Source organism: Macaca mulatta, chromosome 15 (assembly GCF_049350105.2).
Source record: "Macaca mulatta isolate MMU2019108-1 chromosome 15, T2T-MMU8v2.0, whole genome shotgun sequence".
Lineage (NCBI taxonomy): Eukaryota > Metazoa > Chordata > Mammalia > Primates > Cercopithecidae > Macaca > Macaca mulatta.
Window position 1 is genome coordinate 8,771,427 of NC_133420.1, and position 136,710 is coordinate 8,908,136.

At 55.1% G+C, this 136,710-nt stretch overlaps 2 protein-coding genes and 1 long non-coding RNA gene across 25 annotated transcripts; 2 read left to right on the forward strand and 1 right to left on the reverse strand.

Annotated features, from left to right (window-relative positions):
• The first annotated feature begins 3,550 nt into the window (after positions 1-3,550).
• SARDH (sarcosine dehydrogenase) lies at positions 3,551-80,842 on the forward strand. Of its 17 annotated transcripts, none has more exons than XR_013405323.1 (24): positions 5,250-5,581; positions 6,348-6,398; positions 9,468-9,828; positions 11,059-11,237; positions 12,175-12,354; positions 13,157-13,280; positions 13,479-13,579; positions 24,705-24,809; positions 26,343-26,472; positions 30,563-30,649; positions 30,980-31,070; positions 35,216-35,357; positions 38,466-38,549; positions 40,409-40,522; positions 46,971-47,109; positions 48,985-49,098; positions 52,805-52,952; positions 58,615-58,708; positions 72,248-72,410; positions 73,167-73,335; positions 74,103-74,543; positions 75,990-76,344; positions 77,533-77,668; positions 80,390-80,842. XR_013405323.1 is itself a non-coding variant. In XM_028834632.2 (23 exons), the coding sequence occupies exons 3-22, from the start codon at positions 9,498-9,500 to the stop codon at positions 78,265-78,267; spliced, it is 2,670 nt and encodes an 889-aa protein (XP_028690465.2). In that variant the 5' UTR covers positions 5,250-5,581; positions 6,348-6,398; positions 9,468-9,497; the 3' UTR covers positions 78,268-78,315; positions 80,390-80,842. The 17 variants fall into 17 exon arrangements, 14 of the variants coding, with proteins under 14 accessions (XP_077823353.1, XP_028690465.2, XP_077823355.1 ...); XR_013405321.1 differs by lacking the exons at positions 74,103-74,543; positions 75,990-76,344 and adding exons at positions 78,229-78,315; positions 79,679-79,866; XR_013405322.1 differs by lacking the exons at positions 74,103-74,543; positions 75,990-76,344; positions 80,390-80,842 and adding exons at positions 78,229-78,315; positions 79,679-79,866; positions 80,099-80,212.
• A 4,763-nt stretch (positions 80,843-85,605) lies between these two features.
• Positions 85,606-111,473, reverse strand: DBH (dopamine beta-hydroxylase). 7 transcript variants are annotated; one of them, XM_077964969.1, is made up of 13 exons: positions 111,394-111,439; positions 110,098-110,492; positions 106,520-106,666; positions 104,053-104,310; positions 103,007-103,183; positions 102,359-102,461; positions 98,648-98,814; positions 94,015-94,158; positions 93,342-93,380; positions 92,665-92,724; positions 88,158-88,285; positions 87,591-87,750; positions 85,606-86,624 (listed from the first exon to the last, which is right to left on the reverse strand). In XM_077964969.1, the coding sequence occupies exons 2-13, from the start codon at positions 110,443-110,445 to the stop codon at positions 86,493-86,495; spliced, it is 1,863 nt and encodes a 620-aa protein (XP_077821095.1). In that variant the 5' UTR covers positions 110,446-110,492; positions 111,394-111,439; the 3' UTR covers positions 85,606-86,492.
• On the forward strand, positions 87,588-90,226 carry LOC114672699 (uncharacterized). Its single transcript, XR_003723096.2, has 2 exons — positions 87,588-87,726; positions 88,271-90,226. It is a non-coding gene; the product is annotated as an uncharacterized LOC114672699 (long non-coding RNA).
• Positions 111,474-136,710: the final 25,237 nt, after the last annotated feature.

The following is a 136,710-nucleotide window of genomic DNA, read 5'->3' on the forward strand; positions in this document are numbered from 1 at the left end:
ACCCACAGAAGATAAAACGGAATCAAAGATATCACTACAAAAAAAAAAACTCACTAAGACAGTGAGAGAGGAAGAAAGGAATGAGACTACAAAACAATCAGAAAACAATTAACAAAATGGCAGTAGTAAGTCCCTACCTATTAATAATTACTTTAAATGGATTAAATTATCTACTCAGAAGCCACTAAGCAGCTGAATGGATTAAAAAAACAAAACAAAATCCGACTATATGCTGCTTACAAGATACTCGGTTTAGCTTTAAGGACATAGATAAACTGAAAAGTATCATTCTATCCAAATGGGAAGCAAAAGAGAACATAAGTGGCTACACTTATATCAGACAAAATAGATTTTAAATCAAAACTGTCCCAAGAGACAAAGACAGTTGTCATATAATGATAAATGGATCAATTCATCAAGAGGATATAACAATTCAAAAAATATACATACTAGGCCAGGCGTGGTGGCTCACGCCTATAATCCCAGCACTTTGGTAGGTCGAGGCAGATGGATCATGAGGTCAGGAGCTTGAGACCAGACTGGCCAATGTGGTGAAACTCTGTCTCTACTAAAAAAATACAAAAATTAGCTGGGTGTGGTGTCATGCACCTGTAGTCCCCGCTACTCAGGAGGCTGAGACAGAAGAATCACTTGAACCAGAGAAGCAGAGGTGGCAGTGAGCCGAGATCGTGCCACGACACTCCAGCTTGGGTGACAGAGCAAGACTCTGTCTCAAAAAAAAAAAAAAAATATATATATATATATACACACACACACACACATATAAACATATATACATATATATACACACGCATATATACATATATATATATACCCAACATGGGAGCACCTAACTATGTAAAGCAAATATTAACATAACTGAAGGGAAAATAGATTACGATAATCGTAGAGGACTTCAACACTTTAAACAGTAGACAGATTATCCAGCTGGAAAATCAATAAGAAAACAGGAGACTTGAGCAACATTACAGACCAAATGGCCCTAACAGATAGATTCAGAACATTCCATCCAATGGCAGCAGGACACACATTCTTATAAAGTGCACATGGAACATTCTCCAGGAAAGATCCTATGTTAGTTCACAAAATAAGTCTTTTTTTTTTTTTTTTTTTTTGAGATGGAGTCTCGCTCTGCCGCCCAGGCTGGAGTGCAGTGGCCGGATCTCAGCTCACTGTGCTCTGCCTCCCGGGTTTATGCCATTCTCCTGCCTCAGCCTCCCGAGTAGCCGGGACTACAGGTGCCCGCCACCTCGCCCGGCTAGTTGTTTTTGTATTTTTCAGTAGAGACTGGGTTTCACCGTGTTAGCCAGGATGGGCTCGATCTTCTGACCTCGTGATCCACCTGTCTCAGCCTCCCAAAGTGCTGGGATTACAGGCTTTAGCCACCGCGCCCGGCCCAAAACAAGTCTTAACACATTTAAGAAGACTGAAATCATATCAAGTATCGTTTCCAACCACAATGGTATAAAACTAGAAATCAATAACAGGAGGAAAAGTGGAAATTTTACACATATGTAGAAATTTAACAACACACTCCTGAACAACTAATGAGTGGAATATGAAATCAAAAGGGAAATAAAATAATACCTTGAGGCAAATGGAAACACAACAACCAAACCTCATAGCATGCAGCAAAAGTGATTCTAGATGGGAAGTTTAGAGGAATAAATGCCTACATTAAGAATGATCTGAAATAAAAAACCTAACTTCACACCTCAAGGAACTATAAAATGAGGAACAAATGAAGCCCAAAGTTAGCAGAAGGAAAGAAAGAAAGATCAGAGCAGAAATAAATGAAATACAGACTTAAGAAACAAGAGACAGGATCAACAAAGCTAAGAGTTGAGTTTTTTTTGAAAAGGTTAACAAGGCTGGGCGCGGTGGCTCAAGCCTGTAATCCCAGCACTTTGGGAGGCCGAGGCGGGCGGATCACGAGGTCAGGAGATCGAGACCATCCTGGCTAACACAGTGAAACCCCGTCTCTACTAAAAATACAAAAAACTAGCCAGGCGCGGTGGCGGGCGCCTGTAGTCCCAGCTACTCGGGAGGCTGAGGCAGGAGAATGGCGTAAACCCGGGAGGCGGAGCTTGCAGTGAGCTGAGATCCGGCCACTGCACTCCAGCCTGGGTGACAGAGCAAGACTCCGTCTCAAAAAAAAAAAAAAAAAAAAAAAGTTAACAAAACCCACAAACCTTAGGCTAGACTAAAAAAAAAAAAAAAGACTCAGATAAATAATAAAATTATAAGTGAAAGAGGAAAGATTACAACTGATACCAAAGAAATATACGAGATTATAATAGACAACTATGCCAACAAATTGGATAACCTAGAAATGAATAAATTGCTGGAAGCAGACAGCCAACCAAGACTGATTCACAAAAAAACTAGAAAATTGGACAGGGCACGGTGACTCACGCCTGTAATCCTAGCACTTTGGGAGGCCGAGGCGGGTGGATCACCAGAAGTCAGGAGACCAGCCTGGCCAACATGGCAAAACCCCGTCTCTACTAAAAATACAAAAATTGGCCAGGCGTGGTGGTGCAACCTGTAATCCCAGCTACTCAGGAGGCTGAGGAAGGAGAATCACTTGAACTTGGGAGGTGGAGATTACAGTGAGCTGAGATCCAGCCTGCATGATGGGAGCAAGACTCCACCTCAAAAACAAAACAAAACAAAACAAAAAAACCACACACAAAAAACAAAACAAACAAACAAAAACTAGAAAATCTGAACAGACCAATAATGAGTAAGGAGATTGAATCGGTAATCAAACGCCTCCCAAAAAATAATAGCCCAAGATATCTGATTTCTTTGCTGGTGAATTCCGCCAAGCATTTAAGAAAGAATTAATGCTGATTCTTCTCAAACTCTTCCAAAAAATTCAAGAGGAAGGAACACTTCCAATTTCATTTCATGAAGTCAGAATTACCCTGATACCAAAGCCAGACAAGGACGTTACAAGAAAAGAAAATTATGGGCCAATATCCTTGATGAACAGAGATGCAAAAATCCCCACCAAAATATTAGCAAACCAAATTCAACAGCACATTAAAAAGATCATGCACCATGATCAAGTGGATTTTATCCCTGGTGGAGGTGACTTCTTTGAGGTGGTAGCCCCTCTGTTGGTGTGGTCTAGAGCCAGACTGGGGGAAATTTACTCAGGGAAATTTACAAGGCTTCTGTGAAACTGACATGGCAGGGCTTCTAACCTCTGGTTCCAAGATGGGAAAACTAAGTCTCAGCAAAGTGAGAGGTGATGAGACCAGCCCGAGATCATACAGGACCTTGTCTTGGCCTCCTTGTCCCAACTCTGGCCCCTCCAGAGCTGTGACTACTAGTCCCCCAGAGGGGGAGACAGCTTTTCCACCTCTCCCAGACCTGAGCTGGGTGCTAACAGGCCCTGCTGGATGAAAATCCTATGATGCTAACAGACAGCTAACAGGTCAGGGCCGGCCCCCTGCCACCACCCCTTGTCCAAAGTGCAGGGTCACTGTGCTGCCCTCTTGGCTTGTAAGAGTTTTGCAACAGCTGCCGCTTGTCTTTGAGTGCAGGGACAGGAGAGGTGTGGGGTACCTGGCCACTGCCCTGGGGCTGTGGTGTTTGCTGTGTCTCTCTCCCATGCACCTGCACCTCCAGGGCTCCTGGGAGAACTTGGGCCATGCTCCTTCCTTGCCCTCTTGAGCTCGTTTGTCACCCTGTTGGGTGAGCACAGCCCTAGCTCAGGCCGCTGGGCAAGCCACACCATCTGAAGAGGAGGTCCTCTGCCCCAGGACCCCCACACCACCCCAGGCAAGCCTCAAACTGGTGGGGCCGGCTTTCCACTAGGCAGCCAGGGGCCTAAGCCAGTGGGCCCTTTGCCTTTGAGGCATGGACTGAGAATGGTGTCAGCACGTGGTCAGGCCCAGAGCCCAGGCCCCCTCCTCTAAGAGGTCCTCCTGGGATTCCCCTGCTGGAAGGAAGCCAGCCTCGTGGTGTCGTGCCTCTCCCTGGATCTGTCTGCTTCATGGACCCTGAGCCCCTCGAGGGCAGGGGCTGGATCTATCGGTTAGATGTCACTATCGGTTTCCCAGCAGTGCTTTGCATACATTAGGCATTCAGTAAATGTAGAGGATAGACAAGCTGGCAGCAAGACAGTCGGGCATCCTCGGTGCGAATAAGAACACAACGATTTGATTGGTATTAATTACAGCGGTTTAGTATATGATCACTTCCGGTATTGGCAGCTGGCATCACTACAGTGTTAACAGACTGCCATTGAAATACCCATCTTTGATCCAGTGCGAAGAGGAGATCTTACTTTACATCAGCACCTGTTCTGATTCTTTGGGCATCCAGAGGTGTATTCTTTTTTTTTTGAGACAGAGTCTCGCTCTGCCGCCCAGGCTGCAGTGCAGTGGCCGGATCTCAGCTCACTGCAAGCTCCGCCTCCTGGGTTCTCGCCATTCTCCTGCCTCAGCCTCCCGAGTAGCTGGGACTACAGGCACCCGCCAACTCGCCCGGCTAGTTTTTTGTATTTTTTAGTAGAGACGGGGTTTCACCCTGTTAACCAGAATGGTCTCGATCTCCTGACCTCGTGATCCGCCCGTCTCGGCCTCCCAAAGTGCTGGGATTACAGGCTTGAGCCACCGTGCCTGACCCAAAGGTGTATTCCTTCTGGATTTCTTTCTGGATTTCCTCCGCACCCCTCTTCTGGGTGTCCACTTCTGCCTGGGAATGGGTGACTTGCCCCAGCCCAGAGTCAGGCTGCAGCATCCAGTCTGCCTCCCCCACCAGCTTGCTGTGTGGCCCCCTCCCTGAGCACTGCTGTCCCCAACAGTCACTGGAGGCTGGAATCCCTGCCCTGGGGCCTACGTACTGTGCAGTAAAAGAGCCAGTGGCTCCTGGGCCTCTCCCCAAACACGGGAGGGATCTGGGAGCTCAGGAGAGCACGACACAGACAGAACCGGAGCCCCTGTCCCTGGGAAGCTGACCCAGGCCTTCTCACCCGCCTCTGAAGGCAGCGAGTGCCCTGTCCCTGGGGGTGAGCAAACTGGGACATGTGCTGAGATGACCTCACCAAAGGAGCCTCCCTGCAATGGACAGGCCCCTGGCCCAAGCTGCTGCCGACCCCGCTTTTCCTGCCCACCCTGCCTGTGCATAGCTCCTTTTGGGCGTGGGGAGCTCAGGCAGGCTCCAGCAGGCAGGGGTGCCTGGGTTCACTGCAGCAACCCTGAGGCCTCTGTTTCAGAGATGAGGAAATGAGGGTTGGAGCGGGAGGTTGACTGCCAGGTCGCCTACGGGTAATGGGGCATGGGGTTTACAGCCCTGCTCTGCCACCCTCAGAGGGAGCTGCCCACTGGGCTGGCCTCGAAGCCCCCACTGAGCTGGCCAAGAAGCCGCGGCGGTGGGCGGTACGCTCCGCCCAGATCCTGGGCGGCGACACGGGGCTGGCAGCGAGGCCAGGGGGCGGGGAAGGCCTGGGGTTCCGGCCAGGCCACTGCTTGGGAAGCAAGAAGGTGAAGGCACCTCCGCTGGGCCAAGCACTCTTAGGGCCGAGGGGCGCTGCAGCTGACGAGAGGTACTTGGAGGTACACCCCCAGGGAGGGACAAGGCTGGGGCCTCCCCTATGTGGGCGGGGCTGGGCCTGGCCGGAGCTGGCTGCGATCTCCCTCTGCCTGTGGCTGCAGGGACCATCCAGTTGGGTGAGCAGGACCAGGATTCACCATATGGGCAGCTGCCTCCCCGCCCCCCACCGCTCCACCCCACAACAATCTGCCTTCCCGCCCCAGGCGAAGGTGCCAGGCGCTCTCCTCGCTTGACCCCCGCCACCCCCTGAGCCTGGGAGGAGGAGGGCGTTCCTGGGTCCCCTGCTTTGCAGTGAGGTTAAGTTGTTGCTCAAGGCCCCGGTCCTGTGACAAAACCTCCACCGTCTGTCTGATCCCAAGCCCAGGGCTGTCCTCAGCCCTCACTCCTGGGAAGCTGACTCAGGGGCGGGAGAGAGTTGGAGGGGGCAGGAGAGCGGGTTAATATGGAGGCAGCTATTTCTAGGGAGGTGGCAGGCAGGAGGGGCTCCGGGCTGTCTCCACTGGGGCCGCTGCCAGCCCCCAGCCCCCAGTCTGGCAGTCCCGAGAGCCCTGACTGTCCAGACAGGTGGTGAAGGGGCACGTGGCGGCCTCTGGCGCCAGCAGCCGTTGTGTTGGGCACAGTTGGAAGGAGGAGAGAGACTTTTGCCCAGAGCTGACCAGGTGTGCTGTGCGTGCAGCACCGTGGTGGGGGGTGGGGCAGGGGTGTTCAGCCTTGGAGAACCTTCCTCGGTGCCACTCAAGCTGGCTTTCCCCTCGTAGGGCACCACTTCTGGGGGCTCCTGGAAGACTGTGGACCTTCAAGCACTGAAGGTACGTACAGACACGTGCAGGGGGCATGCCTCCTTGTCTGGGGCCACCTCTGCAGGCAGGAGGCAGACAGGCTGACACACTGAGGGCTGAGAGGCTGAGGACAAGCTCCAACCCCTCCACACTCCCCTCGCCACTCCGAGCAGACTCCCTGCTCCCTCCCTGGGGACAGGGCGCTGGGGCAGGGGATGGGAGGGCCGCCCTGACCTGCCTGAGAGCTGGGATCCCCCTCACATCCCCCACTGTACCTAGGACAGGGTTCTGCACCTCGTCAGGCTTGGGCAGTGCCCAGAGTTCAGGTGGGACAGGGTGTGGCAGTGGGTCCTGAGTCCCCCTGGGATGGTCAGAAGAGGGGGCAGGAGAGAGTCCCTGGCACGGCCACATGGAGGCCCTGTGACCCTGGTCACCTCAGGGAGCCTCTCCATGTGTCAGACTCCCCCGCTGTGAAGTATGTGTCTATAGGTGTTCAACGAGAGTGAACGAACGTGCATAGCATATGGTCCACTCTTGAAAAACGAGGCTGACTTTCTCAGCTAATTACATCAATCGTTCATACTGATGTAGGTGGCACAGCACTCCACACCTCGGATCACAGCCACATCCCTTTCACTTTTCCTGTAGATCCCAGAAAAGGGCAGTGGAGGTCCACGTTGCGCAGGACACCACCCCACCCCTCCATTGATGGCTGTTGTGAGACCTCGGTTCTTAACTTCTTAGTTTAAAGAATTTAGGCCGGGCACAGTGGCTCATGCCTGGAATCCCAGCACTTTGGCAGGCCGAGGCACGCGGATCACCTGAGGTCAGGAGTTTGAGACCAGCCTAGCCAACATGGTGAAACCCTGTCTCTACTAAAGATACAAAAATTAGCCAGGCCTGGTGGCATGCACCTGTAATCCCAGCTACTCAGGAGGCTGAGACGAGAGAATCGCTTGAACCCAGGAGGCAGAGGTTGTGGTGAGCCGAGATCGTGCCACTGCACTCCAGCCTGGATGACAGAGTGAGACCCTTTCTCAAAAAAACAAACAAACAAACAAACAAAAAGAATTTAAACATGAGACACACAGCAAAAGAGCTGCAGCATAGAGCGATTTATTGCAAAGGAAAAAGAACATTTTGAAAGTTAGGTGCGGAAAAGACAGTGCAGCACCCTGGGAGAGAGAGGATTTGGGGGGACTGCTCCTAAGGGTGAGGCAGCGTTGACCATTGCTGGAGAAACCCCCTTTCAGGGAGTCTTCCACAATTATTCATAAGCGGGCGGAAAGAGAGGTTACTAGGAAACATGTGATGGCGGGTCCTCTGGGTGCACATGAGGTAGCTGTACATGCTTGTTCAAACGTCACATGTCTCATTAGCATCTTTTTTTTTTTTTTGAGACGGAGTTTCACTGTTGTTGCCCAGGCTGGAGTGCAATGGCGCAGTCTTGGCTCACTGCAGCCTCCACCTCCCAGGTTTAAGCAATTCTCCTATCTCAGCCTCCTGAGTAGCTGGGATTACAGGCATGCACCACCACACCTGGCTAATGTATTTTTAGTAGAGACGGGGGTTTCTCCATGTTGGTCAGGCTGGTCTGGAACTCCTGACCTCAGGTGATCCGCCTGCCTTGGCCTCTCAAAGTGCTGGGATTACAGGCATGAGCCCCCCAGCCCGGCCTCATTAGCATCTTAAAATCTCCACCCAGGGGTGTGTTTTTTACTATTAGAATGAGCAAAGGGGTCAGTTTGAGGACAGGTGAAATCAATGTGGGCATGCCCTCTCCAAGGGAAAAGCCCTACTGCAGACAGCTTTGCTTGAACGAGCTCAGTTGCAACGCAAACGTGGAGGCTGATTGTATTGATTGCACAGTCACCACGGTTGCTGCGTCCCCCGGACATGACGACTCCTTTGACTGCCTGTCCTGCGTCACCCGCACCCAAGGAGACATCCGTTTTCATCAGCGCCTTCTCTCCTGAGAAGGAGGGCTCCCTCTTGCATTCTCATTGTTACTGGATTTTTCTGGCTGGGGAGATCTGGGAGGGCTTCCTGAAGGAGGAGGAGGGATTTGGGGTAGGTCAGCTGGGATGGAGCAGAGGGGAGGAAGGCCTGTTAACCTAGCTTCTGAGCCCCTACTCTGCAATCCCAGTGGCCCCAAGGGAGCAGAGCCCAGACACCACATCCTTCATCAGCTTCTGCCTTAGGTCCCACCGAGCTTTGGGGCTGAAGAGGGGGCAACACCTCTTGTCTGGGTTTGGGAGGGGCCTGCCCAGGAGGAGGCACTGGCTTCAGGCTTGGGGGTTGGGTGCCCCATCTCAAGGCTGTCTGCTGATACCCTGTGGCCACTGCTGTAGCGTCCACAGTGACTCTGCCTCCTGGCTCTCTGTCTGGGAGTGCAATTGACTCCATCCCTCAACACAGCCCCTGCCTTGCCTTGCTGTGCCACCACCACCGCCTTCTCTGGGCACTCCCCCAGGTCCCATCCCCACACCACAGGACCTGGGGTCTGCCTCAGCACAGACCTGTGGGCTCCCAGGGCTGCATGGTCCCTCAGAAGCATCTTGAGCTCTGAAAGGGCTCTCGAGGCTGGCGGGATGGCCCCCTCCCAGCCCTGGCCTCTCACTGTCTGCGACCTGGGGGTGAGCGTGCCTGAGACCAGAGCTCCTCCTTTCCAGCTATCGGTCCTCTGTCCTCAGTCCCCTCTCCGTCCTCCCTGCCTGGCCTCACGGGGCAGCCCGCTTTCTTCAGATCTCACTTTGGACCTCTGCCAGCCACATCAACCACTCTTCTCTGCCTCCCCTTATGGCCCCGACCCCCACTCCTACCCAGAGCTTGGCGCTCCCTGTCTTTTCTGTGGGCTGGCAGAGACCTATCCTCACCATGGTTGCCCCGGGCACTGACAGAGCCTGCTGCATACCAGGTCCTTAAAAATACACACAGAATGAATGAATGAATAAATGAATGAATGCATGCATGACACGGGGAAGCGGCAGGAGGAAAGTCCTGGGAGGTAATACCGTAGGGCCCTTATTCCCCTGGGTACTCAGCACAGCCCCCACCATGTCCCCTCTGCACCCCACCCAGCTCTGATTCTCTCCCCAGCTCCCTGCTGTGCTGAGGCCCGGAGCCCCCATGGCCTCACTGAGCCGAGCCCTACGTGTGGCTGCTGCCTGCCCTCGCCAGAGCCCTACCCGGGGCCTGGGGCCATGCAACCTGTCCAGCGCATCTGGCCCCACAGCCGAGAAGAGTGTGCCGTATCAGCGGACCCTGAAGGAGGGACAAGGCACCTCGGTGGTGGCCCAAGGCCCGAGCCGACCCCTGCCCAGCACAGCCAACGTGGTGGTCATTGGTGGAGGCAGCTTGGGCTGCCAGACTCTGTACCACCTGGCCAAGCTGGGCATGAGTGGGGCGGTGCTGCTGGAGCGGGAGCGGCTGACCTCCGGGACCACCTGGCACACGGCAGGTAGGGACCAGGGGCCAGGTAGGGCCAGGGAGGGATAGGACATAGCGAGGGGCCACAGTCCCTTGCTAGCTGAGACAGTTCAGGGTTCACAACCACCAGCCTAGGGAAGAGACCCTGGCGAAGGGTGCTTGGCCAATTTGCAGATGGGTGGAGCTGGGGGTACTGCTTGCCCTCCAAGTCTCTCAAGAGCTGTGGTGGGAGGAGGAAGTAGATGCTGCTTGTGTGGCCTGGAGAGTGAAGCTGGGACCAAGGCCGGAAACTCCAGGCAGCTGGTCCAGAGAGCAGAAGCCCCTTTCCCGGACAGAGCCACCAGGATTGAGGGCATCCCAGGGAGTGGAGGAGGACAGACGGAGACCTTTAGGGGTGAAGCAGACCTGTGTCCTCCATGAGCACCAGAGGCTTCTACAGTTCTCATTCTCCTAACTAACCAGTGGGCATGTATTAAGCACCTATGGTGTGCATGTCCCAGGACAGCCAACCTTCTGCCTTCACCCTTTCAACCATGGGTGTCCTGGTAAACAGGATCTCCTGACTTGCAGTGTTGGCCAATTTCTGTGGTATAAACACTCCCTTGGCCAATAGCAAACCACCAGTATGAGGTCACTGACTGTGGAGTTGGGAAGAGGTTTATCCCCGGGCTCCTGAGAGCTGATGCGAGCCGGCTCCCACATGCCACGACTCCAACCCTTGCTCTTGCCTTCTCACCGGCCCCTAGCTGGGCTGTCATAGCCCTTCCCTGACACTTCATCAGTCACACCCCTGGCCTGCCACCTCTCAGACTCTGCTGCTGGAGGGCAGCCTTTGTTGGGAAGAGTGCAGATTTAGGCTTCATTCAGTAGTGGGTTGGTGTCCTGGTGCCCCCACTCACCTGCTCTGTGACCTTGGCCACAGAACTGTTGGTGCCACTTGAACTTGATCGATAAGAGAATCATGCCCTCCTCATAGGACGACAGGCTTAGCACGGGGCTTGGCACACAGTAGGTGCTCCAAAAATGGGGGCCTTTGCTATGTCACTCTCTGAGCTGCCCAAGGGCGAGACCTCCCTCACATTCATCTTGGTCCCGTTATTTCCTGCTCAACAACCTCTCCAGGCCCCCCAGGGCCTGCAGAGAAAGACCCTGCAGAGAAAGACACCCATGGTTGAATATCAGGGTATCTCCAGATATTCGTAGGGGGGAAGGAGGTGCAGTCCCCTCCCTGGGGAGTAATGGCACCCACCCTCCTGGGCAGGCTTGCTGTGGCAGCTGCGGCCCAGTGACGTGGAGGTGGAGCTTCTGGCCCACACTCGGCGTGTGGTGAGCCGGGAGCTGGAGGAGGAGACGGGACTACACACGGGCTGGATCCAGAACGGGGGCCTCTTCATCGCGTCCAACCGGCAGCGCCTGGACGAGTACAAGAGGCTCATGTCGGTGTGTGCTCCCCTGCGGGGGGCAAAGAGGGGGACTTGGGTGGGGCGGTGCACTCCCTGGGGGGTCATATTGGTGAGTGCACGCCCTGTTGGGGGTAGGGTGGGCTCCCTGTGAGGATGGAGGTACGGGGGGCTCATGTCCGTGTGCGCATCCCGTGAGGGGCTGGGGGTGGGGGGCTTGTGTGGATGAGTCTGCCTCCTGCGGGGTCGGGGGTGGGGCTTATGTCGGTGGGCACCGTTCTGCCACGAGAGAGAGGACATGCCACAGGGAAGGAGCCCCGGCAGATGACAGATCTGGGTTCCAGCCCTAGCGCTGCCCCTTGCTGGCTGTGCCACCTGGAGAAAGTGACTTTGCCAGGCTTCATTCAGAATTCCCAGACAGGGAATCTGATTGGCTCAGCTCTTCCCTCCCAGTGGTCCACGCCTGAGGACACTGATTGGCTGTTCTTGGGGCAATCAATGTGGGGGCGTGGTCTATCTGACACTCTGAAACTGAGGACCTTCGTCTTTCTTGGCAGCTGGTCTGACTGGGAAACTTCTCAGGCCTAAAGTATTAGACTTGTGGGGTTATTTATTTTATATAATAGACACTTTGTGCCGGGCACTGGTCTAAGTTCTTGGTCAGTGACATACACTATTCTCACCCCCACTTCACTTGGGTGAGCCTGAAGCGACTTTGCCCCAGGTTGGTCACACAGCTGGTGAGGGTCGGGTTGGCACAGGGGGCCTGGCCCTGGAGCCTGCTTCAATGGAGTATCCCCTGCTCCTTAACTCTTATGCTGAAGCAGATTCAAGGGACAGGCTCCGAAGCCGTGGGGACCGGCTAAGGCTTCTGGGAGAAAGTGAGGCTGGGGTTTGCGGTGGATGCCCAGCTGGGGAGGGAGTGGCCCAGCGGTCTGCTTCCCACAGACTCAGTTAATCTCCCTGGGTCCTCCCAGCTGGGCAAGGCGTATGGTGTGGAATCCCATGTGCTGAGCCCGGCAGAGACCAAGACTCTGTACCCGCTGATGAACGTGGACGACCTCTACGGAACCCTGTATGTGCCCCACGACGGTACTATGGACCCAGCTGGCACCTGTAGCACCCTCGCCAGGGCAGCCTCTGCCCGAGGAGCACAGGTACTGACGGCCCCCCGGCTCTGGGTCCCCTGCTCCCAGCCCACTCCTCCTGCCTTAGAACCCTGAGAGCAGAAGGCAAGAGAACAGCAGCCATTCTCTGACTGCTGTGTGACTTGGGGCCAGTGAGGACCTCTCTGAGCCTTCTGGTCCACCCCTGCTAAGGGGAGGCTATGCCTTCGGTCTGTTCACAGACATCAGGTCATGCCGTGGGTGCACCCATTCCTCTGCTGCACAAGCAAATTGTCTCAAAAGCCCTTCTTGTAATTTGTATCTACATTTATCTCAACTCTGCACATCTTTGTAGAACAATTTTAAGAAGACACATAAGCAAAAAAGAAGTCAAAATCACCCAGCAGTAACTAGTATTGACATTTTAGTATGTTTTACTCCAAATATTTTTCTATGAAAATATATATGTATGCAAAATAGAACCAAACTGCTGTTGTTTTATGACTTTTTTTTTAACCAAACAGTAGACTGCAAACATCCTTCCATTAATCAAATATCTTGCTTTAAAAAAAAAAAGTCAGTTACTTTTTCACATTATGAAAAGAGGGTTCCCCCAAACAAGTCAAGTGAAAGAACTTGATCAACTTTCAAGTTCTCCAAGTCGAGGCATGGGTGGGTCTAGTTTTCTGGTGCTGTGGTCATCCCGTTTCCCTGATAGTATCACAGGGGACCTGCTGCTAGCAGAAACAGTGTCCCCAGCTCCCCTCTGGGAGGAGAGGTTGGTTGAAGGGGGGTTGGTAAACTCCCCCAGGGAGTCCCATGGAGTTTTAGAAGCAGTTCCTCTCAATCCCAGGTCATTGAGAACTGCCCAGTGACCGGCATTCGTGTGTGGACAGATGATTTTGGGGTGCGGCGGGTTGCAGGTGTGGAGACTCCACACGGTTCCATCCAGACGCCCTGCGTGGTCAACTGTGCAGGTGGGAATAGCATTTCTCCTGACTCCTGTGTGGCCATGCTGGCTGCTCCCTAAACCTGCTCCCACCTCTGTAGGGCTTCTTTCTGGGGTGGGGAGCCCCTGCTAGGGCAGACAGGTCTGCAGAGGCAGCCTGTGCACACCTGAGAGGCAGCTCCCACCAGGTGTCAGCAGAGCTGAGCTGTCTGTGCTCTGCCCGCAGGAGTGTGGGCAAGTGCTGTGGGCCGGATGGCTGGAGTCAAGGTCCCGCTGGTGGCCATGCACCATGCCTATGTCGTCACCAAGCGCATCGAGGGGATTCAGGTAGGTGGACAGCCCCGGGTTCTGTGTCAGTCTGTGGGGGGCACAGCGACCTGGCTCTGAATCCCAGCTTGAACCCAGGTGGTGCGACCCTAGTGGGTTCCCTCACTGCCCCAAGCCTCAGTCACCTCATTTGTGAAATGGGGATTGTAACACGGAGTGTTTCCAGGTGGTGTGAAGATTAAACTAGGGAGCACAGGGGTATCCCTGATGGGGCTGACCCCCTTGTTCCTCAGGGCCTGGCCTCTCCTTGATGCCCAGAACGCAGCCCAGCCTGTCCTGCATGGTGGAGGAGGCCTAGCTTTTTGTCATGTTCTGTGCCCAGGAGTTTCAGGGAAGCCCCAAATGTTTGCACGCTCCCAGTGTGCCTGGGGTGCCTGTCTCAGAGGGTGCTGGTTCCTGGCATGAAGAACCTCTCTGAGAGCCTTCTGCTAAGGGAGGTTGGGGGCCTGGGTGCACCTGCTGGCACCTGGGTGCCTCCTGCCCTCTCTTCTCTCTTCTCTCCTGTCCTCAACCCCTCCCTCCCATGGTGGTGGCTGGGAGCTTCCTGCCACTTTGTTACTGACTGCCCTCTTTCCATCCATTCATCATGTGACCCTCCCTTACTCATTCCTCTCTCTGTCCAGCCCTCCGTCTCTCCATCTGTCTCTCCATCCATCTACTCCTGTATCTATCCACGCCTTCTCCTATTTATTCCCTCATCCCTCTACCCATCTCCCTTCCCTTCGTCCATTCCTCCCTCCACCCATTCCCTCCCTCTATTCATCTTGCCATCTCTCCATCCATTCTTCCCTCCTCCATCTCTCCATCCATCTATTCATCTATTTATCCACATGTTCACCTGTCCATCCCTTCTTTCATATATCCTTCCATCCACCCACCCACTCAACCTTCTACACATCAATCCCTCCCTCCCTCCCTCCCTCTAGCCACACATCTCTCCCTCTGCCCTTCCTCCAGCATCTACCTACATATTAATCCAACCGTTCACATTCCATCAAACCCTCCCTGCATCAGACATTGATGGGGTGAGCTCGGTGTTTCAGACCCGATTTTAGAAGCTGTGGCCATAACACAGACAGAGATCTAATTCTTGCTGGGTAGAGTTGGGAGGTACAGACAAGTATACGTGCAATTCCAGAACATGCTGATAAGGGTTCTGATGGGGACGCAGGGGCTATAGGAATTCCCAGCCCTAGTGGACGAGGGGAGGCTCCCTGGAGGAGGCGGCTGCATCTAGGTGAGGCTCTTGAGGGTGGCGTGGTGGACAAGAAGCGTGCACAGAGCATGCATGGCAGTCGGGACCTGCAGGCTGTTCAGATAGCCAGGGCCAGAGGCTGTGGGGCAGAGTCAATGTGAGAACAGACTGCCCTTGTTTAGGGTCAGGGCCAGTGAGAGGGAAGCCTGGGCCCCTGAGCTGGGAGCTTCGTCCCTAGGGGCTACCCATCACCACCCTTTGCCAGCCTGGTTTCCCTGTGGTCACCGGGGAGGTGCCAGGCTTGGTTGCTTCGTAGACCAGGGCGATGAAGAGGGTGGGGAAATGGAGCCGGTCCCAGTGGGCTCCTGCCTCTGACTGCAGTGCACTGGCAAGCCACGCCCCACTGGACTCAGGACCCCTTATTCATAGAATGAGTCTAACTCCAGCAAACGCTCACTGCGGGTGGCTGGTGCCACGTGCCGGGTTAGGGACTAAGAGTAGTCACACGGTGGGTGTCAGAGCTGAGTGCTGAGACCTCTTCCCCGGCTCCGGGTCCCTGGGGAGAGCCTCTTCCCCTAGGTGGCCACCAGGGGTCGTGCTCAGGCTGCAGTGGGCTCCTGGAGGGCGTGCAGAGCTGTGTCCTGGGACTTCAGGGAGGGTGGCCACAGAGTGTCCACCAAGCCCAGGACTGTGGCTCCATCCTCCATCCCTAATTCCTCCCAAGGCCTGCCTTTGAGATGCCTTTCCAGGGAAGAAGCAAGGCAGAGTTGGCCTAGGTCCCTGCAGCTGCCTCCTCTTGTCTATGTCAAGATTCAAGCAAAGCTAGGGGGTGTTACTTACAAAGCCAGTCCAGATCCCAGCATGCCTCTGGTACAAGAGCACAGGAAAAGGGCCACCAGCCCCGGCAGCTCCGAGACCTGGTAGGAGAAAAATGGAGATATGGGGCTTCGCACAGAGCCCCTCATGTTCCTCTGACACCTGGCCATGTGCAGGTGCCCAGAAGTTGGCCCTTCCAGAGGCTGCCGCTGGGCAGTTGGTGTGAATCTGAAGAAGGAGCCAGGCCGCCGGCCCTGACCTGCCCACCTGCTGTGGCCTGACCCACCTGCAGGGGGCCTTGTCTTGGGTGCATGCCACCTGTGCAGCCCATTTCCATCTGCTCAGGAAGCTCCCTAGGTGTGGCAGCCTTGTGCAGCCGGACACTGTCCACCCTGATCAGACACAGCCACACACATTGGGGCCTGGGGGCTCCGGCTGGCAGGTGAGGGCTCAGGTCTCACGGGTGGTTCATCTTTCTTCTTGGGTGGCCAGAGGGTTGTGTGGCCCCAAGGATCTCCCTTTTCTGAGGATCTGTCCCAGGCCTGGGTCCTAGAGAGCTCTGCCCACAGCTTCCTTTGTGGCCAGGGCTCATCTCTTCCCTCTCTGAGCTGTCGCTGAAGCAGGTGGCCCGGGTGCTCTTAGGTGGTCTCACATTTGCGCTCCGGCATCCTTTTGCAGCAGCAAGGAGTGGCTTCTCCATCGGGGGCAGAGTCGTGGGTAAGAGCCCGGGTGCTGGGTTTAAACGCTGACTCCTCCATCACCCAGGCTGGGAAAGTCTGTCACCACTCTGAACCTTGGTTCCCTTTTCCGCAAAATGGGTAATAACCATCCCTACTGCCTCAGGCTCTGTTGCGGGAAGGACAGAGTGATGCAGCTGGGCATGGTGCCTGGCATACAGCAGGTGCTGGTGAGGACGTAGCTGTATGATGACAAGGACAAGGACAGAGGGGTGTGGAGTTGTTGCCAGCTGGAGCTTCGGAGAAAGATCTCAGAGGGCAGGAGCAATAAGGCAGGGCTCGGATGGAAGAAAGAGGTGGATGGAAGGCATGGGCTGAGGTCAGGAGGCAGGGAGTCAGTGGCACCAGGGCCAGACTGGAGACAGTCAGAGCAGGAGGCTGCTGTCTGGAGAGAAAGGCCAGGGCTCCACTGGACGCTGGTGCTGAACTGGGAACTCCGCTGGGTGCTCAGAGGTAGCAGGGTCTGTGCAAGGGGCAGGAAAGTCCAGACACGGATCCTGCTGGGACAAGCGTCAGGGGCTTCCCCGGCCACCAGGTGTCCCCACTGTCCTGCTCTATGGAGCTCTGGGGCCGGCTTTGTTTTCAAAGTAGTAGTGCTGGTAGAGGTTAGGATATGATTATTATTATTATCATTGGTTGAGACAGGATCTCACTCTGTTTCCCAGGCTGGAGTACAGTGGCACGAGCATAGCTCACTGCAGCCTCAACCTCCTGGGCTCAAGCGATCCTCCCACCTCCGCCTCCCGAGTAGCTGGGACTACAGGCACGTGCCACCACTCCTGGCTACTTTTTGTATTTTTTATAGAGATGAGATTTTGCTATGTTGCCCAGGCTGGTCTCAAACTGCTCAAGTGGTCCTCCTGCCTCAGCCTCCTAAAGTCCTGGGATTACAGGTGTGAGCCACTTCGCCTGGCTATTATTATTTTTAAACAGTGCTCAGTTACTGGGAACTTCTATGTGCTGCCTGACAACGATCCCTTGATGCAGATACTTTCATTCCAATGAACAGGACTCCTGGGATCCCGGCGGAGAGGGAGGGAGCATCTGCCAGGATGTCCCTTCTGGTCTCTGCACATCCCCTTTTCTGCTCTCAGAGGCGGGTCAGGGGTCACGTGTCCTGTGCTCATCTCCAGTTCAGGGGCAGGTGACAGAGGCATTGAGAGAAGGCTGTTCCTTGCGTGCAGAGGAGCCGCAGTGGAGGTGGACGTTATGCCTGCTTGCTTTCTAAATCGTCTTGTTTTGTTTGGTTTGTTTATTGGTTAAATCAGCAGTTCCTGTCTGCCATATTATGATTTTGTAAACATTGGTTTTCTGTTTGTTTGTTTTGTTTTGTTTTGAGACAAAGTTTCACTTTGTTGCCCAGGCTGGAGTACAGTGGCACAGTCTCAGCTCACTGCAACCTCTGCCTCCTGGGTTCAAGCAATTCTCGTGCCTCAGCCTCCCATGTAGCTGAGATTGCAGGCGTCCATCACCACACCCAGCGGAATTTTTTTTTTTTTTTTTTTTTGTATTTTAGTAGAGACGGGGTTTCACCATGTTGCCAAGGCTGGTCTCGAACTCTTGAGCTCAGGCAATCCGCCCATCTTGGCCTTCCAAAGTGCTAGGATTACAGGCGTGGGCCACCGTGCCTAGCTGATTACGTAAACATTGTTAATGCCTGATCAAGTAGTGTCCAACTTTTTGTGTTTCTTGGAGTCATTAATAGTTTTTGTCCCAGCTGCTTTGTCCCAGTTTCCTCTGTAACTGTTGTGTATGTGTGTGTGTGTGTGTATGTAAAACATTATCCTCATGCCCCAAAACCTATACCTGTTATCAGTCACTCCCCATTTCCCACACTATCCCCAGGCTTAGGCAATCCCAAATCTGATTTCTGCCTCGATGGAGTTTCCTATTCTGGACATTTAGTAGAAATGGAATCACACAATGTCTGGTTTCTTTTGCGTCATATGTTTTCATGGTTTGTCCATGTAGTACATGTATCAGTATTTCATACTTTTTTGCAGCTGAATAATACTCCATTGTATGGATAGAATGTACTTTATTTATTCATTCACCCACTGGTGGACATTTGGTGTTTCTCATTTCTGGTTATTTTGAATAGTGCTGCTGTGAACATCCATATGCATGTTTTTGTGGGGACCTATGTTGTTATTTCTCTTGAGTTTATACAAGTTGAGCACCCCAAATCTGAAACTCCAAAATGCTCCAAAATCCAACACTTTTTGAACTCTTAACATGATGCTCAAAGGAAATGCTCACTGGAGTATTTTGGATTTTGATTTTTGGTTTGGGGATGCTCAACAGGTAATGCAAATATCCAATAATGCAAACATCCAAAATCCCCAAAAATAAAAAATGTGGAATACTGCTGTTCCCAAGCATTTCAGATAAGGAACACCCAATATATACATTGGAGTGGAATTACTGAATCATATGGTAACTCTATTTCACATTTCAATGAACTATCAGACTACTTTCCAAAGAAGCTGCACCATTTTACATTCCCACCAGTGAGGTATATGGAGGGGTTCCAGTTCCCCTTCATCCTCACCAACTGTTGTTATTTTTTGTCTTTTTTAATGCCGGCTATCCTAGAAGGTGTGAGGTGGTGTCTCACTGTGGGTTTGATTTGCATTTCCCTAATGACTAATGATGTGCAGCCTCTTTTCGTGTACTTATTGATTTATTTGTATATCTTCTTTGGAGAAAGATTTACTCAGACACTACGCCCATTTAAGAATAGGTTTGCTTGGCTGGGTGCAGTGGCTCACGCTTGTAATCCCAGCACTTTGGGAGGCTGAGGTAGGAGGATCATGAGGTCAGGAGATCAAGACCATCCTGGCTAACACAGTGAAACCCCATCTCTATGAAAAATACAAAAAATTAGCCAGGCGTGGTGGCAGCACCTGTAGTCCCAGATTCTCGGGAGGCTGAGGCAGGAGAATGGTGTGAATCCGGGAGGCGGAGCTTGCAGTTAGCCAAGGTAGCGCCACTGCACTCCAGCCTGGGCGACAGAGTGAGACTCTGACTCAAAAAAAATCTTTTTATTGAGTTGTAGGATTTCCTTAAATATTCTAGATACAGGTCCTTTATTATGTATGTGATTTATGAACATTTTCTTCTATTCAGTGGTTGAAACTTCTATTCAGTGGTTGTCTTTTCACTTTCTTTTTTTCTCTCAGAATCCAGAAGTCATACATAACCTTTTCACTTTTATTTATGGTATGGTTTGTAGCACAAGTTTTAAATTTTAATAATGTCCAATTCATCTCTTTTTTTTCCCCTTTTGTCATTTGTGCTCTTGGTGTCATATTTAAGAAGACATTTCCCAACCCAAGACTATAAAGATTTACTTCTAATATTTTCTTCTAAGGCTTTTATAGTTTTAGCTTTTATACTTATGTCTGTAATCCATCTTGAGTTAAATTTTGTGCATGGTGTGAGGTAGGGGTCCAACTGCATTCTTTTGCATGTGGCTATCCAGTTGGCCCAGCACCATTTTTTGAGAAGTCTGCTTTCCCCCAAGGAATTGTCTTAGCACCCTTATTGAAAATCATTAACTCTGAAGAAGAAGGTTTATTTCTTGACTCTCAATTCTAATTCATTGATCTGTAGGTCTATCCTTATTTAGTACCTCACTGTCTTGATTACGTAACTTTGCAGTAAGTTTGGAATCAAGAAGTGTGAATCCTCCAACTTTGTTTTTCCTTTCCAAAATTGTTTTGAGCATTCTTGGTCCTTTGCATCTCTGTATGAACTTTAGGGTCAGCTATTTAATTTCTTCAAAGAAACTAGCTGAGATTCTGACAGGCATTGTGTTGGAGCCATAGATCAATTTGGGGTGTGTTGTCACCTTAACAAAAATAAGTCTTTCATTTCATGAACATGAAATGTCTTTCTATTTATTTAGATCTTCTTTAATTTCTTTTGAAAGTATTTTCTAGTTTTTAGAAAGACTTTTGTCAAATTTGTTCCTAAGCGTATTTATTATTTTTGATGATATTGTAAGTGAAATTATTTCTTATATTCCTTTTCAGATTATTCAATGCTAGTGTATAGAAATACATTAGTTTTTTGACTGAGCCCAGTGGCTCACACCTATAATCCCAGCACTTTGGGAAGCTGAGGTGGGCAGATGCTTGAGGTCAGGGTTCGAGACCAGCCTGGCCAACATGGTGAAACCCTGTCTCTATTAAAAATACTAAAATTAGTCAGGCGTGGTGGCACGTGCCTGTAATCCCAGCTACTCGGTAGGCTGAGGTGGGAGAATCACCTGAACCCAGGAGGTGGAGGTTGCAGTGAGTTGAGATGGCACCACTGCACTCCAGCTCAGGTGATAGAGTGAGACTCTGTCAGAAAGAAAGAGAGAAAGAGAGAGAGAGAGAGAGAGAGAGAGAGAGAGAGAGAGAGAGAGAGGAGAGCTAGTAGTTTTTTAGTGGGTTCCTTAGGATTTTATATATACAAGACCTTGTTATCTGCAAATAGGAATATTTTTACTTCTTCTTTTTCAATCTGGGTGCCTTTTATTACTTTTGCTGCCTAATTGCTGCCCTGGCTAAAACCTCCAATGTAATGTTGGGTAGAAGGAGTAAGAATGGATATCCTTCTCTTATTCCTGATCTTGGGGGGAAATCAGTCATTCTTTTTCCTTCAAGTATGACATTCGCTGTGGGTTTTTGTGGATACTCTTCAGCACTTTGAGGAAGTTCCCTTCTTCCAAGTTTGTTAAGTGTTTGTTGAGGTTTTTTTTTTTTTTTTTTTTTTTTTAAATCATTAAAGATGTTGGATTCTGCCAAATGCTTCTTATGCATCTACTGGAATGATTATGTGGTTTTTGTCCTGTACTCTGTTGATATAGTGTATTTTATTGTTTGGTTTTCATACATTAAACCAACCTTGCATTCCTAGGATAAATTCCAGTTGGCCATGGTGTTTTGTTTTGTTTTGTCGTGTGTCTTTGAGACAGAGTGAGACTCTATTGCCCAGGCTGGAGTGCAGTGGTATGATATTGGCTTACTGCAACCTTTGCTTCCTGGATTCAAGCAAATTCTCCTGCCTCACCCTCCTGTGTAGCTGGGATTACAGGCATGTGCCACTACACCCAGCTGGTTGTTGTAGTTTTAGTAGAGATGGGGTTTCACCATGTTGCCAAGGCTGGTCTTGAACTCCTGACCTCAAGTGACCCTCCCGCCTCAGCCTCCCAAAGTGCTGGAATTACAGGCATGAGCCACCATGTTCAGTCTGGCCATGGTGTATCATCCCTTTTGTATGTTGCTGGATTCAGTTTGCTATTGTTTTGTTGAGGGTATTTGCATGTGTGTCCATAACTGTCACTATTTTTCCCCAATTGTGTCAAGGGATCTGTCAAACACCTATTGATATTATTTTCTGACTATGCATACACATCAGATAAACCACCTAATGCCTCTAAGTCCCATTTCCCTCCCCTGGAGGACTTCCTGCTGCCTTCAGATCTTCCGCTCCCTTTCAGACTGGCCACTGTGTGGTCTATGCTGTCACTCCAGGGCCTTCTTTACTTCTCCCTGCCTGGAGCCATAGCTTTTATTCTTTCTGGGTTTATTTTCCTCCTTTTGTCACAGTGTGTTCTCTAGCCATTTACTGCAAAGGAGTATGTGAGAAGTACATGTTTTGTGTTCATAAATGTCTGAAAAAGCCTTTATTCTTTTCTTACACTTGATTGATGGCTTGACAGGATCTAGAATTCTGTGTTGAAAAACATCCATCAGACGTTTGAAGAATCTGCTCCATGTCTTCCAGCCTCCAGCAATGCGGTCCCCTGTTGATGGCCCTCTTGGCCACCCAGTGTTGTGTCCTGGCCACCCAGTTTCCCATGGCGTGGCCTTGATGCAGGCCTCTGTCCAGACCCAGGGCTTGGTGGGCACTCTTGGGCCCTTCCATATGAATGCGTGATTTTCAATCTGAGGACTCTTCTTGGATTGTTGCTTTGACATTTTCCTCGACTGCATTTTTCTCTGTCTTTTCTTTCTGGAACCCCTGTAAAATGGAGATTGGACTTTCAAGATGGACCTTCTGATTTTCTTATTTTTTTCCACTCCTGATTTCTGTTTTGTAGTCTTTTTCTTTTTTCTTTTTTTTTTTTTTTTTTTGAGACGGAGTCTCGCTCTGTCGCCCGGGCTGGAGTGCAGTGGCCGGATCTCAGCTCACTGCAAGCTCCGCCTCCCGGGTTCACGCCATTCTCCTGCCTCAGCCTCCAGAGTAGCTGGGACTACAGGCGCCCGCCACCTCGCCCGGCTAGTTTTTGTATTTTTTAGTAGAGACGGGGTTTCACCGTGTTAGCCAGGATGGTCTCGATCTCCTGACCTCGTGATCCGCCCATCTTGGCCTCCCAAAGTGCTGGGATTACAGGCTTGAGCCACCGCGCCCGGCCTGTTTTGTAGTCTTTTTCTTTTAGCCTAATCGCTGGATGATGGTCCCAGCCATATCTGGCTCTTCTGTTGAATTGTAAATTTTGACTATCATATCTCATTTAAAGACCTCTTTCTTCATCTTAGATTCCTTTTTCATAGCACTGTCTTTCACTCTGATATGGTTTGGCTGTCTCCCTACCCAAATCTCACCTTGAATCATAATAATCCCCATGTGTCAAGGGTGGGTCCAGGTGGAGAAAATTGAATCATATGGTGGTTTCCCCCATACTGTTCTCGTGGTAGTGAGTAAGTCTCAGGAGATCTGATGGTTTCATAAAGAGAGTTCCCCTGCACATGCTGTCTCTCTTTCCTGCTGCCATGTAAGACGTGACTTTGCTCCTCATTTGCCTTCCACCGTGATTGTGAGGCCTCCCCAGTCATGTGGAACTGTGAGTCCATTAAACCTCTTTCCTGTATAAATTACCCAGTCTTGGGTATGTCTTTATTAGCAGTGTGAGAACACACTAATACACCATCTTCTTGTATTCCTGATGTTCTTGTTGTGGTTTATGGTTATTTATTTATTTATGAGACAGAGTTTCACTCTCGTTGCCCAGGCTGGAGTGCAATGGCGCAATCTTGGCTCACTGCAACCCTTGCCTCCCAGGTTCAAGAGATTCTTATGTCTTAGCTTCCTGAGTAGGTGGGATTACAGCCATGTGCCACCAAACCTGGCTAATTTTTTGTATTTTTAGTAGAGACGGGGTTTCACCATGTTGGCCAGCCTGGTTTTGAACTCCTGACCTCAGGTGATCCGCCTGTCTTGGCCTCCCAAAGTGCTGGGATTACAGGCGTGAGCCACTGCACCCGGCCTGTGGTTTTATTTAATTTAATGTAATTTAATTAATTAATTTATTTATTTATTTTGAGATAGAGTCTCGCTCTGTCTCCCAGACTAGAGTGCAGTGGCGTGATCTCAGCTCACTGCAAGCTCCACCTCCCGGGTTCACATCATTCTCCTGCCTCAGCTTCCCGAATAGCTGGGGCTACAGGTGCCCGCCACCTCGCCCGGCTAATTTTTTGTACTTTTCATAGAGACGAGGTTTCACCGTGTTAGCCAGGATGGTCTCGATCTCCTGACCTCGTGATCTGCCTGCCTCAGTCTCCCAAAGTGCTGGGATTACAAGTGTGAACCACCGTGTCTGACCCTGTGGTTTTATTTTTATGAGAGAGTGAGCAGCAGTCTGATTGGAGGCTTGGAGGGGAGGACTGGAGAGCCTCTCAGGAAGGTTGGGCGGCAAGCCCTTCTCTTTTAGGGGGACCCTGGTGTCAGCATCTCAAGTCTTCACTGGGCCTCTCAGTGTCTCACAGAAGAGTCTCTAATCTGCTATGGGGGGTGGGGGGATGGCAGTCCACTCTCCCCACGTCTGGAGCCTCTCAGGACCCACATCTCCAGGGGAAGATCCTTCCGTACATGAGCAAGCACATTACCCCCTGCAGAAGAACCTGGGGTAGCTCTGAAGATTCAAGAGGAGGCAGGAGGGGCACACTGGCTTGTCTTGCTCAGTCTCCCTCTCCTCCAGCCCCAGCTAAGGCTCACCACTCCTCCATCTACTCTGCATCCTCCAGGGTTGGTTGCAATCTCCCATCCATCCTCTGCTGTTGCCTCTGCCTATTCTCTCATCTTTGTGGGTTATACGTTTTGCTTCCCTCCCTCCCTCTCTCTCTTCCTCCATCCATTCCTCCTTCCTTCTTCCCCTTTTGCTGTTATTTTGTGGGATTTGGAGAAGGACAGGCTTGAATGGCAGTGACCCGTTCACTGTGTGTAACTCAAGACCCCGTGTCCACCCTGTCCTCAGGGTCCTACAACGAGGAGGACTATCTTGGGCTGGTGACCCTGGGTGGAGGTGCCGGCCCACCATGGGGCATGGGAACCAAGTCCCCACCCAGTTCTGGCTGATGCCAAAGCCTCTCTCTCTGCCTTCCAGAACATGCCCAACGTCCGTGATCACGATGCCTCCGTCTACCTCCGCCTCCAAGGGGATGCCTTGTCTGTGGGTGGCTATGAGGCCAACCCCATCTTTTGGGAGGAGGTAAGATGCCAGGGCCCTGGGTTAATGGGAGGGAGTCAGGGCTGCATCTCCGCATTGAGAGGGCTTCTTTCAGGAAGACCAGCCTCCTGAAGCTCCTCAGAGGAACACCCGAGAAGTGGCAGGTCCCCGGCCCCACCAAGCTCAAAGCCATCTTGCTCTTACCCTGAGGGTCCTGGCAGGCAGTCAAATCCAGAACTGGGGCAGCTGGAGGGCTTTGCCTCAAAACACCAACAGTGAAGGGCTGCACAGTGTGCAGTGATGACCTCAGAAGGGCATGAGAGCACACAAGTCCCATGTCCTTCAGCAAATGACACTGCCCTCCCAGCCAGCTGCTGCAACAACATCTCCCCTGGCCTGGGCTGTTCCCTGGGCAGCTTCTGGGGTTAGGGCAGCCCTGCAGCCCCGTTCTATGTGTGTATGCATTTAGTCCACACATGGAATTACTGAGTGGCTACTTTGGGCTAAAATCTGCTTTAATTTCTGGAGAAAGAGGGAAACGAAGATGGAAGTCCCTGACTTTGGATGCCTGTATTTTGGTGGGGAGACATACAATAAACAAACAAACGGCTGGGCAAGATGACTCACACCTGTAATCCCAGCACTACGGGAGGCTGAGGCAGGTGGATCACCTGAGGTCAGGAGTCTGAGGCCAGCCTGGCCAATATGGTGGAATCCCGTCTCTACTAAAAATACAAAAATTAGCCAGGAGTAGTGGCGGGCACCTGTAATCCCAGCTACTTGGGAGGCCTGAGTTCAAGAGTCACTTGAACCCAGGTGATGGAGGTTGCAGTGAGCCGAGATCGCACCACTACACTGCAGCCTGGGCGACAGAGTGAGACTCTGTTACAAACAAACAAACAAATAAGGAATGAAATTCTGGAAGGCGATCATGCACTGAATAAAATTAGCAGGTTAAGGATCAGCCAAGAGAGACTAGAGCAGAAGGATATCCTCTAGATGGGTGGTCAGGGCAGGGTTTTTTAGGGAGGGGACATCCAAGCAGAGCCCTGTACCGAGACCACAAACCAGCGTACCAGGTCTGGGCAAAGAACTGCGCCACTGAGGGGTGAAGGCCTCGAGCTCAAACAAGCTTGCTCTTCCCAAAGAGCCGCGGGAAGTCAGGGTGGCGGGCCCAGTGGTAGAGGTAGGCAGGCTGGTACCCGCAGGACTTTGGGGCCATCATGAGCCGCAGGGGGCCAGAAGAGGCTTGTGAGTAGGGAAGGGGCATGGTGGGATCTACGGGAGTGGACTGAGGGAGGGTGGGGAATAGGGTGACCAGCCAGAGGCCACAGCAACCATCAAGGGCTGAGTGGGTGGAGGCCTGGGCCGGGGTGGGGAGGGGGAGCAGACAGGCCTTGCTGATGGGTTGGTGGGTAGGGGAGACAAACTGCCGGGACGTGTGGGTGACCACCAGCCCTCTAACGCATCTGATTCAGCAGAGGCTGGCCTGGCAGCCATCACAAGGCAGGTTTTGCGTGGGGACGCATGGCCTTCTTGGGGATAAAGGAGACTCCCCCTGCGCTGCCTTGGCAGGTGTCAGACAAGTTTGCCTTTGGCCTCTTTGACCTGGACTGGGAGGTGTTCACCCAGCACATTGAAGGTGCCATCAACCGGGTCCCTGTGCTGGAGAAGACAGGAATCAAGTCCACGGTCTGTGGCCCTGGTGAGTGAGAGCCTCGGAGCTGGGGTGGGCGTCCGTGGGTCTTTTCGTCTGACGACTATTGGTAGTGATGCCCCTTGAGGCCAGCCTGTGTCCCACAGGGGACCCAGGGCTGTCCCCAGGCCCTCTGGCTGCATGACTCTAGCAGCCCTGGGTGCTAAGTGTGGCCTTTATTCCTCAATACGGGCGAGAGGCCTGGGCTTCGCGAGGGCCACCATCTGCCCCAAGCACGAGGCCAGGGCCTCCTCCTGCCTCAAGTGTGACTCGTCCTGGCTTCCCCACCTGGGCTTCTTCATCCCTAGACTCGACTTTTCCCTGGAATTCTGTGTTTTCATCTGTAAAATGGGAATAGCGGGCCGCATCCCAGCACCCTGTGAGGCTGAGTGAGGAATGGAAGGGCTGAGACCTTCCCTGATGCAAGGCTTATACAGCTGTGAGTCCCAGTTCTGCCTCCAGCCCCAGCCCCCACCGCTCCCAGAGAGCACTGCCCTGGCCAGGACCCCATGCTGCTGGCCTCCCCACTGTTCTTGGCGGCTTGCACCCGGAGGCCAGCTCAGCGGGGGAAGGCTCTTGTGCCAAGATTCCCCTAACTCTGGCCCTCCTCGCTGGCCCCAGGAGAACTGAGCTGGAGGAGGCGGGAGCAAAAAGGTGGGCTCAGCTCCCAGATGCCCCACGTGGGTCATCCGAAGCGCAGCGCAGCCCTGCCCCACCCTGCTGGCCTGGGGAGCCCGGAAGGCTCTGCCCCAGGGGGCGGGTGTGGGGCTGAGGCTGCTGGCCTGGGCCCTGGCAAAGGTGCCCTCTCTGGGAGGCAGCAGGGGCTGGAGCTGGCCTTGGCACCCTGGTATTTATAGCCACAGGACTTTGAGCCAGATGTCCCCAAGCTGAGTGTGGGGCAGCCCGGGAGCTACCAGTGACCCCAGAGCACCGGCGTTCCTTCATGAGGGCATTCATTCTACATTAAGTGGCACCTTGTTTGTGCCCGAGGCAGGCCCACTCAGGCCAGCGCCCTCCTTCTGGCAGGGGAGACCCAATGCAAGTCACTGACCACAGCCCGTGGGTGGGTGCTCTCACAGGAGGCATGGAGTGGCTGGGCGGCCACAGCCTGAGGACACAGACAGGCGGCCAGGAGCGGGGGGCAGCCCAGCCCGGCCCTGGAGGGCGAGATGGCGCTGGGCCTGCCGCGGATACTTGATCTGGGCAGGGGAGCACCAGGTGGGCACAGAGATTCGCCCACATCGGGGTTCCAGCAGAATCACACGAGTGTTCCCCACTGCTTCCTGGTAGGGGGAGCTCTGGCCCCACTTCAGGGCCAGGAGAGGTTCAGAGAAACACAGTGTTGTCCCCAGGGAAACTTAGTGTCAGAAGCCCGGTGAGTCCCTCTGTGCCTTGAGTGAAGGGCACTGGAGTGGGTGCCCTCCGGAGTAGGTGCATCTGTGAGATGGTGACGGAGCACCGACTTGGCAGGGTGGCCTACGGACAAGAAGCCACAGGGCGGTGCAGGGCGTGGGTCAGGGCCAGCAGCTGTAGAGAGCATTTGAGTAGAGTGGGGCGGCACGAAGCGGGGGGCCCAGGGACTTCCACGGGCCATGCAGGGAGCAGACGACGACCTTAAAGACAGGGAAGAGTCCCAACACAGAAGGGCTGTGGCCCCCCGGAGCGTCCAGCCCCCTCTGTCCTGGCACGCTCAGCATCGGCTCAGCCGCCGGCAGGGGCTACTTTCGTGGATTAGGCTCCACGCGAAGTGCAGCCCCAGGGAGAAGCAGATGGAGCCCCCAGGGGCCGGGGCAGCGTGCAGGGTGGGAGCACACGACCGTGACTCACTGCCCCCACCCCTGCAACCCCCCCAGCTTGCGTGGGTCTGGCAGCGAGAAACACAGGCCCGGAAGAAGCCCAGAAGCACAGATAACCCCAGGCGTCTCTCTGTCTATCTCTCTCTTTCTCTTCCTCTGTCTCGTTTTAATTAGCCTGGGGAGCCGGTACTCCCCACGAGGCCCTATTCTGGGGAAGATGTGCAGGCGAGAACATCTTGGATCTGGTCTGTCGGCTGGATGGGAGACTGGTGGGGAATCAGCATTTCTCCTTGCCAGGCATGGCCAATGGCCTTTGGCCTCCAGAAAAGAGCAGGGAAGTCCCAGGCCCCCGTGACTTAGGGAGCGCCCCAGAGGGCAGGCAGAGCTCTCATTCCAGGATGGTGGAGCTCACCAAGGTCAGGGGGGGAGCCGCAGGCCTGGCCCCTGGCCATGCTGCCTGGAGGTCCCATGCGTCCTCGGGTTGCTCAACCCGCCTGAGTCATTTGTGAAACATCCAAGAGACCCTTGTTCCCTACAGCTGCCCCTTTGCTAGCTCTTGTTAGCGCTCCCCGCAGATGCCCTGTGAGGTTGTTCAGAGCTTCTTTCCTGCCCGCCCTGGGCCTGGAAATAGTTCCAGCCCTCCCAAAGTGCTCCCTGGGCCATCCCCAAACCCAGCCCAGGTTACCTCCCCCACCCCCATTTTTAAAAGGTCTTGCCGTGTTACCCAGGCTGGATTGTGGCTCCCTGCAGCCTCGACATCCTGGGCTCAAGCCATCCATCCTCCCTTCTCTACCTCCCGAGTAGCTGGAATTACAGGCTCACTCCACCACATCTGGATGATTTTTTGATTTTTTTGTAGAGATCCTGTCTCACTATGTTGCTCAGGCTGGTCCTGAACTGGGCTCCAGACATCCACCTGCCTTGGCCTCCCAAAGTACTGGGATTACGGGCATGAGCCACTGCACCCAGCCTCAGCTCACTCTTTCTGCCTCTCTGGAATCTTCCTTGTCTCTCACCCAGATGGCTGCTCCGGCCTCTGCCCTCTGCCCTGATAACCCAGGCCCTCCACCTAGGGCCCTGCCCCTCTCGCCTGCCTCCTCCACCCTCCCCTGCAGTGGCTCTGCCACCTTCTGCCCCTTCAAGGAGCTCTGCCTCTCCTGGCCAGGCTCTCAGCCCAGGCTCCCCGTGGCTCTCTGCCCCCTCAGCTCCTAGCGTGGGGGCCCTGATCGCCCTCCAGGGAGCGGGACGGCGCTTGCTTCTGGTCTGCATGCAGAGGATGGCCCCCCAGACTTGGTGCCCTGGGGCCCCTCAGGCCAGGGCCGGCTGCTTCCTCATCTAGAATCTAACACGGGGTGGTGCTAGGGCGCCAACAGCAGCAGCCGGCACGTCCGTGACGCGTGGCCCTCAGCTCCTCGTATTTTCTTTACCAGAACGTCTGTTTTTTGCTTATGTAAGTATTCGCTCCCTCCCTCCGTCAGCTCCTCGAGGGCTGGGACATGTGCTGCTCAGCACTGCCTCCCAGGGCCAGGCCCAGGACATGAATGTCTGTAGGCTGGCGAGCACACAGCCCTCTGAAGGAGCTTCTGCTATCCCAGTTTTATAGACGAGGACACTAAGCCTTGCTCAGAGAGACAAAGTGACTCGTCCAACGCCACACAGCTAGGAAGGAGTGAAGCAGGGTTTGAATCCAGGACTGTGGCCACAGAGAGCCAGGGTTCCTGTCCCACCGTGTCCTGGCCTCTGTCTGAGGCTCAGCGGTGACCGCCGGAGCAGGACATTGGTCTCCTCCCCCGCAGAACTTTGGATCCTTTGTTGGCTCAACAGACATTTATCAAGCACCTGCACTTGCTGGGCTCTGACCCTGTGCTAGGCGGGGGCATGTGCAGTGAGAAAACTGGTCCCTGCCCTCTCAAGGTCCAGTGGGCAGGAGTGACCAGTCTCTGGCAGGGACACAGCAGGACGATGGTGCAGTGGGGGAGCCGCGGCGTGGTCTCCAGGGTCAGAGAAGGGCTCCTTGTCGGCAGGACAAAGGTCACAAGACAGACCGGGACCCCACCAGGCAGAACCCAGCCAGGTGGCCGTCAGCTGCTTCCGGCAGCACACATGGAGGGGCTCAGAGAACAAGGGCAGGATCCAGCGGGGAGGCCCCCATGAGGAAGTGCCACTGAACAGGGCCTAGAGGAGGGAGAGGGTTTGGGTGGAGGGGCACCTTCAGACCCCTGCCTGATCACTCCTCTCTGGGAAGACCCCACCCCAAGAGTGCGTGCACTGCAAGGGACTCTGGGCCTCTCTCTCCCTTTCAGAATCCTTCACGCCCGACCACAAGCCCCTGATGGGGGAGGCACCTGAGCTGCGAGGGTTCTTCCTGGGCTGCGGCTTCAACAGCGCCGGTGAGTCTGGGCAGCAGTCCTCCTGGCCCCCAAGAGGGTGGTCCTGCCATTCCCAGAGCTCTGGGGGAGGTGGGCACAGGAGCCCTGTGGCCGCCGACAGTGGTGGGGACAAGAGAGGCTGGGGAGTCCAGCCGCTCCTGCTCCCCAGAGAGTGCACCTTTGCCAGGGTCCAGTCCGGCAGCAGTCCAGTCGAGAGGCGTGCAGCACCCCAGGTTTGGGGAGAGCGGGGCTTAGAGTGTCTGTGCTGTCCGTGGAGATGGGGGCATGGGATTGGACATGGGTGGGGGACCCTGGGGGGCAGACCGCAGCCCTGCACTTCTCTCCTGCCAGGAATGATGCTGGGTGGTGGCTGTGGACAGGAGCTGGCCCACTGGATCATCCATGGGCGCCCGGAGAAGGACATGCATGGCTATGACATCAGGTAAGTGTCCACTGGGACCTAAGGGCAGGGCCCGCCACTCAGGAGAGGTGGGGTGGGGTAAACAGTGAGGGCTACTTAGAAAGGGGCCTTCCCTGAAATCCAGGTGGCTTCCTGGAAGAGGCAGCAGTGAGGGAGGAAGGCCACCAGCAGAAGGTGGGCAGTGCTGAGGGGGTGGCCGGGGGGCAGGTCCACGCCCCTTTACAGCTTCCAAGATCTCTTGTCCCAGGGTCCTGCCTGAGCCCCTGGACAGCTCTGGAGTCATCAATGGGATGGCATCATCCCCTCACAGATGGGGAGACCGAGGCCTGGGGGCAGGAGGGAGCAGGGCTGAGCTGGGAAAATTGTGCCGACTGTGTGTACCGCGGCTTGCACCCAGGCAGCCCTGGCTGTCCCGTTCAATCGTACACTGACAAAGCGGCCAGGAATGAGACCCAGTGCAAGCCACTTCCTCGTCTATAACGCAGGGTGGTGGGGAGGGGCTGCAGAGGTTTTGGGAGCAGGGAGGACATTTGTGCTGGTGAGGCGCCCGGCATGGGGTCCGCACATGGGAACTCTAAGTCATCCCCAGCTGAGGCATGGACCGGGGTGCTGACAGCCAGAGCCGGTGATGGCAGCCTATCCTGGTGGCCTTCTGCCAGTCACGGCCATCTCTTGCAGAGCACAGGACAGTGGTGCAGGCGCTCCCCAGCAAGGAGAGAGGTTCTTCCTGTGTCTAATCCCCGTGGCGGTGGCCTCTCCGACCCACACAGCAGGGCCTGTGGCCCGGGCCGCACCCCATGCATTGAGGGGTGGTGAAGCAGGGCCGCATGGAGGGAGGCCGGCCTCCAGGTCTCTCCAGCCCGCTCTGCTCCCGGCTGCTGCCGGTGGACGGCCTCCCTGGGGAGGCAGTAGGTGGGGTGGGCTCTGGAGGAAGAAGGCCTGGCTCAGCTCAGTGTGCCCCTCACCTCTGCTGACCTAGTCCTTTCTGGCCTGATGAGGACATTACACCCACTGTCAGGGGGAGTGTCTGACCCCACGGAGACAGACAGTTACACTGAGGTCCCCCAGTTGCCACCCCTCCATGGCGCCTGACACAGTGAAGCCTCCTCTGGCTGACTCAGAGCCCATCTGGACCTGTGCCCCTGTACTCTCCCAAGAGAGGAATGTTCTGGAAATGATAAAGCTGTAAAGGACTTCAAGGAAGGGCCAGTTCAGGTCCCCCCTGCTACAAACAGCAAAATGGAAGTGACTTGCCTGAAGTCACCCGACTTTTGAACCAGAGCCAGGTAGGGACCCAGCTCCCTCCCCAGGCGGGACAGTCCTCTTGCCCTGGCCTCCCTTGGGGACTCCAGCTCTGGAACCCGACCAGCCAGGGTTCTACCCAGTGGCACGGTGTGGCCTCTCTGTGCCTCTGTGTCCTTGGCTGCAAAATGGATCTGCCCAGCTCCTGACCCGGGGCCTAGTCCTACACTCAGCAGGCAGGATGTTTGCTCATGGGCTGGCAGAGGCCCTGAGGCGGCCCCTGGCAAGTTGGGAACAGGCCTGGGCCTCCCTGTATCAGCTATCTTCCTTCCGTCCCTGGGACTTTGGCGGGAGTGTGCCATGGGCCTCTCTGGGGCTGGGAGCCAAGGGGACAGATGGGGAAGCCCCTGAGAGCTGGAGTACAGCAGCGGGAGGAGCACCCACCCTGTTGGTCCCAGACCCCTGCTAAGCAGCCTGGCTGGTGGCACCCAGGACACATAGGCTAATGCTGTCCTCAGCTCAGCCGTCACTGATGTGGGGCTTCCAAACCCCTTCAGTGTGCCAGGGTGGACGGCTGCCACCAGCAGGACCAGCCGCCGGCCCCCAGGGGCTGTAGCACTCATGTGATGCTCTGCTACCTCGGGCCTGTGCCCGGGGACAGACATAAGACACAGACCCTGCAGGAGACAGACACAGCAAGGAGAGGAAGGAGGTGCCTGAGAGAGTCGCTGAAAGACCCAGAAAAGAAAGTGAACAGAGCACGCCGGCACCAGAACGGAGCTTTCCCCTGCCCAGAGACTCCTGATTGCTCCCCTCAGGCCAGAGCCAGAACACGCCTGGGTCGTCCTTCATCTTACACACGGGAGACACGCACAGCGAGGGGGTGTCCCGGGAGACCAGGCAGCCAGAGCCCTCCCTGGGTCCAGGGCCTGTCTGGGCTCCAGGCTACGCATGAGGGTCCCAGGGCTGGCTGGGCACCACGCAGCTTCCAGGCCGTGGCAGCTGCCCTGCGCTTGAATTCCCTTTGAGATCAGATAAGAGGCAGTCACCCCAGCCCCACATCTGTCAGCTGCATGGCCCTTGGTCAGTCCCTCCTCTTCTCTGAGCCTCAGTTTTGCCATCTGGAAAATGGGAACAATGTACCACCCTCTTGGAGTGCACTTGAGGCTCATGCGTGTGGACGCTTGGCCCAGTACCCAACAGAGGCAGAGCCAGAATGTAGGCTGGGCTATGTTTTCAGGGAAATTCCTTGGGGACCGGGTGAGCCAGGGAACAGTAGCTCTTTATTTAAGTGAAGAGGGTGGCCCGGGCCCACCTGGTCCCTCTGCCCACTTACTCACAGGCAGAACTGGCAGCTGGGCCCCTGTACGTCACTCGCTGCTCCTGCCGCCTGATGTGCACCTCACTGCTGCCCCCAGGAATCCTCCCAGACCCTCACCGGCTCCATTACTCCCTCCTTCAGCTCCTGGTCAGCGTAGCCCAGCACAGGTGTGGGCTGGCTTTGCCGAGGCCTTGCCGTGTGACCGTGAACACCTGTGAGACCCTTCCGAGCCTCAGTTTCCCTCTCACGTGAAAGAGTTAACCTTGGGTCCCGTGCAGAAGGCAGTTCTGCGGACAGAGAGGGATTTTCTCCCACGGCAGCACTCAGCTCTGGGCCTGCGCTGGTGCTGGGGGTCATGAGCAACAGCAGCTGTTAATGATAATATCATTAATAATAATCCTCACGTCTGCACCTCTACTCTCCACCCATCCAGATCAGAAAATCCTGCTTGCCAGAATTACGTGCAGACTAAGAATCAGCTCTGACAGGTGCCACTGAGGACAGAAACGCCTCTGATGTGGCGCCTGAGGCAGGTCTTGAGTGATGAGTGAGGTTCCAGCAGGTGGAGCATGAGGGGGAGGCGGGGCCCTGGGAAAGCTGGGGCCTGAGAGGGAGGTTTGTGCACGGGAGGCGGCTGCAGGGCCGTGATGTAGCTGGGCCCAGGTCTCACTCCAGCCAGCAGCTCCACAGGAGCGGTGGCTGGTCTGAGGAGACCAGGGAACAAGCCGTGGGACACTGGCTGCTCTGCCCACTCAGGGGCAGCAGAGGCCTAGGCCACAGGTGCGGCCACAGAGCTCCATAGCTCCATGAGAAATAGCGTGGGGCCTGCCGGGCTGGCGCTGGACACCACCAGGGGCTGCAGTGGCTGCACACGGTCCCCAGCCTCGAAGGAACAAACCCAAAACTATGGCAGCCGCATCGTCTCTGGTCCCAGGGGCTGGATTCTGCAGCTGCTCCCCAGACACAGCTGGGATTCGCCCCAGAGACTCTGCACCTCTTGGGTCCCTGGTCCGACCCACAGACAAGGCCCAGCTTTGGAATCACAGACTTGGGTGGGCCTGATGGGACAGGCGGCCACCCTTGCCCCCACTCCCCTGCTGGCGGGTGGAAAGGGGGGGGTCCCTTGCCGAGGAGGGGGACACTGATGTTCTGATGCATTACCAGGCTAAACTTTAAAGACCCTTTATATGGACCCTCCCCAGAGCATTCTGGGGATCTAAGCCCACCCCTCCCAGGGGCTGCTCCCTCCGCAGTCATGGGGTGGGGCGCCACGGCTCCCCAGCACTGGAACCTAGGCAGCAGACAGCAATGCGTGGAGAGCGAGGCCAGAGCCCCATGCCCCCGTGGGGGATGAGAGCCTCAGCTGGATCCTCTGTCCGCAGTGCCCACTCACTGAGGGCCACCGGGGTGGGGTGACTCTGGGGGAGAAAGCCAGGCTCACCCAGGTGCGGGGCGAATGGAGAGTCGGGGGCCCGCTCAATGCTGAGCCACAAAGGGGACTCTGGTGGAGGGGTCCAGGGTCCAGGCTTGCCCTGGGTCCTAGGCCAGCCCTTCCCTGACGGGCCGTCCCCAAAGCAGTGACCCGTGCCCCTGTCTGCGGCAGACGCTTCCATCACTCGCTCACGGACCACCCCCGCTGGATCCGAGAGCGAAGCCATGAGTCCTACGCCAAGAACTACTCCGTTGTCTTCCCCCACGATGAGCCGCTGGCCGGGCGCAACATGAGGAGAAACCCGCTGCACGAGGTGACGCTCTACAGCTCCTGCTGGGGGCCGGCAGCTAGGGTCTGGGACGTCCTCAGGGCAGCAGGATGGCAGAAAATGCAAGGCATACCCCAACCGCAGGTCAGGCGTGGTGACAAGGTGTCTGTCATTCCCCAGGTAGTAACCCGGCACCCCCATGTGCTGGGCGCAGTGCTCAGGGCCGGGGACGTTAGGGAATAAAGTGGAAATGGCTCCCTCCCATCCAGGGGGCTTCCGTTCTAGTGGAGAAGCAGGAACACGCACCCAGGAACCGCCCCCCGCCAACTGCTGGCAGCAACGCCAACAGGGCAGGGGTCCTGGGGGGCGGAGTCTTGTGGGTGTATGCAGTCATATGTGGGGGGAGCAGCCAGAACACGGCATACGTGGGAGAGGGGCTTCTGCTTGTAGAGTCTGCTGCTACCCTGGTGAGCTCCAACTCACCCATTCAGTGAAACCCACTGTCAGGTGCCCCTTTCTCAGGTCTGCCCCTGTGCCCTCCCCTGGTCCCCAAAGACCCAGGAGCTCCTTCCCTGCGTTCCCAGGCCCTGTCTCCATTCCTTCCCCCTCCCCGGCCATCTTGTGCTGGATGCTTTGCTTGCTGGGGTACAGGGGCTATGTCCTGAGCACTGGGGTGATTGGGGGATGATTACTGAACAGATGGATAGGCAGGGAGGCAAGAGGGCAGGCTCAGGAAGCAGGTGGCAGTTTAAACTGGAGAAGGGACCTCCCTCACCTGAGACTCCAGTGTCTGGCCCCATGAGAGATCCCAGTATTAGCTGCACCTCCTGGGGAGAGCCCAGAGTGGTCAGAGGGCTGGCTCCCAGGCTGCCCTGGCCCTTTGGTCTGGCTTGGTGGACCAGCTACGATCTGAGGCCACACACGGCCCTGGGGTCTCCCTAGCATGCCCCCGGGCCTATGATCAGTAATCACCCCCTTGCCCGTCCTGACAGTTCAGAAGCCGCCCTGGGTGAATGCAGGGTTTGCTCCCCTTGCAGTCAGCTCAGACGAATTCCTCAGAACTGAGCAGCTCTACCAAAGAAACTTGGCAAGGGCTGAAGCACGCCCCTGCCCCCCAGGGAAATCTTCGTTCACCCACGCCTCGACTTCCCTTCTTAGTTAGCAGCCTTCTTGCGACACTTGACAGCCGCTTGTTTTCTTTCTTTCTTTTATAAAGAGGGGAGCCTGCCCTCTCTTAATGGGCTCTTGAGATGAACACTTTCCATCCTTGGAAAGGTGGCCCATGGGATGTCCCCATTGTTCACTGAGGGGTGGGTGGATCTTGTGCCCTCAATTGCTGCCCCCTCGGAATCCCAGGTGGGCGGGGAGGACATGTCCATGTCACTGATGAATGCTGTGGCCTTGGGCGTGCCTCCTCCTCCTCAGGACCTCGGGGATGGAGGGGAGGGCAGGTGCCATTGGGACAGGCCCTCAGCTGCCCATCTGGAACCAGATGCGGCCCCCGAGGCCCTCTCAGCCCTGGGCTTGGGTCCTCATTCCAGTCAGAGGGGGTGGCCCCTGGGTAGGGGCCCTTCCAAACCCGAGAGTGCGTATTCTTTTTTTTCCCAAACCAAATTTATTTTTAAAGAAATCTCCCACTCTGTTTCTCTAGTGTGTTCATTGCATTCGTTGTTGTGATTAAGTAGGCAGATCTTGAAATGAGCCATTTTAACTGCTCTGAAGTGTATAATTCGGTGGTATTAAGTGCATTTGCAGTGCTGTGCAACCATTCCCACTATCCAGTTCCAGAACATGCTCATCACCCCACAGGGAAACACCATCCCCCGTAAACAGCTCTTCCTCATCTCCCTCTCGCCAGCCCTGGCAACCACTAAGCTGCTTTCGGTCTCTATGGATTTGCCTGTTCAGGTCACTTTGTATGCAGGGACTCATCCAATACATGACCTTTTGTGTCCGGCTTCATTTCTTGAGCATGTTTTCAAGGTTCATCCATGTCATAAAACGTGTCCAAATGTTGTTGCTTTTTATGGCTGAATAATATTCCACGGTGTAGGCAGACCTGCTTTCTCGCTCATCAGCTGAGGGCCACGTGGGTTCTCTCCCCTGTTTGGTGGTTGATAGAGCTCAGTGAACATGCGTGAACAGAATTTGTTTGCAACCCTCCTCTCAGTTCTCTTGTGCGTACTTGGGAGTGGAATTGCTGGGTCGTATGGTGCATCTTTCCGCGCGGGCAGCTACAGCAAAAGGCCACAGGTGGGGAGGCTTCAACAGGCCTTTTTTTTTTCACATTTCTGGAGACTCGGAGGTCCAAGATCAAGGTGTCGGCCGATGGCTTCCTGGAGAGGGCTCTCCTGGCTCGTAGTCGGCCACCTTCTCACTGTCCTCATGCAGCGGGGAGAGGGCCCTGGCGTCACTTCCTCCTCCTATAAGGGCTCCAGCTGTATGGGCTTAGGACCCACCCTGATGATTTCACTTAACCTAAAGATCCCATCTCCAAATACAGTCACGTCGATGATTTCACTTAACCTAAAGATCCCATCTCCAAATACAGTCACGTCGGTGTTAGGGCTTTGACATACGAATTTATGTGGGGATGGGATTCCGTCCTTAGCAGATGGTAATTCTGCTAAGAGGAGGGTTCTCAGGGCAAGGGCAGATCAGGGCAGGTGGTAATTCTACAGATGAGGGTTATCGGGGCCAGGGCAGATGGGGCAGGTGCTATTCTATAGATGGGGGTTCTCAGGACGAGGGCAGATAGGGGAAGGTGATAATTCTACAGATGGAGGTTCTCAGGATGAGGGCAGATGGGGCAGGTGGTAAGTCTATAGATGAGATTCCTGGGGCAAGGGCCGATCAGGGCAGATAATTCTATAGATGGGGTTTTGGGGGCAAGGGCAGATTGGGGCAGGTGGTAATTCTGTAGATAGCGTTCTCAGGGCAAGGGCAGACGAGGCAGGTGGTCATTCTATGCATAGGGGTTCTCAGGGTGAAGTAGTGAGGGTAGCTGCAAACACTGGGCTGGGGACCTGGTTCTAAGAGTCAGGGCCTCCTTGCTCTCCGCACCTTGGGTGTAAAGTCGTGGATGTGGCACTCTGCCCTGTGCAGGGGTATCCGGCCCTTTGTGACAGGTGCCTGTTCCCCATTCCCGCTCAGGAACTCCTTGGACAAGGCTGCGTGTTCCAGGAGCGGCATGGCTGGGAGCGACCGGGATGGTTTCATCCCCAAGGCCCAGCTCCGGTGAGTAGCGCCTGCTGGGCTGTGCTGCCAGGAGGCCCTGCCCTGTCAACCCCCTTGCCCCTCTGCGTACCCCGCCTCCCCAGGTGGCTCCACTGTCGTGATCAGTTATTCTGCACACGGGAAGCCGAGCCCCACCGACCTGCCCCCAAGGCTCGGTGCATTCTTTGTGCCATTCACGCAGACCCCACTCCTCGTCCGCCACCGCCAGGCCTTCCGTGGCCTAAGTGGTAAGGGCTGTGGGCAGAGCAGAAGGGGTGTCGCGCGGTGGGGAGACAGCAATAAGACTCAGGTTGCAGGAGGAATGGAGCGTCTTCTAATTCTGTGCATCTATTTTTGGCCGCTCCGACGGTTGGTTTATGTCTGTACGAGGGCAGGCAGTGGGAGGATTCATGCACCCAGAGTGCTCCATTTCCCAGTGGAGGTTTCACAGTGGCCTGGACTCTGGGCATCCTCTGGGGCCTCCCACGGACCTGGGTCCTGAGAGAGAGAGAGGAACAAAGGCAGTCCTGGGACCCAGGCACTCGGGAGCAGGCGATGCGAGGCCTTAAGGCCAGCTGAGGGGTAGCATTTGGTCCAGATTTACAGAAATCAAAATCCCCTTCCCAGGGTTGCATCTCACCAGTCCCCTCTGGTGCACCCACCTTCCATCCCCATGGCAACCCACAGCCCAGGACAGGTTCCAGAGCTCCAGGGCATCTGGAGGGGAGACGGGAACCAGAGCTGGCTAATGGGGCCTCGGCTCTGGGGTCAGAGTCTCGCCGGTCATCGTCTCTTCTCCTGCTGGCCCCTGGGGACATGCAGTCCTCATGAACCCTGTGGGGAGGAGGGGTCTGGGCAGACCCTTTCTTAAAGCGCAGCCCATTGTGTTCCAGTCAGATCTGGCCCTGGAAGCCCCTCTGCCCTCTCCTTGGGCAAGAAGAGGAGAGAGTCAGGAACACACCCCAGGTCCCAAGATGGGCAGATTTTGCACCCCCACCCGGGAGCCAGCCTGGGTGCCCAGGACACCTTGGCAGGGCTGCAGTGGGTGGGATGTCCCTGCTGGGGAGGGAGGGGACTCCACGCGGAGATGCCAGCAAACCCTTACTCCTTTACAACCTCACACTGGCTCCCACCTGTGTATGAAGAGCAGGTGAGGCTTGGGCGGGCCGGCAGGGCTGACGGCCCTGGGAGGCAAGAATTGCCCGCACCTGCATTCACAGCTGTGCCGTGCCAGTAGTTAGGAGGGCACGTGGGGGGTTTTCTGCAGGAGCAGAGGCCAGGGAGGGGCATGGGGCTGTGGGGTGTCTGAGAGAGAGGCAGATCCCAGGGAGGCCAAGGCCATGGCAGAGAAGCTGGACTCTGGAGCCCACGCACCTGCCTGGCTTCATGCCACTGCCCCGTCTGGGTCTTGTCTGTGCCCTTGGGCGAGATGTAACTTCTCTGCGCCTCAGTTTCCTCATCTGTAGAAAGGGGCACCCCTGGTGGGAGCATAAGGCACTTCCCACAGGGCCTGGCCCAGGGCAGGAGCTGGGCCTGGGATTGCGGTGGCTCCAGGGAGCAGCCCTGGCTGAGGTCCTGAGTAACCGCTTCTCCCTGTCATTCCCCACTTTGGGTGCATCCAGCTTCTCCTCCAGCCTCCTGGGCCCTGGCTGGGCTCTCAGACCCACCAGGGAACACTGCTGCCTCCTTTGTGCTACTGTTTTGCTTGGACCTCATGGGAGCCCCCTGCCCGTGTCCACAACACACTGGCACTTACTGCAGGGCTCTCCGAGGGCAGGGCCAGGCCTGTCTCCATCACAGCCCCAGAGGGACCCCGCTCTGGGAAGGGAAGCCAGGAAGGACCAGAGAGGGAGGCCGAGGACCAAGTGTTTTCTTCCCAGGTCCTCGAGTACGACTACTACGGGGCTTACGGAAGCCGCCCGCATGAGGGCTACGCCTACCGCAGGCTGCTGGCGGACGAGTACACCTTTAACTTCCCGCCCCACCACGACACGGTGCGTAGCTGGGGATCCACCGCGGGGGTCCGTCTCTCTCCCTGTCCCTCAGATGAGCCTCCCATTGCGCAGGCCCTAGTCTGGCCCTGCGGGGGCTCCCCTCCCCCAGGAGTCTCTTCAGGCTTGGCATTCATGCTGTTTTCGGCTGACTCCATTTTGAGGAGGAATCATGCGTTTTCTTCTCCCCGCTCCTCCCTCTGTACCGAGATTTTGCCAGCAGCCAGGCCTGAGCGGAAGTGGTGCTGCTGGGGATGGGGTGAGGTGGGGGCTGAGACTATGGGCTGGGGCCCGGCGGGGCTGCACCGCTCTGAGCCTCCCCCTCCCGCTCTCCAGAGCTGCTCTGAGGCTGGCATGAGAAGTGGTGGGGGAAGGGGTTTCTCCTTACTGGAAGCCAGCACAGAGCAGAGCCAGGACAAGGTGACCGGAGGCTCCTGGGCATCAGGCCCCGTATGGGCCCCTGCAAGAGACAAGCAGAGGGAACCAGAGCCGGGAGGGCTGTGGCCTGGAGTCTGCTTGCTGTTCCTCTTGCTCCAAAGTGGGCAGGCGAGGCTGGTCACACGGGGCAGCTGGCAGCCTGTCGCCCCTGCCTGGGGACCTGGCTCCCACGTGCAGGGGGTGGAGGTGAGGAGTCTGGGGGTCTTCTCCCCTGCAGCAGCCTGCACCACACAAGGGCGTTCTCCCTGGCAGCTGTCCCAGAAGGAGTGAGGCCAGCGTCTGCCCTGGCCTGCCCAGCCGTGTGGTCAAGTGCTCACAGGTGGAGCACAGCTCTTGTCCCTGTGCCACCCCAGGGAGACGCGTGACATCTCATCGCAAATCTGACATAGGAGCAGAGCCCAGGCCTGAGCCCAGAGTCTCAGAGCCCAGGGACAGCTTAGGAGGCATCCATGAGGGGGTTCCTTCCTGGGGTCTCTGGGACAGTCACAAGCCTGGCTTCGATAGGGTCTGACCCTGGGGTTGCCTTGAAGGGCCCAGCTTGGGTTCATGCTTTGCTGTCAGTGCCTTGACATTCTTCATGGTCTTTGAACAAGGGTCCCACTGGGTCCCGCACTGGGTTCTGTAGCCAGTCCCGAAGGGAAGAAACCGTTCATTTCCACCATCTCCCCCAAAGCTTGCTCTAGTGGCAGAACATCTGTTCAAGGCGTCGGAAGAGGGGGCTCCTACAGGAAGGAGGAGGCGTGTGTGTCATGAAACGCCCGAGCAGCAGGGCCGGCTCAGTGCCCGAGTCCCTCGTCGCTGCCTCCCGGCGAGTGCTCAGGGCTCCGTCTGGCACCTCCGCACCCACAGCTTCTAAAACCTGTGGGACTCTGGCCCTCGAGGATGTGGGAGCTCGGGGGAGATGCCAACTTGGCTTTGTGGCTTCATCCAGCCTCCGCAAACATGCCTGAAGCCGTCCTAAAGCACAAAATGCGTGCTTGTTCTTGGCGCTGGCAGCTTCCCCGGCCCGCTAGAGGAGCCCAGTGCGGGAGACTGCTGAGGGTTTTGGTCTGCAGCCCCGGTGGCATCAGCAAAGGCACAGCAGAAACCAACAAAGGGGAACCCTGTCCTGAAGGACAGTGATGCCTGCCGGGGCTGGAGAAGCCATGGAGAGCTCAGGAGGCAGACGGTCCCTGTGGTGTGCTGGTAACAGCTTAACAACCAGCTCTCTGGGGCAGAGGGGAGGAAGCTGGCTCTGCAGCACTGGCCAATTTCCCTGATGTAAATACTTTCTCCATGGCTGATTTCAATCCAGTCCGCCAATGAGGCGTCACTGAATGCAGAGCTGGGCAGGGTTCTGTGTGACCAGCTCTCAGGGTCAGTGCACCCCTGCACAGCCTGGTTGGACCGTAGCTCTGCCACTGCCCGGCTGTGCCACCATCCCTGGCCTCCCTGAGTGCATGAGGGGTAATATGAGTTCCCTCGTGGAAACTCATAGGGAGTTTGGGAGGAGATGAAACAGCTGCCCGACACACGGCAACTGTTCAGGAAGCTGTGGTTGTTGCTGTCATGGTTATTTTTTCCCCATAATAACAATGAGGTGGGCACATCTGCTCAGCAGTGGCGAGCATGTTGAGCCCTGAAGGGGAAGACCAAGTAGAAAATACAGTGAAGAATAGAAGACTCTGAAAATCTCACCCAGGCATTTGTAAATCTGGGGAAGGAAATAGGGAGTGATGGTGTGTGTGTGTGTGTGTGTATTTTTTAAAAAACAGCTTTATCGAGATCTAATTCACATACTATATAATTTATTCATTTAAAGGGTACAACTCAATGTTTTTTAGTGAGTTCACAGGGTTGTGCAACCATCACCACGATCTAGTTTTAGAACTTTTTAATCTCCCAGCAAAAAAAGATACCCCATACCCCACCCTATCCCTAACCCAGGGCAACCCTACTCTACTTTCTGTCTCTGTAGATATATCTAGTTTGTATATTTCACACAAGTAGAATCATAAACTATGTGTCCTTTTGTGATCAACTTCTTCCGCTTAGTGTGATAGTCTCAAGGTACATCCATGTTGTGTGTGTCAGCATTTCATTCCTCTTTTTTTTTTTTGAGATGGAGTCTTGCTCTGTTGCCCAGGCTGGAGTGCGGTGGTGTGCTCTCGGCTCACTGCAACCTCCACCTCCCAGGTTCAAGCAATTCTCCTGCCTCAGCCTCCCAAGTAGCTGGGATTACAGTCACCTGCCACCACGCCCAACTAATTTTTGTATTTTTAGGAGAGATGAGGTTTTGCTGTTTTGGCGAGGCTGGTCTCGAACTCCTGAGCTCAGGTGATCCACCTGCCTTGGCCTCCCAAAGTGCTGGGATTACAGGCATGAGCCACCAGGCCCGGCCACTTCATTCCTTTTTATTCCAATAATATTCCATTGTATGGACCCATCATATTTTACTTATCCATTGATCCATTGGTGGACATCGGAGTTGTTTTCACTTTTGAATTCCTATGAGCAGTGCTACTGTGAACATCCATGTACCAGGTGTTGTATGCATGTATGTTATCATTTCTCATGGGTGTGTAACTAGGCCTGGGTCAAGTGGTATCCCTGTTTAACATTTTGAGGGAACGCCAACTGTTCTCCAAAGTAGCTGTACCACATTACATTCCCCACCACAGTGCAAGAGGATTCCAGTGTCTCCACATCCTCGCCAACACTCATTATTATCTGACTTTTTGATTCTAGCCATCCTGGTGGGTGTGAAATGGCATTTCATTATGGTTTCGATTTGCATTTCTGGAACAACTAATGATGTTGAGCACATTTTCATGGGCCTGTTGTCCACTTGCATATATTCTATGGAGAAATGTCTGTTCAGATCCTTTGTCCCTTTTAAAATTGGGTTATTTGTCTTGCTCCTCCTCCTCCTCCTCCCCCCACCTCCTTCTTTCTCCTTCTTCTCCTTCTCCTTCTTCTTCTCCTCCTCCTCCTCCTCTTCCTCCTCCTCCTCCTCCTCCTCCTCTTATTTGAGACGGAGTTTCACTCTTGTTGCCCAGGCTGGAGTGCAATGACGTGATCTCGGCTCACTGCAACCTCCGCCTCCCAGGTTCAAGCAATGCTGCTGCCTCAGCCTCCTGAGTAGCTGGGATCACAGGCGTGTACCACCATGCCCAGCTAATTTTGTATTTTTAATAGAGATGGGGTTTCTCCATGTTGGCCAGGCTGGTCTTGAACTCCTGACCTCAGGTGATCTGCCTGCCTCGGCCTCCCAAAGTGCTGGGATTACAGGTGTGAGCCACCGCACCCGACTGTCTTTTTATTGTTGGGTTGCAAATGTTTTTATGTAGTTTAGATACAAGTCCCTTATCAGATCTGTAATGTGCACACACTCTCCGCATCCTGTGGTTGTCCTATCTCTTCCTTGCTGGCATTGTTTCCAGCTTTTAAAATGTTGGTGCTGTCCAGTTCATCTCTATATTTTTCTTTTGTCGCTTGTGGTTCTGGTAACATGTCTAAGAACCTAACTGAAGGTAAAAAACATTTATGTTTTCTTCTAAGACTTTTACAGTCTTTGCTTTTACACTTAGGTCTAGGGTCCATGAAAATTAATTTTTGTGCATGGTGTGAGGTCGGGTCCAGCCACATTCTTTTGCATGTGGCTACCCAGTTGGCCCAGCACTAGCTGTTGAAAAGATTGCTCTCCCTTTGGAATTGTCTTGGCACCCCTAGTTGGCACCCCTAGTTGAAAATCAATTGACTGTAAAGATGAGGGCTTATTGCTGGACTCTCAGTCCTATTCCACTGATCTGTAGGTCTATTCTTATTTAGTACCTCACTGTCTTGATTACGTAGCTTTGTATTTTAATAGCAAGTTTGGAATCAAGAAGTGTGAATTCTGCAACTTTATTTTTCCTTTTCAATATTGTTTTGAGTATTCTTGGCCCCTTTGAATCTCCATGTGAATTTTAGGATTGGCTAGTCAATTTCTGCAAATAAACCAGCTGAGAATTTTGATAGGAACTGTGTTAGGTCTGTAGATCTGTTTGGGGTTTATTGTCATTTCAACAATAGTAAGTCTTTTGTTTCATGAACATGGGATGTCTTTCCACTTATTTAGGTCTTCTTTCATTTATTTAAAAAAATTTAGGTTTTAGGATATAAGTTTTGGACTTTTAAATTAAATTTATTCCTAAGCATTTTATTATCTTGATGATACTATAAATAGAATTTTTTAAAACTTCCTTTTGAGATTGTTCATTGCTAATATAGAAATACAATAGTTTTTTGTATGTTTTTATATATTGACCTTCTATCCTGCAACCTTGTTAAACTATTTTATTAGTTCTAGCAGTTTTTTTTTTTTTTTTTTTTTTTTTTTTTGTGGATTCCTTAGGATTTCCTACATACAAGATACTGTAATTGGCAGATAGGGATGTTTTTATTTCTTCTTTTCTGATCTGGATGCCTCTTATTTTTCTTTTCCTGCCTAATTGCCCTGGCTAGAGCTTCCAGTACAATGTTGAATAGAGTGGTAAGAATGGACCCCCATCTTGTTCCTGATCTTTCATCATGAAGTATCATGTTTGCTATGTGATTTTTGTAGGTGTCTTTCATCAGGTGAGGGAAGCTCCCTTATATTCCTAGTTTGTTGTGCGTTTTTATCATGAACAGGTAAATTTTGTCAAATACTTTTCTGTATCTATTGGAGGATCAGATGGTTTTGTCCTTTGTTCTCTTAATATGTTGCATTACATCAATTGATTTTTGAATGTTAAACCAACCTCACGTTCCTGGGACCAATCCCATTGATTGTGGTGTGTAATCTCTTCCTATGTTGTTGGATTTGATTTGCTAGTATTTTATTGAGGATTTTTTTTGCGTGTGTCTATATTTGTAAGAAATATTGGTCTGTAGCTTTCTTATAATATCTTTTTCTGCTTTTGGCATCAGGGTAATGCTGGCCTCCTAGAGTGAATTGGCAAGTATTTCCTATTCATATTCTTTGGAAGAGTTTGGGAAAAATGGGTATTAGTTCTTCTTTGACTGTTTGGTAAAATTCATCAGGGAAGCCATCTGGACCTGGGATTATGGACAATTTTTCAATGACAAATTCCATCTCTTTTTTGTTTTGGTTCTATTAAGATTTGTCATGTCTTCATTCTGTTTCAGTAATTTGTGTGTTTCTAGGAATTTGTCCATTTCGTGTCTAGTCTGTTGGCATTCGGTTGTTCATAGAGTTCCCTCAGAATCCCTTTTATTTCTCTAGGGTAGGCATGATATCCTCTCTTTCATTCCTGATTTTAGCACTTTGAGTCCTCTCATTTTCTCTGTCACTCTAGCTAGAAGTTTGTCAATTTTGTTGACCTTTTCAAACATCAGCTTTTTGTTTTGCTGTTTTTTTCTATTTTTCTATTCTTATTTATTTCTGTTCTAACATTTCATTCCTTCTGCTTGCTTTGGGTTTAATTATACTCTTTTTCTGGTGCCTCAAAGTGGAAGATCAGGCTATTGATTTGAGGTCGTCTTTTGTAATACAATCACACACAAGCAGAAATTTCTCCCTGAGCATTGCTTTAGCTGCATCTCATAAGTGGTTTTGTGTTGTGCTTTCATTTTCATTTAATTCAGTAACTTCTAATTCCCTTTGTGAATCTTTGATCCATTGGTTCTTTAGCAGTGTGTTGTATAATTTCCACTTATTTGTGAATTTTCCAATTTTTCTTCAGCTACTGATTTCTAATTTAATTACATCTTGGTCAGAGGACATCCTTTATATGATTTCAACCTTTTTGAATTTATTGAGCCTTGTTTTGTGGCTTAGCATATAATCTATCCTGGGGAGCATGTCCTGTGCTTGAGAAGCGTGTGTCACAGTGTGCACCTGAGCTGAGAAGGGCTTGGTTGGGCTGGAAGAGAGGGAGGGGAGGCTCAGTACAGGTGTGTTGGAAAGAGCCCCCGTTCTCCACGTTCTTGAGGAAGAAGCACACCCCAAAGGCCCCCGCGGCATTCCCACCTCCCTGGAACTTTTCAGATCAAGAAGGAGTGTCTGGCCTGCAGAGGGGCCGCCGCTGTATTTGACATGTCCTACTTTGGGAAGTTCTACCTGGTGGGACTGGATGCAAGGAAGGCTGCCGACTGGCTGTTCTCCGCAGATGTCAGCCGACCTCCAGGTATGGAGTCTGGGGTTGGAACACATGTTCCTGTCACTCCATGGGCATAGCTTCAGGCACTGAGATGAACTGGCAAGCCACCACGTCCCCTCGGGCACCCTGAGCACACTGCTCCTTGCTCTCACCTGGCCTTGGGCCCCCTTGTCCAGCCCCGTTTGCCCCATCCCAGACCCCAGGCCCTCATTACTTTCGTCCACCTCTCCCTCCCACCCTCCTTCTCCTCCCCACCTCTGGCTTCCTCTCTACTCTGTTCCAGACAGGATGCGTGGCAGTTGGCCCTCAGCCACCTCTCTCCTGGGACTGGGGGGCCCAGTCCCCGCCATGCTCTCACAGGTGGGATTGCCAGAATTAAATAGAAACATAGGATGCTCAGCTACATTGGAATTTTGGATACATAATGACTCATTTTTAATATAAGTATGTCCCAAGCCATATTTGGGACATACTTGGGATCTTCATCTGCCTTTTCGTCACCCACCCACCCAAAAGCTCACGCATCCCCGTCTTCATGAGTGTCCTGGGCTGCCAGAACAGAGGATCACAAACCTGGTGGCTTAAAACAACTGCAATTTATTGTCACGGTTGTGGAAACTGGAGGTCAAAATGAGGGTGTCTGTACCTGACACTCTGCAGAGGACCCTTCCTTGCTCTTCCAGCTGCTGGTGGTGGCAGGGAATCTTGGCCTTCCTTGGCGTGCAGCTGCGTCACTGCAGTCTCTGCCTGTGTCACAAGGCCTTCTCCAGGTGTTCTCTTTTGTGTGTGTGTGTGTGTGTGTGTTTTTTTTCCGAGATGGAGTCTCGCTCTGTTGCTCAGGCTGGAGTGCAATGGCATGATCTCGGCTCACTGCAACCTCCACCTCCTGGGTCCAAGTGATTCTCATGCCTCAGCCTCCTGAGTAGCTGGGATTACAGGCGCCCACCACCACGCCCAGCTAATTTTTTGTATTTTTAGTAGAGACAGGGTTTCGCCACGTTGGCCAGGCTGGTCTGAAACTCCTGACCTCAGGTGATCCTCCTGCTTCGGCCTCCCAAAGTGCTGGGATTACAGGCGTGAGTCACCGCTCCCGGCCGTGTTCTCCTTTTATAAGGACAGCAGTCAGATTACATGAGGGCCCACACTAATTACCTCACTTTAACCTGATCACATATCCAAAGACCCCATTTCCAAGTAAGATCACATTCCCAGTCCTGGGGTGAGGACTTTCACGTATCTTTTAGGGGGGACACAATTCAACCCCTAACATCATCTCGCCAGCCAACCAACAAACTCACTCCCCAGACTCCTGAGCACCTGCTGCTCACCTCCCATTAATCCAGCCACCCACTCAGTCTTCCATCCACCCATCCGCCAGCCCACACATCCCTGTTTCGCCATACATCTGTTCCCCCTTCTACTCACCCACTCCCTTCCTCCCATCCATCTGCCCACCTTCCCATCTGTCCATCCATCCTCCATCCACAAAGTAATTTATGCCACAGACATTTATGGAGTCTTCTCCGGTTCCAGGCACGGTGCTAGGAGCCCCAGAATGAATGGGGGACATGAATCCTGTCCCTAGAAACTTCTCAGCATGGTGGTGGATGGGTGGGAGGGGCCAGTGCCAAGGCATTTCAAGAAGAAAGAAGTTTCCTTCCCACAAGGGTGGCGGTGATGGGACGACCTGCCCAAGGCCAGTCGTCTCTGGGTCATTCAGCTGAAAATGGCATCCCTGGGCTGAGGGGCTCTCCAGGTCACCTCCCAGTAGGGCATCCTGTCTGGGAGTTATCTAGCCTCTGCGACAAGGAGCTGCCGCTGTGAGCGGCCCTGGGGAAACTGAGGCAGCACAGACCTGGCTGGGGCCTCAGCACAGACCCGGCTTCCTTCTCCCTCTCGCAGGCTCCACCGTGTACACTTGCATGCTCAACCACCGTGGGGGCACCGAGAGTGACCTGACTGTCAGCCGCCTGGCACCCAGCCACCAGGCCTCCCCACTGGCCCCCGCCTTTGAAGGTATGGGACGCCTCTGTGTGTGTGGCGCTGTGACTGCGGCCTGCTCTGTGGACTGGTGGCTGTGGACAGGGCGGGATGGATGGGATGAGCTGCTGACGGCAGCTCTGTCGTTAGCTGTTGTGCCCACTGTGGTCAGGGCTGGGAGATTAGAGGTCTCGTTTCAGGCTAAATGCGGGCTTTGTTCAGGCGGCACTGCTGGAGCTCCCAGTACTCAATGATTGCATCTCTGAACCTGTCCACACTGCTGCGTTTCGGAGTGGCTGCAGCGTGGGCGTGCTCAGCCTGGTTGCCCGGAACAGAGCGTGCCAATGCTGGGCCGTGCCTCCCACTCCAAGCAGTCGGCTCCTTTCTGCCACTGACATCCTTGCTGGGTTGACTTCTCAGGCCTGTGTGACCCCCTAGTCTGAGGCTTGGATAGGCCCTTAGAAGATGTCCGGTTCGGGGCCCACGCCAATGCCTGATTGCCCTCTGCAGTCCCTCTATGTCTGCTTGCATGCCCTCCGTGACGGGTAGCTCAGTACCCTCATGGTTACCCAGAGCCAGGACCTGCCTCCTGTCCCTTCGGCTCCCTGATCCTGCCCTGGGTTCACACAGGAGCCATCTGATCTCTCGTCCTGTAACCCATCCCCACCAGGGATGAAGAAGCAGAGAGGGAAACATTCTCTTTCTCCAAGAAGGGGCATTGTTGCCTCTGGGACGGGATTTGCACAGGGGAAGGTGCTGACTGTGCAGCTCTCTGTGCTGTCCCCGGGGCAGGGGCGCAGTCAGTGGGGAGGGCTCAGCCTGTTCAGAAGAGCTGGCATCTCCTGGTTCTTGACCTGACTCCGTGCTGCTGGCAAATGTAGTTGTTTCCTCACTGGGACTCGGTCAGTGTCGAGCCCCAGCTTGGGCACTGGGGGAGAGAGGCAAGGGGAGAAAGGGGTTCATTCATGATCAGCTCATAACCCGCTCCTTCAGCAGCATTCCCTGAGCACCGACTGTGGGTCAGACTCGGTTTGAGGCAGGGAGAACCCAGCAATGAACCAAGCACAGAAGGTTATGGCCCATGTGGAGTTTCTATCTCTGGTGGGAGGAAACAGGATTTAAAAAAAAAAGAATAAGTGGAAGGTGTAGGATGTAAGATGGGTCAAGAGGAGAAATGATAGACCAGAGCGGGTGGGATACTGGGGGCCAGGGTGGGAAGACTGCGTTCCTCACTGCCCAGGGGGTCTTTGAGGCTGGGGACTGGCGGGGACTCCTGGGCCTCTGGGGTTCTGCCAAAAGCAGGGAGTAGTGAGGTGAGCCCTGCAGTCCCGAGGCTAGTGGCAGAGATGAGGCTGCGAGTGTGAGCGAGGGGTCCTGTGGGGTGCGCAGAGCTCGCCCACCCCTTCCGTCTTGCCGTCGGTGACATGGAGGCTGAGAGAGCCATGTGCTGACCCAGAGCACCTGTGCTTCATGGATCCGTGAGCTCAGTCCTTCCCTCATTCCCTCAACAGTCCTTGCGGAGCCTGTACTGTGCAGCAGCACCAGGGCAGCCAGAGCTGGGAGGAGTTGAAGGAGGCTGGTGCGGCTTCAGGGACTCCATAGTGGGCTGTGTGTGCGGATGGGGACAGGAAGGGCTCCGTAACACCTGGAGGGGGATATGCAAGGGGATGGGAAAGAGTGAGGTGTTAGGGAAGGTCGTGTGAAGCCGCTGAGCTGGGATGAGCAAGGCTTCCTGGAGGAGATGGCCAGCCTGAGCTTGGAAGGGTGGGTAGGAGCTGCTGGCTACAAGGGTGTGTTGGTGAGAACCAGTGTGACCTGCCCATCGCTGGTCCTCTCTGGGTCATTCAGCCAAAATGGCATCTCTGAGCTGAGAGGAGTGATGCCCGTAAGGAGCTGGGCATCAGCCCCCAGGAGAGGGGCGGCCCAGGCACAGCCCATAACCACAGACTTAGCGAGTCTAGCTGAGGAGACAGTAGAGGGGCCAAAATGAGGTCACAGGTCACCAAAATCCTGGCCAGGCCCTGCCACTGCCTGGCTCAGTGAACTGCCTCCCTCAGCCTCAGTTTCCCCCATCTGTGAAATGGAGTGAGGAAGACGCGCCTCCCGGAACTGCGATGGAGAATTGTGTCAGAGCCTGGGGGGTGCTGGGGGGGCTGGGGACCAGCCTCCCTGAGCCTCAGTTTCCCTGACTGGGGAATGAGGACCTTGCTCGTCCCCCCTCATCAGGGGAAGCTGTCAGGAAAGTGCTTTGAACGCTGAGCCATCTCCCGGTGGTGCACAATTAGCTTTCCAGAGGTTTCTGGTGGATTCCTAGAGCTGAGGGCTGGGGATCACTGGTGCTGGTTGTCGGGAAGGTTTGCACTTGGTGGGTGTGGAGTTAGCACAGTGAGTCACATCCCCCAGGGCTCTGCGGGGCCTGGGGACACCACTCAACAGGAGAAAACCACTGTGTGGGCTTTGCTTTACTTTCAGGCTTCAAAACTGCACTGTTTGAGTTATGAATATGCATGGGCATTAAATATGCACGTATTGAATACACGTGCTACCTACCCATGCTACATCAGATCACCATGAAGCCGAGAGAATGTGATGATTTACATGTGATCAAGGTGGCGTACAAAGCAGCTGTCAATCTTAAAAGTAATTTTAAATGATCTTTATTGATCTTTTTGTAAGATTACAAAAGCATACATGCTCCTGGGAATCATTCCAACAATACTGAAAAGCACAAAATCAGGTGCACAGCCCACAGCTCCCCCAACACCCAGGGCCAATGGCGCAAGTCCCCCGGCCACCCTGCTTTCTCGCTGTTCTCTGCCGTGTCAGCTTTGCAGGCCAGGCCTGGACCTGGGCTGACTGACCACTGGCCTCAGGACTGGCGTTTTGTTTTCAGGGAAGTTGATCAGGGATGGTCAGGGCCATAGGAGGCCAGGCCCATCAACTGCCATCTCCCTGGGCGCCAATTGGCCTCAGTAGCTCCCATGCCCTCCTGGGAGAGGCTTGGGATAGCTGCAGACTGGTGGGGCCACCCAGGAGCCAGGGACCTGAGAGTGGCTGTGTGTGTGTGTGTGTGTGTGTGTGTGTGTGTGTGTGTATGTTGAGGGAGGTGAGGTGGGGTGTCTGTCTGGCATAGGGCTGAGGATGCTGTCCAGAAACAGCCCCAGCCCAGAGGTCAGGGAACCCCTTGAGGACTGGCTTGCCTTTGCCTTCATTCTCTGTTGTGCTCATGGTATCAAGAGGAGGAAAGGAGGGAGCAGCCTGGCTGGGGCCTGCCCGGGGCCCTGAGAGGTCTCTCATCCAAGGGGTGCTCCCAATAGCTCTGTGGGGCCAGATGTTGTGGGTCTACCCCTTTTACAGATGAGAAAATGGGGGCTCAGAGAGGTGAGAAGTAAGGCCGGAGAGCCACAGAACTGCATCTGGGCCAGGCTGGCCTAGGCCTGTGTGTTCCCAAGACACCGTCCTCCCAGGGTGGGGGCATCCCTTTGAGGTGTCTGCAGAGGGCTGGGTGGTAGGGGTTGAGAAGCAGGTCCTTCTCCTAACCCTCATGGCTCAGAGGATACTCTGTGCAGGGCGTGGCCCTGGGGGACCAAGGGAGGGACAGATACGGTCCCTGGGCACTGTGAAGGCATAGGCCCCTGAGAGTGCATCTGTTTTCTCAGCCGGGAGACCCTTGGGCCACCCTCTCTGTCCCCACCTCCCAGGCCCTGAAATCCTGCTCTAAGTCCAGGTGCCTCTCTTCCAGGGGACGGTTACTACCTGGCCGTGGGCGGGGCCGTGGCCCAGCACAACTGGTCCCACATCACCACCGTGCTGCAGGACCAGAAGTTCCAGTGCCAGCTCATCGACAGCTCCGAGGACCTGGGCATGGTCAGCATCCAGGGCCCAGCCAGGTGAGACAGGACCGGGAGCCCGCCCCTGGGCACACCTGCTCCCTGGACCCAGGTCCTCCAACAGGCCCTTGGGCAGAACCGCTTCTCCAGAATGGGCCATTCTGAATAGTGAAGCGCTCTGGTAAACCAGAGATGCCATTCTGAATAGATATCTTGAAAGTACTGGAATGCAGATAAGCCCGTAACATGAGTCAGACTGAGACAACATGAGACAACTTTGTAGTTGTTCAGTCACTGAGGACCCCAGGATCCCAGAGGGGAGGACAGTCTCTGCATCACCCGTGCAGTCTAGGAATTATCGTCCACCATCCCAGAGTGGGCAGAACCAGGCCGGGGTTCGCCCTGCTACCTGGTAATTTCTGTATGCCACCTGGATCACATGGGCAGAGTAATATCCTACACCGAGGGGTCTCTGGCTCCTCCAGAAACACATGCCATGACAAGGTCTCTGCATGGCTTATCCATGCATGCATTCCTTCTATAAACACCTGCCAGGCTGTGTTCCCCACCCATGAGAAACCAAGACCCGGGAAGACCCTCGGCTGCTGGCTCATGCACACAGCCACAGAAGAGTCCTAGGCAAAAGGACGGCTGAGCAGGTGTGCACCTTGGACAAACCCCTCTGACTGTGCTTCAGAGGCTGGGAGAAGGGACTGGGGGTGGGGGACAGAGGGAAAAGGCAGTCATGTTAGCAGCCACTCGTGGAGCAACCTGTGACTTGCCAAGCCTGAGCCGACATCTCCCATCCCCATAGTAGCCCTTTGAGGTGGTCATAATTGTTCTTATTTTTACTGATCCAGAAACTGAGAAACAGAGAGGTAGAGACATTTGCCCAAGGTCACACAGCTGGTCAGTGCCAGGGCTGATGGGGAAGCGTCCCCCTTTGTGCTCAGAAGCCTGCACACGCTCATTGCCAACCTTTTTCAAGAGTTACAAACCCTCTGTGAGGAAACAGCCTAGTCTAGGCCTTCCATTGGTGACCCCCCCGGGATAAGGGGCCAGGACACTCATCTCAGTGTGCCTCCTGCCACCACATCTGCCTTGGGGCTGGACAGGGTGGCTCTGCTGGACTGGGCAGGAGGAAGAGGCACGAGATGAGGGCACTGCTTCTGGGTACATGGAGGGTGTCAAAGGGGTGATCTATCTCTGGAAAATGATGGGGGCAGCTTCGGGGAGAGGACGGGAAAGGAGAGAGGGAGGGGTGGGGAGGGGTGGGGGGAGATGCGTCTCCAGCCTGCAGGTCGCCGAGGTGAGCACTTTGACGTAGCGGCGCTGTGTCCGGGTGATATCCTGTCAGCCTGGGATTCTGCCGAGACCTCTGGCTGGAGTGCCCAGACCCTGCCACAGGGTCCGTTTTCCCTGGCACCTCTCCCTGAGTCCTGGGCCGTCGCTCCCCTCTCGGGCTGCGAGGGACTGAGTTGTTGCTGTCTGTCCAAGTGTTCGCACTGCGGTGCTCAGAGGCACGCGGCAGACACGTGCTTGCTGAATGAAGGGATAGAATTGGAGAGGGTCGAGTGCTTTAACATTAACTGGCTTCTGCCAAGGGTTTGACTTGAGGCTGCTCATAGAAAGCAACATGCGTTAAGGAGACGCTGGGCAGAACCCTGCAGGAAAGGAGTGACCCAGCCTTGGTGTTCTCGGGGCACTGCTCCTGGCAGTGGCAACAGCAGGTGCAAAGTCCCCGTGGCAGGCAAGTACGTTTGTCTGAGGCACACATGGAGGCTGGGATGGAGCAGGCCAAGAGCCGTGCTCAGAGGGCAGCAGGGTGAGATCCTGGAGGCCCAGTGGCTGCTCCTCTGAGGGAGGGGTGCTGAGCAGAGGAGGAACATGGTTGGGCTTGGGCTTTGGTGGGGGGTCTCTGCTGTTGGGCCAGTGGGCAGGGGACCAGCAGGCCTGTGAGGAGCCCCAGGCCAGGCGAGGAGGCAGGGATGTCCAGGAGGGAGTGATGAGCTGAGTTCGTACGGCTCACGGGCGAGGGTTTGGCATTGTGGTTGTTCCCATGGACTGGGCGAAGCTCGTAGCACCCGACGGTGGATGGGGTGTGCTGAGAGGGTCAGGGGGAGGGGACGCGTGCATGATGAGGAGTGGAGGGTGCCGGCCACAGCGACAGGGAAAGAGACTGGGATGCGGTGGAATCATGCAGGCCCCAGCCTGGCCCACAGGCAGCTGCAATGCTCTGTGCTTTCAATTTCTCACCTGAGTGACCCCAACCTCTGCATCTCTGGGGTGGAGGGAGGGGTGTCAAGGCCTGGTCCTCGGAATCCTCCGGCTTCATTGCCACGCCAACCTTGGACAGGAAGTGGGGATATTTTTAGTGTCGGGGAGGCAGGTGGGCCGTGGAGGGAGGAGGTGGCAGATGGACAGATCAAGGTGCGGCCGGGGGCGGCCAGTGCGCCCAGCCTCATTATCAGCTACTCCAGCCGGCGGCGGGGGAGGCAGCCAGGGCGGGAAGAGGAGCTCGCTGCCTCCTGGTAATTTCTTAACTTTCTTCTCCAAAATGTCCTCTATCTTTCAAAAATAACCCAAAGTTTCTTAGATGAATAATAATACTGGTGCTGCTGATGAAGGCTGCACTTTCAGACTTGTTATTCAGGACGTGCTCAGCACACCTGCTGGACCCCGGAGCAGGCTGTGTGAGCGGCTGCCCCATGGAACTTTCTGGAAATGTTCCATAACTGAGCAGTCCAACACGCAGCCACTAAGCCCTGTGTGGCTACTGAGCCTTTGAAATGTGGCTAGTGGGACTGCATTTTTTTTTTTTGAAACGGAGTCTCGCTCTGTCACCCGGACTGGAGTCCAGTGGCGCAATCTTGGCTCACTGCAAGCTCCGCCTCCTGGGTTCGTGTCATTCTCCTGCCTCAGCCTCCCGAGTAGCTGGGACTACAGGCGCCCGCCACCGCACCTGGCTAATTTTTTGTATTTTTAGTAGAGACGGGGTTTCACTGTGGTCTTGATCTCCTGACCTCGTGATCCACCCGCCTCGGCCTCCCAAAGTGCTGGGATTACAGGTGTGAGTCACCGTGCCCGGCCGGGACTGCATTTTTAATACTAGTGAATGTAAACTCAAATAGCCTCATGTACTGGTGGAGGCTGGGCATGGTGGCTCATGCCTGCAACCCCAGTACTTCGGGAGGCCGAGGTGGTAAGACCACTGGAGTCCTGGAGTTTGAGACCAGCCTGAACAACATAGCAAGATCCTGTCTCTAAAAAAACAAAAACTTTTTTTTTTCAATTAGCTGGGCATGGTGGTGCACACCTGTAGTCGCAGCTACTTGGGAGCCCAAGGCTGGAGGATTACTTGAGCCCAAGGAGGTCAAGGCTGCAGCAAGCTGTGATTGTGCCTCTGCATGCCAGCCTAGGTGACAGTGTGACCTTGTCTCAAGCCGAAATGAAACAAACCAAAACTAATATTCTTGCATGACTGGGAGAGACAGTGTCGTGCAGCCCAGAACTGGCCATCACTGTGGTCATGGTTAACACCACGGGCTTTGTGTATGCTTTCTTGCTGGTTCCTCACAATGGCCCACGGCATCACAGATGAGGGACTGGGGCTTGGTAGGGTTGAGGGGTAAGTACAGGGCCTGTGACTAGAACCGGGGCCTCTGACTGGGAAGCTCATGGACCCCTGGAGTTGGGCTTCCTCTGAGGTTGCTGAGCCCACGCCTGGGTCAGAGCCCTTCAAAGCCTTGGACCAGGTGGCAGCTCCAGGCTCCTGCTCCAGGGTCCCTGCCGTGTGGCTGCCACTCAGGGCTGCAGAGAGCATGTGCTTGTCAGATCTGAGGCGCTGGTATCACTCTCCAGGACTTGGCACCACGTGGGTGCTGGGTGGTTACATAAGGGTCTTGGCCAACTGCACCACCGCCGAGCACCTCAGGCTGACGTGGGTGGCGGCTCCCAGCACTGTGACGATTGGGATTAGGGTCAGCAGCGCTTCTGGGCAGCTCACCCTGCAGGCTCAACACCTGCTGGGACCCCAGAGGGACAGAAGCGGGAGCATCTCCTGGCAATGGAGGCCTCACCCTGCTGTGCCAAGCCAGGGTGTTCAGTCAGTCCTATTTACTGAGAGCCTTCTTTGTGCCAGACACATTGGGATGGGGGGATTCTGTTGGCACAGAGCTCCTGGGGGTGGGTACAACCAATGTGAGAGACACCCTGGCAGGAGACTGTGGGACCTTGGACAACGAGTACCTGACCAAGACCTAGGGAGTCAGGGAGGGCTTCCTGGAGGAGGTGACAGCTGAGCCAAGAGCTGAAGGATGACAAAGGGTTAAGTGGGGACAGAGGAAGGGGTGAGAATGTTGAGGGGCACAAGAGGGCTAGACCTGGAGGTGGGCACGGTGCCCAGGAGGTGAGGGCTTCCTTGGAGACCATGGGTTTTGGCCCCAGTGAGGTCTCCGGTACTTGGGCAAGTGTGAGAGTAGATGTGGTGCAGGGCACCGTGGAGTGGGGAAGGTGGGGAGCGAACCCCCGCCCTCACAGAGCTTATAAACTAGGGGTGGACCCAGCAAGTCTGTGCAAACTGTCGAGTATGGACTGATTGTCCAGCGCTCAGGAACATTCCCGGGCCCTCGCCGCACTGTGGGCGCTCGGGTGCGGCCCTGCCCTTGCTAGGTGACAGTCCCCTAGGAGGTTGAAATGGCCCTTAGCACCTGCTGGGTGCTAAGCCCAGCTCTCTACCTCCTCCAAGTCTGCAGCCTCAGCGTCTCACACCCATGTCAGGCAGAGGACTTTGGGGCCGAGGTGCCCGGTTGGAGGGTTAGGTCAGGGAACAGAGCAGGGTGGTGTCTGGAAAGAGCACTTTCTGCAGGGGGCTGGGAGGAAGCCGGAATCTGCTCCAATCCGCTCTCCCTTGGGCAAGTTACTCTGCTCTTTTTTTTTTTTTTTGAGGTGGAGTCTCGCTCTGTCGCCCAGGCTGGAGTGCAGTGACCGGATCTTGGCTCACTGCAAGCTCTGCCTCCCGGGTTTACGCCATTCTCCTGCCTCAGCCTCCCGAGTAGCTGGGACCACAGGCACCCGCCACCTCACCCGGCTAGTTTTTTTGTATTTTTTAGTAGAGACGGAGTTTCACCGTGTTAGCCAGGATGGTCTCGATCTCCTGACCTTGTGATCCGCCCGTCTCGGCCCCCCAAAGTGCTGGGATTACAGGCGTGAGCCACCGCACCCGGCCTTACTCTACTCTTCTGTGCAGCACTAAGGCCGCCATAGCCAGCTCCTCTCTTGGGCGGTGGCTACCGAAGCAGCAGCTGAGGCCCCTCCGGCCTCTGACGAGTTGGAAACCTAGAGGGGCCTGGGGATGTGGACTGTGGACCTGGCCCAGATGCTCTGTTCCTCCTGGCCTGTGGGCTTCAGGGGCATTCCGTGGTTAGATAACCATTCTGGCCTCAGTTCCCCATCTAAGAATCACGAGTCCCATCAGAGCTGTCTCCAAGTCTGCGTCCCCAGGGGTCCTGCTAGCCCCAGCGTTACTCCGCTGGAAGGTGGCCGTCTTGTGTATATTTGGAACATACATCTGTCTTGGTGTATTTTTATTAATCCATGTTTATTGTCGTCTGTCTCATGAGGACAGAGACTTGTCCCACTCATGGCAGGTCCCCGGGGCCTTTCCTGCCCAGGCCCCACCTGTGAGCACTTGCTGACCGAGCGACTTTGCTTTTGCCTGCAGCCGGGCCATTCTGCAGGAGGTGCTGGATGCAGACCTGAGCAACGAGGCCTTCCCATTCTCCACCCACAAGCTGCTAAGAGCCGCCGGGCACCTGGTAGGTTCCAGCTGGCCACGTCCTCTGGGTCGTGGGTGGCAGCATGGTGTGAGGGGCATCCTGGGGGATCGGGGGGCTGGGGACTCTTGGGCAGGTTCCTTTACCTCCCTGGCCTCAGTCCCCAACTGTGAAGGGGGGCAGTGGGACCAGGCGGCCCTCCCACAGGCTGTTGGCAGCTTGGAGAGGTCATGGGGATCAAAGTCACAGCGTCTTCCATCCATCCCCAGTGCCTGGTTCGTGCCAGGGACTCAGTCCCAGGGAAGGTGACCTCAGCCTCACCGCCCGCATCACCACCTATTGTATCCCCTCCTGAAAGGCGCAGGGCAGCCCTTCTGAGGCCGAGTGACCCCCTGGAAACGGGAGGACCGAGCTCTGCTGAGCAGTAGCCAGCTCCAGAGGTCTCCACGTGGCAGCCTCCCAGCTGCCATTGTTGGCATGGGAGGAGGGGCTGCTGGGGTGGGAGCACAGCCAGTCCCCAAAGAGCACCCCACACATCGCCTGCCAGCTCTCAAAAGTCTCTATCCTGAGGGCCAGGGCCCACCCATTCTGAGATGGCGGTGGTGGTGTCCGGTGCCAGGACTCCATGCGACCCGGCCCCAGGCAGGAGGCTCCCTCAGAGACCAGGATCGGGGCCCAGGTTCTAGTTCTGGGCCAGCACGCCCCTCTTCTGGGCTTTGTTTCCTTGTTGGAAAACAGGCATCTTGGCATCTGCTTTGACTTCTCGAGGCTGAGGTGAGGATGGTAAACATAGCAGCCCCTGTTTGCCGAGGGCTTCCTGTGTGCCAGACACTGTTCCGCGAGCATCACAGCACACTTCCCCATGGAATCCCCGCCGCAGCGCGGAAGGCTCTGTTACAGGGTCTCCCAACCTCAGCACGACTGACATGGTGGTATAGACCCTCTCTGCTCTGGGAGCCCTCCTGTGTGACACAGGTGTGTGGCAGCCTCCCAGGCTGCCGCCCGCTAGGTCCCAGTGGCGCCCACTGTTGTGACAGCCACAAGTGTGTTCAGACATGGGCAAAGGTCTGCTGGGGGCAGGATCACCCGTTGAGAACCTTGGTGCGTGACCACCCAGCTTGTTTGCAGGGGTGTAAGCCATGCAGTGGCAGCGGGGACCGGGCCTCCAGAGCCCTCCAGCACTCCTGCTGCAGGAGATGTTGCCCTGTGTGACGCATGTTACCCAGATGGAGCTCAGAGAGGCTGCTCAGGGCCACCCGACTAAAGAAACCCAGAACCCCCAGATATGTGTCAGTGACCCGGATGTGGCCTTCAGGAGGGGGTGGGCGGGTGCACGGCCGCATTTGGAGGCAGCTCCCTGTCTCTCCTTCCTGTATGTTCGTCTGGGGTTTGGGTGGGGAAAATGCTAAGGAAGGTTGGGGAGGAGCGAGGTCCTGGGAGACAGAGCTGGGTTCCGTTAGCAGATAAACAACGTGGCGATGACTGTCAGGGAGGAGGCAGCCAGAGACCAGGGAGATCCCGGCGGCTCTGCTCTCACCTCCCCTCTCCAGAGGCTGCACAGGGGCAGGAAGCAGGGCTGGCTGTGTCTAGCTTGCTTCCTGCCTCTGGTGCAAAGCTGCCTGCTGGGACCAGAGAGGGTGGGCGCTCAGAGAGAGCAGCACAGCTGGATCCAGGCCACATGGCCTTCAGACGGCCCGACTCCAGCTCCAGCAGGCCGGCCACGGGGTCCACACAGCATCCAGCTTTGTCTGCAGCTGGGCTCTGGTTTGCAGAAGGGGAGGGGAGCCGTGGGTTCTCCCACCTTGCTGAGGCTTGGCATAGGTGCTACCTCTGTATGGTTTGGCTACAGGAGGGGGAGACAACCAGGTGGGAACACATCCCCTCCCATGTGAGGCCCAGCAGCCTCGCCCCCACCCGCGCGGCCGTTCCAGCAAGCTGCTGGGACTTGTTCTCAGACAGGCGGCTCCAGCTGCCTCCCCTCCCCTGGGGCTGGTCCTTTCCTGGCCCTGGCGGCCTCCCCAAGCCTGGACCGCGGCTGCCTGGGTCCGCCTCCACCTGTGTGGCCCAGGAGCCAGGCCAGGCCAGGTGCTCGCTGAGCTGACACAAAGGCTCTGCTTCCAGGATGACGTCCCCCAGAGGAACAGGCCAGGCCAAACACAGCGTTGGGGGTGTAGGGGGTGCAGGGATGGTCACAAGGGCCGCTTCTCCCCACAGTCTCCTGCTCATTGGTGTAAAATAACTGGTGTTATACAAACACGTCAGGGCTGCATAAGATACTGCTCATTGCTCAGTTTCCAACCGTCACTGCACATAGGATTCAGCACAGGGGCTGAGTGCAGAGCTCACTTCTAGCAAGCCCACTTTGGGCACGATCCTTGCCGCCTCAGAGCGAGGATGCTGGGTCTGTGGGCAGGTCTGGTGAGCTGCTGCACGAAGCTCATCTGGCTGGGACATGGTGGTCAGCAGCATCTCAGAGGACTGGTGGGGACATCCATAGCCTGCCAGCGAGTTAGCAAAAAACCCCTCTAATCCCATCCCCAGAGAAATCAGGGTTGACAGTTGAGTGCGTTGCCTGCTATCTTCTTCCCGTCATCTGTGACTGTCTGTGGATTTTAAAACGTAATCAGGGCATCCCCTGCAGTCTGTACACACTGCTTTATTCTCCCAGATGTCGTGACTGTTTTCCTGTTCCTTTGAACGTTCCCTGAGAACCGCTTGGAACCCTCAGCTGCGTCTCCAGTGCCCTGGGCATGGATTTCACACTGGGCCCACCTCTTTGCTTTGGAAGTGGCCCCGGGAGGAACTTCCCTTGAACACCATCCTCCCAATAGACCCTGACTATTGGTCTGAGAGAGGGTAGAGCTGGACCCACCGGGTTGGAGGTGTCTGCGGTTCATGGTCCCGGCCTTCTGAGTCACTCTGTGGGGTGTTGTTCTCTGTCCGTCAGTATTCTGCGCGACTCGCTTGCCCAGTGCTACCCTAGGTCTCAGGTGGATTGGGAGAGAAGCACAATGCTTTCTAGGCCGGGGTCCCTGCCTGTGGGATGGGTGGGAGGGGAAACACAGGGGAGGCGGGACATGAGCATCAGCTGGCGTGCGCGATCCTGGGGACACGGGAAACAGGCGGTGGGGAGGTGCTGCACGCGTAAGGAGGCTCAGCTGCCGGGAAACACGCCGTGCGCCGGCCATGGCGGTTATCCGTGGCGTACCTCCCAGCACCGTCAGCTCACGTTGGACCACCTGGGACCCTCAGTCAAGCATTAGTGTTTTACTAAACAAGGATCCGTTCCCAGTGCTGTGCTTCTCACCCTCTCTCTCACCAGTGCTTGAGGGGCTCTGGAGTGAACTCCGTACATGCTGTCTAGGAGCCCGCTGGGTGCTGGACTGGGGTTCCAGGATGGAAGATGTGGCTCCTGCCCTCGATGGACTCAGACCCCGAGTGAGGTTGGGGCCCAGGAAGGGACCTGCAGCCACATTCCAGCCTGTACTGGAGACAGGTCCTGGGCAGGGCGAGTGGTGACCACAGGCCAAGGGGTTCTCATGGAACCGAGAGTCCCACAAAGATGACCACAGAGAACTGAGTGTTGGCAGGAAACAGACAGGGTGGGGCAAGGCCCCGAGTGTCGAGCGTCTTGGCCTCTCGGCCGAGAACAAAGTGTGGCCCGTGTTGGGGAGCTCTGCCCTGGGACTGACCCCAGGGCCTGTGGACGAGCTGGCTGGGAGCCCATATCAGCTGCCCCTGCTCCACCCGCTCCCCACCAGCATTCTCCCCGTCTCTGTGGGCCCCATCCCGACACCTCCTGGCCCCCGTGGCAGGACCAGGGCAGCAGATGCCCCGGTGCTGAGGGCAGGCTTCCATCCCCCCACAGCCCCAGCCAGGAGCTCGTCCCTGCCGACAGCCAGTGCCCCAGGGCCACACTCCTTAGGAAGACGGATGACCTTAGTGCACACAGATTTACTGTCTCCTGGGCTGAGTGGCTGGTTCTGCGGGGTCACTCCCATGCTCATGTTCTTAGAGTCCACGGGGTCCGTCGGGGACAGGCTAGGGGTGAGCTGGGGCTGACCATCTTCACCTAGAGACCCTGATGCCCAGCACTGAGCACAGCCCCACTGGCTTCTCATCCATCTCCCTCGTCCTCCCAGCAGCTCTCTGGAGTGGCCACTATGGGCCTGGCGGCCAGGTTTGCTTGTGTCTGGAGTGACCAGTGTGGGCCTGGCGGCCAGGTCTGCGTGTGCCTGGAGTGGCCAGTGTGGGCCTGGTGGCCAGGTCTGCATGTGTCTGGAGTGACCAGTGTGGGCCTGGTGGCCAGGTCTGCGTGTGTCTGGAGTGACCAGTGTGGGCCTGGTGGCCAGGTCTGCGTGTGTCTGGAGTGACCAGTGTGGGCCTGGTGGCCAGGTCTGCGTGTGCCTGGAGTGGCCAGCGTGGGCCTGGTGGCCAGGTCTGTGTGTGTCTGGAGGACGACTGCAGCCCTCAGGGGCTTGAAGTTGCTGGGTGGCCAGTAGGTCCAGCTCCCATGAGATAGGGCCAGGGACTCGAGGAGTAGGCACCGCCAAGGGTGTGGAGGACGGAGTGGCCAGGGATCCTGCCCTCAGTGACTTCTGCCTTCTCTTGAGGGCCCCGGGGAGGTGTGGGCCAGGAGAGCAGAGGTTTTGGGCCCTTACTGTCAATGTTACAGTTTTTGCTGACCTGGGAGGCTGTCCCTCAAAGTGGCCAGGGCCACGCACTCCCAGGTGGCCCCAGCCTGGGACACAGTGCCCTCCCCATTTCCTGGCCAGCAAGACAGATGGGGATACAGCCACTGGCCATGGCCAACTCCCCCTGTAGGGCGGCCTCACAGGTAGGTGTGAGATGGGAGTTGAGTCAGCCACAGATGCTGGGGGTGGTTTGGAACCAAAGCGTCCGTGTTACCCAAGGCTCCGTGGAGGTCAGGCCAGAAACCTGGCTTTCCATCCTGCCCCATCCGTCTGCGGGACGCCTCTCTGGGCCTCAGTGTCCCCACCTGTAGCACAAAGTCTAGCACAATGTCTGAAATTCTTTCCGGGCCATTCCATAAGTCTGTCCAGACACTCTGGATTCTCTGAATCCAGGGAGAATTTCATATTCTCCTAAATAATATCTTGTGCTGGCTTAAAAATGTGTTGATGACATATCCCTCAACGTGAAGAAACGCTGGGCCGGAGCGTGGACCTGAGCCAAGTATTTATAGGCGATCAGTTGAGTTCCAGCCAACCAGATGCAGGAGAGGAATGTGTGTGCCTGCACCGTCAGCGGAACCTCTGGGTTGAAGGCAGATGCAAGGGCCGATGAGGACAAGGGCCAGGGCTGCAGACCCAGGACCCGGGTACGAGAGTGGGCGCCTGCCGCTGCCCAAAGACCCTCCTCACCACCAGACGAATTGGGCGCAATTCCTAGCCGAGCACTGCTGCTTTCTGCACTGATTCTTCTCTGAGAGGCTGGGATCTGACCCAGGCCGCCACGATCCCTGGACTGCTAGAGGAAGAAGCAGGGTGGGGAGAGTTATTGTCCGCTCAGCAGCCAGCAGACCAGCTGTCCTTGCTCCCCAAATATCTGCCTCGAGGCCAGCAAGATTCCCCGTGGGTCGGTGCTCTCCCGGCGTGCCTCCCGGAGCTCCGCTCGGCCAGACACGGTGTTCCCAGAGCCCCTGCCGAGGACAGGCCCCGCTGCGAAGCAGCATGCTGGGCTGGGAGCACTCCGTGGGGCACGGCGATAAAGTGATTTTCTCTGAAAATTAATTTCAGCTCGAAAGGAAATTGAATCTCCTGACAGCGAGAAGTCCTAGTTGTGGCGCTATTAGGATTTGATTAGTTCAGGATGGAGCAGTCCTGCACCCACACACATTAGATAACCATGACATGCCAGTCAGAGACCAACTGGGTTCCGGTCACTGCCTAAACACGCGCTTTACAGAACCTGTGCAGATTTGCTGAGGCCTGAGACAGATGCCCAATGTCATGGGCAGGTTCCCTGATGCAGCGCAGAGAGACTGGTGGCCGCAGGCTGGGGCGCCATGTTCCCTGTCACGGGTTAAGCTGCTGCCATGACAATGTGAAGTGTCTGGGCCCCAAGGGGAGGTTGGAGCAAGGGTGTTTGTGGAGTGGGTGGTGGGAAGCTTCGACCTGCCCCGGGTTTGCTGCTTCTGTCTGGGGCAAGTGACCTCATGCAGAATTGGGTGCAGAGGGCCCTGAGCTGGGGGCCTCGGAGGCTTCAGGGGCAATCAGTTCCAGGTTCTCATCTTGCCCTTGTAAGGAAAGAAAAATTGTGATCCCTCCCCTCAGCCATCATCAGGGGCATGGGAGACAGGCCTGTAACAAAAGACAGGTTCACAAGAGAAAAGCACACCAGATCTATTTAATCAAAGCTTTATGTGACATGGGAGCCATCAGAAAGGGGGACCCAGAGGCCCAGGGAAGACGGTTCCAGTGCTCAGGGTCGGTGAAGAACGGGCAGCCATGTGGACAGGTGTCGGATGGCAGGGGATGCCTGTGGGGATGGACTGCGGGGAGGCCGGCGAGGTCGGCCATGCCGATCCCCCTTGGTGTCTCCGTGCAGGTGCTCCTCACTCCCAGGCATGGGGCAGGATCCCTGGAGCTAGGGCCTTATGACCCACAGTCAGACAAAGTGGGCGGAGAACATCTTTAGGGCCAGTTGCTCCCCAGAAAGGTGGGGAAGGCTTGTGTTGTATTTCTAGGTCTCATGGCTGGCTTTGGGGGAGAGGGCCTCTACTGTCCATGACCCACCTGGGGAAAGAGGAATTCTGGCTTTTGTGACTTGCTGCGGGGGAGAAAGAGGGCGGGAGACAGGAGGGGAGGAGGAGGTCGGAGAGAGACTTGGGCTGCACCAGAGGCCTTCTGGTCTCCTGTAGTCCCGAGTCCTCATGCCGGGTGCCCTGCTTGGGGGATCACGGTCTGAATCCTAGAATGCTTGCAGCAGATGAGCCTCGAGCCTGCTGGCCACTGTGGTGGGGGCTGGCGAGAATGGGTACCAGTGCTGTGTGGCCCAGGGCAGGAGGCCTCCTGCACCTGCCCACTGACCGACACTTGCCACCCAAGTGGCCTGAATGGAATGGGACAGGCAGGGCGAGTTCCTCTCACCCTTGGGGACCAATGACATCCCACAGAACTCCCTACAGGGCCTGGAAGTGTCTGACCTCCAGAACCTTCCAAAAAGAGAGGGTCTTCAGGACAATTTGGAGGGGGAGAGCCATGGTCATAGTAATGATGTTTGCGTAAGTATGGGGGACTCGATGGGCCTCAGCCCCGCCCCACGTGGTCTCTTTCCACAGAGAGATCGTCTCTCATCACAACCTGCAGTCCAGGAGTCTGAGCCCTAGCGAACGACACCAGTGGCAGGTGGCTCTGCAGGTTTCAGGAATCATTCCCCTCCTGTCCAGGCTGACTGGCTGGGAACAGTGCCTGGCCACTGGGAAGACTGGCACCAGGCAGCCCTGTGGGTCCTGAGCCCTCACCCCCAGCCAGGGCCAAGCAGGAAAGGGACTCAGCTCCCAGCAGGGTCCATGCTGTCACAACGGACCCCTGCCCCAACCCTTTATTTGCAGAGCTAAATCTGCTCATAACAGACATGTCACTCCAGGTGACTGATTAGTTCCATGGGTGGAGAGGTCCCCTGTAGCCCCACCCTTCATGGGTTTGATTCCAAAGCACCTATTTCTAAACAGGAGGCAGAGTTCATCTCACCTTGGTCTTCCTCCCTCCCAGCTCAACCCCCACCTGGCCAGGTATCTGTTCTGGTCTGACCCTCAAACTGCACCCAGTTTGAGGTCAGGGGCCCAGGCTTGAAGGTGCATCCCCTACAGATTCTTTCAACAAGAATCGTGCATCATAAACTCTGTCTGGATCTGAGAACATTGTCAGTTCACCTCACTCCTCTCACCCCTGGAGGATGTGGGTTTCCAGGCTCAAAGTCCTGGAGGATGTGGGTTTCCAGGCTGACAGTTATGTTCGAAGCTCTGTGCTTCAAAGATACTGTTCTACAGTAGATTAGCATCTACTGGAGCCATGCCAAGGGATGGTTTCAAGGTTTCAGGCCTCCCTCTCTATCTTATTTATTTGAGATGGAGTCTCACTCTGTTGCCCAGGCTGGAGTACAGTGGGGTGACCTTGGCTCACTACAGCCTCCGCCTCTCAGGTTCAACCAATTCTCGTGCCTCAGCCTCCCAAGTAGCTGGGACTACAGGTGCCCGTCACCACACCCAACCAATTTTTGTATTTTTAGTAGAGATGGGATTTTGCCGTGTTGGCTAGGCTGGTCTCAAACTCCTGCCCTCAAGTGATCCGCCCAACTAGGCCTCCCAAAGTACTGGGATTGCAGGCGTGAGCCACCGCGCCCAGCCTCTCTCTGCCTCTTTCTCTCTCTCTTTCTCTTTCATTTCTCCTTCCTCCTCCCCACCTACCCGCTCTGCGCCCTGCCCACTCTGATGCCTGCGCATGCCCCAGTGTTTTCCATGCAGGGATTCGCTGGTGGTTTTCCCGTTTGGTACGTACTGTGCTTTCTGTAGTCTGACAGCTCATGACCAACCGTCTTCACTTCTGGAACATTCTCTACCGTTATCTTTTTAAGTACCGCCTTTCCCCCCGCTCCCCACCCGCCTGGTCTCTCTGGTATCTCCTTGACCTTCTGTTGGACACAGGATGCAGCTTCCTGTCTGGCCTGGGGCCATTCCCTCACATTCCCCAAATTCCCATCTCTGTCTGCACCTCCTGGCTCCTCTGTTCCTGTGGCCCAGGATGTCGAGAAAGTGCCGGTCACTTAGTTCCTAGCCTCAGTTTCCCATGAAGAAAAGCTGGTTTGTTGGCTGGTTTGTTAGTTTAAGTGTACAGTTTTGTAGTGTTAAGTATGTTCATATTGTTGGGAAACAAACCTCCAGAATGTCTTCATTTTATGAAACTGAAGCTCTGTCCCCATTGAGGCAACTCCCTTTCCCCCCCCCAGCCCCTGTGCCCTCCATTCTGCTCTCACTGTCTATGAATTTGGTGACTCCAGGGACCTCATATGAGTGGAATCAGACAGGATTTGTCCTTCTGTGACTGGCTCCCTTCACTTAGCATGATGTGTTTATAATGTGTTCATCCGCGTTGTGTTATGCGTCCAAATTTCCTTCCTTTTTAAGGCTGAATAATATTCCTTTGTGTGGATAGAACACATTTTGTCTGTTCATCATCTGTTTCTGGTGTTTTTGTTTTTGTTCTTTGAGACAGGGTCTTACTCTGTCACCCAGGCTGGAGTGTAGCGGCATGATCTCAGCTCACTGCCTCAACCTCCTGGGCTCAAGTGATCCTCCCCTTTCAGCCTCCCAAGTAGCTGGGACTACAGGCACACGCCATCACACCCAGCTAACTCTAAAATTTTTTGTAGAGACAGGGCTTCCCTGTGTTGCCCAGGCTTGTCTCAGACTCCTGGGCTCAAGCAGTCCTCCTGCCTTGGCCTCCCCAAGTAGCAGGATTACAGGTGTGAGCCACCATGCCCCGCTTGTTCATCCTCTGTTGATGGACACTTGGGTTGCATCTCCCTCTTGGCTATTGTGAATAACCCTGTGAACATGAGTGTGCAAATACCTCTTCGAATCCCTCCTTTCAATTCCTTTGGGTGTATACCCAGAAGTGGGGTTGCTGTATCACATGGAAGTTGTATTTTTAATGTTTTAAAGAACTGCCACCCTGTTTTCCACAGTGCTTGCACCATTTTCCATTTCCACCAACAGTGTACAAGGGCTCCAGTTTCTCCACATCCTCACCAACACTTGTTACTTCCGTTTTCTTGTTTTTGTAATTGTCATCCTCATGGGCACAAAGTGATAACTCATTGTGCGTGCCTCTGATGGGGAGTGATGTGGAGCATCTCTTCCTGGGCCTGTTGGCCATTTGCATTTGTATTTGGGAATTGTTGATTCAAGTCCTTTGCCCACTTTTTTTTTTTTAGACGGAGTCTCGCTCTGTTGCCCCAGCTGGAGTGCAGTGGCACAATCTTGGCTCACTGCAGCCTCCACCTCTTGGATTCAAGTGATTCTCCCGCCTCGGCCTCCCGATTAGCCGAGACTACAGGCACACAGCACCACGCTCAACTAATTTTTTTAAAAAAATATTTTTAATGGAAACAAGGTTTCACTATGTTGGCCAGGATGGTCTCGAACTCCTGACCTCAGATGGTCCTCCCACCTTGGTCTCCCAAAGTGCTGGGATTACAGGCATGAGCCACCACACCTGGCCCCTTTGCCCATTTTTAATGGTGGTATTTGACTTTTTATTAAGTCATAGGAGTTCTTTATTCTGTCTGGGTAGAAGGCCCTTATCCTATGTAAGACTTGCAAATGTTCTCTCCCATCCCGTGGGTTGCCTTTTCACTTTTTATTAGTGTCCTCCAATGCACAAAAGTGCTTATGATGAATGTCCTTCCATCTGACTTTTGCTTTTGTGACCTGTGCTTTCAGTGTCCTGTCCAGGAAACCCTTGCCATTTCCAACTCCCCATGCTTTCTTCCAGAGGCTGTACAGCTACAGATCTTACCCTTATGTCTTTGTTCCATGTCTAGTTAATTTTTGGACGTGATGTAAGGTAAGCGACCAGCTTCACGCTTCTGCACGTGGCTGTCAGATCCTCCCAGCACCACTTGTTGGAGACTTTTTCCCTGTGAGTGGCTTCAAGCACCCTTGTTGAAATCGTGTGAACACATACGTGACGGTTCATTTGACTTCGCTTTCTGCAACTTTGTTGACTTCGTTTAATATTTTCAGCAGGTTTTTTTGCGTGGAATTTTCGGGATGTGGAAAGGGTTTAAACAAAACCTGACATAAGGCCCTTCCTGCTGATCTTCCACAACTCTGTGACTCCATCCACGGCCAGGAGTTCCATCTTGCAATTCGGGGCTTTCATAGCCCACCTGAGCCAAAGTGGCCAAGGGCCGCGTGCCAGGACCACGTGCTTGGTGCACACGTGCCATCCTTGGTTGATGGGTCAGAGGAGGGCACTGAGGCCGAGTGGGCTGACCCCCATGGGCGCTGGGAGATGCTGTTCCCACCCAAGCCCAGCTGACTGGGAGCCCATGTTCCGGATGTCCTCACTTGGCCTGTCCCTTTCCTTGTGGGTCACCACTTGGAAGAACTGGGGACCGATCCCACTCTACTGCTTTGGTGGAGAAAATGCAAGATGCCTCAAAAACCAGTGATTCTGTGATGTTAGAGAGGCCCCTGGATTTCCCCAGACTCCCTCACTTTGTCGGGAAGCAGGTGTGGCCCCCGTTTTCCTCCGTCGTTCAGGGACCGTTTCTTGGGCCAGGCCGTGCATGGGATATGATAGAGACCCGGACCCAGCCGACTCCATCCTCGCTGAGCTGCTGGAGCCAGGAAGGATGGGACCACTCCCTCCCTTCCACCCATGAACTCTCACTGAGCTGGGTGACAGGTCTTTGTCTGAACAGGGATCCACAGTTGGAGGGCCGTGGATAGGTGCACTTTAAAAATTATATTTCCTGTTTCAAAATGTGATTGGCTTTGAGCCCTGAGATCCTCCATAGGCTGTCTAAAATTAGAACCCCGTTGACAAGGCAATCTTTGTCAGGGGCCTACGGCTTGCACCAGGGAAGCAGGGAAATGTCAACAGTACATTTTCTGTGTCAATTTTGAGTTTTGTAGGAGGCCTGGGCAAATGGCAACCTAGAACAATTTGCGCTATTTCCAAAGCTTTTAGAATCCAGCCCCTCGGAGGCCAAGTGATTAAAGTGTCAGGTTTATAAGGAGCTGCCCCTGTGGTTGGGAGAGCGGCCTCTGCCCTCCCTCCCACAGATGTATCCCAGCGGGAGCTGTACGGGGAGGGCCCTTCCGCTCAGAACAGCGGTGGAATCAGCTCCTCCACTGTCTGGGATCCTGCAGTCAGCCTAGCTCTCCCCATTCCTTTTGTGAGCTCTGTGGTCCCAGGGCTGAGCACTCAGGCTTTCCCATGGGAGTCAGTGGGTTCAAGGGTTTGCTTGAAGGTGAGGACGCAGACTCTAGTTACTGGGTGTGGACGTGCCACGCACCTGAATCAAGTGTGTGAGGAAAATCACGTCTCCTGTGCAAGGAGCCCCCCACGCTGCCTGTGGCCTCCACGGAGCCAAGTGCTAGCCTGATGTGCAGATGTGCAGGACACACCCTCCCAAAGACACCAGCTGTCCTCGGCAGAGCTGGGTGTGCCTAGGCCTGGCTCAGTGCCTCTGGGAGCCTCTGTGTCTGCCTCAGCCTATGGACATGATTGACAGTGTTCCCACCGTTGCATGGGCCACGGAGGGACGAGATGAAGCTTAGCTCACGAGCACGTAATCGGCACTGTCACTTCTGCAGGGCTTGGGGTCACCATGTCTTTCACAGTCAGGTATCCACAGCCCCACAGGCCTTTCTCTCCTGCCTCCCGCCATATCCGCTGCCCAGCACTGGGCCTTTGCACCCTCACCTGGAAGGCCTGTCTGCAATGGCAGTCTCCTGCTCTGCCTGCCAGCCTGGTCTGGCGTCCCAGGCAGCGGCCTTGCTTTCCGACCTCTTCCCCACCCAGAACGTGGCTGTGCTCACGGCCGAGCTGAGTCCTGAAGGGCAGAGGCTATGGCTGTCTTCAGAGCCCTGTGCCGGGCCGGGGCTGACCAGAATGGTGGGTGATGGGCTCCTCGGACAACGGGCTTGGCACCTGGCTGTCCCCTTCCCCGATGCTTCTGTCCCCACCGAGCGCAGCCAGGGTGGTGTCCCTTGAGCTGGGCTGCTGCCTTCCCCCTGTTCCTCGCAGATGTGTCTCAGAGCTTCTGAAACAGATGAAGCTGGGCTCCCAACCCCGTCTTACAGACAGGGAAGGGTGAGAAGCTTGTCCCAGGTCACTGCTGTGGACTGAATGGTGACCCCCAAAACATATGTCTACATCCTAACTCGCCAGAACCTGCCTTATAACTCGTCTTATTTGGAAATAGGATCTTTGCAGGTGTAATTAAGGTCAGGATCTCCAGATGACATTATGTAGGGCTAGGGAAGGTCCTCACTCCAGTGACAAGTGTCCTTGGAAGACACACAGAGGGGAGGCTGTAGGGCTGAGGCAGAGATCACAGTGACGCAGCCACAAGCTGAGGGGCACCTAGAGGCGCTCAGAAGGACGCTCCTTGGAGAGTGGAAGGGTCGTCTCCACGTCTCCAGAGCCTACAGAGGGAGCGTGGCTCACCCACATGGTGAATTTGGATTTTGAGCCTCCAGAACTGAGAGGGAGTTTCCTGCTATTGATTTAAGCCACCAGTTGTGGTCATTTGTTATGACAGACAGGAAACCAACCCAGTCCTGGAGAAAATCTGAGGTCTACAGACAGCAAACCTGCCATCTCCCCTTCCCAAAGGGGACCCCCTACTTCTCCTCAAAGATTTCCGGAGCAGCTGGAGGGAGCAGCTCTTCAAGACCCCATTTCTTGGTGGCAGTCTGGCTGGGACCCAGGGCCAGCTGGTAGTCATGGTGACGGTAGGAGCTGTCCACCAGGAAGTGGTAGCCTGGCCCTGGACCTCAGCCATCTTACATGGCCACATCTAAGCCATGACCTTGTGCCCCAGGTCCGGGCCATGCGGCTGTCCTTCGTGGGGGAGCTGGGCTGGGAGCTGCACATTCCAAAGGCGTCCTGCGTACCTGTGTACCGGGCTGTGATGGCCGCGGGTGCCAAGCACGGCCTCGTCAACGCAGGGTACCGCGCCATTGACTCCCTGAGTATTGAGAAAGGTGAGTGCAGGGTCTGGTCGGCACAGGGCATGGGGCAGAGAGGGAGAGGGGCTGGCTGGGGGTGACGCTTGAGACACCTGGAGGCCGAGAAGCTATTTACCTTCCCTGTGTTGTCACCCGGCTTCCTTCTTTCCACACCATGATTTCCTCCCCCACACCCCAGCGCCTGACATCCTCCATTTCCCCAAACCCTCTTGCTGCCCAGGGTCTTCGTGCAGGGCCCCAGGGGCAGTGTTGGGATCTGTGACACCTGCGCACACCTGGACGCAGAGAGCTGAGGTGCTGCCCGGCACCTGGGGGGCAGGCCCAGGCTGGGTTGGAATGGAGGGCCTTGGTTTCTCTGAGAACTGTGAAGAATAGAGCAGGGGAGCAGGTGCTGTGGCCTCTGGAAGAAGCCCAGACCCTTGTCCACAGCAAGGATGGATGCTCAGAGCGGGCTTTGGGCAATTCCCCAGGGTGTTGGGCACCCAGCTTGGGCATTGGGAAGCTCCCCCCTCACGAGCCCCTCCCTGACACCCCCACCTGAGGGTGCAGAGGGCTGCAGTGCTGATGGGCAGTCTTCTCGGGGAGTGGGGGGGTCACCCCAGGGAATCTTCTGGAGTTGGGGATGCCCTTGCCTCCTGCCCAGGTGACTAAGCAGCTCTGAGAGTGTGGGTAGGGGCTGGAGGGGGTAGGTTTAGGCAGCATCCTCATGCATCTCCTGAAGGGCTTATCCCCCTTAGGGTGGCACCAACCCGGTGGTTTCCTTTCCCACAGGCTACCGGCACTGGCATGCAGACCTGCGGCCGGACGACAGCCCCCTGGAGGCAGGCCTGGCCTTCACCTGCAAGCTCAAGTCACCGGTGCCCTTCCTGGGGAGGGAGGCCCTGGAGCAGCAGCGGGCCGCAGGCCTCCGCCGGCGCCTGGTGTGCTTCACCGTGGAGGAGTGAGTATCCCGCTGTCCCACACCCACCCAGAAGCAACTGCCTACAGCCAGGGCAGGCAGGCGCTTCTCAGTCCCCCAGTCAAAGCCCCTGGTACCAACACTTCCCATGTGCCAGCCATGCTCTTCCGGAACACACCCAGCAGTCCACTGCAGATAAGGAAATCAAGGCCAGAGAGGGGCCATCTGGCCAGGTCACATGCTGTTAAAGGCAGAAAGGCAGAGAGAATTTGCTCTTTCTTTTTTTTTGAGACGGAGTCTCACTCTATTGCTCAGGCTGGAGTGCAGTGGCGCGATCTCGGCTCACCGCAACCTCCGCTTCCCAGGTTCGAGTGATTCTCCTGTCTCAGCCTCCCGAGTAGCTGGAATTACAGGCGCCTGCCACCATACCCAGCTAATTTTTGTATTTTTAGTAGAGATGGGGTTTTACCATGTTGGCCAGGCTGGTCTTGAACTCTCCTGACCTCGTGATCCGCCTGCCTCAGCCTCCTAAAGTGCTGGGATTACAGGTGTGAGGATCCCAGAGTGCTGGGATTCAAACCAGGCCAGTGTAAGGTTGCACACCTGGGGCCCCTCCCAGGCCAGCAGGGCCTGTGGGGAGATAGGGAAGGCTCTGCGCTCTTCGAATGCAGGTCTCAAAAGAGAAAGGTGCAGCCAAGCCCAGGCCACCCCTCTGTGGCGGGTCTAGGCTGAGGGCCTTGGGAGGGTGAACCCAGGGAGCCTGGCCTCCCAGTCACTGCGCCATGACCTCCCATCCTGTTCTGGTTCAGTTTCCCCACAGCCCTGTGATGGGGGTAGAGGGACTGTGCTGGGGCCGCCATCCTCATTTACAAATGGAGACCACATGGTGCCAAGGAGCAGGGGACTCACGCCCAGTCACACAGCAGAGGTGGAAGGAGAGACTCTGCCTGGGGTCGACCTGACCTCCTGCTCTCCCCACTGAGAGTGGCTTTGAGCATGCTGCTGGAGCCCGGTGCTCCCTGAGCTACTGGGAGAGTTTGGATTCCAGGGACCCGAGTCCCCCTTGGGTTGCAGGGAAGTCTGAGAAGATGAGGCCCTGCGCAGAGGCCTCCCGTGGTGCCTGTGGGGGTCCGAAGCACAGGTCTCCCGGCACGTGGGCAGCTTTGGGCTCTGTGGACGTGGAGCTGACAGCCAGCTGCAAACACTGCCACTTCTCCCAGGTTTCTGGAGCCTTCAAAAGGAGTGTCAGAGTGAGGAGGGGAGGGAGAGGGAGGTTGAGGGAGAGGGAGGGTGAGGGACAGGGAGGGTGATGGAAAGGGAGGGTTAGGGTGAGGGACAGGGAGGGTGATGGAAAGGGAGGGTTAGGGTGAGGGACAGGGAGGGTGAGGGACAGGGAGGGTGGGGGAGAGGGAGGGTGAGGGTGAGGGAGGATGAGAGTGAGGGAGAGTGAGGAGAGAGGTAGAGTGAGGGGAGAGGTAGGGTGAGGGAGAGGGAGGATGTGAGAGAGGGAGGGTGAGGGAGAGGGAGGATGTGAGAGAGGGAGGGTGAGGGAGAGGGAGGATGTGAGAGAGGGAGGGTGAGGGAGAGGGAGGATGTGAGAGAGGGAGGGTGAGGGAGAGGGAGGGTGAGGGAGAGGGAGGGTGAGGGAGAGGGAGGGTGAGGGAGAGGGAGGGTGAGGGAGAGGGAGAGGGAGGGTGAGGGAGAGGGAGGGTGAGGGAGAGGGAGAATGTGAGAGAGGGAGGGTGAGGGAGAGGGAGGATGTGAGAGAGGGAGGATGTGAGAGAGGGAGGGTGAGGGAGAGGGAGGATGAGGGAAGAGGGAGGGTGAGGGGAGAGGGAGGGTAAGGGAGAGGGAGGGTGAGGGGAGAGGGAGGATGAGGGGAGAGGGAGGATGAGGGGAGAGGGAGGGTGAGGGAGAGGGAGGGTGAGGGGAGAGGGAGGATGAGGGGAGAGGGAGGGTGAGGGAGAGGGAGAGGGAGGGTGAGGGAGAGGGAGGGTGAGGGAGAGGGAGGGTGAGGGGAGAGGGAGGGTGAGGGGAGAGGGAGGGTGAGGGAGAGGGAGGGTGAGGGGAGAGGGAGGGTGAGGGGAGAGGGAGGGTGAGGGGAGAGGGAGGGTGAGGGGAGAGGGAAGGTGAGGGGAGAGGGAGAGGGAGGGTGAGGGAGAGGGAGGGTGAGGGAGAGGGAGAATGTGAGAGAGGGAGGGTGAGGGGAGAGGGAGGGTGAGGGGAGAGGGAGGGTGAGGGAGAGGGAGGGTGAGGGAGAGGGAGGGTGAGGGGAGAGGGAGAGGGAGGGTGAGGGAGAGGGAGGGTGAGGGAGAGGGAGGGTGAGGGAGAGGGAGGGTGAGGGGAGAGGGAGGGTGAGGGGAGAGGGAGGGTGAGGGGAGAGGGAGAGGGAGGGTGAGGGAGAGGGAGGGTGAGGGAGAGGGAGGGTGAGGGAGAGGGAGGGTGAGGGGAGAGGGAGGGTGAGGGGAGAGGGAGGGTGAGGGGAGAGGGAGGGTGAGGGGAGAGGGAGGGTGAGCGGGGCCGTGCTGTCTTCGTCCTGTGGCTTCTCCCTGGGTGCCTGTCAGGCTCTGCCTTTCACGTGACAGCCTGTCTAGCTCCCGGGATCAGCTCAGCTCCCGGAGAGGGGGCCCCTTGCAGACAGGTCAGCGTCCATGGGTCCGTTCTGCCTGCCTGACCCCGACCCTCTGACCCTCCAGGAAGCACCTGCAGCCTGATGTCTGGGTTAGGAGGGCCTTGGACAGCCCCTGTGACCCAGTGCGCTCCGCTCAGGGGTTTTCTGTCAGGCTGCATAATAGCTGCTCTGCGCCGCGGCTCTGGACTGTTGCGGTTCCAGGACAGACGCAGAGAGGACGCTGGCAGTGGAGTCACAGAGAACGGCCCTGCCACTCTACTCTGGGACTCCGGGCATTTGGAGCCTCAGTGTCCTCAGGTGGAGAATGAAAACTAGGGCGAGGCCGGGCGCAGTGGCTCACGCCTGTAATCCCAGCACTTTGGGAGGCCGAGGCGGGCAGATCACGAGGTCGGGAGATCGAGACCATCCTGGCTAACACGGTAAAACCCTGTCTCTACTAAAAAATACAAAAAGTTAGCCGGGCGAGGTGGTGGGCGCCTGTAGTCCCAGCTACTCCGGAGGCTGAGGCAGGAGAATGGCGTGAACCTGGGAGGCGGAGCTTGCAGTGAGCCGAGATCGCGCCACTGCACTCCAGCCCGGGCAACTGAGCGAGACTCTGTCTCAAAAAAAAAAAAAAAAAAAAGAAAAAAAAAGAAAAAAAGAAAACTAGGGTGAAACCAAAGATGTTTACAAAACCTCCTTGCAGCCTCATCCTAATCTGATTGACAGGTGGGACCCAAACAGTGACTCCAGGGTGAGGATACAGGAGGCCCCCTCAGCCTCACCCCGGCCCTTCCATTCAGGGGCCCCTTTGCACAGCTGCAGCCGTGATAACCCATCACACATGGAGAAGTCTGCAGACTGGCAACAAAGTATTACCAGTTAGCCCTGGGTGCTGGCCTTTCTTTGATTTTATCTTACTTTTATCCTTTGTCTTCCTGCTTTTAATTTTTAAAGCTTTCATGGTGAGCATTCATGTATTACACGTAGCAAAGTCCTTTGAATAAAGTATGTATTGTACTGTGAAAAAAAATGAACCTGGCTGGGTGCAGTGGCTCACACCTGTAATCCCAGCACTTTGGGAGGCTGAGGCGAGCAGATCACTTGAGGTCAGGAGTTCTAGACCAGCCTGGCCAACATGGTGAAACCTGTCTCTACTAAAAATACAAAAATTAGCCAGGCATGGTGGTGGGTGCCTGTAATCCCAGCTACTCCAGAGGCTGAGGCAGAATTGTTTGAACCTGGGAGGTGGAGGTTGCCGAGTCTAGATTGTACCACTACAACAACAACAACAACAAAACAAAACAGAGTTGAAGAGCAGTGGAAGGAAATCGGAGGCAGGGGCTCTCCCAAATATACGGGCCTCGCTTCTGGAAACAGCAAAGTCTACTCCTGGTTTCGTTGTTTTCCACTCATCCCTTTTACTCACTCGAAGCCTGAGCCGTGGTGTCCAGGCCAGGTGCTGGGCTGGCTCTGGGGACCAGTGAGGTCATTGTAGGCCAGCCCTATCTGTGTGGAGCCATGGTTGGGTGGGCACCATGCAGCCCCCCATTCTCCTCCAGGCCACTGTGGATGTGTCCCCACCCTGTGGTTTCTGGGGCCCCAGCTTTCTCTACTGCTTCTTCCAGCAAAGTACCCATGTTTGGCCTGGAGGCCATCTGGAGGAACGGCCAAGTGGTGGGCCACGTCCGGAGGGCCGACTTTGGGTTCGCCATCGACAAGACCATCGCCTACGGTTACATCCATGACCCCAGTGGTGGGCCGGTGAGTCGCCTTCTCTGGCCCTGCTGAGGCAAATGCCGATTCCTCCCCAGCTCCAAACCAGCACCCTGCACTGCACCCTGAGTGTGCCGGGCACAGGGAGGAGGACGGGTGGGGTCCAGGGGAGGAGGAGGGAAGAGAAAGGAGGGAGGAGGGAGAGGAGGAAGAAGGAGGGAGGAGGGAAGAGGGGGGAGGAAGGAAGGAGAAGGAGGGGGAAGGAAAAAGGGGAGAGAGGAAGAAGGAGGAGGGAGAGGGAGGAGGGGGAAGGAGAAGGGAGAGGAATAGGCCTCAGCAGGTGGAGGACTCCCCAGCTGTGCCTGGGCAGAGCCAAAGCTGCTCTCTGTTTTCTCTCTGGAAGAATCTGACTTCCAGGCTTTTTTTGGTTAGAAGGAGGTGCCAGCCAGCCAGGCTGATACCTTCCGGCTCCTGACACCAGAGACCCAAACCTCAAGCTGCCCACGGCCCACCCTTTGCCTGGGGTGCAGGGGTGGCCCCAGGGTGACCAACCAGAGACTCAGACTCAGCGACCCATGTTTCTATCCTCCTCTCTTTCCTCACTCCAGACACCCCTGACCTCAGGGAACCCCACACTCACCAGGTGACCCTGGTCCCTGGCTCTGCAGGAGAAAGGAGCAGGCTGGAAAGAGCAGGTACTGCCCCCAGAAGCAAGTCCCAGGACAGCTCTGGGTGGCCAGGGGTGGTGGGGCAGGGGGTGGGCAGCCTCCCCAGAAGGGGAAGGGGTGGTCTGTACCTCCACCTCCTTTTCCCATCTTTCTGGTGCCACATGTAGAGGTGCCAGTGAGGAGGGTCACATCTCTCCATGGGAGCAGATCTGACATTTGGCCCAAGCCCTAAGTGAGGCCGGGAGGTGCTGGCCTGACTCCAGAACCTTCCAGCCTGAGTCCCTGCTGGGCACATAGAGGGAATCGGGGAGGGAGGGAGCGCTTGGGAGAAGCCACAAGGAGGGGTAGGCTGGAGACAGAGCAATCTTAGCAAGAGCTGCAGAACATGCGCAGGCCCAGCTCGAAGGCCCAAGGGGGAGGGGACACCGCCAGGCCTCAGGCAAGGCCATGGTCCTGTGGAGCTGTGGGGAAGTGGCAGCCCATGGGGCTGAGTCTGGCGGTGGAGCTGGGAGGCTCAGAACACACTTGATGCCACCAGGCTTTGGGATCTGCCTTTTACTTGCTTTGTGACCTTGGACAAGGATCCTCTCTTAGAGCCTCGGTTTCCTCATTTATAAAATGTGGACACTCACCTACCATGCAGGGCCGTCATACAGGCCACTGCCCAGAGTGGGATCTTAATAAGCAGGGATTGTGATGGCGTGGCTCCCATCGTGGGCAGGGCCTCCTGACACAGCCCTGGGGCCATGGTCCTGGGGGCCACAGCCCTGGGGCCCAGCCAAACCAGAGTTTATGGGTTCCATGCCAGGGTGGGCTGGGGAGGGGAGGCTCCGTTGCCATTTCTTCAAAGAGCAGTAATGCTCGCCTTTCTCCAGAGTCAGGGATGGGTCCATAACCAACGTGACCAGGGAAGCTGAGGTTCAATGGCATCCAGACAGGCAGCCGGGGAACCAGTCGATGCACCCAGAGCTGCTGGTGCATGTCTCGTGCCCCTCCATCAGGGCTGTCCAGAGCATTTGCACCATGGAAATGGGCAAACGCTACAGTCACACCCGCCTTACTCCAAAGCTGTTGTTAAACATTTTCTAGCACCCAAGTGGGGTAGTAGAGGTGTCTTCCTAAGATTGGGAAACCTGGTCATTAAAGGGAAAGGCTCTGAGATGAGGAAGGAGTTTCTGCCTGGTGGGTATTTGTTAGCAAGGCCAGGTGCCCGCTTTGAGTTGTGCCTGCCTGGGGACATCTGAAGTCCACCAGCTCGCCATGCTGCCTTCCTGCGGGGGACAGCTCAGAACTTGCAGCCCTGCAGGTGCACACATGGCTCAGAAGCGCCACTCCTAAAGCTCCTGTCACAGAAAAAGCTTGATTTGTTTTTCTATTTTATTTCATCCAGTCCTGAGCTGCCAGGAACAAGAAGGAGCCCTCTGACTCCCAGAGTAGAACCTGAGACTGCCTCCTGTGGCCCTGGCCTTGGGTTTAATTGCTATAATGGGAGAACAGCTTCCCTGACTGGCCCGGCCTGCCCTCCTCATAGCAGCCGTGGCAAAAGTGCCCAGCGTCACCAGCTGCACCAGGCTGGAGGTGACGCCCTCCTCCTGCCCTAAGAGCACCTGCACCTGGGGCTGACTAGTTCCCGAGGGCTTGCTGGGGAGGCCAAGCCAGGGCGTGGGATGGGGAGCACGTAGAGGCCAAGCTGTCTAGAAGGCTGTTCCAGCCGCCCCTGCCCAGAGGGATTTGAGCCGGATTGGCCGCCAGCCTCGGCGCTGCTCCGGCCCGGCTCCGGGGAAACCACCGTGTTTCTGCTGTTTCCCAGGCATCTGGAATCGCTGGGGCTGGAGGTGTGTTGTCCTGTGGAAGTCGTACTGGCTGCCAGACCTTGGCTTTGCCGGACCCCAGATGCCCGTGTCCAACTCGAGATCACATGGACACGAACTCCACCTGCTCTGGGGCGATGCCTGGGTTCGGGAAGGAGGCCCTGGCACAGGGATGAGTTTGCCCACAGGGCAGGCAGCAAGACCAAGACCCCCTCCTCCAGAGAAACAGGCAGGCCTGAGCCCCGCACCTACCAACAGATAGTGACCCTCATCCCCACCTCTGCTCCTAGGTCTCGCTGGACTTTGTGAAGAGCGGGGACTATGCCCTGGAGAGAATGGGGGTGACCTACGGTGCCCGGGCCCACCTGAAGTCTCCCTTCGACCCCGACAACAAGAGGGTGAAGGGAACATACTGAGGGCACAGACCCCATGCCCCATCACATGCTGTCCGTCCATTCCCACAGGTCCCAAATGGCCCTGGATCCCAGGACCCTGGACCCGGCCAGAACTTGGGCCCTCCCTGTCCTTAGTCTAGGCCTAGTCCTGCTAAAACCCCCAAACCAGATACGGACAGAGACCAAGATGGCCCATCGTGTGGTCACTGACCAGAAGGCGGTCTCTAATCCGCCCCAATCCTCCCAGAAAACAAGCCTGTAAGTGTCTTGGGCTCAGGGACCATGGCTTGTAGTTATCTCCAAGTTTCTAGAAGGTGCTTAGTAAATACTTGATAAGCCCCACGTGAATACAGGGAAGCAAATAGGCTTCGTCTTTTACCCCAAGCTTGACCGATTGGTGGTGGGCTTCCCTGGGGCACTTGGCTGAAGAGCATGAGGCTGTGTCTGGGTCAGGAAAGAGCGGTGATCGGCTGGCACTGTCTGCCATCAGTGATTGACTGGCACTGTCTGCCACAGTGCACATGGAGGCCTGGGACCAAGGCCATTCTGCAGGATGGTGCCTCTCAGATCTCAGGTCAGCACGGGAGCTGGAAAGCTCTTCTTCCCTTGCTCGACCTCCTGGTTCTTCAGGTGGCAAAGCCTCCTGAGAATCAGCAGCCCGGGAACAGAGGAGCCAAAGCAGGGAGTGGGCGGGGCCTCAGATGGGTGCCCTCCTCAGCCACACAGAAGTGCAAGCTCCTTCCTCAGTTTCCCCTTGAGCCCCTTGCTCACCAGGCTCAGGCAGGAGGGGCATGCTGCTGGGTAAGAGTCTGGTGGAGTCCCCCTTTCTAGGTGACTTTTGTCTTTGCTGTTGATTTGAACGCATTTCCTGCCCGTGCCTGCCTCCTTGTCTGGCCCTTGCAGGAGGACCCTGTCTTAGGCTCTGCCCCGCACACTGCCTTGAGATGGGGTGGCTCCGCTGCCTGCTTTCTCTTCCCCCCGATAACTGCCTGTGTGTCAGAAGCAGCTCTGCCTCTCCTGCCCGGGAGGGGTGTCCATCTCTGTCCATCCCACATGCTCAGTCCTCTCCCTCATGCCCCTGAGCCCAGGTTCAGATCAGGCCCGTCAGAGTGGCACTGCGCAGTCTTGCCAGGTGTGCCCTGAAATCTGGGAAGAGCGGGTGGCAGATGCTTGGGGATATCATGGAGCTGGGGCCCCACAGAGCCACACACACAGCAAGTGGCGATCTGGGGGCAGCAGTCCTGGCAGGCCCCAGCTGCCTTTGGATGCTCCCAGGCCACACGGCCCACTGTGGACTGAGCTCAACAAAGCTGCAGGCAGACGTTTGGGTTACAGATGGCTGTGAAAGGCGGGTTTGGCCTCCTGAGTCTGGGGAGGGGGATGCGGCTGGAGAGTGGGGTGGGGGCCTCTGGCTTTCACACGCTTCAGGCAGAAGGGACACCTGCAGCCTCCCCTCGCTCACAGGCGGGCCTGGCTCCTGGATGAGACAGCTTTGTGGGAGCCAGAGGAGGAGAGGAGGGGAGCCGGCTCCCCAGATGGCCTGGCCTGCTTCCTCCGGGTCTGCGGTTTGGCCACAGACCCCTGGATTGGGCCGGTGACCACATTCATCTCACGGCCTGTCCTTGGGGGAAGGCTGAGGATGAGGGGACGTCAGAGCCCAGGTTCCGCTCCAAATTGTTTCTCGTGGCTGCAGCTGGGGAACGCATGCGACGGCACCACCCTGTCCCAAGGAAAGAGAACTCAGCCCCCCTCCCTGTACCCTGTGTGCTTCCCCCGCCCCCGTGGAGACAGAACCTGGCCCCTCCGGGAGGGCACTGGGCATTGATGTGAGCACAGCCTCCACGACTCGCCTCCCGAGCTCACCACCTGCAGGCTCCATCCCTGGGCTGCAAGAGATCCCGGCCCTGCCATGGCTCCCAAGCGCACCACCCAGGGTCCACATCGCAGGACCCACCTCCCCGGACCCCGAGTCAGGTCTTCCAGACTTCGACTCTAAAAACACCGTTTCATAGCTGTTTTTAAAAATTTTTTCCGGAAATATTGATACCATGACGCTCACTGTGGCTGGGTACTGCCTCTCAGGAATTCCGAGGAAACTGTTTTGAAAGTGCCTACACTGGCTGGGTGCGGTGGCACACGCTTGTAATCCCAGCACTTTGGGAGGCCAAGGCAGGTGGATCACCTGAGGTTGGGAGTTTGAGGCCAGCCTGACCAACATGGTGAAACCCAGTCTCTACTAAAAACACAAAATTAGCTGGGCATGGTGGCACATGCCTGTAATCCCAGCTGCTCGGGAGGCTGAGGCAGGAGAATCGCTTGAACCCAGGAGGCAGCGGTTGCGGTGAGCCAAGATTGCGCCACTGCACTCCAGCCTGGGCAACAAGAGTGAAATTCTGTCTCAAAGAAGGGGAGGGAGGGGAGAGGAGGGGGGGAAGGGAGAGGAGGGGGGAGGGAGGGGAGGGGAGGGGAAGGGAGGGGAGGGGGGAGGGAGGGGAGGGGGAGGGAGGGGAGGGGAGGGGGGAGGGAGGGGAGGGGAGGGGGGAGGGAGGGGAGGGGGAGGGAGGGGAGGGGAGGGGAGGGGGGAGGGAGGGGAGGGGACGGAGGGGAGGGGAGGGGGAGGGAGGGGAGGGGGGAGGGAGGGGAGGGAGGGGAGGGGGAGGGAGGGGGAGGGGGGAGGGAGGGGGAGGGGGGAGAGGAGGGGGGAGGGGGAGAGGAAGGGGGAGGGGGACGGAGGGGGGAGGGAGGAGGGAGGGGGAGAGGAGGGGGGAGGGAGGGGGAGAGGAGGGGGGAGAGGAGGGGGAGAGGAGGGGGAGAGGAGGGGGGAGAGGAGGGGGGAGAGGAGGGGGGAGAGGGGGGAAGGAGGGGAGAGGAGGGGAGAGGAGGGGAGAGGAGGGGGGAAGGGAGGGGAGAGGAGGGGGGAAGGGAGGGGAGAGGAGGGGGGAAGGGAGGGGAGAGGAGGGGGGAAGGGAGGGGAGAGGAGGGGGGAAGGGAGGGGAGAGGAGGGGGGAGGGGGGAGGGGAGGGGAAAGGAGGGGAAGGGCGGGGCGGGGCTACATTGTCACCACCAGAGCTCTATACTGCACTGGGCAGTGAAACAGCCTTGGGCCATGTGAAAAGTGGGGGGTGTGAATGGAACACAGAAGGTTCCATCTCGTATCACAGTGGTATGATCTCGGCTCACTACAACCTCTGCCTCCCAGGTTCAAGGGATTCTCCCACCTCAGCCTCCCAGCTGGCTAGAATTACTGACGAGTACCACCACAGCCTGGCTAATTTTTGTATTTTTAGTAGAGACGGGATTTCGCCATATTGGCCAGGCTGGTCTCGAACTACTGACCTCAGGTGATCCGCCCGCCTCAGTCTCCCAAAATGCTGGGATTATAGGCGTGAGTCACTGTGCCCAGCTCTAATTTTTGTAGAGACAGGGTTTCACTGTGTTGCCCAGGCTGGTCTTGAACTCTTGGGCTCAAATGATCTTCCTGTCTCAGCCTTCCAAAGTGCTAGGATTACAGCACCCGACCTTGTATCATTTCAATTAATTTAAAATTAATCACGAGTAGCCACATGAGACTAGCAGCCACTAGACAGCACAGACAGCCCTGGAGCGCTCTGGGACCCACTCGGGCAGGCACCCCATGCTGGCTGGAGCCTGGAGTCCAGGGCCACCCCATCTCTCAACACCGATGGGCATGAGTATTCCTCACCCCAGGGCTCTGAGCACCTCAGAGTGGTGGGTTGTGCCACCTTAGCAGCCCCCATCCCCTGGGAGGCTGGGAAACCCTTTCCTCAGTGGACAGATAGGGAGAACCAAGCCCAGAGAGGGAAAGTAACTAACTCAGGGTCACACAGCAGGGGTAAGAGTAGCAACTTGGGCTGCTGGACTCACCACAATAATTCAGAAGGTGGGTGAGCCCAGAGAGTCCCTTTGGCTTGGAGCATGTAGGTCATTTTCAGGTAATAAAGCACTTCCCCTAAGCCTCCAAATAAGGACCTTATTTTAGATAAAATCCCCCACAAGGGTCCTGGGGAAATTCCTGTTTCATAGGTAAGGAAACAGAGGTTGAGCATTCAGACACTGGAGTCAGACGTGGGGACACTCTGAGCTCCCGGGCTTACTCTGGGTGACCCTGGCACCTAACTTTAGGTCTCCGAGCCTCAGCTTCCTCCTCCATCAATGAAAGCAGAAACAACATGGCTTCACGGGATTGCTGGGGCTATGCATAGCCTCAGTGTGGGGCAAGTGGCAGCACTCAGCGACCACGGGGTCACACTCATCTGGCTGTGGGAGGTGCGGGTGCTGCTGGAGCGGGGTTGGGGGACACAGCTGCTGTCTCCACAAGAGGAAGAGGATAACCAGTCTGAGAGCAAGAGAGTGCGCAGGGGTGGGGGGGGGGTTGTTGCTGTGGCAGTTTCCAGAGCTGGCTGGGATTCCCAATCACTGTTGTTCTTGGGCTCCAGGTGAGGTCTTTATCTGGGAGTCTCAGTTTCCCTGCCCGAGACTGGCAGGCTGCAGGTGCCCCCCGGGGGGGTTGGGCAGGACCCTCGGACCCTTCTCTGGGCTGACGATTGGGTATGATCAACGGGAAGGGGCTTCTTGGGCCTGCTCCCTGCCTTCTGTCACCCAGGCTGTAAAGATGACAGAGGGCTGGAGCGGCTCTCCAGGCTGGGGCCTGGCATGTCACAGCGCCAGCGCCCTGTGACTTATGGGCCGCAAGAAGCTGTGATTTATACAACACGAGGCAGAGCTCCTGGGCCCGTGAGTTCCCTTCTGTGATGAAGTGCCTCGAAGAAGACGCAGCCGCTTAGCTGATGCGGGGGGACTCCGAGGCCCATCCATCTCCCTCTCTCCCCAGGAGGCTGGCGGCGTTTTGCTGAACTGGCTGAACACCGGGGCATCTGTTACTCTCTCCGAAACCATCAAAGAGCTGAACTTGTCCCTGAGAGGCAGCTCAGAGGGCAGGAAGGGGAGACCCACCCAGGCCGGCTGAGGCAGCTTCAGGACGCTCAGGGGGAAGCACTTGGTAGCACACCTGGCACAGGGAGGAGGCTCGGAGCAAGCTTCTCTCTCCTGGAGTGACGGCCCGGAGTGCAAACATACCCACCTCCAGTGGGTGCTAGCCCAAGTGTGAGCTTTATTGGCTCATTAGCCCGCACGGCCTCAGCCCCGTTTTACAGATGAGAAAAGTGAGGGTCAGGAACGTGCAATGGCCCACCCAAAGCACTCCCCACTGAGTGGCAGAACCACAAGGGAAGCACAGCCCTGACTCCACCCCGGTCTGTTCAGCGCCGGCCCCGCCTCCAGAGAAGCAAGCTGGTGCTAATAACTCCGCCCCCCCGTGGAAGCGGCGCCCAGAAGCCCCGCTGGATCCCCGCCGCCTCGCCTTTCGGTGATAGCTGTTGTCAGGGCTTCCCTTTAGGTGGGCGAAAATATCTATTTACTCGGCAATGGAGCAATTTCCCAAGCGAGTCTCTAACTAGCTAAGTGCCTGGTCCTGCCTCCGTCGCAGGGAAGCCGCCCACGGTGAAACACTAGCCACTCCGCAGTGAAATGTTGAAGCAGCACCCGCACCCGCCGCACACCGACACCGATCACTTTCTGCGGGAGCGGCGGGGGCGGGGGCGTTCGGGGTGATTCTGCACCCCGGTCCAGCATGGCGCATGTCCCAGGAGCCTGGCCACACCCAGTGAGGCGAAACAGGGCTGGCGGAGGGCTGGAACCTGGACCACTGTGCAGGCTGTCCCTGCACTGAGTAAGCCGGTTTAAATGGACGAGGTCGTGGCCCACTCGGTCAGGGGTAGGTCAACAGGGCACCCACACCCTCTCAGCCATGCAGGGGACCCTGGGGGAAGAAGGCTGGATTGGACCAAGGTCTCAGGCAGGGGCATGGTCTGGCCCCTTCATCTTGGGCATGCAGGGCTGTTCCATGGGGATCCTCGCAGAGTAGGGTGCACAGTGCCAGTGTGAGCCCACAGGGACAGCACGGAGGAGCAGGCCCCCCTCAGCCTTTGCCCCCACCAATGCTGATAATGGTGGGGCCGGCAGGGCTTCGGCCCTGGCTGGTGGGGCAATGTGGGGTGGGTTCTTCCAGCGTGGAGATGACCTTGGGCAGGGGCTGCAGATTCCATTCACCCTGCAAGGAAGGGAGTAGGAGATAAACTGAGGCTGGAGGGGCAAGATGGGTGGCTGCTTCCCCAGCCACTTCCCAGCCACCTCTTGGGTTCTTGCCCTCAAACTCAGCTTGTCCCAAACTGAACTCACTCTTCTCCCCCAAGTTGCTTTTGGGGGTCCTCACCTCAGTAAATGCCCCCTCCCCTGGCTTCCCATTCACCTAGTCAGGAACCTGGGAGTCATCCAGGCGTCTCCCTGCCTCCGTCCGCACCCAATTGAATCATTCACCCTAATGTAGCAACCAGAGCCCCTGGCTGCAGGCTCTGATATTTTTTAACCATCTCTTTCCCTCAAGGCTGCATCAAATGCCAAGTTTTCAACCCCATCAGACGTCTGCCCCAGACTGTTCTCGGGAAGCCAGTATTAGCCCTTCCTTCCCTTGGTGCTGAGGACGTTTGACTTAGCAATTAATCCAGCTGCCACATGCTTCCGGGAAGCATCTTCCTGGATCTCCAGGCTGCGGCACCGTAGGCGACTAACTCCGCATAGGCCCTGGGCTCCTGACCGCAGCCCGCTGGGCTCGGGCTACATTAGATGCCTTCGAATGCCAGTGGGTCTCAGACAAGAAGAAAAAAACCAGCTCGCAGCTGCAGACTGGTTCGTTTCTCACCTTCCCCTCCCCAGCGCTTTATGTAAAGGTGCAGGGGGCAGGTTAGCGCGCCCTGCTCACACCACTGGCATTTGGCACCGGTGTGGAGGTATCACCCGGAAAGGGTGGCTGCCCTCCCTTCCTGGCCTCTCTGTCTCTCTCTCTCCTCTCTCTGCTGGCTGTCTGTCTAGGCCTGTGTGTCACCACCTGGCACTTGCTCTAATTATCTTGTGCCAGTGCTTTTGCCAGCAGTTTGGAGTGCAGGCCCATCACCCCTCACTGGGATCCCCCATGAGGCCTGCCCGACTGCGTGCCCCACCCACACCCGTGGCAGCGCACCGGGAAGCGGACAGCTGAGGACTTGTTGCAGTGCATGGAGATGGGCGCGAAGGCATACAGGGCCTTCAGTACTTCGCGGTTGAAGGAGTTCCAGGGAACAGAGGCGAACTGCTGAGACACGGACGCCTGAGGGCAGGTGCAGACCTCCTCATTGTTGAACCTGGTGGGGACAAGGAACAGCCAGGCTGGGGAGCAGCCGATGGGCAAGGACCCCAGTGGGCACCAGCGACACCTCCCTGCAGGTCAAGTCCTGTCCCTGGGGAGACCCTCCTGCCGCCTCCTCCCTAGCCCCGCTGCCTCCACCAGGCCGTCCCAGATACTGCCTTCACCAGCAACGGCTTCACCTCTCCTGGCACCTTGGCGGGTGGGTGCTCCGGGCTGGGTTGAGGAGGCTCTCAAGCCAAATCCAGACTCAGTAGGAAATGAGTGAGGGGAGGGGTGAGTGATGCCGCCACAGGCTCCTAGAACTTAGCCTGGACTCCTCCAATCTGCCCAGCTGCCTGACAGGCCCAGAGGTTCTGTGTCGGGGCTCCCTGGGGGCAAGGAGCTTGTGCAGGGAGCCCTCACCTGTTGATGAGGTGGAAGTACTTCTGCAGGAAGCCGGCGTTCACAGCACTCTTGCAGAGCTCCAGCTGCGTCTGGGGGTAGTAGTGCACATAGTTGACACACATCTCCTCCAGGATCCCAAAGCCGCCCTGCAAGTTGGAGAAGACCCGTCAGCCCTGGGCCGTGCCACACAGACGTTGCCGTCCAGCAGCTTTCGCCCCATCCACGTGTTCACTGCGTCCACTTGTCTGTTCACTGCACCATGTCAGGCATGCTTTGGGGAACTAAGTCCCTGCCCTCACGGAATTGCCACCATTGGCAGGAGAAACAGGCAGCGAGTGAGTTAACCAGGACATTCCTCTCAGGTGCCGATGATGCTGTGAAGAAAAATGAAACGGGACAAGCAGATGGGGTGTTACTGTGCCCATTTTATGGGTACAGAAACTGAGTCTCAGAGCAGGCAAGGGGACGCCCCATGGTGGCCACAGCATTGGTGGCACAGCCTGAGTGGACCCAGCCTCCCGGCCGTTGTCTGGAAGCTGTCCCCATGACCTCCAGCGAGAGCCTGGAGCCAAGCACTGCAAGGGAGGCCCTTTCCACTGCAGCCCCACGCCGTCCACCAGTCATTTCTTGAATGCAGCTCTGAGGGGAGCAGGGACTCTGGAAGACAGGACCGTGACTAGAGGTCGCAACAACCTCCAGCCTCTCAGGGCAACCCTACGGCCTGCCATCGCATGGGAGGGGCAGGGCAGGCACCCTCTGAGTCCCCACTGCCAACTTTAAGCCCCTAGCTGGGTTGCTACTCTTGGAGCTGGTGACCGTGGAGTCTTAGCCATGGGAGGAAGAAGAACGCTGGCAGCTTGGATGAGCTGGGGCTGGAGAGAGCAAAGCTCCACCGGCAGCAGCTCAGATCCCAGCAGGTCAGGGGCCAGGACATGACGCCCTGGCCACCCTTGCTCGTCCAGGCTCCCCGCTGTTTGTGAAGCTGCTGTGGGCCTGGGGATTTCATCTGGCTAGTGGGGAAGAAAGGCAATCGTCGCTCTATGGCAGAACAAAGGGACTGGGAAAAGCTCGGTGTGGCGCTTACACCAGCTGCCGCCCCCTCCTCCCATGCAGACAAAGAGCATGGGGCAGTTCTGCCCAGAGACCAAACCTGGCGCCTGTTGGCCAGGACGGGGCTTTGCCAGCATTGTTCTCTGGGCCGGAATCCTCCTTTACCAGCTTTTCTCATCCATCCCGCCCGCGTCAGATTGGGCAGATAGGCCTCCTGTGTGAGTTCCCGTCCCTCCCCACCCTCCGCCGCCGCAGACATCAAAAGGGAACTGAGTCCAACCCTGTGCAGGATCTGTTCTCCTCTTTCACCTGGGGAAGGAAATCGAATTTCAAAGGCCGCTGTCTCTTGGATCAGCAGGTGAGGAGCTGTCAGAGCATGAGAAGCTCAGATCCACCTGGGAAGCTGCCCTCCCCTTTGATCCCGCCTGGTGCTGTGATGTAGCCACCGCCAAGAGGAGGGCATGGGCCAGGGACGCCACAGAACTGCCCGCTGGGACACTGGCACCGAGGGCCTCGACCTGAAGAACGGGCATCTGAGATGTCAGTGGTGCTCACCACGGCTGGCAGCCCTAAATGCCCGGGGACGTGGCATCGGTTCTGCCGCCATGAAGCCAGGTTGGGCAGGGAATATGCAGTCTCCTGGCTGGATACCCAGCAGGACCCTCCCATCCCTGACCCTGGCGCTGTGCCTGCAGAATGGGGCGATGCTGGGGTCCTGCCTGGGGTGCTCCACTCGCAGAGCCCTGTGTCTGCGAGCTCACTCAGTCACTGCACAGGTGCTCAGCCGACAGGTGGCACAGTTGGGGTTAGCACCTGCCCCCATACCAGCCCTGCCTCCTGTTCGCTGTGTGGCCTGAGTGGCTGGACCTCACTGTGTCTCCTGGTGGGATCTGCTCAGAGGTCTCAGCAAGGCTTGGTGTGGTTAGGATGAGTTATTAGAGCAGTGCTGAGCTGTGGCCAGCGCCCGACATCAGCCACTGCCGTGATATACTGAGCGCCTCCTCTAGAGAGAATAAAGGACTGGCAAAGCTCTCCCACCCCCCAACCCTGAATCTGTGATCAGGGACCTAGGGCGATTGTCACCTGAAATCCAAGGGAGACAGGAAGGGTGTGGTAAGAACCGTGAGGCACAAGGCCCTGGGTCAAATCCCAGCTCAGCCATCTATCAGCTGTGTGACTTTGGTCAAGTGCCTGCCCTCTCTGAGCCTTTATGTCTCACCTGTGAAAATACAAACACTGGCTGGGTGCTGTGACTCATGCCTGTAATCCCAGCATGAGGGATTACATGAGGAGCTCAAGACCAGCCTGGCCAACAGGGTGAAACCCCGTCTCTACTAAAAATACAAAAATTAGCTGGGTGTGGTGGTGCGCGCCTATAATCCCAGCTACTTGGGAGGCTGAGGCAGAGAATCACTTGAACCTGGGAGGCGGAGGTTGCAGTGAGCTGAGATCGCACCACTGCATGCCAGCCTGGGCAACAGAGCGAGACTCTGTCTCAAAATATATATACATACATACATACATTATATATATATATGAGAAATACAAACACTCCTACCTTGGAGACTGGTGTGAAAACTAAATGAGAGGCAGAGACCACGCAGATGCCCATCAGTGGATGAATGGAGACTCAAACCGTGGTCCCTCCATACAATGGGATGTTACTCATCCGTGAAAAGGAATGAGGTACTGACCCACGCTAAAACATTGAGAAACCTCGAAGTCATCATGCTATGAAAAAAGCCAGACACGAAAGGCCACGTATTGTGTGGCTCTATTCACATGAAGTGTCCAGAATAGGAAAGTCCACAGAGACAGAAAATAGATCAGTTGCCAGGCTGAGCGGGGACGGGAATGAGGACCGGCTGCTTAAGGGATATGGGGTTTCCTTTGGGGGTGATGAAAATGTTCTAAAATTTACCACGACGATGGGTTGCATGGATCTGTGAATTTACAAAAAACCATACAATTGCACACTTTAAATGAGTGAATGGTATGGCATGTGAATTACATCTCAGTAAAGCTGTTTACAAAGAAACAAATAGGCTGGACACGGTGGCGCACACCTGTAATCCCAGCACTTTGGGAGGCTGAGGGGGGGCGGTGGATCACAAGGTCAGGAGTTCGAGACCAGCCTGGCCAACATGGTGAAAATCCGTCTCTACTAAAAATACAAAAATTAGCCGGGTGTGGTGGCGTGTAGTCCCAGCTATTTGGGAGGCTGAGGCAGGAGAATCGCTTGAACCCGGGAGGTGGAGGTTGCAGGGAGGTGGAGGGTGCAGTGAGCTGAGATCGTGCCACTGCACTCCAGCCTGGGCAACAGAGCGAGACTCTGTCTCAGAAAAAATAAAAATAAAAAGAAGAAAACCATGGCAGTCTGGGCTCAGGAAATATCAGGTGAATCCACATTGGATTAAAACACAAAGAATAGGGCTGTGACATGGACCCGAGTTCCTGGCACTGAGGGGTGTCCGGGTAGCTGTAACCCAGGTCTGCTGCACTCTGAGCCACACCATTCACAGGATAATTATTGGAGCCCACCATGGATACCGAGGCAGCTGGCATGGATCCACTGGCAGGGCGGCCCGTGTGCCAGGACAGCCCTGGTTTGTGCCCGGGACCCAGGTAATTGTGAACAGCACCCCCTTTGGGTCACGGAACCAGCCCTGCTGCATGGTGCATCACGTGGCTGCCCGTGTCCTGGTGCTGCCTGCACACCCAGCCTTCAAAACAGATCTCCCCAGTGCAGATTCTCCTTGAACTGTCTGCAGTCCAACCAAAATGCATCCTCAGCTGACGCTCACAGTGCCTGACCCCTCCCCATGTCTCCACCCTCTCCTCCTCTCCTTTCCATCCTGAGAATGTTCTTGGTCCTCTGGGCCTTCCCACACACAGCCCCTGCATGGAGCCTTCCTCCACCTCCTCCCCTCTCCCCTGGGCTCCATGTGACAGCCACATCTCTGACGAGGCCCTCCCAGGTCCCTGCACCTCTGGCTCCTCAACCTGGTTTTGAAAGTTTCTTTTTTATAATTTTGCTTGTTGTTAGCAGCAGGTGCTCCAGGCCCGTCTCCCCGGTGTACCTGGAGCTCCACGGGGCAGAGGTCAACCTCTTGTCCTACAGCTTCTCCCCACACCAGCCCCGGGTGCTGAGAAGTTTCTTGGTGTGAGTGCTTCTCAACCTTGAGCAGGGGTCAACATCCCCTGGGAGCTTGTTAAAACATGGATTTCCCAGTGCCACCGCCCATGTCTCTGACTCAGTGGGCCTGGGGTGGTACCCAGCAGGTTGCATTTATCCCAAGCTCCCTGGTGATGCTGCCACTGCGGGTTCAGGGAGCAGGTGCTGAGAACGACTGGCTTATTGAGGGGATGAGCCCATGTCCTAAGTGAGGAGTCAAGACCTGTCCTCCTTCCTCAGACAGCCCAGGCTGAAACACTCTCCCCTGGGCAGGTGAAAGGGGAAGCAGGGGTGACTTACCACTGTGGCCAGCTCCCGGTCTTCCGTGTTGTACGTGCAGGACGTGATGAGCACATCTCCCTGAGGAAAAGCCAACATGACCTGGTGTTGGCAGGCACGCGAGGCCCCGCCCCTATGGGACCACGCCACCTCTGGGGTACAGTCCCTGTCATCCACTACAAGGAGCCCAGCAGATTCATGCGCAAAGGTCACAGGCTGAGTGTCCCCGGGAAGTTATAAACCATCAGCTCCTGTGACCCAGTGGGTCACAACAGGGTCCAGGCCAGTGGGGGTGCAGGTGGGTGGGTCATGACACATCTCAAGGAACTTGGGCAAGTCCCCACTGAGGCCTGAGCTTGGCATTCTGTGGGATCAGGGCTCCACTGCCTGCCTTAGTGCCCTCATCTCCTCCAAACGCTCTCGGGTTTGTGGTCGGCCCGTCAGGCTGAGGATACGCGTCCCCTGGGAGTGTCCTGTCTGCTCCCCCACTTCCGATGTCCCTCCATGAACTCCCAAGTGAGTCTCCTCATGAGGCAACCCAACCCTGAGCCACCCACAGGCACCCTCCCCCTGCCCTGGACGGCTCTCCCCTCCCCCCATCACTTTCTCTGTCCCTCTCCGTCTGGGGGCACCCCCAGCCCTCCCAGCCATCCCAGCTGGTGGCGGCGACTGGGACTGCCTTCCTGCTGGGCACTCACCCGATGGACCGACACCATCTTCTTCAACATGCGGATCTCCTGGGGCAAGCAGAGCCGAGGGGTTGGGGGAGAGGAGATCTCAGAGAGCTGCAGACCAGACCCCCGGCCACTGTGTCCTCCCTCAGGCCTCCCTGATCTCTGGGGGTGTCCGTTTTGCCCCAGCCTCTACAGTGGAAGCCAGGGCCGGCTAAGTGTGGCTTCTGGCCAGGGAGGGCGTTAGATTCAAACCAGAAGGTGGTTATCCAAGACCAAGACGGATGTGACCAGAGGGCTGCTAGGGTCTCCCGAATCCCACCACCATCTGCCACGTGCCAGAGGCCCTCTCTACAATCAGACACCCAAGCAGGGAGCACAGGCCACATGGTGGGGGGCTGGCCCAGGAGAAAGAAGCCAGCCTGGGGCCATCCCTATGGTATCAGGAGACAGTAGGCTCAGCAGGTGGCGTGGGGGCGGGGCGTGGGGGCGGGGCGTGGGGGCGGGGCGTGGGGGCGGGGCGTGGGGGCGGGGCGTGGGGCGGGGCGTGGGGGCGGGGCGTGGGGGCGGGGCGTGGGGGCGGGGCGTGGGGGCGGGGCGTGGGGGCGGGGCGTCGGGGCGGGGCGTCGGGGCGGGGCGTCGGGGCGGGGCGTCGGGGCGGGGCGTCGGGGCGGGGCGGGGGTGGGGCACAGGCTTCTACCTGGAAGTGAGGGCTGTAGTGATTGTCCTGATTCACGATCTCCCACTCCCGGCCGTCCCGGGCCAGCACCGTGACCACCTTTCTCCCAGTCAGGTGTGTGTGGAGCTGAGAGGCGAAGATGTGGATCCCGGAGGGAGGCAGTGCCTGTGGGGTCGGGGGGCTGCAGCATCAGGGCCTGACCTCCGAAGGGACCCTCCTGTCCATGGCCAGAACCCAGCAGGGAGCAGCCACCCTGGGCAGTTTGCTTTCCTGGACACTTGCATTTTCCAGGTCTTTCTCCCTGGCCAGGTTAGAGCCACCATCAGAAACCTCACGGGGAAGAGCGAGGTGGCCGCAACAGCCCCCGGCTCCCAAAGAAGCAGCCCCCAGTCCCGCTCAGGAGCGACTTTCTTTCCAAGTCCTTCGTCCTCTCCTGAGCCCTCGAAGCCTGACACGTTCATCTTCACTCAGTCAACAGGCCTTTAAGGCAAACCCCTTGTGGACAGTGTGAGGCAAAGCCACTAAGCTGAGCAGCGCATGGCCTCTGTGCTCAAGGGCTTGCCGTCCGGGGAAAAGCAAGTGGCAGAAGGCGGTACTCGGCAGGTCCCCTACATTCTGGGCCGGGCAGGCCCTTCAGCTGCCCTGTGGTGTGGCTTCCTTTCAGCTTCAAAGCAGCCAAGGCTGCGTTCTCCCGTGCTCATCATCACCCTGTGCTACAGCTGGGAGCTGTGGCTACAACTGGAAGGTGGTCATCCGGGACCAAGATGGATGTGACCATGGGGTGCTGCAGCTGGACACTCTGAGGCTACAGGCCGGCCTCACAGAAAAGATGGCAGCCCTCACGCCAAGAGGTCTCATGCCATCACTGGGGCCTGAGAGAATCTTCCAGAGAATGAAAGTTTTCTCCAACCTAATGCTAACTTTTTTTAGATAGAAAATGTGTTTCCATGCCGGGCATGGTGGGTCACGCCTGTACTCCCAGCACTTTGGGAGGCTGAGGCACATGGATCATTTGAGATAAGGTGTTTGAGAATAGCCTGACCAACATGGTAAAACCCTGCCTCTACTAAAAATACAAAAATTGGACCGGGAGCGGTGGCTCAAGCCTGTAATCCCAACACTTTGGGAGGCCGAGACGGGCAGATCACGAGGTCAAGAGATCGAGACCATCCTGGCTAATAACACAGTGAAACCCCGTCTCTACTAAAAAAAATACGAAAAACTAGCCGGGCGAGGTGGCGGGCGCCTGTAGTCCCAGCTACTCAGGAGGCTGAGGCAGAGCTTGCAGTGAGCTGAGATCCAGCCACTGCACTCCAGCCTGGGCGACAGAGCGAGACTCTGTCTCAAAAAAAAAAAAAAAAATACAAAAATTGGCTGGGCATGGTGGCACATGCCTGTAATCCCAGCTACTCAGGAGGCTGACAAGGAGAATCACTTGAACCCGGGAGGCAGAGGTTGCAGTAAGCTGAGACGGTGCCATTGCACTCCAGCCTGGGCAACAGGAGTGAAACTCCATCCCAAAACAACGACGACAAAAAAATAATAAAAATAAAAAAGAAAAGAAAACGTGTTTCCTGAAATCGAGCATTTTCTTAGTGAGTCAGTTGTCCTCTTGCCCACCCACTGCCAGGCTCTGCCCAGCTTATTCATACGGTCAGCAGGTCCCAGAGCTCAAGGTCCTGACAGCCCCGTCCCTGAAGGCCCCAGATGACCAAGCTTTTTACGACTCACTTTCGCTCCTTCTCTCTCACTCCCAAGCAGCAGCCGCCCTTGACCTTGCCATTGCCTATAGCTTTGTGTCCCTTGCAATGGCTTGAGGGGCCATTGTGTGCCAGGCCTGGGAGCCCAAAGGGTCCCAGTGACCCTTTGGCCCCCAGAAGCCGACCCTGGCCCAGAGATGCTGGGTGTCGGCCAGGTAGAGGGAGGATATGCTCTTTTGGGCACTCTGGTCCAAAGCAGCACTCTCGTCTTGGCCTGTCTATTTCACTGGGACATCTAGACTAGGCCAGATTTTGGCTGCAGAATTTGTGCCCCTCTTTTATCTGCTAAATGAGAGACAAGACTGATCATTCTCATTCTGTCACTTAAGGTAGTGGAGGACTCTGGCAAGGGGAGGCGGGTCTGCATTCCTGAGGCTGGAGAGAGACGTTCTCATGGTCAGCGGTCAGCGGGATCAACGGCCCCAAGGCCCTGCAAGGGGTAGTGAGTGCTGCCTGGCCGGAAGCCGCTCTTCCCCATGAGCCCTGGCCAAGGTGCCTTTTACATGGACCCACGCTTCACCAGTGGGGGCTTTAGGGAAGTGGGAGAGAGTGTCCACCCCCGTCTGGGACAAAAAGAGCTGATTTCCTGCCGGAGACGATGGGTACCGTGCTGGCCGAGAGCTCCGTCTCCCTTCAGCCTCGAGGAACCTTTGCTTGGAAGACTAGAATGCTCTGGGGGCTCACCCACATGAAGAACAGATCCCAATCGACCCATTTACTGGGAAGGAAAATCCACTATAAACCTCATTACAATGCAATCTGCTGTCACGGCCACAACTTTCAAAGTCAAACAGACCGGTATTTGAATCTTCACTCTGCGTGACTGCTGGCAGTGTGATCCCAGCAAGCCTCAGTCTCCCCATCTGTGAAATGGGTACATCAACACTTACTTTGCAGGTCACTGTGAGAAGTAAAGCTACCTCACAGGAGGAAATGTTTGTAACATATACACAAACTATGAAATAACATCCGTCATATAAGAACTCCTAGAAACCGACAGTAAGAAAAACAAACCACCTACTGGAAAAACCGAGCACAGGGATGAATAGAAAATAGGAACAAATGGCCAAGAGGGAGAGGAAGAGATCCTCAAGTCCACAAACAGAAAATTCAAGTTAAACAACACTGACATGTCTTCCTCCCAAATATGTGTGTGTGTGTATGTGTGTGTGTGTCTGTATATATGTGTGTGTGTATATATATATATATATATATTTTTTTTTTTTTTTTTTTGAGACGGAGTCTCACTGTCTCCTAGGCTGGCGTGCAATGCTGTGATCTCGGTTCGGCTCACTGCAAGCTCTGCCTCCCAGGTTCACGCCATTCTCCTGCCTCAGCCTCCCGAGTAGCTGGGACTACAGGGACCCACCACCACGCATGGCTAATTTTTTTGCATTTTTAGTAGAGACGGGGTTTCACCGTGTTAGTCAGGATGATCTTGATCTCCTGACCTCGTGATTGGCCCGCCTTGGCCTCCCAAAGTGCTGGGATTACAGGTGTGAGCCACTGCACCAGGCCAGAAAATATTTACAATATTAAAAATCCAATGGGTCAGTAAAACCAGGCACCCTCTCATCCTGTGTGTGGGAGGAAGCAGCAGATGGGCTTTCTGAGAGGCATTTTGCAAGATTGATTCAAGGGAACGCTCAGATTTCTGAGCAGCAATTTCACATCTAGAAATCTACATGGGAAAACAGTTTCCAGCATGGACAAGGATTTCCGGGAAGCTTTCTTTCTATTGGTGAAAAGTTGAGAACAGCCTAGACACTGATTGATAGGGAGACGGTTCAGCACAGGCTTGGACCAAGATAAGGCAAGGAGGAGGGGATTTTAGTAGTCACTCCCTGATCTCGCCAGAAGCCAAGGACAGGACCTGCTGTTGGTACCAGAGTCTAAGTGCCAACCTGTGCCTCCACCCAGCATGCACAGCCCTGAGGACAAGCTCATGAAGACATGTCAGTGTTGTTTAACTTGAATTTTCTGTTTGTGGACTTGAGGTTCTCTTCCTCTCCCTCTTGGCCATTTGTTCCTGTTTTCTGTTCATCCCTGTGCTCGGTTTTTCCAGTAGGTGGTTTGTTTTTCTTACTGTCGGTTTCTAGGAGTTCTTCTTATATGACGGATGTTATTTCATAGTTTGTGTATATGTTACAAACATTTCCTCCTGTGAGGTAGCTTTACTTCTCACAATGACCTGCAAAGTACGTGTTGTACCCATTTCACAGATGGGGAGACTGAGGCTTCTCAGTCTCCCTGACAGTCTCCCTGAGATCCTGTACCTGGCACTTCACTGCCTCACCTAGTCCTGCCCTGGTGAGGTACATGGTGAAAATCCCATCCTGTGAAATACTATGCAGCAATAAAAAGGCAAATCACCAGAAAAATGCCTCCATTTGTTGAAAAATTCGTAAACTATTCAATACAACTTTTTTAAAAAAACTCAAAAGGTTTCTAACACCTGCAAGGGCTTCCTGAAATACACAGGAGAAAGATCTGGAGGCACACAAAGAGCCAATAAGTGGATATCTCAGGGAGAGGCGGCAGCGGATGAGGGGAACATTCTCTTTAGCTGCAGTGCCTGCGCTTTTGAGTGGCAAGTGCACGTGTGTGCTGCTTACATAATGAAGGCATATTTTAAAATGCAGCGCGTGGAAGCCTGGCACGTGGGTGTGGACTAGTGGGAGCCATGGTTATTGCTGGAGAGGGAGGTGCACACACACAAATGGCCTCTCAGCAGGAAGGCACCCTTGCATATAGAAGAGAGCGAGAACCGCCGAGGGATTCAGGGTCAGGGGAACCAAAGCTGTGCCTGCCACCCTTCCTGGGCCACCACCTGACAGGCCTCCACTGGGGGACGTGGGAAGACAGGGTGTGGCGCCGGGCCCAACCCCACTCACCAACTGGGTACACTTGTCTGTGCAGTAGCCAGTGAGGACGAAGGCAGTCTCCCGCGGCGGAATAGCCATCACTGGCGTGTACACCAGTCCCAGCTCCATGATCCCCGCATTGAAGCGCCGCAGCTTGTCTGTGTAGTACAAGCGGATGCCTGAGGAGTCGCGCCGTCCTGGGAGAAGGTGGGATGGATGGAGGTGAGCGGCGAGTGGAGGCCCTCTCACCTCCCCCTGCCGACAGATTGTCCCTATGACCCCAGCCACCCTCAGCCAGGAGGCAGGGCTGGTCACCCCCCATCTGCTCCCGCCTGCTAGGCAGACCAAGAGCTGGCTGTCTTTGTTTCCACGCCTGTGGATGCCAGGCACCTCACAAGATCAATTAACGCAAACAGGTTACACTCACTGGGAAGAAAGAGCTATTGTTTCTATGAAAACTAGTTGAATGCTATGGAAAGATGTGATCAAGGTGAGCCACTTCAAGCCTCCATGGAATCAGGTGCAGGTGAGATGCTGCTGCTAAATGGAAACTCATAAACAACTTGGATTCTGTGCTCAGATTGTTTCGTAAGTGCTTCGATGTTCTTCTTCCATGTTCAAAGGAACCTAAGCTGGAAATCAGCCTGCAGGACGGTGACAACCTGCAGGGTGTGGTCTGGGTGAAGAAGAGGGCGTGGAACTCCCATCTGCCGCTGGCACAGAAGAGCCCTGGTCCTGTGTCAAAGCTGGGCAAGTGTGAGTGTATCTCTGTGTTGACGTTAACAAGCAGCATTCCAGGAGCTCATCCTCCCTGCAGCCCCCGCTTTTACTACTTTGATTTATGTCCTGCAGACCCAGGGAATCCACCTACCAAGCTGACCTCTCAGGAACAATTTGAATGAGAATCTGGCCCCCCAGGAGGAGGGTCAGAGTTGCAGGTCTAGCCCCGCTTCATGCACGGCCCCGGGTCCCGCTTGGTCAACGGCGTGCTGTGTGCTCTCAGATGACTTGCTGTCCCTTTCTGGGCCTCAGCCCAGAGTCAAGGGCCTCTTCCAAAGGAATAACATGGTGCTTCTTCCAGTCACGGAAACTGTGTCTTCTGATTATGGTGTGGCCACGCTTGTTGGTTCTCCTTGCACTTTGCTAACTGGAGAGTCCCTGAAGCTCCCTGGGCCAGCCTCCCAGCGGTCACATGAAACTGATGGTCAGAGGTCCAGGGGGCCGGGCACTGTGGCTCACACCTGTAATCCCAGCACTTTGGGAGGCCGAGGTGGGTGGATCACCTGAGTTCGGGAGTTCAAGACCAGCCTGACCAACATGGTGAAACCCTGTCTCTACTAAAAATCCAAAAATTAGCCAGGTGTGGTGGCACGCACCTATAATCCCAGCTACTCGGGAGGCTGAGGCAGGAGAATCGCTTGAATCTGGGAGGCGGAGGTTGCAGTAAACGGAGATCGTGCCATTGCACTCCAGCCTGGGTGACAAAGTGAAATTTCATCTCAAAACAAAAAACAAAAAAACAGGTTCAGGGATGCTGGCACCCACTGGAACATCCTCAGAACCAGGCATCATCCAGGTAGCCCCGCCGTTCCTGAAACTCCATGCCTAGTGAATCAGCAGTCAGGCTCAGAATACAGGCTGGGTTCATGGTTGGGGGAGGATCTAAAGGCCTGGCCATGGCCCCATGCCCCCGGATGTATGGTGGACATGGCGGGGTGGTCAGGAGGGGCTGTGCAGCAGGAGACTCCGCCCCCTGGGTTACGTATAGGAAAGGGATGTCAGGCGGCAAGGAGTGTGAAATTGACAAGGGGTTTTAATTCACAGGGACAAGGCTTCTGATGAAGACTTTAAAAAAGAAAAAAAAGGTATAAAATTCTGGTCACAAGAAAAACATTAATGGGCCAGAAAAGCAGTTAGGACAGACACGCAGCTGGGTGACCAGTGCCGACTTCAAAACCGGGAGCCGGGAGCTCGTGAGTGCTTTCATCATCTTCATGCTTTTCTGCTCTCCATCTTCTCACCAGTGTACATGCATTGCTCTTTCTGATCAAACAAACTAAGAGGGTGGTACAGATACTAACATCCTCCCTGGGTGCCAGAAATGCTCTAAGCATAACCTATCCCCTTCATGGGAGCTTTGCACGGTAAGGATCATCAGCCCTATTTTACAGATGAAGAAACTGAGGATGGAGCCTGAACTGAAGACTCCGCTCAGGACCACAGGGCTGGGAAGCGGCCAAGCTGGGATTCAAATCCAGGGCTGTGGACTAGGGGTGCAGGGCATTTTCAGGGGTCCCAACCATCTCCCTGCTTGCTTCCTTTAAGGTGAGGCCGAAACAACTCCTCTTGCCTCTGCCTTCTTCCCTCGACACCCCTACACCATCCAAACTCAAACGGCTCCTGTATCTCCGGGCTGATTACATCAGAGGATAATAATAAAAAGGGTGTTGCAATTGGTTAAAATTCAGATGGGGATTAAATCATGAAATAATTGTGGGATTTTGATATTTATAGAAAAGCAGCCCATCTCAAGATTGGTGAAGTGACAGGAGCGTCCTTATATTTGGCAAAGGATCCATAAATACAGCCAGATAATCATGAAAAGACAGACTTCCCTGATGCTTAAGGAGTTTTCAAAAATCCATTTGCTTTCAGGGTTTAAATGAGCAATAAATCCTGTATCATGCTAAGGCCCAAGCTGACTTATACCCTTCTCTGTGCATGTGGAGATAACTCCAACAGTGGCGGAAGGTATTACTTATGCAGCCAGGAAAAAAAACCACAGGCGACTGTTCGCTGAGCACAGCCCCGTGCCCACAGCAAGTTCTGTGCGTGAGCCTTTCCCAGCTTCACAATAGCTGTGGCAGGTGGGAGAACAGGCAGAGGGTGAGGTCATCCACCTGGCCTCCCTGAGGTGGTAAGACACAGCCTAGCACCTATCTCTTAGGCCACTTCTGCCCCTTGCACAAATGAAAATAAGAAGCACCATTCAGAGAGAGAGGAAAAGTGTGTGTGTGTGCTTGTGGGTGCGTATGTGTACGTGTGTGCATGTGCATACGTGTGTGTGCATGTGCGTGCGGGTGTGCGTGCGTGTGCACGCACGTGTGTGCATGCGTGTGTGCATGCGTGTGTGCGTGTGCGTGTGTGTGCGTGTGTGTCTGTATATGGTGGAAGATGCTAGTACAACAGAGAGAGGGAAGTATTTTTTTCAGTTTCTGAGACAGCATCACCTGGCCTTGCCATGCTGAGGGCTGACCCTCAGCATGGGTGATCCAACAGTAGCTGCCCCCAGCTCCCCTTCCCATCCCTGCACTCCGGCCAGGCCGGAACCCCTGTGTCCTGGAATATGTCCTGCTTTACCACCTTCCTGTTTAGGCACACACCGCTCCCTCTATTTGGAACTTGGCATCTGGCAGTTTCCCTTATGAAAATTCTCCTTGTCCTTTCCCCTGGGATGGACAGTGCTGCGCCGATGGCCACCAGTATTACAGGGACAAGGAGGGAGGTGCGGGGCCACTGCTGGGCCCTGGCAGTGCTGTGAGGAGTGAGCCCCTCGAGGTCCCGTCCCTGGGAGCCCACCACAGCCATGGAAGATGGAGAGCGGATGAGGCAGACGCAAGGGCCTCGTGCCAAGAGGAGCTGCACAGCAGGGGCGCCATGCTGGGCAGACAAAGGGTAGAATTTTCTCACTGGCTCAACACAGCTGAGCCCTAGGGGGAGGATGGCATCAGAGCCCCCTACCTTCTATCACCAGCGGGTTGTGGTAGTGAACTTCCAGGCGGACGTATCTGGAGGACCCAGGGCCCCCGAAGGCAATGCCGGCTTCCTCCGGGTAGTAAAATGCCTGTGTGGGGCAGGGTGTCAGACAGACGGGTGTGTCCTGAAAGGGTCCCAGGTCCGGGCAGGGACAAACCCAGTCAACTGTTGGGGCCTGAGCCTCAGGGGTGGAGGAGGGGGCATAGCAGGATTAGAGCGACGCTTCCTCCTGACTTCCCCCAAAACCCCTTCTCTGGATGGGTGCAAGAGCTGGCAAGACCCCCATTGTCTCAGCCTGTGGAGGCCTCAACACTGGCCCCATCCCACCAGCCAGCCCTGGGACCACTCTGTGCACAAAACCCAGTTGGGAAACAGAATCAGGACCTGCTGAGGGCATGAGGTCCTGGGGCACTCACGTTTCTGTGGAAAATTAAAAAAGGCTGGAAGCAGGTGGCATTTCAGACATCACAGAGGCGAGGGGGCCATCTCAGGCCTGGCCCTTCTGGTGGCCTCGTGAGTCCCCTTAGGAGCCCCTTCTTGGGGCCTCTGAGACAGTGAAGCTGGGGAAACAGAGGTGTGGGGATGCCAGGGGCCCAGGCAGGAGACACCATGCTGGGGTCGCGGGGCACGCACCTTGGCACCCAGGGCCCAGGCAGCCAGCACGTGGCGGCAGTAGTTGAGGCGGTCAGGTTTCATCTTGGAGTCACAGGGCCCGTTGAAGTGGGGGACGTTGTCCATCTCGGGGGCGCACTGGAAGATTTCCATGTGGTGCACGAGGGCCTCGTTGCCCTTGGTGATGATGGGCTCGTACTGTGAGGAGGCAGCCCCCTGAGCCCGGGAACCGGCCGCCCACCCTCCCCTCCCCAGCAGCTCTCCTCCATAGGTGTCTGTCTGCCCATCTGTAAAATGGGGGGATGATCGAAGCAATTTCAGGGGCACTTCTGGGGCTCAGAGCCGTGAGGGTGGAGCCATCAGCCCAGAAAGAAATCCCATAGAGAGCTCCAGAGTGAAGGAAATGAGGTTTTTACAGGCCATTTCCTGCCAAGGCCGGGACGGGACGCAGCCGTCCTCATGCATATGGGGCCATGGCCAGGCCGGATCCTGCAGCCTCAGTGGGAGGCAGGGCAGCCCTGAGGTTACAGCCCGGGCCCAGAGCGCACCTTCAAGGCCATGCACCTTCCTGCTGTGTGACTCTGGACACTCACATAACCTCCCTGGGCCTACTTCCCCTGCTGGAAACTGGGGGCTCTTGTGCTGAAGGAGGGATCACCTCGCCCCTCCCCCAGAGCCAGGGGCATAGTGGACACTCGACAGCTATGGCCTTTGCTATTCTGCCTTCCCCGGGCGGGTGTTCGAGAGCAAGTGAATTCTGACTTAAGCTGCTTTTTCATGAAGGAGAAGGTGGCCTGGCAGACAGACAGCAGTTCCTGCAGAAGATGCAGAAGTCAAGATGTTGGTTGCTTTGGTCCAGGCAGGGAAGTGGGAGCTCAGAGGCCCTTTGAGGGTGGGGGAGTGAGCAGAGTGACAGGGAAGCCGAGACTACTTGCTGATCCTGCAGGACCTCAGGCAGGTGCCTGAGGTTCCGGTGATAAGAGGACAGCTCTCCAGGGTCAGGGACAACCCAGGCCCAGGAGGAAGGCAGGGCTGGGCGAGGACCTGGGTCCTGAACCCGCACGTACCTTGACAATGTGGTGCCGAGGGAAGCCCTCGGGAAGCTCGTGGATGTAGCACCAGTACGTGGTCACCTGGTTGGGGATCTGGATATCGGGAGCGTGGATATCCATGGTGTACGTGTCTGAGGGCGTGGCCGGGAAGGTGATATTGGGCTTCAGGAGCTGCACCCTCTGTAGCCCCGTCCGCAGGCCTGAGCTGTTGATGGCCTCCAGTGACCGGAATGGCTCCTCCAGGATCCCGTAGACCAAGTGGACTGTGCCGTCCTGTAGCCAAGACGGGGCTCAGTTGGTCACCCATTCAGAGCCCCCAGAGTTGGGCTCCTGAGGGGATGCCACATCCCTGCCCACCCACATCTACCAGATGACACACCTGGCTCTCATCTCTGTGAATAAGGGACCCTTGAGGCTTGCATAGCACTAGCTGGGACTAAATCCCAGGCTGATGACCCCCAGGATCCCCTATTTGCACCAACCATCCAATACTTTTCTAAACACATTCCACCTGCACTCACCTAACATCCGTTTAAGCAGTGACGACTGGGCCCGCCATGAGCCAGTGTGGCCAGGACATTTGTTCCCTCCACCGACCCCAAGGTAACGGGGGACTGGGTGTGGGGGATCATTGGTCAGTTCAGCAGCCCAGCCTGAGGATTCAGTGCTGTCTATGAAAGGAAGGAACCACCCTGGGGCTTGCTGACGGTCACACTGAGCCGCAGAGCCGCGCCGTGTTGTGTAGTCACCACCAGCTTGGCAGGAGGGGAACCAAGAAGCCACAGAAAGCTCCGTGGGTCTACGTGGTGCTGGAGGCCACAGGCAGACTCAGGAGGCAAGACACGGGGCTGGCTTCCTTAAATGCTATCGTGAGTGGAAACGGGGATCAGGTGTGGAAAGTGCCTTTCGTAGCTTTCTGGGCACCACAGGTGCAGACCCGTGTGGGTGGCTAATTTGCTCTTTGAGTTTGTGGAAAGCTGGTGGGTCACCCCGTGCAGAGGACGCCCAGAGCTCCAGGCAGAGGCCCCTATACCTGGCCTGGAGCCTCTGGGCTGAACACACACAGGCACTGGCCTTCCCTGTGAGGTGCTTCCGGAGGGTTCTCTGCTCACCCTTGCCTCATCCACTGGGAAGCAGGGTAAGGGTTCAGCAGCCTCCTGGAAGAACACCTTTTCCGGCCCCAGGTCTGCCCCAGCACACCCCCAGCTCCTGGGTACGTCCACTCCCCACCTCTGGGCCTTAGTTTCCTCATCTGGCAAACAGCCAGCTGTTCTGTTTCCTTAGATTCCATATTTGTCTATTTGGCATCTATTAATTGATTACAGGCTCAAACAGATGGCCAGAGTTGTTTACACCTGTCTTTCCCTCCAACATTCACACGTGTGTGAGAATCCTATCCCTAACCCTCCAACCCATCCCAATCCCATATCCCTAGCCACCTCCTCCACCTGACTCTCATACCCCAGGCCAATATTGCCCCAGCCCTAAATCACCCTAGGACCAGGAACCAGGGAACTAGAGACCACTCCAGCCACCCAGAACCCTCCAGAATTGTCCAAATGAAGCAACTGCCCTGCCTGGCCTTTCCCATGGAAACCCCAAGAAAGCCTCAAGCCTGGGCTCTCCACTGGCTCCCGCATCTGCCTCCTGACCAAAACCAGGGCTCCGCAGGTGGGCCTGCACGGCACAGGTGCACCTTCTCTCAGGAAATGCAATCAATCTTTCAATGGTACTGGCCTCCCGTGTGGTCACTCAGCTAACCCCATAGATGAAGACCTGGCACTAGCTGCCGCCCCAGGCCACTGCCACACCAAAGGATTACTTACACAAGACAAAAAGATGTCAGGTGTGCTAGAGTTAAAAGGGTTTTGTCTTCAAGGACAAGGTGGATTGCTTTCCCTAAGAGGTGGGGCGGGGGGGACTCTCAGAGCAGCATAAGAAGCCTGTGGTTTTTGCAATGTTTTGTGGCTCCCATGAACTCCCAGACGGAGCTGGTCAGGCCGTACAAATCATCTAGTTCCCATCCCTGTTTTACAGATGGGCAAAGTGAGGTCCAAAGGAGGAGGGGAGCTATCCCGAGCCTCACAGCGAGCTGGTGACAGGGCTGGGATGGAAAGCCAGGTCTCCTGGGTTCCCGAATTCCACCTGATGGTTAATAGGACCAGGAGGAGACAGACATCCAGGAGCAAGGTGTAGTCCAATGGGAGAGGCTTCAGCGCAAGCCCCGCATCTAGAAACCATGTCAGCTACGTGTCAGCAAAGAGCTGCTGCTTTGAGGGCTCAGGAGCGATAGCAGAGCTGGGCCATCCTAAGCACCTTGACCCCACCACTGCCTCTGGGCCATCCTCCTTGGTTTTCCTCTGTCATAGCTGGCCAGGCCCCAGACTTACCAGGGACAGGAAAGGTACTATGCCATTGGCACAGGATGGCAGCATGGTACACGCAGCCCACGCCCTCCTGGGTGCTCACAGCCACCCCTTACCTCGATGAGGTAATCCTTGGGGTCGCAGGTGCCAAAGGGCCTCTTGAAAAGCAGGGCCAGGCCTTCTGGCGTCCTCTCCACCTGCAGCAGCTGGTAGTCCTGCTGGGGATCCAGGTGGATCTGCCCCTTCTGGTCACTCCAGGCGTCCTGCAGAGACAAGCACTGGGCTCCAGGCATGAAGGAGCCCAGCCGGGCCAATCCACAAGGGAAGAGGGCATTCCCCGGCAGAGCTCTGCATTCATTGCCAGCTGAGCTGGGGCTGCTGGGCCTCAGTCCCTGTGGATCTGAGGGTTCTGCCTGGGCTTGGGGCTTCACTCACACCTTCTATGTCCATTTCTGCTTGGAGGCAGTGGAGTTGAGCCCTGACAGTGCTCACCTCCTCTGCAGCCAGGAACCAGGGCTCTCTCTTGCCAGCAGGTCACAGGCTCTGTTAGCCATGGGGATTCCCAGGCCTGGAGGGCGGGACACTGAGCTTCTTAAGAAGATACCTTAGGCTAGACTCCCAACACCTCATCAGGACTGGGAACAATGCCTCAGACCCATGCTGCCCATATTCATGCAGGCGGGAGAGTTGTGGAGCCTCAGAAAGGGGAAAGTTGGGAACAGGGTGGGACATGAACAGGAAGGGAGAGAGAAACCAGGGCGCCACATCTAAGGTGGTGATTGATAGCAGGTGCCCACCCTGCACTGGCACAACCCTGAGAACAAGCACTGCTTTACTACTTTATAAATACATATAATTTTGGATTTTTTTTTTTTTGAGGTAGGGTCTCATTATGTTGCCTGGGCTGGTCCTGAGCTCCTGGCCTCAAGCGATCCTCCTGCTTTGTCCTCCCAAAGTGCTGGAATTACAGGCATGAGCCACCACACCCAGCCTGAAGCACCACTTTAAACCCTGCAGCCTAGGCATTGCTCCCCTCACCTTAGTCCCAGCCCTGCTTGGAGAAGGTAAGCTGAGGCCCAGGGAGGCATCGGACCTGCTGCATTCTCCCAGGATGCTTCCTGGGATCTGGATCGGTGACCTCTGCCCTCCCCGTCCCCGGCTGCTCCCTTTGCACTGGGCCCTAAGGGGCAGGGACATGGTGGCCTCAGGCCAGGTCACAGGGAAGAAGACCACCGGGGAGATCTACTGAGAGATAGTGAGGAACCTTCCCCGACAAGCAGGCTGCCCTTCGTACTCAAGAAGGGCCGTTCTTAGATTCCATGTTTGTCTATTTGGCATCTATTAATTGATTGCAGGCTCAAACAGATAACCAGAGTTGTTTACACCTGTCTTGCCCTCCAACATCCACATGTGTGTGAGAATCATATTCCTAACCTTCCGACCCACCCCAAGCCCATACCCCTAGCCACTTCATCCATCTGACTCTCACACCCCAGGCCAATATTGCCCCAGCCCCAAATCACCCTAGGGCCAGGAACCAGAAAACTAGAGACCACCCCAGCCACCCAGAACCCACCAGAATCGTCCAAACAAAGCTGCTTCCCTGCCCTGCCTGGTCTTTCCCATGGAAACCCCAAGACAGCCTCGGGCCCTTGGCCTTAAGGACTTTGGGTTGTGTTTCTTTTTAATCTGACATTCAGGGGTAAAACATCTTTTCTTCATTTCCTTGAGAAAAAAGAAATCTGCAAAAGATTTTGCAAAACTTTCCCTAGAGAAAAAAGCCACACAGTGCCACCCTGCCGGGGACATGGCTGGCTTGCCGAGAGACTCATTTTAAACAGAGGCAGAAAGTTCTCCTGTGATATTTCAGCTGGAAATCAAGAAGATATTAGTTGAACATATTGCTTAGGGAGGAATAACAAGGCTGACATTTGTTTTCGTAGGAATTTGTTGTGCAAATTAACCTTGCCAGTGCACGGAAAGGCAAAGTCACCTGGCTTCCTCTGGCTTCCCTAGCAGCCGGGAAATGCAGGCAGGGGGACGCTGCACCAGGGAGGAGCAAACACTCTGGCACTCAGGGTGCCTCATGGCAGAGGCTTGCGAAGAACTCCAAACTGTCAGCGATGGAGTTCAGCTGCTCCTCCAGACGGCTGACGGCTCAGAATCAGGGCTGTCCCAGGTCTTTCTTGGCTGGAACCTGAGCCACAGAGTCTTTGTGCACAGGAATCTGTGCAGCCTCATGGGTCAGAGCAGGGCCCTTCCCAAGCAGCTCCACCTATCCTATCTGGGTGGCCCTAAGCCTCACTAGTGACACAGGCTAATGCCTCCTGGCTGAGTTTTGGGAATTGGAGGGGGCAAGCTCGGCTCTAGAAACAGCGGCCACCGTCTGCCCTCATGAACTCACAACACCCAAAAAGGCAGAGAGGGACTGTCCGCCCCACCGTCCCATGGTGAGATCAAGGCGCAGAGCTGGAGCCAGCCGATCTGCACAGACTCAGCTCCCTGGCTCCAGCTCTGTTCTCCCAGATAAAGCTGGCACCTCCTGACTTTGGAAATAAAACTTTTTTGTCCCTCCTCTGTCTGTTTCTGTGGAGAGAGTTGGGTTTCATCCACAAATAAGCCCTGGTGGCCAGTCCCATATTGGAAGGACGGCGGGAGCAGGACCCGGGGCAGGCAGTGGGCTTGCCCACTTTGGGGATCCCCTGCGGCTTGTGGAAGGGCCTAAAGTCCTCTCCAGTTTGAAGGGAAACTTCCCTTTTCTCCACCCTGTGAAACAAGAGTGGAGGTAAATTTGGGCAGAAAGGAGTCAAGAGCCCATCCTGACGGTTTTGGCTGAGCCCTATGGGGCTTGTTCGACACCTATGGGTGGGGGCAGGGTGTCTGCACCTGCTCAGTCAGTCCATGGGTACAAGCACAGTAGGTCAGGCTGGATCCTATGGGTGCACAGGCCTCATGCTGTGCCCGGCCACGCGCCACAACCTGGCCCACATCAGTGGGCATGTGTGCTCTGGGGACATTGTTTACAGGGCCGGGGGCCATGGGGTCTGTGCTCCCGCACGTGTGGGGTGTGGAGTGGCACGAGTTTGTGTGGTGTGTGTGTCCTCTGTGTATAGTTCCATTCCTTGGGATTGCTGGGTCCCGTGATTTGGGGTGGGCAGTCAAGGACCATGGAAAACATGTCTTTCCTATTTTGTCCTCAAACTGAGATCCCCATGATGCCCAAGCTCGGGGTGCAGACTTGGCTCAGAGCAGAGTCAGCTCAAACACTGAGAGGCGCAGACAAACTTTCTGGGTTAAGGAGGGTGAGTGTAGAAAGACGGCCAGATCCAGGCGCGGTGGCTCAAGCCTGTAATCCCAGCACTTTGGGAGGCTGAGACGGGAGGATCACGAGGTCAGGAGATCAAGACCATCCTGGCTAACACGGTGAAACCCCGTCTCTACTAAAAAATACAAAAAACTAGCCGGGCGAGGTGGCGGGTGCCTGTAGTCCCAGCTACTCGGGAGGCTGAGGCAGGAGAATGGCGTGAACCCGGGAGGCGGAGCTTGCAGTGAGCTGAGATCTGGCCACTGCACTCCAGCCTGAGTGACAGAGCGAGACTCCATCTCAAAAAAAAAAAAAAAAAAATGGAAGGACAGCCAGATGGGGTGCTGGGTCGGGAAGGGTTTGGAGAGCTGGCAGGGAGGAGAGACTCACCGCAAAATAAGCAGTGTCCCCATCGGTCCAGAGCACCACGAGGTCTGCGTTCTCAAGCTCGCCACGGTCGGACATCCCAAACAGGACTCCAGCCTTGAGCTGCTTCACCAGGAGCTGGAAGAAGATGGCCTCCTGGGGGTAGCTGACATTCCATGAGAGCTCCAGGGACTCCTCGGGGTCCAGGGGGATGTGGTAGAGGAAGGGGCTCTCAGGGGGAGCCGAGCCCTGCAGTGCAGCCACCAGGATGACCAGGAAGACGGCCACTGCTGTGCTGTACATGAAGGCCGCCTCCCGCACGCTGGGGCAGGGGAGACCGGCCCAGCGACACCACCGACTGGGGGCCTGCATGGCTGGGGTGAGCTCTGCGGTCCCACCTGGCTATTTATGATCCGGTCCTGAATGGGGTGGGTCCAAGTAACATGGGTAATCACATTTGTCTGGTGGGGAATTCAATTGTCCCTCCCACAAGCTTGCGCCCCAGGCCAAGCACTCTGCCTGCTGCCCTCCTCTAATTGGCACTAATGACACATGGACGTCATCAGTGGGAGTTGAAGCAGACAGGCGGATGCTGTCCCTTCTGAGATGGCTTTGAAGAGCTGTCCCAAAAGCAGATCCCCCCTGCAGCCAAGAGGCCTTTCAGACGCCCTCTGGCCAGGCACCGGCTGACTGCCTCACAAGCCGTCTGGCTCAGTCCCCAGTGGGATGGGGTCTGCACCACCTCCACCACCCACGGATGAGCAGACTGAGGTCCGAGGAGCTACTCCAAGCCAACCAGTGAAGGATGGGCCCGTAGCCGCCTCAGCCCTGGCCCAGCGAGCAGAGCCGTTTGTACAATACTAGCGGGTGGGCCCATTTCGAACCAAAAATAAGACACTCTCCAAATAGTCCCTGTGTTTAGACACTCTCTCCACGGCCTGCTGTTCCCACTTTTGTCTCCTCAATTTTCCCACAGCCTCCAGCTGGTACCACGGCTGCTCCAGAAGGCGCGAGAGCATCACAGGGAGTGGGGGACATGGGCGTGGGGTGCATCGCTGGGGACACACGGAGCTGGAGCTGCACAGGGGTTAGGTAGGCTGCAGGGTGCACTGCTGGGGGTGACAGCGTTTAAGGAAAAGAGGGTGAGTGACAGGCCTGCTCCCCTGTCTCTGAAGCTCCCAAACCCACAGCTTCCTCTTTCCCAGAGAGATCTGGCCTGAATTTGAAGCCTTTCAGGGCAGCTGACCGCAGCCTGCTTCTCCCACACCTGCCACAGGACCTTTGCCATCATCCGCCCATGGGCCCGAGGGTCAGTCTCACCACGGCATCTCTCTCTCCTGTCCTCTCCCACAAGTAGACAGAGCGCAACGGCCTCCAGGACATTCTGCTTGATCCCCCCAGCTCCACCCCCCAGGCTGGGTTGACAGATGTGTCCAGCTGGACTAGAAGCCATCCCTCCTCCCCAGCCTCCTCCCTCCCTTCCTTCCTTTTTTCTCATCGTCTTTCTCGTCTCTTTGGAGAAACCCAGAATCTAGCCTTAGGGGTACATTAATGTCACAGGCTGACAGTGACGTTTAAGTCCTCAAATACCCATGATGGCAGGTCTGGAGGCTGCTTCAGCTCTGAGCTCTGTGCTGTGGAAAGGAATGACCGTGTCTTTGCATGAACATGAAATCTGGAGAAAGTGCCAGCCTACCCCTGGCCCTGGCAGACGGTGCTCTCTGCCCCACAGTGGCCAGGCCACCCTGGAAAGCCAAGCTCAGGCCATGAGCCCCTCCCCATTGACTGCACTCAGAGGGGCACCGTTCACCCCAACCATGGCCCAGGCAGGTGAGGACCAAGTGCATACTTGCAATAGTGTGAAATTGACGCCCAGGCCAGGGGAAAGACACTCTTGGGGTTGTCTGCTGAGCTTTGGGAAGGGTTCAGCCTCCGAAGGCCTGGCTTTCCCATCAGGACATGCCACCTCCCTCACCTGAGAGCACCTCACCTTCATGCCTCACATTATTTCCAAAACCTTGTCTGTGCCATGTAAGCAGGTGTCTGGCGTCGAGATAACAGTGCATCCTGGACATGCGCTCTCGGGATCAGGGAGCGGCCACAGCGAGCTGGTGATATGAAGAGCCTCCGGGGTGGGCAGGCACCTGTGTTCCCAGCACGGGATAACAAAAGCCAGCAAAGGCAGAGGTGGGGGTAACGGGCTCCACAGCACACCCAGCTCAGGGGTGAGCCCTCCCAGCAGCCTGGTGGCCACCCAGGTGGCTCCAGCTAGACAGCAGGCTAAACAAGCACCAGCTGGGGCCTGCATTGTGGGAAGGGGGGTGCCTCCCTCTCCTCTGGGGTATTGAGGCCCCAGGCACCCCTCCTACTCCTCCGGGGTCAGAGCTCTGGGGTCACATCCTGCTCCACCCTCCTGAATGTGCAGCTGGCGTCCTCAGAGAAGCACTTTCCAACCCAGCGCCTCCTCCCCATCTGCAGACAGAGGAAGTTGGATGACAAGGACAATTGATCCCTCCAGCTTCCTTCAACCCAGCGGTTCTGTGGGGTGACGGGCTGTGAAGAGCCCCTGACGCTGCCAGCCCTCAGACGGCTCGCCACACCTGCGGGCCTCGCTCCTCTCCTGGACCCACAGCCACTGGGAGCTCTAAGGAGGGACGGCAGGTGTGGTCTCCTACACAGCAGTGTTATGCACACATGTTTATTTTTAACAGGAATCTAAAGACATTTTCTTTATCCAACTCAAAACTGGCTTTCCTCTCGCATTTGACAGAAATGATTCAGCTGATTCCAAAATAATGATGACCAAGCCCTAGGGAGGGACAGGAGGGACAGGAGACACAAGTCAAGCTGCACCAGGGCTTCCCCTGCTTTGCCTCCCTCCATCCTGGCCAGCCTTGGGTGGCTGGGTGTGCGATCACCCCTGTCTCAGACACAGGAGAGGCAGCCTCAGAGAGGCGAGACAATGCGCCTGAGCTCACAGGGCGAGCCAGTGCCCGGGTCAAGCACCCCAAAGAGGGCTCCCTGAGCTGGAGGGGGCTGTACACCTTGGCAGCCAAGGTCAGAAAAATTCCACTGGAGTTAGGAGGAAGGGACGCTCAGATGAGAAATGCAACCACAGAGAAAATCTGCGGAGACTGGGGCCGGGCGGGAGGGAGCGGATCCAATCGGATGGCCCTGTGGCTGCGCCGTTCCTTGCATTAATGGATTTTCAAAGGGAGCAATCCGACCCCAGGGTAAGGAAGCAGCGGTCAGCTCTCCTCCTGCCCTCACCCTCCTCGGAGGTGACACCTGCCTGCCAGGTGCTCTGTTGGCCACATGCCTCCCTGTGGTGCCCCGCGGGGGTCTTTCCGCCCTGCTCCCACCCCCACTGGCTCTGCTCCAGTGTCTGGGTGCACGTTACCCTCCAGAGGTGGGGTGGGGGTGGAGTAGGCTGGGGAGGTGCAGCGTGTCATGGCCACAGTGTCAGGAAATAAGCCCCGTTCCTGCTGCTCAGCGCCTGGCTTCCCTCCAAGGCGCATCGACGGCTGACCTCGTTTAGAATCAATTTCAGCTTTTTAATAAGCCCTTTGCTTTCCTGTATCTCTCCGATGCCATCAGCCCTTGCAGGCTGTAATTCCCCATCACCTCTGCCACATGAGGCTGGCTCCTGCTGACGTCCTAACCTCTGGCAGTGACAACCCCAAGTGGAGTGACTGTGGTGCGGACCGGAGCTGGGTGAGGGAACAGGCCAGGCCACTCCCCAGCGACAATGGGGCCTGGCCACAGGACAGCACTGTCCCTCACCGATAGCTCAGGCTCTTAGGGACCTCCTCTTGGCAGGAAAAAATCAACTATCAAACTGATGGCAGTGCCTAGTCCCGGCTTGTGATGGGATGGATTGGGAGCTGCTGGGAGACGGTGACTCTGTCCACCAAGGAGCCCACTCCAGGGTGACACTGTCCCCTTGGGGGAACCTGGGGCAGCTGGCCTATGTCCCTCCTCGTCCTGAGCATAGGGGCTGTGGTATGAAGGTTAAGAGGCACATTCTGGGCTAGGCATGGTGACTTATACCTCTATAATCCCAGGACTTTAGGAGGCAAAGACGGGAGGATTGCTTGAACCCAGGAGTTCGAGACCAGCCTGGGGAACATAGCATGACCCAGTCTCTACCAAAATAAAAATAAAAACAAATTAGCCAGGCATGGTGGCCCAAGACTGTAGTCCCAGCTACTCGGGAGGCTGAGGCAGGAGGATCGCTTGAACCCGGGAGTTCGAGGATGCAGTGAGCCATGACTGCACCACTGCACTCCAGCCTGAATGACAGAGCACAACTCTATCTCAAAACAAACAGAAAACGTATCCTGCCTGAGGAGGCAGAGGTGGCACCACGCCTCTGTATCTGCTCATAAGTGTAGGTGGCTGTGAGAGTTTTAACGCATGGAACATCCCATGACCTGAGGTGTCCAGGGCCTGGGGCACCGAGTAGGGTGGCTACAGTGGGATCAGCATGAGAGCTGGGCCCGGGGCAGGTCACAGAGGTGCCCAGAGCACCACCGAAAGCTTTCCTCAGTTACTGGACCAGAGGCACCCACTGGCCCTGAAGCTCTGTGCCAAAAGCAAGGGGCCATTGATCCCGGAAGGGGTTGGTATCGGGGGCCCAGGGACACTCCCATAGAAGCTCCCAGGGAAGCAGAACCCAGGAGTCCCTGGCTGGCTCCAGGGCCGGGGCTGCCAGGCCGGCCAGGCCACTCTTCTGTGATCCCAAGCAGCCCCACCGTGAGCGAGTCTTCCCCTCTGTCACTGGCAGGCCACTGGCCTGGGCAGGGCACAACCTCCCCTGCCTCCATCTCTCCTCTGTACACAGGGTCCGCGAGACGGGCAGGTGGACCCTCACACCTCCGTGGCCTGCACCCCCAGCTCTGGGCTCATGCTCGCATACTCAGTTTTACACACACACACACACCCTTCCAATAAGTTGGCCTCAATCTTGGGGCTGAGGCCTGCCGGGCCCTGAGGAATCTTGCAGGGAAACCCTTTCTGGGGACTGCTTCTCCTTTTCTCCATAAGGATGCGTGACTGCTCCTCTCTCTCGAGTAGCTCATGGGGGAGGTGCCTGTGCCTAATTTCTGCATTTCCAGCTTTTCTGAAGGGGCCACACTGCCAGGATGGTCGTGGGTCCTGAGGCAGTAGCTCCAGACCACACCCAAGCCACAGAGTAGCTGTGGGCCCCGGATGGACAGAGAGGCCCTGAAACCTGCCGGCCATGTGACCCATCCGGACAGTCCCCACGGCCCTGAGCCTTCTTTTTTCATCTGTTAAATGGCCATCTTGCCCAGGACCGGCACTGGCCCTGACTTCTGGCTGCAGAGGCTGGGCCCTGCGTGGCCTGCACCAGCACTCAGGGCTGCTGGTCTTGCCCCCCACTGGCTCCTGCCAGCCATGCACCCTCTTCCTGAGGCCGCAGCTCATCTGTCGGTAAGCTCGGTCACCTCGGAGATCCACCAGGTTGACCCACTGTTGAGCCAGAATGGGCCGGTGCAGTGAGGGCTAGCGAGACAGCCCCGGGTTGCCCTCACCCACATCCGTCTAGGCGGCTGCTGCACCCACTGACGTCACAGGGTCCAACAGGCAGGGCTCCAGCCCAGGAGGCTCCTGGAGAACATGAGAACTCGTCTCCCTGCCTGGAATTTCTCTGAGCTTCGGCGCCTGGTGTGACAGACAGAGGGAGGCCCCCCAGTGGCCACGTCCAGATCCCTGCGAGTCCATAGGCTACCTGGGGAAGGGACTTTCAGTGTGATTAGATTAAGGACCTGGAGGTGGGAGGTGGTTCTGAATTGGCAGGGTGGACCCCATGTCATCACAAAGGTCCTGCAAGAGGGAGAAGGAGATGCAGCGATGGGGTCCAAGGAGAGGAGGCTGCTTCCAGGACGGAGAAGGGGCCGTGAGCCAAGGGATGTGGAGGTCTCTGGAAGCTGGAAAAGGCGGGAACAGTTTCCCCTCCCAGAGCCCCCAGAAGGAGCCAGCCCTGCAGACACCTTGGTTTTAGAGCTTCTGACCTCCAGAACTGTAAAAAAAAAAAAAAAAAAAAAAAAAAAAATTCATTCAGTGATTTGTTAGAGTGGCTACAGGAAATACAAGCACAGGCCCAGCACTCTCCTCTCCCAGTGTCTGCTGGTGCCGTCATGCTCTGGTGGGACCCCCAAGTGCAGCAGTTAAGCTTCTTTAGGTCGGAGACTGTTCCTTTCTTTTTGTCCTGTACCCCAAGTTATGGTTTTGGTTCCCCCAAAAGCAGACGCTGAGGCAAGGGTCTGGGTGTGAGCAGGCTGGGTGGAAGGGGAGCTCAGCGTGTGTGGAGAGGGGTGGGCGGGGGAATGGGAACACTCATGAACCGTACCTTCATAATCAGTTTCTGCCATGGGCAGTGGGGACCCTGGAGAGACTGTGGAATGTACCCCAAAACTGTCATATCGAGGGTGAAGAAGCCGGGGCCCTCACCTTCCCACCCCTGTCTCTTACAGGGAGAAGGACGTTCCTGGGGTACCAGAGCCCAGCATGGGGGCTGCCTGCTGGTGGGCCAAGCCCACTCCCACAGCCAAGCCCAACCCAGGGTGGGAAGGGGCAGAGATGCAGGAAGTTGTGGGGTACCAGTTGCTTTGGGCAGGCCCAGGAGATGGGGGTTGTGGTGAGGATTGAGGGCCGATGCCCTTCACACCATGCCAGTGTGCAGTGGGAGCCTGTGTGGGACGGCTGTCACCAGGCTGTGGTCTGGGCTCCCAAGTCCTGAGATGCCCTCTGAGTCTACAGGCTCGTAGGAGCCATGTCTGCAGCCCCCCCGCCTCTTCCCTAGACAAGGATGCAGGCACTGGGCATTCCCGTGAGTGAGGGCATCCAACCCTTCCAAGTCACACAGAGGCCCCGACTGTCACCATTTCACAACTCAGGATGCCGAGGCCTAGAGACAAGTGGCACTGGCCAGGGCTCTGTGGTCATGGGTGGTGGCTCCAGAGTGGTAAGCCTAAAAGAGCATGGCATCTGGCATCCATGGAGTCTGGAGAGGAGGGCTGGCCTGGGCCTCCCGGGCAGTTCCATGCAGGCTCTGCTGACTCTCAAGACGGGGGCTATGGCAGCCTCAGAGTGGGCGGGCAGGGGTCAAGTGAGCTGCCTGGCAAAGGCTGCAATGCCAGCGACCGGCCCTCAGACCCCCGCTCAGGGCTCATGGGCCACTTCACCACCAGCCCCTGGAGCTCGGGGCTACCACACCCCACGGGACACAGACTGGCCCTATGCAGGTGAGACTGGTGCCACCCAACCCAGGACCCCCGGACCTGCCTTGACTCCCTGGGTCTCAGCTGAGAACAGGGGACTTGGGCCCCAAGGTCTGAGCGGTCAGTCAACCCTCATCCCGCCCCCCATGCCCATTTCGGGGCCAAGTGTTCTTGGAAACCTGATTCCAGAGATACTGAAGGGCAGAGCCTCGCAAGCTCAGCAGGGCTTCCACTGGCCTCAGCACCCAGGGCCGAGAGGGCATCTGAGGTCCTGCCCGGGGGCAGGCAATGTGGAGGCTCAGGCTCAAGAGTGCTATCCCCTGACGTTTAGGTGAGTTTCACTGGGAGGAACATGGTACTTATCCCAGAGAAGCAATCAAGACAAAGGCAGAAAGAGGCAGGTGCATGTTCCTCAACCTCTGTACCTTGTTTCCTCAGCTTTTGGGGACAGTGACAGAACCACACTCGCATGTCCTCGGGCTGGGGGCTCCCCGAGTCAGTGCAGGCAGAGGGTGGACCATCTGTACTTAGTAAGGGCTCCCTCCATGGTGGCGAGCATGCCTGAAAAACGCGACGCAGAATGGCTCCCTCAAATATGACTACCATTAACAGCTCAATAGGTCATCTTTCAGAACAGTTTTTCATTCTCTGAAATTTTTAAAATTGTTTATTACTGATTTATCACATTGTGTAAAATGTCCCACCTTAACCACTGTAAATGCAAAGTTCAATGGCTTTCCGTGCATATTCCTATTGCTGTGCAACCATCACCACCCTCTCTGTCTTCAGAACACTTCCTCTTGCAAAACTGAAGTTCTGTCCCCGTGAAACAACAGCTCCCTATTCCCCCTCCCCCAGCCCTGGGCACCGACCATGCTGCTTTCTGTCTCCATGATTGTGATGACTCTGAGACCACACAGACATAGAGCCATACAGGATTTATCCTTTGTGTCTGGTCTATTTCACTGAGCATACTATCCTCAAGGTTAATCCAGGTTGTAGCATGTGTCAGAGCTTCCTGGCCTTTGAAGGCTGGAGAAGACTCCACTGTGTGAATGATGACACTAGATGTGTCCATCATCAGTAGACGGACAGTTGGGTTGCTTCCATCTTTTAGCTGTTGTGAATCATGCTGCTGGGTGTGCAAATACCTCTTTGAATCCTTGCTGTGAATTCCTTGGAGTGTGTACCCAGAAATGGCATTGATGCATCCTGTGAGAATTCTGCTTTTAATTTTTGAGGAGCCATCACTGTTTGTTAAATGGCCTGCTGTACACACTGTCCTGCCACTGGTGTTTTCCACGTGCATGTTGGATATATATCGAGTATGCACGCTCAGTGCTGCCTCCTCCTTTGACAGCTCTCAAGCATCCCACTGTATGCATGGTCTCTGATTGATTTAGCCAGCTCCCTGTTGATAAATATGTGGGTTGTTTGTTTCTTAAACTATGAGTGACAGTGGTGCAACTCTTGCTCTTGTCTGCCAACCCTCATGCACTTGTACCCACGGTTCTTTAACATCAGTCCCTAGAGCAGGAGCTGTGAAGCCAAGGACATTGGGCTCCCTAATTGAAATCAACCCCCAGGTTCAAAAGGCTTTGGTCAAGGGGGACGCTCAGACACTGGCTGTTATGCCACCAACCAAAGGCACAACTGCCTCTGTGGAACAAATAGTTTCTAACAGGTAAGTAGGTTCAAACCCTGTTGATGGGCCAAATTAGCTATTGGATCAGGCAGCCTCCCTCCAGCTACAATCAAATGCATCACATACATAAACACAAATTCAATCAAGCCTAAGCCTGCCATCTGCTTTTCAAAGATGAGACTTTGAAATGAGCAGGTCTCTGTGCCTGGGGGCCTCTGACATTCACAAAGTAAGAAGTGGGCAGAGATCTGCACACCCTGATCCAATTTCCCCTCTGCTGATCAAGTTATGAAAAGACTTGGCCCCATAAGGCCCTGGGGAAAGGGCGAATTAAAATGACCAGGACAGAGATGGTCTGTGTCACGTAGGAGGTGAGGAGGTAGCGTGAGCTACCGTGCTGATGAGGATATCTTTCTGGGTGGTGCTGGTCAATATCTGCAGTGACAGGATGTCTTGGAAGGGCTGGCATTGCCAAAGACCTGTTTGGTCCCAGGAGAACAGGTCTGGGTTTGAAGTGTCTCAGCATGGTGGGATGGCCAAGGCCACTGAAATGGTTTGGCTCTGTGTTCCTGCCCAAATCTCATGTTGAATTATAATTCTCAATGTTGGGGGAGAGACTGGTGGAAGGTAATTGAATCATGGGGGCAGGTCTTTCCTATGCTGTTCTCGTGATGATGAATAGATCTCACGAGATCTGATGGTTTTTATAAAAGGGCGTTCTCCTGCACATGCTCTCTTGCCTGCCGCCATGTAAGACGTGACTTTGCTGCTCCTTTGCCTTCTGCCATGATTCTGAGGCCTCCCCAGCCATGTGGAACTATGAATCCATTAAACCTTTTTTTTTTTTTAAACTACCCAGTCTCAGGTATGTCTTTATTAGCAGCATGAGAACAGACTAATACACTGTCCTCATGATAGTGAGTGAGTTCTCATAAGATCTGGTTGTTCAAAAGTGTGTAGCACTTCCCCCCTCTCTCTCTCTCCTGCCACCATGTGAAGATATGCTTGCCTCCCCTTTACCTTCCACAAAGATTGTAATCTTCCTGAGGCCTTCCCAACCACACTTTCATTACAGCCTACAGAACTGTGAGTCAATTAAACCTCTTTTCTTTATACATTACCCAGTATCAGGTAGTTCTTTATAGCAGTGTGAGAATGAACTAATACAAAATATTCCTACCAAAGAAGTGGGGTATTGCCATAAAGATATCCAAAAATGTGGAAGTTACTTTGGAACTGGGTAATGGGCAAGAGTTGGGAACAGCTTGGAGGGCTCAGAAGAAGGCAGGAAGATGAGGGAAGGTTTGGAACTTTCTAGAGACTTGTTGAATGGTTTTGACCAAAATACTGATAGTGACGTGGACAGAGATGGCCAGGCTGATGAGGTCTCAGATGGAGATGACCAACTTACTGGGAACTAGAGTAAAGGTCACCCTCACTCTGCTTTAGCAAAGAGACTGGAGGCATTGTGCCCCTGCTCTAGAGATCTGTTGAACTTTAAACTTAAGAGAGATTATTTAGTGTATCTGCTGGAAGAAATCTCTAAGCAGCAAAGCATCCAAGACATAACCTGGCTGCTTCTAACAGCATATACTCAACTGTGTTCACAAAGAGATGGTCTGAAATTGGAACTTATATTTAAAAGGGAAGCACAGCATAAAAGTTTGGGAAATTTGCAGCCTAACCATGTGTTAGAAAAGAAAAACTCATTTTCTGGGGAAGAATTCAAATTTGCAGAAATTTGCATAAGTAAAGAGGAGGCAAATGTTAATAGCCAAATGGGGAAAATGCCTCCAGGGCACTTCAGAAACTTTTGAGGCAGCCCCTCCCATCACAGGCCTGGAGGCCTAGGAGGGAAACACAGTTTAGTGGGCCAGGCCCAGGGCCCTGCTGCTCTGTGCAGCCTCTGGACATGGTGCCCTGCATCCTCACTGCTCCAGCTACAGCTATGGCTAAAAGGGACTGAGGTACAACTTGGCCATTGCTTCAGAGGGTGCAAGCCCCAGGCCTTGGTGGCTTCCATGTGGTGTTAGGCCTGTGGGTGCAAAGAAGATAGGAGTTGAGGCTTAGGAACCTTTACCTAGATTTCAGAGGAGGTACGGAAATATCTGGAAATCCCAGCAGAAGTCTGCTGCAAAAGCAGAGCCCTCATGGAGACCCTCTACTAGGGCAGTACAGAGGGGAATTGTGGGGTTGGAGCCCCCACACAGAGTCTCCACTGGGGCACTGCCTACTGGAGCTGTGAGAAGGGGGCTGCCATCCTCCAGACCCCAGAATGGTAGATCCACTGACAACCTGCACCATGCACCTGGAAAAGCTGCAGGCACTCAATGCCATCCTGTGAAAGCAGCTGCAGGGGCTTTGCCCTGCAGAATCACAGGGATGGAGGTCCATTCCAGGTTCTTGTAAATGGTCACCTCTTGTGGAATTCCTAGTGCCAATCTCTTTGTCTAGTCTGGTTGATGATGTCACCCCTTTGGCAGAAATAATCTGTTGCCATTAACAGAATGTCAATATGGATTAGGAGGGAATCTATTGACTGTTTGATTGATTGAAACAGTCCAAAGCCTTGGGAGTACACTCCTTGCATCAGTGTTACGTGGATGTGGGATGTGGAGTGAACAGAGATTATTTTGGAGCTTTTAGATTTAATGACTGCTATGCTGGGTTTTGGACTTGCATGGGGCCTATTACCCCTTGTTTTGGTCAATTTCTCCCTTTTGGAATAGGAGCATTTACCCAATGCCTATACCCCCATTGTATCACGGAAGTAGCTACTAGCTTGATTTTTATTTTACAGGCTCATAGGCAGAGGGACTTGACTTGTCTCAGATGAGACTTTTGACTTGAACTTTAGAGTTAATGCTGGAATGAGTTAAGACTTTGGGGGACTGTTAGGAAGGAATGATTGGTTTTGAAATGTGAGAAAGACATGAGACTTTGGAGGGCCCAGGGGTGGAATTATATGATTTGGCTCTGTGCCCCTACCCAAACCTCATGTTGAATTATAATCCTCAGTGTTGGGGGAGGGGACCTGGTGGGAGGTGATTGGATCATGGGGGTGGATTTCCCATTCCTCCTGTACAGCCTGTGGAACTGTGAGTCAATTAAACCTCTATTCTTTATAAACTATCCAGTTCCAGGTAATTCTTTATATCAGTGGGAGAACAGACTAATACAGTCACTGTGTGGTCATTGCTAAGAGTTCTTGGTCCATTCCAGGTTCTTGTAAATGATCACCTCTTGTGGAATTTCTAGTGCCAATCTTTTTGTCTAGTATGGTTGGTGTTGTCACCCCTTTGGCAGAAATCATCTGTTGCCATTAACAGTACGTCAATATGGAATAGGAGGGAGTCTATTGACTGATTGATTGATTGAAACAAAGTCTTTCTCCATTGTCTGGGCTGGGTTACAATGGTGTGATCAAAGCTCACTGCAACCTCAACCTCCTGGGCTCAAGCAATCCTCCTGCCTCAGCCTCCCAAGTAGCTGGGATGACAGGTGTAAGCCACTGTGGCTGGCTAATTTTCCGAATTTTTTTTGTAGGGATAGGGTCTCACTATATTGCTCAGGCTGATCTCAAACTCCTGGCTTCAAGCAATCCTCCCACCTCAGCCTCCCAAAGCACTGGGATGGCAGGTGTGAGCCACCATGCCCAGCCTAACCAAAATATCAACCAGCCTTTCCCACATTTGTACAGACAGGAGCTACAAGGCCAGCATCTTGAGGGGCAAAGGGGAGCTCCAGGTGAACTGGAGGCTCCAGTCAGAGAGAGGATGTCACATCCCCAGCTCAGAGAAAGGCATTGGAATTGTCCATTATGTTTGTGGCCTAAGCATTGTATTAGTGTGTTCTCATACTGCTATAAAGACATACCTGAGACTGGATAATTTATAAAATAAAAGAGGTTTAATTGATTCACAGTTCCACACGGCTGGAGAGGGCTCAGGAAACTTACAATCATGGTGGACGGTGAGACTAAAGCAAAGGCATGTCTTACATGTCAGCAGGTGAGAGACAGTGAACAAGTTAAGGGGGAAGAGCCCTTTATAAAGCCATAAGATCTTGTGAGAACTCACTCACTATCACAAGAACAGTATGGGGTACCTACCGCCATGATCCAGTCACCTCCCAACAAGTCCCACCCTTGACACACGGGGATTATGGAGATTACAATTTGAAATGAGATTTGGGTGGGGCCACAGAGCCAAACCATATCAAGCATCCTGATTATCTTCTGTTGCGTGGTCTCAGAATGTCAAGCAGATCCAAGTTTTAGTCTCAACCTGAAAGCAACATTCAAATGAAAGAATGCTACCTCTTGGTGGTGGGTGCTCCATCCAGAGGACCTGCCAGTGCCTCACCTGTCCTGAAGAAGGGTTCCTTGGGCATCTGGGTGAACATGCCCTTTGGAGTGTGTTCAATGATATTCTTGGCCTTCAGTCAAATGACAAACTAAGTATATCCCCAACCCCCATCAAATTTCCACAGTTTCAGAAAAATATTTTATAAGAAAAAAATTATTAAAAGATTGATTATAAAAAAAGAAGATCCACTAAAAGTCTTTGTAGTGGATCAGACTTACGTACAAATCACAGAAAGATGCAAAGAAACAATGCTGGAGGAAACTGCACCCCAGAAGGTGTTCTAAGATGGCAGCAGAGGTAGCCTGCGGCTCCACAGTCATGGCCAGGGTGGGTGGACGACAGTCAGGGTGATGAGTTGAGTTGTTGCGTTGGGGCCAGCAACTTGAACATCTGCTCCTCCCTGCCATGGTGGGCAGCAGGGTGCCTCCAAGCCCTTAACCCAAGCAGGGTAGTCACCGTAGCAGGGCAGTGGCCAGAGAGTTACTGACCTCAATGAAAGACAGGAACTCCCAACCCAAGGAGAGTGACTCCCTGCCACTCAGCTGGTCACATATTCCTCCCCATCTTCCATCAGAGGAACAGGCACAGACACAGCAGTGGCAGATGAACAGGGACTCTTAAGTGCAGGAAGACACAGGCACACTGCCCGCAGGACCAAGCGTGTAGGAAAACAACCCCACAACAGAGAGACATCATCTCAGAAACAGCAACTCCAATGCCCAGGGAAGAAGCTGCATGGATTGAGTCAACAGAAGAAGACTTTTAAAAATAAATATAATTACTATCCTTAGAGAGATAAGAGAGGTTATCTATTCATGAAGCAAGAAGGGGCTTTTATATAAAAGAACTAATTAGAGATCACGGAAATTTTAAAATAGACGGGCTGAAAAGCAGAAAGAGACAGCTGAGGAGCAAATTAGTAAGCAGGAAGATCGGGCGGGCACTGCTCGAGGAACTCAACTTAAAGGGCAAAGTGGAGGAAATGAGAGGGGAAAGGTAGGAGATCTGGGGGAGCTTCAGGTCTCCCAGCCTGGGGAGTGGACATCTCCAAAGTATGGAGTCACCAAGAGGGAAGAAAGAAAGTGCCCAGACATCTCAGAACCACAGAAGGATGTCGGTCTTCAGAGTCAATGAACCCGCCAGGTGCTGCACAGAGCAAATGCAAACAGGCCCACAATAGACACAGTGTGGCTCTTTCCCATTAACCAAAAACAGAGCAAGGCCTCTGATGCTTCCAGAGAGAGAGGAGAGCAAGAGCCTGAGGGCCAAAGTGGGAATGTGAATGAGGGTGAGCAGAGAGGGTCTCCATGGAGGAAGAGGAACTAGACTCACGTCACCCTTCATAGCAGCAGCATTGGGTGACAGGAAACCACGGATCTCTCCTGCAAAGTTGTGAGAGGAAACGTTGTGGAATCTGCCATTCCAAACCCAGCATTCTAGTTTGAGAGCAAAAGGAAACATTCAAGCATGCAATCTTCCTTTCTGAAAGAATTACTCAAGGGTATATTCTAAAAAAACAAAAATCTTAACCCACGGAAGAGGAAGCCCAGGGACAGAGGAAATAAGGGAGAGGTTAACACAAACCTTTAAAACATAGAGCTGAGTCTAAAGAATTGTGTCACTATCATAGTAGACTCCCTTACCCACAGTTTCACTTTCTGAGGTTTCAGTTACCTGAGGTCAACAGGGGTCTAAAAATATTACATGGAAAATTCTAGGCTGGGCGCGGTGGCTCAAGCCTGTAATCCCAGCACTTTGGGAGGCCGAGACGGGCAGATCACAAGGTCAGGAGATCAAGACCATCCTGGCTAACACGGTGAAACCCTGTCTCTACTAAAAAATATAAAAATCTAGCCGGACGAGGTGGCGGGTTCCTGTAGTCCCAGCTACTCGGGAGGCTGAGGCAGGAGAATGGCGTAAACCCGGGAGGCGGAGCTTGCAGTGAGCTGAGATCCGGCCACTGCACTCCAGCCTGGGCAACAGAGCAAGACTCCATCTCAAAAAAAAAAATTCTAGAAATAAACAATTCATAAGTTTTAGACTGTGTGCCGTTCTGAGTGGCACGATGAAACCTTGCACTGTTCCCTCTCTATCACATCCTGGACATACCCAGCGTCTTCATGCTGTCTGTGCTGCTGGCCTGTTATTGGTTAGTAGCCATCTTGGTGTTGAGAACAACTGCCCACAGTGCAGTGCTCATGCTCATATAACCTTTATTTTACGCAGTAATGGTCCTAATGGACAAGAGCAGTGAGGCTGGCAATCTGGATGCCAAAAAGAAGCCATAAAGTGCTGTCTTTGCATGAAAAGGTGAAAGTTTTTAATAAGGAAAGAAAATAATCATATGCTGAGGTTACTAAGACGTACAGTAAGAACATATCTGTTAGCTATGAAATAGTGAAGGAGTGCCGGGTGCAGTGGCTCATGCCTGCAATCCCAGCACTTTGGGAGGCTGAGGTGGGTGGATCACATGAGGCCAGGAGTTTGAGATCAGCCTGGCCAACACGGTGAAAACCCATCCCTACTAAAAATACAAAAAATTAGCTGGGCGTGGTGGTGTGTGCCTGTAGCCCCAGTTACTCAGAAGGCTGAGGCAGGAGAATCACTTGAACCAGGGAGGCAGAGGTTGCAGTGAGCCGAGATCACACGACTGCACTCCAGCCTGGGTGACAGAGCGAGACTCCATCAAAAAAAAAAAAAAAAAAAAAAGGTGAAGGAAGAAGAAATTATTCTCTAAGCTTAGTATCTATAAGGCTTAGCCCTGTTCAAGGTTCCAGGCATCCAATGGGGAGGGAGAAATTACTCTACTGCCTTCTTTGTTTTACGAAATATTTCAAACATAAGAAAAATATAGAGAATGATGATGAACAATATTCATCTGCTCAGCTCCCAGATCTTCCATGGGTTTATTTACTGTATTTGCTTAATATTTTTAAATCACAGATTCCATTAAGCCCCTTCTGTGCTTCTCCAGCAGAACCATGTTTTCATCACCTGTCTAATTGGGTTATGGTAATGGGAGCAAAACTTTGACTTAAAAAAAAATGTTTATCGTGTATCTGGCCAACTTGCTAAACTTGTAATTGTGCTAATAAATCTTCATTGGGTTTGCTTGAGTTGACCGAGTGGAATTTTCCAAGTGTTGGCGAGCAGTCACAGAGCTGCCTCCTCTGGTTCAATATTCGTGTCTTTCATTTTTGCTTCTGTCTCGTGGGTTCGCCAGCCCTCCCTTGCTGTGGCTGATGCGGTGGCTGGGAAGCAGGGCTCAACTGCTTCCTGCAAACGCTCCTGGAGTTTCCCAAGTGCGGGATGCCTGCGGCAGGTGCTATTGAATTCCCATCAGCGGGCTAGTGAGTTTCCCCCCGTGTCTTTAAATCATCAATGGTGCTGACTTTGACTGGCTGCTTTCTCAGCATCTGTCAAGATGATTAGGAGTTTCCCAACCTCCCTGTTAATATAGACGTGTGGTTCTCACATTTTGTGGCTTTAGGACTCTTTTGCCTTCCTAAAAATTATTAAAGACACTAAAAACTTTATATGAAGAACTCTACAAAGTTTTGCTGAGGGTTAAAAAAATAGAAATTCTAAATAAATAAAGATAAATAGAAATTCTAAATAAATAAAGATAAATAGAAATTCTAAATAAACAAATATAAAAATCCCAATCCTTAATAGGAAGACCTTGTAACGTGGTAAAAGTAAGATCCCGCTGTGTGGATTCTAAGGTATACACCTTGTGCATTGAAACATCCCTGAAACAGATACATTTTACAATCAAGGGCATCTCTCAGCTTAACTGGCAGCATTGTTTTCCTTCCCAGTAGTAAATACAATAATGATTTATCTTAAAAGAAAAGATGTCTGATTTAATATGCACTCTATATATCTTAGCTTATTCATTCTGTCAACCCTACAAGTAGCATCGGTGTTATTATTACTCCATATTACAGGGAATGAAGCTGAGAGACAGAGTAGTCAAGCAACTTGTCCAACATCACACAGCTAGAGACTGGAAGAGCTGGGATTCAAACCCAGGTGGTCTGGTCCCAGAGCCTCTGCCACTCCGCTCCACCTCTGAAAGGTTGAATTTCTTCAACGTCATCTAGCGTTCAACCCAGTCTTAATTAAAGCCCCCAAAGGTAAAAGAACATGAACTGGGATCTTGATCTTCTAGATAACAAGCGCTCCGTAGAACTGTGGTAGCTGCATTGGTCATGCATCATTGAAGGGACAGATGAGTCGGTGGGTAGGGTGGCCAGGGCCAGACACGGAGCCTGCGGGGAGGAATGCGATGTGTGGTTGAATGCAGGTTGCACCTCAATTGGGAAGGGAGTGACAACGGGTTATTCGTGTGTCAAAAAAAAAAAAAAAAAGACAAAAACTGTTAACCTGTAGCTCACATCATACCCACAAAAATTCTAGATGGTTTGAAAACCAAACGTAAAAATCAGAGCATTGGCCGGGCACAGTGGCTCACGCCTGTAAATCCTAGCACTTTGGGAGGCCAAGGTGTGTGGATCACCTGAGGTCAGGAGTTTGAGACCAGCCTGGCCAACATGGCGAAACCCTGTCTCTATTTTAAAAAATACAAAAAATTAGCTGGGCGTGGTAGCAGATGCCTGCAATCCCAGCTACTCGAGAGGCCGAGGCAGAAGAATCTATTGAACCTGGGAGGCAGAGGTTGTAGTGATCAGAGACTGTACCATTGCACTCCATCCTGGGCAACAAGAGCAAAACTTCATCTCAAAAAAAAATCAGAGCATCTACAATGACTATGAAGACTCAGAGACACAGGAATGGGGGAAAATGGGCAAATCGAGGTATGTGAAAGCACTCTTACCTGCCGGCAGCAAACGCCAAGTCTGCCCATGAGAGGTCATTTTCTACCCAGTGGGTTTGAAGGAACCATACAGACTGGTAACATCTGGGATGGTGGGGATTTGGGGAGAGGGTCCCTGTCCCATGTGGGTGGGAGGAGGGTCCCAGGAGGAAACTGATGGGTCATTCAAACTAAGGCACCCAAGAGGGTGTAATAAGTGAGGCTGTTTACAAGGAGGGGCCAGGGAAGGAAAGGCACCTGCGAAGGTGGATAACCGGTGTTGTTAGCACACTCCTGTGTCTGAAGGGATGAGGGAGGAGAAGTTTCTGACCCCAGAAGGAGAGACCTGGGTCAAGAGATCCAACCCTGCTACACATGTCCCTACAGATAGGGAGCCAGGAGTGCAGATAGACCCACCCCTTCCTCCCTCCCTCCCATTGGCCACGCCCAGGAGGAAGCTGGAAGTCCCAGGAGCTGGCCCCACAAAGAGGGAGCCAGGGGTGCAGACAGCCCCACCCCTTCTTCCCTCTCTCCCATTGGCCACGCCCAGGAGGAGGCTGGAAGTCCCAGGAGTTGGTCAGTGACATCCGTACAGATTCCTGGGCAAAAACCAGCCACCATTCGTTTATTACCTACGTGGCTCACGGACACGTTCCCATAGCTTTCCACCCACTCTGGTGAGCTGCAAGCCATCACACGGAAAGGAGGCAGGGCACATTTCTGGGATAGGGAGGCTATTCAACCCCAGGAAAGCCCAATCCGGCCCAAGCCCCTGAAACCCAGCCCTGCCCACCACACACAGACACAAGGCTTTCCAGACAGAGGACCTCCAATGGAGGGGCATGGGGCAGCAGGGAGCCCTCCCTAGCTCCTCCAAGAGGAAAACTACAGCTCCCAAATGTGACAGGGTTCCTGAGCACACAGGACATGTGCTATTTGTTTGGCGGTGGTATACCTACCCCAACTTTCCATCAAAACCAAACAAAGCAAACACAAGCTGAGAGAGGCCGTGCCTCATGTGTGACTGTGACTTTCTTAACGAGGACGGTGTCCAAGCACCATTTCCGCGTGCAGAGGCAGGCTGCACTCCAGGCTTTCAGAACGGGGCCCTTGAGGGGTACTAGAAGCTCTAATAGAGAGAGCGTTCACTCTCCTCCTGTAATGTGCTGAGCTCTGACCCCATTTCAGGGTGACAGTGGTCAGCGATGAGACCAAGGAAGGCGGCGGAGGGAAGGGGCTGGAAGGCTCCGTGGTGAGGGTTGAATGTGTTCTAACTGGCTCTCCCCGTGCCTGCCGTGCTGCCTGCTGCGATGCTGGGAGCAGCTCAGTGGCAGGGACTGGCATCAGCTGGCTTGCTTTGGAGGCACTCGACCACCCAGCAAAGCGGCCTCCCTGCAGCCTGCGCATGCTAATTTCCCTCCAGATGTTCTCCCCAAAGCCTCAGGCACCCACTGCTCTCACCCCCAGCCCCCCAAGCCAGAGCATTGCCAAGGGAAAGACCAAGAAGGCAGAGCCCTTCCTAACCAGGCAAGGAGGTGTGGCCTGCAGAGTGGATCCTCAGAGGGGCTCCCCAGACAGTCCACAGGGCTATCAGGGGGTGAGCACCACAGCAGGCACCTGAGGGTGGAAGGCCAACCTGCACCACTCTGGGCAGCTCAGCCTCCCGGCTCCATCAGGGCCATGGAGACTGTCTGGCCAAGGCCCCTCCTATGTCCCCCACCCACCCAACCACCACTGAGCTCTTTGGGATGAAGCTGGCAAGATGGGCACTCCCGAGACCAGCACCTGGTGGCAGGAGGTGGGAGCACCAGGAGGAAGAGGAGGGATTTGTGGCACAAAAGCAGGGGTGTGCGATTTGGAGGGGAAAGGTAGAAGCCAGCCACTGCTGCTGGGACAGGTACAGCCTTTTCCTACAGCTCTGGCCTGTGGAGCATTGTGCCAGGTCAAGAGGCCAGAGGGTCATCCTCACCACCACCCTACACGGCTCCACACCACACATGGAGAAACTGAGGCTCGGAGAGGCTGAGAGAAGGGCTGTATTCATCTACCGAGAAATCAGAGTGCCAGGATGGAGCCCCATTCTACTGGACTCCAAGTCCATATGTTCCCACTGTGCTGCCATGTGGCAGAGGAGCTGTGCTATACGGGCACCCCCAGATCTACATCCCCAGGCCCCAAATCTGGACCCCTCAATGTGGGCCTGACCCGGAGGAGATGGCAGCAGCTCCACTAGGTCATTCACCCTCAGAGGACAAGACAGTTCCTGTCCTGTTCATTCCTGCATCCCAGCACCCAGTGCTGAGCCTGCACACAGTAGGTGCTCAATAAATGTGTGAGTCAGTCTGACTCAGCCCCTAGGGTTAAAAGGCTCATGTTCAAGTAGATTTAAACAAGCAGTTGCAGAGAAACTAGCATTAGAACTTTGATCACCGCACTATATGCTGCCTTTGACCTTCCGGGTCTCCCGGAGGCTGCAACATTTGAGCTGTGCCTTGCAGGGTGTGTAGGAGTTTGTGGGATGGAGGCAGGTAGGAAGGGCACCTCTGGCAGAGGGACCAGCCCGCTAAAGGCAGTGAGGTGTGAGCATTTGGAAATAGCCAGTCTGGGTATAGCTGGAGTCACGAGCCTGGGGGCGGTTGTGGGGACTCAAACGGGGGTTGTGGGGACTGCAGGGCAGACGTCATCCTGGGGGTGAAGAGGAGCAGCCAAGGGGCTCGTGCGGGGGAAGGCTGCCCTGGCTGAGGGCGCTCGAGACAAGGGTGGACGCACTGGGGCGGGGAATGGGAAGGGTGCAGAGAGGGAGGCTCGAGGCTAGAGGCTGCCCTCTTCAGCCCAGGGCCTCGTGCCATGGTCCAAGCGTCCTCAGGGCAGATTGGCTGAGGAGGGCTCTGCCCCTTCTCTAGGGAGTCAGTGGTGCAGGGAAGGAGGCTCTGGGCCAGCGCTCACCACTGAGCTATTCATGCTCTCTACACCCCTGGCCGGTCGCTTGCCTCTGGCTGCCTCAGATTCCCCCTCGGTCCAATCATGATGGCCGGTGGTCTCAGTGTGGGGTTTCCAGAGCAGGGGGAGGCTCTGCTGCCTGCCACCTCTTATCTGGGTGGCTGCCAATCTCGGACCAGCTGTGTTTGCAGGGGACACTGCATCTGACTCCACAGAGCCGCAGGCAGACACTTTCTCACACGAACGTCTTTCATTCATTCAACAAACAGCTGCTGTGGCTGGTGCTGGGAGACAGCAGAGAACAAGAGGCACAAAGGCCCTGCCCTCGTGGATGTGCCATTCCAGTGCAGAGAGGCAGGGAATGAGTGACCAAACAGACGAGACAGTGCCCCGGTCTCCTTCCCACGGTCTGTGGCAGATTGTGACAGGGCCAGGCCCCTCTCCCATTTCACAGTGTGAGACTAGCCCGGCAGCAGAGCTCATCTGCTCCTGCACAGACCTATAGCTGATGCTCTTTCTGCCTCCCCAAGCCAGCCAGATGGGGATGGAGGCAGCATCCAGGCCAGGGCTTCCCGTGACTCCCACCGCCCCTGGGTGTCCCAGCCCTGGCCTCATGTCCTCGCTCTGCCACAACCACCTGCTTCCCCACGATTACCCCTGCCGTTCTCCTTTCTCTCCTCCCACGCCCTCCTCCTCCTCACCCACATCCAAATCTGCCATTGTTAGGCAGGCTTTGGGGCTGGTGGCTTGGATAGAGTCTGACAGGAGAGCAATGAGTAAGTCCAAGTTTTTATTCTTTGCACCCAAGAGGAGACTATGTCTGTGAGGTGAGTCCTACGGTGGCAGAGCTGCCCCACGGGTGCTCCAGAGACTGTCCTGAGGGGAGAACCCTCTCTGCACGGCTCAAATGAAAGGCTGGCATGTCAGCCTGGCATGACATTTTATTGTCATGTCCTGACGCTGGCCTGTGTCAGTCATCATGGGTGTTCTCTTTTCATCCTTTTATTAAAATGAACAGCATTCAGCGACCTCTGCAACCCTGTGCTAATAGAAGCAGAAAGGTTATGGGAAGATTGCTTCAATATTAGGTTCCCCTTGTCCAGATAGGCAACCTCCGATTTTCATTTCTTATTTTCTACTGAAATAGACTGAGGGTCACACCGCAGGCATAGGACGTGGTCTGGGTGGACTTCGGAGTCAGATGGGTCCTGGCCTTGGGCAGCCTTGGGCAGGTCATTCACTTTCTCTGTCTCAGGTTCTTTACTGTAAACCCGGCAAAATGAATGAATTGTGCCTGTCTCCCAGGGCTGTCAACACAGTTCAACGGTAATAAGCACAAGACAAATGCTAGCTATCAGCCAGGTGGTCCCCGTCCCGCTCTGCCCGCCTCAGGAGGCCCTGGCCGTCAACCTTTGAAACCCTCGCCTCCCTCTGAGCTCGTGATGACGAGGCCTCTTGCCTCTGTCTCTGCGCCCACAGTACGTGAGGCAATGAATGAACGAATGTAGGCATGGCTTGCATTTGCTCAAAGCTGTGAAGAAGTGCTTTGGCTGAGAAAGTAAAACCCAGATTAGGAGTACTCTCTGTTAATGCCTCTCTGGAGTAAAAAAATCCCTGCAATGGAGGAAGGCTCTAAAAGAATAAATCCTCCATAACTCCTGTCTCGCTTCTCCTCCGCTCTGTGGCAGGATTTCTCAGGTTGATCCGTGACACACAGAGGGAGCTGCGAGAGACCCCTTGACGGGTCCCCGAGCGCCTCTCAGCACCATCTCCTCCTCATCCATCATCCACGATGACTCTTAAAGAACGAACACGTCAAGCTTGCTGTCACAACGTTTTAAAATGTTGCAGTAATTAAAAACCACCAGTAATTTCTTTTCACACAGATGAGGCTGTCTTTTCAAACCAGGGCAATGGAAACATCCCACACGTTGCACACCTGAGCCCGCACACACCCTCCCACTCTATCCACTGGCACCCTCTGTTGCCCAACCCTCTCACCCTCTCTTGCACACTTTGGTGCCTCGTCATTCTCCTGGTCCCATCTAAAAGACGTCCAATCTAACAGCCCCAGGATGCGAGGCACACTCTGCCTATTCAGCATCACAGAGTAATCACAGTGACTAGCAGTTGCCCATCTCTCAACAGTTTCTTTTTTAAAAATTCATCTCTTCTCTAAATGGGCTCGGCCTTGACCCGCACAGATCATCTGCAGTTGAGTGGACACAGGTTCAGTGACACAAACGGATCAAAGGGGCTGTCGCTGGGCCCAGTCAATCAACTGCAGAACGTCTTATGGCTGCAGGCTAAGAGGAGGAAACAATTCAAAGACCAAACAAAGGTTAATCTAGTAACTGCCGCAAGGCCCAGATAATTTCCATAAGTACGTGCCAGTGGAAACAGCAACCACTTCAATAGTTTGGCCTGGCACCAATATGAGGAAGAGCTTGGTAAACCCAACACGGACTCCCTTTCATTGCCCTGAGATCCATCAAGCAGCTGAATGGAGGTCGGTGCTGGGGGCCGGGGGGCACCCACACAGACCAGTGAGCAGCTGCCCCTTCTGGAATCTCACAGACTTCTAATGCCGAGGGGTCCCTGGGTGCCAGCTGTGCTGCAAGTGGACAGCCAGCCTCTGCCCAGGCATGTCTGGAGATGACGAGCTCGCCCCTTCCAGAGGGTTCGCAGAAAGGGAACGGGAGAAGCTCTTGGGCATCATTCTCGTGACTCTCCACATCCTGGCAGAAACTTTAGTCCTCGAGCACTTTGTTCTTTCTGCCTCTGTAGAATTAGACTCAGGCATCAACAGCAGCTGCTCACATCCTTTGTTCCCAAGCACGTCGTTCCCACCATATGAGTGTGCGGGGGACTGTGCATGGGGTGCAGGTATGATTGGAATGTCAGGGTTTCCCTGCCACCGCTGGTTTTGTTTTTTTCCTCTATATCCAGCCAATGAGCACCTCTTGGGCACGTACAGATCCCCAGAGACAAAGAAAGGCTGATGTGTCTTCTTCAGGAGGCTGTAAGTCTTTGAGCAATGAGGCTATTCACACTCGACTCCAAGAAACCGATGCGCACAGAGGTCCTGCTCGTATAGTGTCAGGATGATCTTACGCAAGCCCCATTTGCCCTAAGTGGAAAATGAACCTTTGTAAACTGCCACCCATGAACCAATGTGTTGGGAGGTGTTCAACCAACTTGGCCATCTGTTGAATTTGAGTTATATCCATGAAGCTCTGTTGTGGAACGATGCTGGTGGTGGGGACAGAGTAGCTGCCGTTGGCTGAGGTTGCCACACGACTAAACAGCTTATTGTAGTGGATGGAGCACCAGTCCGGCGGCGGAATGTCGCTCCTCCCACCCCCAGACCTGTTTTTGGCCACCTAAAAGAACTGCGTGTAACTAGGATCCTTTTTTTTTTTTTGCACGCACCAGGAGAACTTGCTATTTAGGGAATCCTGATGATGAATTGTTTTTATAAAGTCAGACCAGAGACTCTTTCTTGTCTTTCTCTCCCCCCACCCATTTTTATTTTCTGAAATTGGTTTTTGCTTAAAATCAGGACATGCTTTTGCACATAAATAACGAGTTTGGTGGTGACCATCTGGCATTGCGATCCAAATGGAATCTGTTCAGTGTAGTCACCTCTTTGCTGGCTGTGTGACCTTGGCCAAGTCACTTCACCTCTTTGTTACCCTCCGTAAAGCGAGGGTAATGCAGGCATCTACTGTACATGTTGTGGGTAATATTCAGACCTCTTTCAAATAAAATGGGCTCCATTTTAAATAAGGTTTTGTCATCACAGGCATCAGGACCACATCTTTCTGCACAGCACGGGAAAGAAACCAGTATGTCAAGAGGCTGAGAGCTACAGAGTCTGAGCTGGTTCCACAGAGGTTTCCAGCTGCTCAGATCCATAGCTGCAGGATTCTGCAGAGTTTGAATAAAAAGTCAGCATGGGGAGAAGTGGAAGGGCATTGAGCTGGTTGATAAAGACAGGGCTTGGTAGTGATGTTGTTTTTAAAATTCTTGGCACACATTTGCAACTCTTAAATAAAAAACAAGTTGCTCAGTTGTCATAATGGGGATTTTGACTAAAAATGATGATTTAAAGGATTCCTGTGTCAACTCCTAGGACATCGATTGGCTGACTGGTTTGCCTCTTCCTCCTGGCTCTCTCTTTCTGCCTTTCTCTCTCCTTATATGGAATTTCTATCCGTGTTTACCATCCTTTTTTCTAGGTGGGGCTGGTTGGGGAGGATGTGGAAGTTCTGGAAGCAGGGGATTAGGAGCAATGGCTTGGGAATCAGGCAGATCCACCTCAGGTCTGCTGCTGTTGAGCCTAAAGTTTTCACCTGCAAAGTCAGGGTAATGACAGTATCCATATCTCATCGGATTGCTGAGAAGACTAAATGAGGCAAAGCTCGCGCGGTGTTTAGCCTTGTGTCTGGCATGCATTAAGCACATAATGAGTGATGTTTATCATGAGACAAGTGCCTGGTGGGAGCAGGTACTACTCGCAGTTAATTAATGAATCAAACACAGCCCCTGGTCCCTTAGGAAATGAAGCAGGTGATGTTTAATTATCCTGCTTGGAAGAGAACAAGATACTCGCAGGGGGCGGGGACCAGCTTTCCCCATTAGTTAAGAGAAAGGAGGACTAGCCTGGTTTGCTATAAGAAAACTCTCTATGGTCAAAGTGACATGACCAGCCTGGAGAAACTCAGCAGGGGCCCTTGCCTGGGGCCCAGCAGGGGAGGCAACAGGCTGGACATTTGGAGCATGTCTGTGTGGTGTGAGCACTCACTCTCTTGCCCAGGGGCAAGTTGCTCACCCATCTGTGCTCAGCCCATCTGTAAAAGGGAAATGGACTCCCAGCACTTTACTCTTCTGTCTGTCCTCAGTATTCTCATGTCTAGAATGGGGGTGAAGCAAGGTTATGGTTACTACCATGATGTTTTTTATAGAGAACTTAAAGGTCGATCATAATGAAAGCACACATCTAAGGCCAGACGTGGTGGCTCATGCCTGTAATCCCAACACTTTGGGAGGCCGAGGCGGGCAGATCACTTGAGGTCAGGAGTTCAAGACCAGCCTGGCCAACGTGGCAAAACCCCGTCTGTACTAAAAATACGAAAAAGTAACCCAGGTGTCGTGATGCACGCCTGTAATCCCAGCTATTCAGGAGGCTGAGGCAGGAGAATCACTTGAACCCACGAAGTGGAGGTTGCAGTGAGCTGAGATCATGCCACTGCACTCCAGCCCGGGTGACAGAGTGATATGTCTCAAAAAAAAAAAAAAAATGCACATATTTATATGGTGCTTTCCTACCAGGCACAGCTCTGAGTGCTGTACATGTTCTAACACAAAAGCCTTCCTAACATTCTTAACACCAGATTTATCTCTGTCCAGGGTCCCTGTGACTGCAGCCTCAGTTCGAGGACCTGCAGAAATGGGGTAATGCCTCCTGGGGTACTCCTCTCAGGAGTAGGAGCCTTAGGTCAGAAAGGTCTCCCTCGTACCCAGCCCAAATTTGCCTTGCTTTAACGTCTAGCCGTTGGTCCTAGCTCTGTGCTTTGGGGTCAGGGAGAAGGGATCTGCCCCCCTCCCCCGTGGATGTGG

Bases quoted from the DNA above. Each gene is read 5' to 3' on its own strand.
- DBH (XM_077964969.1), bottom strand. From the start codon at position 110,445: ATGCAGGCCCCCAGTCGGTGGTGTCGCTGGGCCGGTCTCCCCTGCCCC. The intron at 106,667-110,097 runs GTGAGTCTCTCC...TTGTCTCTGCAG, and splicing joins GGGACACTGCTTATTTTGCG to GACGCCTGGAGTGACCAGAA. The intron at 103,184-104,052 runs GTACGTGCGGGT...GCCTCCTCACAG, and splicing joins CTCGGCACCACATTGTCAAG to TACGAGCCCATCATCACCAA.
- SARDH (XM_015116426.3), top strand. From the start codon at position 9,498: ATGGCCTCACTGAGCCGAGCCCTACGTGTGGCTGCTGCCTGCCCTCGC. The intron at 30,650-30,979 runs GTGAGTCTGGGC...CTCTCCTGCCAG, and splicing joins CTGCGGCTTCAACAGCGCCG to GAATGATGCTGGGTGGTGGC. The intron at 47,110-48,984 runs GTATGGAGTCTG...TCCCTCTCGCAG, and splicing joins AGATGTCAGCCGACCTCCAG to GCTCCACCGTGTACACTTGC.